Below are 144,179 nucleotides of genomic sequence, written 5' to 3' on the forward strand. Positions count from 1 at the left end.
TCCTGTATCGATAAGTCCAAACTGTGAAGAACAACAGTTCCGTAGCCTTGACTGGGGATCGTGTGGTCATCCGCCTGGTGAATCGCACCTCCTTGTGGTGTAAAAGACACGAACAGTCTCTTGTCATTGCACATGTGGTGGGTAGCTGCTGAATCAACGACGAAGAAAGATCTAGACGTCTTCTGGACCTTTGCAACCTTTGGAGTGAAGCGTGAGACCATTGCCTTGTGCTGCGTTGTCCTGGACACCGGACCTTTGCCTTTGCTTTGGCCTTTTCCACGCGATGAGCTTCCGCTGCGCTGCTCTGTCTTGGCCCTGGGATATTTGCATTCCCTCTTCATATGGCCTAGACGTCCACACGAGTAGCATTTCACTGCCTCCAAAGCTTTGGCGCCCTCTGGTGGTTCCACTGCACTCTGGGATGATGTCTGTGAAGACTCCCCCTTACCCATGCAGCTAGCACCCCGGCGATCTGCTTCATTCTGGATCACGGCAGTAACATAGGCTACTGTGAGCTGAGCAGTTGGTTGAACAGCAATCTGAGTGGCAACGGACTCCCAACTTGGTCCCAAAGAATGTAGTATCATGAAGGAATACACAGCCTCTGGAAAGTTGAGTCCTCTCTGTTGCAACTCATGTCTCAGATTCTGCATCTCCATCAGATGTGTACGCACATCTCCACCTTCAGCAAGAGCCATATCATGCAGCTTGGCATAGTAGTACAATGAGGAACCAGCTTCTGTCCTCAAGTGAGCTTCTCTTAAAGAGTCCCAAATTTCTCTGGCTGTGGTCTTTCCACGCAACAGACAGAGCTCTTCTGGGGATACTATCAACGTACGTGTTCCCCGTGCTTTGGAATCCTTAGCAGCCCATTGAGCTGTAATTGGAGCTGGGGGGTTGTCTGTAATAACATTGAACAGACCTTCTTTCCGCAGAATTGCCTCTGCATACTGCACCCACTCCGTGTAATTTTTCTTATTGAGCTTAGGAATCCCAAAAGCATCAGCCAGCTTTGCTTCAGCCATCATTGCTGCTTTAATCGAGCTGCGTCACAGTACAGCTTCCAAAAGCACTTGTAAAAAGTACTTTCGTTTTCCCCAGCCATCCAAGCCTGTGAGCTTGTGCCTTTATCTGTATCGCGGCAAAACGGCTTTAAAAGTACAAAGTCCAGCCATAAAGCCATAAACTAGAAACTGGCAGGCTGCTCCGGAGCATGAGCACATACCTTCATCAATCAAACTTGACGCGCAGAGCAGATAACGCGATCCGTTCCTCTGTACCTCTGCCGGCATTCCGACTCAGCTTGATTTACGTCTTTCTGGGCCCGATAACCAAAATGTTGTTATTGCAGAGTCCTGTGCACAACGGAATGATGAACAGTACGTGCCACATGCTTAATGTTGCTTTATTTTCAGTTCAAAGTGGAGAAATTACAAACATGCATCTTGCCTCTGCTGGAGCAGAGAAGCAACCGTCTTTCTCCTCGGAATAAAGAACACCGAGAGAGACAGTGAAAAACAGGAAACCAGTGTACGTCACATCCAGCTTCCCATTCCCGTGGGAAAACCCAACAGTACTCTGACTGTGGAATGTAAACATTGTCTTGTGACAAGCACTCTGCTGCACAGTGAAGAGAGCAGAAACCAACAAAGACACCCTCGCCTCCCAACACCCCCTGATGTGTACACATATAGAAATGAATCTGACACTAATGAAACTGTGCGGATGTGAGCAGCTAGCAGGGAAAGAGCTGTTGAATGTAAAGCTCTCTATGGTGGTAATGTGAACAGACCCTTTACTGAGCATTCATCCTGATTTGTTTAGAGTGGGTTTATATGTCTTTCCATTAATCATGCCACACTTTTCAATTCATTTCCCCATCACTGCCCTAAGTGCAAAAACTCTGTTGTTGTTTTTTCAGTGGATTTCTTGCACTAGGGTGGCAGAGCACTGTAATCCACTTTAACTGCGGAAACTTACCTTTCCAGACCCTCCAAGTGCCTCTATTTTCCATGGACAGTCCTGGATTTACAGAAGCCACCCTGGTTTCTGATTTGACCCTGGGAATTTCCCGCTTTTCCTTAGGACATCCCTATTTTCACCAGAGAAATGTTGGAGGGTATGGAGTTATGTGACTCCCGAGCCAAGGAAATAAGTAACTCTACCTTTAGAAGACATCTGAAGGCAGCCCTGTATAGGGAAGCTTTTTAATGTTTCGTGCTTTATTATGTTTTTTTATATGTTGGAAGTTGGGGAAACCCAGCCAGATTTGCGGGGTATAAATAATAAATTATTGTGATGATGGTGATGATGCTTCTCTTGGATTGGTTGGTGGTACATGGCCCTGTAGGCTGGCTTGGGATCATTCAATTGGAGCAGTCTCTGAGAAGGTCTTCACCTGCCTACCTCTTATGCCATAATTTTTTGAGTGGCTTTCATTCATAAAATTTGGTCTCCCACCCACCATGGCAGGTAGCCACACTGCTAATACAGTGGTACCTCGAGTTAAGTACTTAATTCGTTCCAGAGGTCCGTTCTTAACCTGAAACTGTTCTTAACCTGAAGCACCACTTTAGCTAATGGGGCCTCCTGCTGCTGCCGTGCCGCCAGAGCCCAATTTCTGTTTTTATCCTGAAGCAAAGTTCTTAACCTGAAACACTATTTCTGGGTTAGCGGAGTGTGTAACCTGAAGCGTATGTAACCTGAAGCGTGAGTAACCTGAGGTACCACTGTATATGCTGTGGTGCCTGCCTGGCATTCCCAAGGGATATTAAAACATCATTAGTATAACATTTGTGCTATAACAAAAATTTGTTTTGTTTTGTTTTGTACTGTTTTGTTTTATACGTTTGGATACCACCCTATACCCATAGATCTCAGGGAGGTAAAGGTGTATAATGAAGGCATCAGGTGAACTTTCCTGGGGAGAGCATTCCTCAGACGGGGAGCCACTGCAGAGAAGGCCCTGTTCTTGTGTTGCCACCCTCCTCCAGACCTCACATGGAGGAGGCACATGAAGAAGGGCCTCAGAAGATGATCTCAGGGTCCGGGTAGGTTCATATGGAGAGAACTGTATCCATAAGGCTAAAGCTAGCTGGGTATATGAGGTCTTTGCTATAGCTGGTCTGGCCCCAACAGATCTCTGTTTCTATTTCTGCGGAAATATATGTCTGAAAAATGAACTGCTGGTTCACCAAGCAATATCCTGAGCAACATTTTTATTCGTTTGCCATTAATTAGCAAGATGGCCCATTGGAACCAGGAGGGGTTCGTGTGGAATATGCAAACAGAATGAAAGTCTCAAAACCAAAGGGCTGACATATCAGTTGTTCATCCTCAGACTTTAATGATCCTAGAATATGCAGACTGAATATGTGGATCATCTTTCAGAATTTTGAGTACAACTCTGATAAGTCGCTAGCAATCACCATGCAATGTGCCGACAAATCAATTCATTTATTCGTTTTACGTGACAATCTTATACCTGGAAGTAAGCCCCATGGAAGAGAATTGCGCTATTAGAAAGTTACTGCTTACATTCCCACCCGTCTTACAATTGAGTTGACAAACTCATTGCATAGTAGGGCCAAATTCTCTTCCCAGTCAGAAGCTGCAATGAACATTGCTTGGTGAACTGCGGTGAACATTGCAATATAATCTCTCCGTATATAACTGCTTTCTATATTACCTAAATGGATGTTTGAACACGGTTGCACGCATTGTTCAATATTTCCATTTGATCAGAAGTATTCCCCCATTTGATCAAATTTACTTTTGCCTCCGACGTCTCACCATCTCCGTCATTTCAAAGGCGTTAAAAATTCATTAGTTGCCGCATTATTCATCATGCAAGATTAATGCCATTCTGACAGGTTTTGTAAAGATCTGGGTGCTCCCCGCCCCCACCCCAAGCCCTCATCCACAATACCTTCCTACCGTGTGTATATAACTGTATCTGGATAAGATTTGTCTAGGATGTTGCATATTAATTAATCCCATCTTCTTCCTTATTTCTGATGCTAAAGAGAGGATGTGATGGTTGTGATTGTCAGGGTTAGTATCACTCTGACCTACACATGTACTATTAATAATGTATGAGTTGATTCAAAATAGATCTCTGCGGAATGAGCTCACACTGAGCAGCGCCAACTGAGGATGACAAAGAATGGGAAGGGGCTAACTCACGTGGAAGAGCCTCGTCTGCCTTTTCAGCCTGAAACACAAAAAGGAAAAGGAAACTCAGCGCTCCTTACAGGGCAGTTGCAGAGTTGTTCTCCGAATGCACAGGCAATCACACCGCACCCTGTTAAAAAGTTTTATGGGGGACGCAGAAATGCTTGACTTGTCAGCTTTCGAGTGAACTTCCCTGGGCATTCTGTTTGTTTGACCAATAAGTGTGACTGCAGAACGAATGAGCTCCTGTGAAATTAGGGTTGCCATATTACAAAAAGTGAAAATCCGAACACAAAAGTTGTTGAATTTTGTTTTTTTTTTTTTTGTCCAAGTTGCTGAGCTGTTTTGGCAAAATCACTTTTTTGGAGCTATTTTTAAGGTAAATCAAAAAACAACAACACTGCCGACATTTTCCTGGACATTTTTGACAATTTTCATCGGGACACTGTTTCCGACTGCGGTATTCCAGCTATGTTCTGGACATTCTGGACGTATGGCAACCCTATATCATGTTAGTTGTTTAACCCTTATAGGATCTGATTAAAATTATGCAAGGATTCAACTTAACCAAACAATCATTTTATAAATGCCTCTCTTGGTTCTGGAAGACAAGCGGAGAAGGGAGCTTGTTGCAGCAGGAGGGGGAGACGCCTGTGACTCTTCACCAGCCTGGTTCATCTCTGCCTCTTGGCCTCCCTTCTCCCACTCTCCTGCTTCCACTTCTGCCTCTGTTTCTGAACTTCTCTCTGTATAGACTCTCCCGGCTCACTAGGCCCCTGCTACCCTTCCCCTTGTAGAACCAGGCCACCTGCCTGACCTTGGCTGTGTACCTGTTTCTGGCACCTCTGATCTTGACATCTCTCTGACCACATAGTCACCCAGTCTGGCCTTTCCCACTGAATATTTGCAGGGCTCTGTAGGGCTAGATCCAGGTTTGTAAGGGGCCTTTGGCCAAGGGCTCTCTATAGAACCCCCCCTCTGTTGGTGGACCCCCCAAAACACAGGCTTAGCTAGCAGAAGTGGTGTGCAGCTGAAGGCTACCATCATTTTAAATACCCCACAATGCCCCAAAGTGCATCATAGAACCTCCCCATATATTTCTTTATTTTAAATAATCCTACCTGGTCCCAGAGTGGGTTGAAATTAATTAAGAAGAAGAAGAAACATACATAGCAGACATGCCTAAAACCAGGTGTTAAGATCAACTATGAAAAGTCTTCTGTACCTAACACAATTCCAAACAACCACAGGAATTACTAGCGCTAGCTGCCCAAGAAGCCTCAGGCAAACAGGTGGGGAAACTAATAGTAAGCTCAATTTTCATAATGTCATTCCATGTGTAACCAAAATAGTACCATCCACACATGAGAGGAAGGTATCTGCAGGCTTGGGAAAACCCCAAGGTTTGCAGAAGTAAATGGGGAGAACTTGAGAAAAACCAACCTGAAGAGGGGAACTCAAATATCAAAGGGGCTAGAAATCAAAGGGGTTAGTGGTTTGTGGTGCTATTGGTAGGGAACCTAGACAGCATCTTAAAAAGCAGAGACATCACCTTGCCAACAAAGGTCCATGTAGTTAAAGCTATGGTTTTCCCAGTAGTGATGTATGGAAGTGAGAGCTGGACCATAAAGAAGGCTGATCGCCAAAGAATTGATGCTTTTGAATTATGGTGCTGGAGGAGACTCTTGAGAGTCCCATGGACTGCAAGAAGATCAAACCTATCCATTCTTAAGGAAATCAGCCCTGAGAGCTCACTGGAAGGACAGATCATGAAGCTGAGTCTCCAATACTTTGGCCACCTCATGAGAAGAGAAGACTCCCTGGAAAAGACCCTGATGTTGGGAAAGATTGAGGGCACAAGGAGAAGGGGACAACAGAGGATGAGATGGATGGACAGTGTTCTCGAAGCTACCAGCATGAGTTTGACCAAACTGCGGGAGGCAGTGGAAGACAGGAGTGCCTGGCGTGCTCTGGTCCAGGGGATCACGAAGAGTCAGACATGACTAAACGGCTAAACAACAACAACAACATTTAGTGACTTGTTATGAGTTGTTGTGGTGTTATTTTTAAGGATTGGGTTATGTTATGGATTCTTTCCCTCTTCTTTGATTTTGATGTAAACCTCCCTGTGGCTTGTGCAGGGGACAAAAATCCAGGTAGGGGGGAAAATCTAAACGAATGAATGAATAAGGGAAGAACAGGAAATGGCACATGGCACAATTCTCAGTGAGCTTTGTCAAACGCTCCTAATTTATTTGTAACGATTCCATTCATTCATTCATTCATTCATTCATTCATTCATTGCATTTATATCCCATATTTTTGTCCAAGGAGCTCAAGGCAGCAAGCGTGGTGCCCCTCTTCTTCATTTCATCCCCACAGCAACCCTGTGAGGTAGGCAGTGGCGTAGCGTGGGGGATGCAGGGGGGCCGGCCGCACCGGGCGCAACATCTGGGGGGCGCGCTCGCCGCCTCCGGAGTCGCCGAAGAGCCTCGGGCGCAGGCTGTAGCAGAGCCCCATGTCTCGCGGAACCGATGAGCTGGCAGCGGCTCTCAGCGCTCACCGCGGCCCCCGTGCGTCAGGACTGTGGAGGGCGCGCCAGGCAGCCCCTCCTCACAGCCCCGCCGCCACCGCTGCTGCTGCAGCTGCTGGGCCATGTTGCATTTTCCTCGCCTCTCTGCCCTCCTCCTCCGGGCAAGCGGTGTCGTTTGGGCAGCAGCGCCAGCGGCAACTCGCCTCAGATCACCTAACACGGACCTGCCGCCGCCGCCGTGGCTACCTTACCGTAAATACCCCAGCCCAGGCAGCAGCAAGAAGCTGGCAGCGGCGGCGGGTTAGGGGGCGCAAATTACTTGCCTTGCCCCGGGTTAGGGGGCGCAAATTACTTGCCTTGCCCCGGGTGCTGACAACCCACGCTACGCCGCTGGAGGTAGGTTAGGCTGAGAGGCAAGGATTGGGCCAAGGTCACTCAGTGAGCTTTGTGGCCAAGCAGGGATTTTAACCCTGCTCTCCCAGGTCCTGGACCAAAAATCTATCCATTACACCACACTGGCTCTCAAGCCAAGGGTGGTCCCTGAGGCTTCATCAAATATTAAGCTACATTGAGTGCTGGATTTACATATAAGCTAAACATGCTACAGCTTAGGGCCCCACTCTCTTGGGGGCCTCCCAAAAATTAAAGGGTGGGGGACTGGATGTACATTTCCAAAATATAAGATAAAAAAACAAATAAAATAAAACCTACATATAGCAACAGTGTTTTGTGTTGTGTAGGCTCCTGTGATGTAAGTAATGGGCCCTGCCTGCTAGCCTGCTCCCTAAAATATCACTGGTTTAATATACTTCTTCTTAATTGTATTTCAGTTCAACAATTACTTTGATAAAATATATATTTTGTTATGTGCAAATGGCTTTAAATACCTATTAGGTCCATAAATTACCATATAGCATATATTCAACACAAAAAACCCACAATTTGTTGTTGACAAAGGACAGCTGGACATATAGAGGGCCCCATTACCTTCAGTAGCTGAGGGCCTCATCAAACCTAAATCCGGCCCTGGCTACATCCTTTATATGGAAGATACACCATCTTGAAGAGATGGCTTTCATCAGCTGCTGAAGGAAACCTGTTCACATGGAGGTTTGAAGCAAGGGGTCTCATTTTCTGGGTAAACAGGGCTGGATTAACCATTAAGCAAAATGAGTGTGTGCTCAGGGCATTAAGGGAAATTTTCCAGTCCTGAATTTACCATGGACTATATGGTGCATGTTTATAAAGAGTCTCCCACAATAAATGAAAAAGTGTGTGTGTGTGTGTGTACAAAAAAAATAGTAATAATAATAATAATAATAATAATAATAATAATATTGTAACAGTAGAGATTAATTATATACATTAATCTTAGGAATACAACCAAATTAGAATCTGGTGAACTGGTAAACTGCCAATTGGTCTACCAAGATTCACGTGTTTATGTTTGGAATTAGAAATATATGGGCGCACCCAAATCTTTTAAGTGCTTAGGGCCTCCAAAGGTCTTAATCCAACACTGTGTGTAAATCACAGAATCACAGAGTTGGGTCATCTAGTCCAACCCCCTACAATGCCGGAATCTTTTGCCCAGCATGAGTCTTGAACCCACGACCTTGAGATTAAGAGTCTCCTGCTCTTTGCCATTGATGTTGTATGGATGTACGGTACAGCCTCTCTTTTTTTAAACAGCCTATGGAGTGATCCCGCCATCGAAATGACTCAGCCCAGAAGGTACACCTACAGCTATTCCTGCCAACCAATAGCCAACACATAGAACCCGACTCACTTGTTAAGGCCTTGTAACAAGTCTGAAATGAAGATGTTCGACCAAGAAAATGACACTGAGCCACACTAGCCGCAGCAGGAAAGAACAGCCTGTCAGGCTCATGTGAGCGCCGTCGTGACATATAGACAATAAAATGGGACAGCACTGGCCCTACTCCATGGGAGGATTTTCGTCTGCCGTCTCCTGGGAGCCCCCGTGCGCCTCCTTTCGTAGGAAACCTTTCTGCTCAAAGTGGCAGGAAACCCCTTGGAGGTCTTATTAAAATTCTCCCTTCATGCTGTAATATATGTTGTACAAAGCAGCTGACAGCACCCCAACAGTTAATTCTTTATAGCGTCGAAACGGAAGCAACAGAGGCGAAGCAACTCTGCAGCTGACATCTCCTGGTAAAACTGCACCGCTGGCATCTCGGAACAAGAAATGAATCAGGAGGGAGAATCAGCACATAATCCCGCGGCCGGCAGTCCTGAGACGCAGTGGTATGTATTATTTACACTACACAGCTGTGGACTAGATTTACAGGCGATGGCTGCAGTCCTGCACCTGGATAAGGGAGCTCGCGACCCAGTGACTTCAGTGGGACATAACTGTGCTCACTTCAGTAAATATCTGTAGGCCTAAAGAAAGACCCGCGGGGAGTTTTATTGATCCCAACCAAATTTAGTCTTGACACCGACTTCGAGTTAGGAATCTTCCCTGCAAAGTTCTCCATTTATAATCAAAACTTGCAAGATGTTACGGCACCCAGAAAGTTTTGGGAGTATTTTTAAATTTGTTTCTTAAGATTTTTGGAGCACTTACATTGGAGAAACAATAGAAAAGAATGGTTTGGACGGAGCAAAGAGAAGCCCAAGGCCAGGTATAGGCAGACTCTGGCCCTCCAGGTGTTTGGGACTACAATTCCCATCAGCCCTAGCTAACAGGACCAGTGGTCAGGGATGATGAGAATTGTAGTCCCAAACATCTGGAGGACCGGAGTTTGCCTCTGCCTGCCCAAGGCCATTCTTAGAGAAGCCAAGACTGAAAGCTGGCAGAACAAATCAGGTGACAACAATCAGGTGCCCCATACCCCTTTGGGTCATCCCTGCCATTTCTCTGGAAACAAGCATGGAAGAAGGATTGGACTTTGGTAGGCAGCCTTAAAGACACTGTTGCCTATCTCATTAAAGGACTGGAGATACCAGCCCTGGGAAGGGGGAGCTGTTATCAGTATTCAAGTCAGGTAGGCGGATATTCAGATCTCTGTTTCTCCCAAGGAAGCTCCAAGGAAGCTTGCAAAGGCAAATCCAGAGGTTACAAAGTTCAGTGGTGACCTTCACCAAATTATTTCTACAGCCCATGAGCTTCTGGACCTGGTGTTTGCCTCAACACTGCTGTTTCAGTGAACTGATTGACATGCTCTCCTCCTGAAGACGAATTGCATACATTGGGTTGCTTTAGAATCCAGGAGGAGGAAGAGGCAGACTTCCTTGCCTCAGAAATCCATAAAGGGACATGATGGAATGCCCTTTATCAAGGAGATAAAGAATTACACAACTTTTAGAAGACATCTGAAGGCAGCCCTGTATTGGAACTTCTTAATGTTTGATGTTTTATTATGTTTTTCTCTGTGTTGGAAGCCATCCAGAGTGGCTGCGGCAACCCAGTCAGATGGACGGGGAATAATAATAATAATAATAATAATAATAATAATAATAATAATAATCTGACACAGAACATATTTAATAGATAGCCATTTTAAGATTTGTTTTAAGTCCCAGGATGACGCCACCAGGGGGTGGCAGGGGGATAATGGCTCCCGATTTAATCAATCTCTTTACAACAGGTTGTGCTCAATGTACCCATGTTCTTTCAGACAAGTCCGGAAACTACAAGTTACTGATATTAGAATTACCGAAGCATTAGGTCAAGCTTTTCTAAAAGGGAATAATTTTGGCGCAATGCATAACTGAGTGAATGGGGCAGCAAAATAGCAAATGGAATTCAATGTATGCACCTGTAAAGCAATATGTTGTTGTTGTTGTTGTTTAGTCGTTTAGTTGTGTCTGACTCTTCGTGACCCCATGGACCAGAGCATGCCAGGCTCTCCTGTCTTCCACTGCCTCCCGCAGTTTGGTCAAACTCATGCTGGTAGCTTCGAGAACACTGTCGAACCATCTCGTCATCTGTCGTCCCCTTCTCCTTGTGCCCTCCATCTTTCCCAGCATCAGGGTCTTTTCTAGGGAGTCTTCTCTTCTCATGAGGTGGCTAAAGTATTGGAGACTCAGCTTCACGATCTGTCCTTCCAGTGAGCACTCAGGGCTGATTTCCTTCAGAATGGATCGGTTTGATCTTCTTGCAGTCCATGGGACTCTCAAGAGTCTCCTCCAGCACCATAATTCAAAAGCATCAATTCTTTGGCGATCAGCCTTCCTTATGGTCCAGCTCTCACTTCCATACATCACTACTGGGAAAACCATAGCTTTAACTATACGGACCTTTGTTGGCAAGGTGATGTCTCTGCTTTTTTAAATGCTGTCTATGTAAAACTATATACATTTAGGCAAAAAGAAAAAGAAGTAGGAAATTTCATGAGTATGCTCATGGGGTTTGGAATGGCAGAGAATAACCAGGGACGAGACTTTAAAGTCACAGTGGATAGCTTGATGAAGATGTTGAGCTGGTGTGTGGCAGCTGTGAAAAAGGCACATTCCATGTGAAGGATCATTAGGAAAGGGATTGAAAATAAAACTGCCAATATAAAAACGGCATTATATAAATCTATGGTGCAACCGCACTTGGAATACTATGTACAGTTCCGGTTGCCTCACCTCAAAAAGGATATTGTAGAGCTGGAGAAGGTTCAGAAAAAAGGCAACCAAAACAATCAAGGGCTTGAAGCATCTCACCTATGAGGAAAGGACACATTTGAGGAAAAAGTTTAGAAAAAAAGTTTAGTTTAGAAAAAAAGGCAAGCAAGCAAGGGCACTGGGACATGATTCAGGTGTATAAGACGGTGTAGAGAATACTAGAATCTGGGTCGATCCATGAAGTTGGAAGATTCGGAACAAACAAAATAACTTTCTCCACACAGCCCATATACTGTGACATTTGTTCTCAGAAGAGGTAGTAATGTCTGCCAATTTGGATGGCTTAAAAGATTAGGCAAGTTCATGCTTACAGGGAGACAGACAAGTCCTTGGCATCGTTGAGTCATTCTCAACAGGGCAGTCCTTCCCACTTAGCCAGTTTTTGAAGATGTACTGATCTGAGCAGGATGAGGGTAAGAGGAACCACTTCCCACAGCACTCTGGGAAGAAAACCACAGTCGTTCACCTAAGGCAGGGCTGGGGAACTTGTAGCGCTTCAGATATTCCTTATTTATTCAGCGAGACTGATATACCACTTCATCAAAACATATATCTCTAAGTGGTTATCAAAAGAATAACAACAAAAGCAACCTTTAAGAACAGCAGATCATAAAATTACCAAAAAAGTACCGTATATTTCGCTCTATAAGACGCACCAGACCACAAGACGCACCTAGTTTTTGGAGGAGGAAAACAAGAAAAAAAATATTCTGAATCTCAGAAGCCAGAACAGCAAGAGGGATCACCGCGCAGTGAAAGCAGCAATCCCTCTTGCTGTTCTGGCTTCTGGGATAGCTGCGCAGCCTGTATTCACTCCATAAGACGCACACACATTTCCCCTTACTTTTTAGGAAGGAAAAAGTGAGTCTTATAGAGCAAAAAATACGGTAAATTAATGTAAATAAAATCACATTTCTTGGTAGGCTTGCCTAAGCAAAATGGTTTTTTAGCATATGCACACTTACTTTGGAGTAAACCCCATTGAACATGGTGGGAGTTACTTCTGTCTAAATGGGCACAGGGTACTAAGGACAGCACCCCTACCTCTTGACGTTAGACCAGGCTGCTTCGGAGCTCAAGAACATAGAAGCTTGCACGTTGTCCATCTCTAACCTAATTAAAGTGGCGTTTCCTGCTGCTGCTGCTTCCAAAAATGCAAAAATTGTAGCCATTCAGATATTTATTTGCAGACATCAAAAATGTCAGTACTTTGTTGTATGGAGGTTATCCAAAGCAATTTAGTCTAGAAAGGCAGCAACAATAAGACATGCATCTCCCCAAATAGGATAAGTTATTCTGATGAGCCCTATGAATATTTCTCTCTCTCTCTCTTTTACGCACAAACATATTCTTCAAGAAGTCATGGTTAACTATTTTGTGGCAGCTTCCTCACAGTGGCCACAATCCTGAACTCTCTTTGTGAGAATAAGACTCAACAAGTCTTAAACTCAACAAGACATACTTCTGAGGAAAAACGTAGGCCTGCACTCTGGTCACACCTACCCAATACATTTAAAGCACCCTTATACCACCTTTAACAGCCATGCCTTCCACGAAAGAATTTGGGAACTGTAGTTTATGCAGCATGCTGGGAACTGCAGTTCTGTGAGGTGCCTCCTTACAACTCTCAGCACCCTTAACAAACTACATCTCCCAGAATTCTTGGGGGGGGAGAAAGCTATGACTGTTAAAGTAGTATAAAAGGGCTTTAAATGTATGATGTGGAGGTGACCTTATTCTGTCAACTTTTCTTTGGGTGCTTTCACATGGCTCAGCGCTGCTGTGCAAATTTGGTGCAGCTGTCCTCAACAAAATGATTTCATCATTTAATGATGATTTCCCCACATGATTTCACCATTTAATCGAGATTTAGTGTTTCTGTGGGAAATCCATTAAGGAAAAACCCATGCGGAAGCAGTAAATCCAGATTCAATGCGGGGAATGAAAGACTTTGTTTCTTTCCCCTTTGAAAGGCAACCTAAATTTGCATCCATATATACAGCATATACAAATTCTATGCAAATTCATATCATGGGCCTGTGTCCCAGGTTTTTTTAAAAAATATTTACCAGCGCTCCCACTTCCTGTTGATGCTGGTCACAGGAGAGGGATTCACTTCTGCCTGGAAACATAGCCTTGTAGCCTTTTAGCAGGCCAGTAAAAATTGCTGCAGGCTAGTAATTTTTTTGGGATGCGGGTGGCACTGTGGTCTAAACCATGAGGCCTCTTGGGCTTGCCAATCATAAGGTTGGCGGTTTGAATCCCCGCAATGGGGTGAGCTCCCGTTGCTCGGTCCCAGCTCCTGCCCACCTAGCAGTTCCAAAGCACGCCAAAAGTGCAAATATATAAATAGGTACCACTGCGGTGGGAAGGTAAACGGTGTTTCTGTGCACTGCTCTGGTTTTGGTGTTCTGTTGCTTCAAAAGTGGCTTAGTCATGCTGGCCACATGACCTGAAAAATCTGTCTGCAGACAAACGCTGGCTCCCTCGGCCTGTAAAGCGAGATGAGCGCCGTAACCCCAGAGTAATCTACGACTGGACTTAACATTTTTAGGCTTTGAAGGTCCGCTGCAAGCAGCTGCTGTGAAGTCTCCATCTCTTTCAATTTCTGTAAAGGATCTGATTATTTGCTTTTGTCAACAGCTCTTTACACGAACAATATCCCATGTCTGATGGCAATCTGACTCTGCACATTTCCCTGAGAGGCAAGAATACATTGGATCACGGTGCCTAGTTTAGTTCCCAAGCAAGGAAGACTTTGGGGGCTTGCAGTTTTATTAACCAGCATACAAGCAGGTATAGCGCAAACAAGAATAGCTCATACACAAACCACTTATCCAGCATCATATTTTTGAGGTGACGCAGCAGCACCTCATCTTGTCTGCTTCCAGTCCAGCAGAGCTCTCAAATCTAGCAGAGCTCTGTCGCAGGGATTCAAACCACGACCTTCTGATCGGCCGGCCTGGCAGCAGCAGCTGCTAAAAGAGCATAGAAAGTTGTAGGTGGCAGTAGATGGCAGGCCTGATTTTGGTTATGGCCCCAGGAGGCAGAGCAACTGCTTTGCACCCAAAAGGTCTCCAGTCCCCAGATAGGGCTGGGAGCGCCCCCTGCCTGAAAACCTGGAGAACTGCTGCCCGTTAATAGTGACAGTACTAACCAAGGCTACATTTGCACCATATATTTAAAGCACTGATACCACTTTAAATGGTCATGGCTTCCCCCAAGCAATCCTGGGAACTGCATCTTGTTAAGTGTGTTGAAAGCTGCTGCCCTGCTATTCCCCTTGCAGGTGATAACGATTTCCAGAGGGGTTTAACAGTCAATCCCTCTTCACAGGGAACTCTTGAGAATTGCAGCTCTGTTGAGGGGAATAGGGGTGTCCTCTCTTCACAACCCTTGAAACCTTTAGCCAAACTACAGCTCCCAGAATCCTTTGGAGAGAAGCCAGGATTGTTTAAAGTGGTATCACAGTGCTTTAAGTGCACGGTGTGAATCAGGCCCAAGATGGTCAGTAATAATAATAATAATAATAATAATAATAATAATAATAATAATAATAATAATTTATTATTTATACCCTGCCCATCTGGCTGAGTTTCCCTAGCCACTCTGGTATATATACAGTGGTGCCTCGCAAGACGAAAAGAATCCGTTCTGTGATTCTCTCTGTCTAGCAGTTTTTTCGCTTTGCAAAGCAAGCCCATTGACGGATTAGCGGATTAGCGCTATTAGTGGCTTTTAGCAGCTTATCGGATCAGCTGATAAGCGGCTTAGCGGCTTAGAAAAAGGGGGGGAAAGGGGGAAAAACCCCGCAGGAACTCGCAAGACATTTTCGTCTTGCGAAGCAAGCCCATAGGAGATTTGTTTTGCGAAGCACCTCCAAAACGGAAAACTCTTTCGTCTAGTGAGTTTTCCGTCTTGCGAGGCATTCGTCTTGTGGGGCACCACTGTAATAATTTGTTTTTGTTTTTATTATAATGTAATAATTTTAATAATTGTCTTACTTGTACACCACCCATCTGACTGGCTTGCCCCAGCCACTCTATAAGTGACTTCCAGCATACACAAAAACATAATAAAACACTAAACATAAAACATAAAAACACTAAAAACTTCCCTATTACCTATCTGCTTGACATCTGGTGGGAGGGCGTTCCATCAGGCAGCTTTCAATGTACCTTGCTATGTGCTAAATATGTACCTATTCTTCAGCCACCAACCCAATTGCTTGTCTTTGCTCCTTTCAAGACTAAGGTTTCTGTGAGAGGCCATGGTTTCTATGACAAATGTGACCCTCAAAACTCCTAATTTAAAAGGAGGGAACACCCTCACAAGGCTGGGCAACAGGATCAGGGCCCAAGGCAGCCTTGTCTCCTGCCCCTTTGTTTGGGGGGGGGACAGTTCCCCTCACTTTATGATTGCAATTAATGTTTTCATTCAACTGCAAAAGCTGGTGCTCAATATAAATATTAGCAGAGCGAGCAAAACTGCCATCCTCTCCTCTGCCGGCAGGGTAATCTCCCTTCCCCCCACTGCTCTATTTTTCCCATTATCCCTTTAATGCAGAGCAGGGCTGCTGATTACAAAAGAGGCAGTTTGACTCCAGCAATAGGTCTTCTTCACTAATCCTCACTGTCATGGAAATTCCAGCTGTTACACGAATAAGAGGCTCAATCCATATTTGCCAGCTCTAATATGAAATCTGTCAGAGCCCAAATTAATGAGTTCCAAATTCCTTACATCACGATAACAGGTTAAGACTGGTCAATTAATTACATAAATCCTTCCCGATTCATTGTGCATTTTCAGGCGAGATTGTGTCTTACATTACTCCATGACACAAGGCCTTTTGGCTCTTGTTGTTCCGCAGAAAGGCCCCCATTTAAGCACAGCCCGACTGCCACAGCCAAGTGTTAAATGTCATGCATTGGATTTGCACTTCTCTGTAATTGCTTTTGTTTTTTAAAAAAATTAAATTAAAAGCTGTACTGCTGCAGTGCGTTCGGGGAGGGAGAGGTTAGGGGAGTGGGACCCTAGAAATATGTTCCTCCCCTTACCAACCTGAAAGAAAGGCTAACTCTCTCATTGCATATTGTGGGAGGGGAGACGACCCCCCAAGGCACTATGGTAGGTTCTCTATGGCATTTATTTCTGTGTGCTTTGGGAAAAAAACAGGAATAAAATGAAGTACCGTTGTTAAATTTCCAGACACTGTGAACATCTAGAACCTCCTAGACTATTCAGTCAATAGGGAGGAAACTTAATTCTCACATCCGTTTTGGGGAGGTCACTGTGGGATTCTGCCGAACTCCGACCCCTGCTTTTGTCCTTTTCGCAAAAAGAAACTTTTATCTGAATATACACCCCCCTTGTGGCGAGATAAAAATTTACCACAATGTTAACATTTTGTTTTAAACATGGTTAAGAAATATCTCAGCTCAGCAGCTAGAAGGAATTCAAAAGAAAGCGTCACCATTTAAAAATGGAAATAAAAAAGACCCATATCCTCTTATGGATTTTTTTTTAACCATCTCAAAAATTAATATGAAAATTCGGCACTGGCATATTAGGTAGAAGTGTACTGTCACCCCTGGAAGAGATTTAAGGATGCAGTCCAGAAAGGTGACATGTGTGGTGCTAGAAATAATGAGCACATTCTAGAATACCCCAGAGTCATCTGTTTATTTTCATCTACTGTCATGTCAGAAAGATAAAAAGGCATCTGAAATAATTTAGGGGCTGGGCAGGAGGAACTACTGAAAACAAAACTGATGAGAAACCTTCATAACTCTGGACCATGGCCTCAATGTGTGTGTTATGTGTGTATATTCATCCACTTGCAAACATACACAGCTTGACAAAATAACAGTAAGTGCTTTCTGGGTGATATTATACTTGTTAAAACAAAACATAAATTTAAGTCTAGAATAATTCTGCCCCAAATATTGTGGTATGAGGAAAAGAGATTGCCCCAAGTTATTTTAGGCTTGGCTTACACAAAAGGTAAAGGTAAAGGACCCCTGGACGGTTAAGTCCAGTCAAAGGCGACTATGGGGTGCAGCGTTCAACTTGTTTTTCAGGCCGAGGGAGCCGGCGTTTCTCCACAGACAGCTTTCTGGGTCACGTGGCCAGCATGACTAAACCACTTCTGGCGCAACGGGACACTGTGACGGAAACCAGAGCACACAGAAACGCCGTTTACCTTCCCGCCACAGTGGTACCTATTTATCTACTTGCACTGGTGTGCTTTCAAACTGCTAAGTTGGCAGGATCTGGGACAGAGCAATGGGAGCTCACTCCATCGCACGGATTTGAACCGCTGACCTTCCAATCAGCAAGCCCAAGAGGCTCAGTGGTTTAGACCACAGCGCCACCCACTCCCTTTTTACACAGTTCAGTGCGTCTCCACACAATCCATCTGCAGCTGTATGACAGATGTGGCATCATGGATGACATAACATGGGATCCAGCAGCAGTTGCGCAGAATTTGGGGATCCATGAGATCACACATTGCATCCTTCCAGCAACCCAAGGCTGGTTGGTGGCATTGCCATGCCGGTGCCTCAGACCCATGTGAAATATGTACCGATTGTCCCTTTGAGTTAAAGTCATATGCTTGCTATGAGTTATTACGCCTTTGCTCAGAAGCTGACACCTGTGACTGAAAAGTGCTTTACACAATCACATTAGAGAGTAAGGAGATGGCGACCCTGGCAGACACGCAGGGAATAAGCACTGCGCCTTGTTGAAATCTGCCATTCTACCTTTTCCGTTGGTGCTTAATTTAAGCTAATGCTCAGCAGTACACAGTGCCCCCTCCTCAAACTGCTTTCATGGAATATGGAATAGCCCTGGGGGACGTGCAAAGGTTTTTTAAAAAACAACAACAAAACAAACAAACCTCTGAGCATGTGCAGGCTGCCTCCCACTACCAAGCAACCACAATCTGCCCTCTCCTAACTAGTATTGTGGGATGAAGGTTTGTGATTTCTAGTCAGGCTAATATGTTGCTTTGGGACACGGGTGGCGCTGTGGGTTAAACCACAGAGCCTAGGACTTGCCGAACAGAAGGTTGGCGGTTCAAATCCCCGCGACGGGGTGAGCTCCTGTTGTTTGGTCCCTGCTCCTGCCAACCTAGCAGTTCAAAAGCACGTCAAAGTGCAAGTAGATAAATAGGTACCGCTCCGGCAGGAAGGTAAATGGTGTTTCTGTGCACTGCTCTGGTTTGTCAGAAACAGCTTAGTCATGCTGGCCACATGACCCGGAAGCTGTACGCCGGCTCCCTTCATCAATAAAGCGAGATGAGCGCCACAACCCCAGAGTCGGTCACGACTGGACCTAATGGACCCTTTACCTTTACTTTACCTAATATGTTGCTTTAGATGGGCTTTACATGGGCAAGGGCTGCAGCTCAGAGGCAGAACATTTACCTTGCATGCAAAAAGTCCTCAACACCTGGCATCTGCAGGTACGGCTGAGAGAGACACCTGTCTGAATACCTGGAGAACTGCTGCCAATCTATCTAGAACATGCCATCAACCGTCAGACTTGGAATATGCATCTTCCTTCCTACTCTGCTATCTGCTTTTAAAAACTGACTTGACACAGAGGCCGTATCTCTGAGCGGATAATTTTTTGAAAATACTGTATTTCAAATAAGGATCCATGTTCCACCAGGTTTTTTTCAGACACTCTCCTTTCAATATGGGGTGAAAGTTATGCTTCTGCTGCCAGCAAATTCTGAGCTGTCTAAATAGTGGGGGTTGCAAACAGGAGTACACAGATCGCAGGCTTTGGAAATGGCAGTTTCTGATTTGCAGCGTGGGTTGATAAAGGAAAGGTGACTTTTCCAACTGAAGCAATGACAGTGCTGCGCAGTAACAAAACAACTGTCATCTAATACACTGATCCTCACTTCAAAAAAATTGTGGGAGGGGGCAGATAACGCCATTCCCCAACTGTTCGTTCTTCTGAGGTTTCTCTACTCTTGACCTACATGCAGGGCTGCAGACTTTTTTTCCTGCCAGAGCTCCTGTGCCTTTCACTGAATGATGGACTGAACCTTTTCTCATAACTTTGTCTCAAACAAATGCTTTATCTGCCTCACATGGAAGCCATACTGGCAGAGAGAGAGAGAGAGAGAGAGAGAGAGAGAGAGAGAGAGAGAATATGAAATACTTTGGAACTGCCCTTCATTTTGAGAGGATATCGGAATTTGACATGAGCCCATCTGCTCTTCAAAGCCATCTTCTCTCCTTAGTTCAAAGCTTAACATGAGTCAATAGTGTGATGCAGCAGCAAAAAAAGCTAATGCTATTCTGGGCTGCATCAACAGAAGTATAGTGTCCAGATCAAGGGAAGTAATAGCACCACAATATTCTGCCTTAGTCAGACCACACTTGGAATCCTGTGTCCAATTCTGGGCACCACAATTTGAGAAGGATGTTGACAAGCTGGAACGTGTGCAGAGGAGGGCAGCTAGGATGATCAAGAGTCTGGAAACTAAGCCTTACAAGGAGCGCTTGAAGGAGCTGAGTATGTTTAGCCTGGAAAAGAGGAGACTGAGAAGAGATACGATAGCCATCTTCAAATATCTTAAGGACATGGAGGAAAGGAGCATGCTTGTTTCCTCCTGCTCTGGAGCAGGCATCTCCAAACTCGGCCCGCCAGATGATTTGGGACTACAACTCCCATCATCCCTAGCTAACAGGACCAGTGGTCAGGGATGATGGGAATTGTAGTCCCAAAACATCTAGAGGGCCGAGTTTGGGGGTACCTGCTCTGGAGTGTAGGACTCAAACCAATGGCTTCAAGTTACAAGAAAGGAGATTCTGACTAAACATTCAGAAAAACGTGACCTGGAAGCTGTCTGCGGACAAACGGCGGCTCCCTCAGCCAGTAAAGAGTTATCCATGACTGGACTTAACGGTCAAGGCACCCCTGACCATTAGGTCCAGTTGCAGATGACTGGGGTTGCGGTGCTCATCTCACTTTATTAGCCGAGGGGAGCCAATGTACAGCTTCCAGGTCATGTAGCCAGCAAGGCCACTTCTGGCGAACCAGAGCAGCACACGGAAACCCCATTTACCTTCCCGCCAGAGTGGTACCTATTTATCTACTTGCACTTTGATGTGCTTTTGAACTGCTAGGTTGGCAGGAGCAGGGACTGAGCAACAGGAGCTCACCCCATCGCAGGGATTCGAACCACCGACCTTCTGATCAGCAAGTCCTAGGCTCTGTGGTTTAACCCACAGCGCCACCTGCGTCCTTTACCTAAAGGGTGTAACTTACCCTGGGACATTCAAGGCCTAGTGAACAAACAACAGCCAGCCTACTTCAGAATAATTTAGCTGTGAATAATTCAATTATATAGTGGGTGACCCTATGAAGGCTTTAGGCCTTTGCTGCTTTGCTCCAACCAAATGTGGAATGTGTGGCCTACGGTTTTCTCCCGTTTTAAACTTTTGACCAGGCAGCTTTAAAACGGCCTCTTCCTCCTTTTCAAGGGGGCATCTTCTTCTTCTTCCTGCCTCTATCCCAGCTCCCCATCCCTGCGATTCCTTTTCTTCTCCAGCTCCCTCTCGCTGCACAGAGCCTGGCAGACAACAAAGCCCCCTCCCAGCTCCGATGACCTTTCTTGCCCAGAGTCACCGGCCAGTCTCGCTCTGGACGCGCAGCCGCGACAGCCGGCAGCCGGGGAGGACGCTTGCATAACAAAGGCGGCCCTCCCCGCCGCGCCGGGGCCTGGCGTCCTCCTCGCCCCCCGCCCTGCAGCGGCGGCGGCGGCAGCCCATTTGCCTAACGTTTCCCAGCCCCTTCTATGTTTATCTTCTCATGCAAATGGAGCGCGGGAGGGAGAGAAGGGAGAGAAAGAAATCGGGAGGCCAGACAAGCACGGAGAGAAAGCCTTAGAATCGCATGGCTGCTGCTTGCAAAAACATGCCCCGCACTCATATCTATATATGTGTACATATGCGTGTTCTTGCAGTGGTAATGTTTTAAGGTCTTGTTTGTCGACTTGTTCATACGCCCAATTTCTTTCTCTCTTTCCGCATCCACATGTACACGTGTACATGTGTGTGTGTGCGCGCGCGCGCGCGCATACATACAGCATGCACACAATATATGTATGTGTTTATGTGTCTAGACATACATATATAGAGAACACACACTATACATATGTAGGTACAGTATATTCCTGTGCATGTATGTCTGTATGTGTCTCTGTATACACATACTTATGTATATTTCTTTATGTGTCTGCGTGCACGCTATTATGTATCTATGTATATGCATGCATGTGTCTGTATATACATATTACAGTGCTTTTTTCTGGGGGGGACGCACACCCCTAAACATTTTGTGCATTTACGTTTGGCCTCATTGAGGGGTAGTATATCAATACCAATAGGAAAATGAGAGTAATTCTTTTAGGGGGGAAAGCACTGTACATATAACACGCAAACATCTCATAGATTTTGTGTGCTCGCGGGCGCTATATTTATTTTCATTTGTGCGCGCGCGCCTGTAAACGCTATAATCTGCAAGCTATGGCTCACCGGAGCCGGAAGATCGAAACAATAAGCAAAATAATCGGTTGGTGTTTTGATCTGCCGGCTCGGTGGATGCGCTAGACGAGGCTTGACTCTCTCGCGTCTTCTCCCCCCCCTCCCTCCGCCTCCTACTCTTTTATTTGGCCCGTTGCTATGGGTTACGGGATCAAGGCCGGCCGGCTCCTCTCCCCCCCCCCTCCGTCTCCCTCCCCGACAACCAGCCTGCAGCAGCGCTTGGGCACATGGAGGGCGCGCGGAACGGAGCAGCAGCAGCGTCCCCGGGAGGGGAGCGAGGGCGCGCGCGCTGCTGTTGCTGCTGCTGAGCAAGCGCCTTGCACACGCCCGCACTTCAGCGCGCAACATTTGCTGCTGCTGCTGCAGGGGGGGGGGTTAGGGGGAAAAGGTCCAGCCGTGTGGGTTGGAAGGGGGAGGCGGGGGATGGAAGAGTGGATCGAGGCCCTTGGAGGTAAGGAACCAGCAATCTTGTTACTCCAGGTGGTACCCAGAGGAGCAAAGACTATTTTGGGGCGGGGGGGAGGGATGGAGAGGCTTGTTGAGAACTAAGGTAGTCCTTGTTTGGGTCCTCGGGCAAACGGTTAGTCGAGAGATTTTTCCGTGCGGGTTTTGTGTGCCTTAACGGCAACAAAAAGTTAGGCAGTGGAAATCAACTCAGGGGTGTTGCTAAAGTCAACTGTCCCATCTTTATTTTTCTTTTTTTAAAAAAAATCCACCTGGAGGAGGAGGAGGAGCAGCAACTAATCCGTGAGAAGGAAAGAAGTTATTGGAAAAGCGCTGCGATGGAGTGAATACTTGGGAAAGTTGGGTTTGTGGATGCGCGCCTGGTTTCGAAGTCACAGGAGTCCAGCAGGGAAAGGGTTACTTTGCTTTTGGGAAGTTCGAGACCCTCTCAGAAGGATACTCTCCCTCTCTGTGTTCACCCTCTCTAACCCCCCCCTGCCCTATTTGTAGTTGTGTATCTGGTATTTGCTGTTCGATGTAGAACCGGAGCGATGCCATTTTTAAGGGAAGAGTAACATTTCAGGCAAAAGGAACTATTCTGTCCGATTGTTTTGGGTTTGTATCAAATTAATATGAAAGAGAGAGAGAGAGAGCACAAAATATACATAAGCAGTAGCACTTCTGATTGTTTTCAAATAAATGATGTATAGAATTGTTTTTATAGATGCAGTGTACTCAAAAGGAGAGAAAAACAATATGGTATTTTATAAATGCTGATTTTCTCTCTCATAAGTCTGGATTTTTAGCCTTTGCTAAAAAGAAACTAAACTATTGGGACACTATACAATTTAAGCAAAGTTGGATGCATTGCTAAAGCAAGTGTTCCTTTTATGCGTGAAAACACTTAGTTTCCTATGAAGGAGAACACTTTTTTTTTGGTTAATGTTTTTATAATTACCAGGAAGCAAAGGAGCTGAGTACTTTTTTAAAATTTACATTGGGATGTGTGTGTGGACTGTTTATTTAAAATGAGAAATTGTGTATTGTTTCTTGTTTCCTGCAAAAGCTGAGTTGTTCCAAATACCAGGTTGTTGCAATATGTTTTCTGTAAGGTGTTGTGTATTATGCCAAAAAGTGTAAAATAAAAATAAAATAGTGCTCCTGCTACCAGTAGATACTGACAAAGAACAAATATATTTTTTAGCTGTTAGCCTGCATGAAATAATGGATAAATATAAACTTTGGAAATATAACATTTTTTTCTCCTTTATATTTTGAATGTATACAAAAAGGGAAAGCATTAAAAAATTAAAAGCTGGGAATTAATTGACATTAAAAGGGGGGAATGTTAATGATATATGATTAGAAAACAAAATATTATAGTAAATCTCATCATTAATACACTACAAATGTTAGCCAGAAGCAAGTCAGCACCCTGCATTTAAATAAAGAATAAAATAATAAAATACTTACAGGATATTTTATTTTGAAATGTGACAAAATACAAACATTTTCTACACATATTAAAAAGGTAGAACACAGAAGAGTCAGCATGTAAATATTTCACTAATATTTGGTGTAGAAAAAAAGAACATCACAGTTACAGTGTGAAAGGCAGCTGTCCAAGGTATAGGAAGCAACTAATACACAGTAACAATACAAAATGTGAATTTGTGCAATGTGTGATAAAGCAAACAACACTCTGACCATAACAAATCCCAAACTCGAGACTGAATAAACTCTGAAATGATGCTCAGGCTGAAATAACTAAATATCAAATGAGGAAATATCAAGTAAGTGCAATCACATCAATGTTGAGAGGTTTTTAGGCTTGGTATCTTTGCAGACTACTAAATCTAAAGTGCACAAATTGCTTCAAATTAACAGTAATGAGCACAGCTATGTCATTTTAAAAAGTAAACAATGTCTCCTTCCAGTTCATTTTAGTCACTGCTGCAGTTTTCCTATTTAATGTCTGTTGCTAATTTTTCAGCAACAATTCCTATCACTGTATATTTAATGGCTCAAATTATTATTATTTTTCCAACAGCAGCCTAAATATGTATCTTGCTGCTAGCTCTCTTTCAGTGATTGGGCCCCTGGATATTTTTGTACAGTTCAACAAAAATATTATCTGCAAGACACTTAATGAAGTTTACCTTGTGCAAATGCTGACATCACATGCACACAAAAATCATTGGCTTGTGGTAGTTATCTGGTCTCCCCATTCCTATCCCCCAAACTCACCCTGGTCCTTAAAACACAACTGGAGTGTAATCCTATTCCTGACTACTCAGAAGTAAGGATCACAGAGTTCAGGGAGGTTTCCTCCCAGGTACTTAGACACAGGATTTCAGCCTTACTAGATTTGAACACAACTTATTTCCTAATAAATGAAATTTAGAATGGAGTGCCAGTGAAGTTATAGTGAGGCTGTCAAAACATACACAAATTAATTTATGGCACTGCCAATCGAGATACTTTAAACATCTGCAGTGATACAGTAAGCTTTCATCCAGAAGTTTATTTCTGTTACTTGCTGGTTAACGTGTTCCCTTCCTTCATCCTCCAGCAAGAACATTCACTTTAAACAGTGTAAATATATATAGCTAGATATCCATGTAACAGCACAGGTTTTTTAATGATAGGCCTCTTCACAAGACACGTGTTTCTTAGTCACGCACAAAAAAGTAAGACCTGTTGCCACGGTTAGGCAGGATTATACCACCATCCTATATATGTCTCAACTGGGGTTTATTGCCAGGTAGACTGCAGGACTGCAGCCTTGGAGTAAGCCTAACTGAACTCAATCTGGCTTACTTTTGAGTAGACATATACAGAACTGCACGGTCAAGCCTATTTAATTCAAACGGCCTTTAACTGGCCATATAGCATTGTACCCAAGCGGTCCCTTTCAAGGTGAAAGCTTAATAACGAAACATACTTTTCAGAATACGACTGAATGGCGTTTTGGTTTTCTGCGTTGCAGCTGAGTTACGTAGTCAACACCACAGTAGAAAGACCACCACAGTATCGCCATTTAAAATGCCAGATAAAAATATATTTTGTGGGTTCCCAGAATGTTGTTATTCCAGGGTTTCCCCACCCCCACCCCTTTCCTTTCCCTTACAGTGAACCCCACAGTATCACATTAAGAAATCTCATTGATTTAGGTGTTGTGGTGCAGACAGTATTTGTATCGTTCAATATAACAAAGGCTACAAAATGCATACATAGCAAATGAACAGGCTGTTTTGAAAACTGAGAAAAGGCATGCCTTGGAAGTTGGGTGCATGGTCAGTCTATGTCATCTGTAACTTTCGACCAAGATAGAAGCCGTGTATCTGTCATTGGAGTGATGGCAACACATAAATGATATTTCAGGGTTCTTCAGGAACTGTGTCTGTGCTTCCTTTACATCCATGGGAAATGTTATCATCACTGCTGTGTCCAAGCCCTGAGGATGAACTGCAGAGGGGGGGAAAAGTGGGGGGGAGGGAGAGAAAGAAGAGAGAGGAAATTGGTTTTCACAACACACTCAAAGCCTGAGTAACAGAGGAGAACTTTAATTATCCCCAGTCACAAAAGAGAGACAGGAAATTTGGACTTTTAATTAGCCATTTGGAGTGCAGTTGGATATTTTTTTTAGCGAGATAATTTAAACGCGAATAATTCAAGTCTGACTAAATGAAATTCACATAATCAGAATGCAGATAATTGAATTTCTACTGCATTCATTAATTCAGTGTGGAGGTGTATGTGAAGACTTCTATGATGAGCTGTCACAGCTCAATAAAATCTCAGTCAATTAATTTTTTCATTATCTTAGCACTGCATCAACAACAACAAAAGTGAACTGTGTTTATTATCATATGTGCATGTTTAGCAAAATGTAAGGAAGTAACCTTTCGGAATCGGAGTCTGCATAATTCTCCTTTTTCCTCCCTTCGTCTTCTACAGGAAACCGTCGTTTCAAACAGGCAAACTCGTGGATTGCGTCCTCAACGGAATATTTCGTGTGTCCAGATACGCATGCCTCAATGTCCTCTGGGTTCAGCTGGGTTTGTACAAAGAGGTGAAGTCTACTGTCTGAAAGCAGAAGAGGATTCTGCAGAATCCTTTAAAGAAAATAAAGAGAAAAAATGAACCACCTTCCAATATCATTTTTTCAACATTGTCTTCCTTTTAAAAATATTTTAAACTTAACTTCCAATACAGTTTTGAATCCAGTATATATGTTGACATGGTTGGATGTGTGCTTTTCTTTAATAAATTATTTGGAATTTTAGGTGAATAAAAGCATGGCACTAATAGTTTTGAACATCTGTTATAAGAATAATTCCAAGGGCATTTTTTTCCATTTAACCATCTGCTACTACCATGTGGATCAATTACTTTTTTGGCTGGGGCGAAAGGGCTGAAATAACATACTACTATGGAAACTGGTTCAGAATCAGTTACTTTGTATACACATCAAAAACATTACTAAGTATAAGGCGCTGTAAGATTTGGACCTTCAAATGCCTCTGTAAAACAGAAATCATTTAATGCACAAATGCAAAAAAATATGTATTTTAAAGATATGTACAAATTGAATGCCATGTGCAATTATTATCTACTGTTACACAGGTTGGGAAAGTAATTTGTGGAAGCTGGAGCAAGGGAACCTTTGCTTTCAGTGACTTTTAAAAATATAATTGCAATACACACATTTAAAATAAAAAACACTCAGTTCTGCATAAAATGTTTAATTCAACTAAATGTGCAGTTAGCACAAACTGTATTAAACAGTAACAGCATTCTCCCCCTCCCTGGCATAACTAATCTGGTTTTTGCAAAACATTTTTGAAAATGCAAGTGGATTGCTCACAGTAAATGGAGAATTAGGTCCTTAAAATACTACACAGATAAGCTTAGCTGTTTTAATAAATAGTTCATAGCATCCAGCCACCAACTTTCATTTCTGAAACCAATCAAAGTAAACAATTTTCTCTAAGGGACCATTCGTTCAGTATGGCCAACTAAAGCCATCCCTTGCCTGCCCCATGGAAGGTTAGCATAAAAGCACATTCTGATTGTCTCAAGTGTCATTTGGCCATTAAAACTAGACAATGTTATTAAAATCTTTTCTCAGAAGGGTCCAGTACTTCATACTGTATAATACGTCTTGAGCAAAAGCCTATTGAGTCAATAAATAGGCTAGGCCTGGAAATCTACAGTATTGATTTTTATGAGGATTAAAGAAGGAAGTAGGATGGTTCCAGTGGCAGGTGAATAAAAGGAAGTGAGATGGTCAAGCCAAAATCAGTTATGTCTACCTGAAACAAAACGGGGGTGCCTATATATTTATCTGGAAAAAAGGGGATGGTCACCCACTAAACTTTGAGTGCCGTATACTGAACAAAGATTTCAAATACTGCATTCAGACAGGTTAAGAATGCCTGTATATATATCAGCTGTCCATAAACACCAATGGATTAGGGTTCAATGCCCTGTGGTGAAATCCTGCGCACAGCACAATCTTAACTACGTCTACTTGGAAGGCCTACTGAATTCAATGGGCCTTACCCACAGGTAAGTGGAGTTAGGAATGCAATCGAAGAGGATACTTATAGTCAACAGTAGATCCAATAAAATGACCAAACTTAAAAGTCACGGCTGATTTTAAGTCCGTTGTTTTCAATGGGTCTGCTCAGAGTGCAACTAAACCTTTGGCCATCAATATGCCACACGTTATTTGAGCACTTTCAACTGCAATGAGGCAGGGGAGATATGAAGAATTAAGCAAATATTCTCCGGCTTTCTATTACCCTCCTAATGGTGAGTGAAGCAGCCTTTTTCTACCCGCAACTATCCAAACAACAGCAAATCTCCAAATACCCCACTTGCTATGAGGTGCAGTGGTTAGCGTTGGACTAGGCCTGAGAAGACAGGGGTTCAAATCCTCACTCGGCCGTGAAGCTCACTGGGTGACCAAACTTGAGCTTCTTGGATAAAATATGAGGTATAAATGAAATAAATAAATAGTATATAGGGTATGAATGACTTTTCTTAAGCCATGTGATATATTGAATTCTGTTAATAAACAACGGATCAAATTGTAGCCAAAGTTAAGCATTTTACATTGAAGAAAGGGTTGCTCGATTCTTCCATCAAACTCACTAGGTCTTAATCTTAACTCAGAAACCTTTCTTGATGCCTTCAGTAGCTTCTATGGCTTCAAACCATAATTGACACAAAAAAGCAGTAGCATTGGTTTGTTTGTTTTTTAAAAAAAGGAAACTATCAGTGTTTGCTCTCTAAATTTGTTGCAAGATCAGGAAGAATGAAGAATTTTTTTAAAAACAACATACTGACATCCCTATTTTTAAATTCAGAGTTTTGTAACAAAAAAGACTTTTGAATACAGCACGCATGCATGCAATTCAGTTCTCAGCAGTTTTTTTTGTAATAATAATAATAATAAATGGTGCTATCAGTAGTTTGATTTTGCAACCCAACTAAAGCCTAAGTCACTGTTCATGAGAGTATACTCTGTTACTGCTTTGTTGCTGTTTGAAATGTATTTTATTTTCTTTATAAAATAATCGGTAATCTTTAAAATTGATTTTTGATGGTTTGAGGCATTGCGCCACAAAAGTAATGAGCACTAATGTCAATGATATTGGACAGAAATTCATTTTAGCTTTATTTTGTGTCCAGTGCAATTCTGCTAAGCCTTGAACCGACGAAGCCCTGTTATTAACTTGCTGGTAACCTAACACTTGGGAACAGCAAACAGAAGTGATAAAAGCACAGGTTGGTCAGCACCTCAAGGCTACCTTCTTCCCCCCCCCCCCCTCCTCGTTCCCTGCCCCTACCCAATAGCTATAATTCAATTTCCAATTTTATTTTGCATTAGGCTCGTTATTTTACAGTTATTCTCTTTTCTGCTTAACAGTGCCATCTGGAGGTTACGAAAGAAGTGAAGGGACCAGAAATAATAAATCAGAAAGACGCCCCTTAAACAACAGGTACAGGAACTTGGCAGCGCAAACATGTCGATGCTGAGTCAACCTGTGAACTGAAATATGGGTTTTGTTCACCCACATGCCCTAAAATCATCTTTCCCCCAAGCTTTTTATTGTGAAATAAACCGTGGGGCTCCGATATTTTTTGCATTAAGAGGGTCTACTAGTATATAGTAAGCCCTGGGGGTTATGTTCTGGGAATCATGCCTAATGTCAAAATCACCTTAACAGACCTTGGGTGCAATGGTGGGAAGGATTGCCAAAGTCTTTTTTCCTGGATGCCTGTGCCCTATTTTTATTATTATTGCCAGGCGCATAAATCTGAATGTGCACAAGTTAAATGCTGGGATAGCTCAGTCAGTAAAGCATCAGACTCTTAATCTTAGGGTCACAGGTTCTAGGGCTGGGTGATATCTGGTTTTCAACATTGTGATATATCACCAGCTAAACATCAGGATATACCGATATATCACAATGTCTGAATGAAGGATGGAGTTATGTAGAGGCATTGGCTGGCTTCAGAGTTTTCCCCCACACTGTGATTTTTGCTTAGCAGGTACACCCACACCCACCCCATGTTTTGCAATATATTGCCAGGTCAAAAATTATGAAACCAGTATCACAGTATAGACTTCAAACCAGTTTGGGTAATATATGATGCCCAGGACTAGGGGGTTCGAGCCCCACATTGGGCAAAAGATTCCTGCATTGCAGGGGGTTGGACTAGATGACCCCTGGGTCCCTTACAACTCTAGGATCCTAAGTTGCAGGCTTCATGCAGAACTAACCACAAGTAGCTGTAAATGTCTTGCTTGCCTGCCTCATATCTTGAGAGGAACACAGCACATGCGAGAAGGGGTCTGCATGCATGCTACTGTAGGCATATATGAGGGGAGATCCAGGCCCAATCAGGATCTCCTCTTTGCCTCCAAATGTATAAACCCCTTTGGCATGCATAGAAGGTGGGAGAAATTAGCACCCTTTATATCAGCAGTGAGGGTTTGGCAGGGATAGCCAACACAGTCATTCTCCTTCTGCATTCTTTCAGCACAAAGTGGGGTTGTCTAAACTGTGGTCTAAACCACTGAGCCTCTTGGGCTTGCCAGTCAGAAGGCTGGCGGTTTGAATCACCGTGACGGGTTGAGCTCCCATTGCTCTGTCTCAGCTCCGCCCAACCTAGCAGTTCAAAAGCACGCCAGTGCAAGTAGATAACTAGGTACCGCTGCGGTGGGAAGCTAAACAGAGTTTCCGTGCGCTCTGGTTTCCGTCATGGTGTCCCGTTGCGCCAGAAGCAGTTTAGTCATACTAGCCACATGACCTGGAAAGCTGTCTGTGGACAAACGCCGGCTCCCTTGGTCTGAAAGCAAGATGAGCACCGCACCCAATAGTTGCCTTTGACTGGACTCAACTGTCCAAGGGCACTTTACCTTTCTTTAACCTAGCTGATGGGAGCAGGGTATCTTTCAAGGAAAACACCCCAGGGCAAGAGACATGGAGAAAGAGGACTAAATTTTCACACTGCAGTTTGACGTTACCAGCCAAATCCAAAATGGCAACACCTGCAGAGCACCTGAATTTACAGAAGAACAAATAGATATATATAAGGCTTCAATGCTCTTATTAAAGTGGGATACAATCAAAGGGTTTTACAGATTTTACATTTTCGTACACGCCTGTATGGACCCATGAAGGGCCTGAGGCCTGTTTAGTGGCCGCACTCTTCCCTACCTAGTGGTGGAAGGGAATACCAGTCTGCGCATGCTCAGAGGCGCTCTCTGTTGCTTCTTATATTCGTGGGTCAACATCCCGGCTCACATAAAGCTTGGGGCATTTGCATGCAAAGAGGCTTTTAAGATCCTAATCTCTGCTGGAACGGGAGCCTAAACCCACCTTTTGGCTCCTCCAAAGAACAGTTTGTGCATAAAGTAATCTCTGCGATGTTTGCTTTTAGACCATCCGCAGAGGGCTCAGGATGCGCGAATCAGAATGAATTCCTCCTCCCCGAGCTAAAAACAAGTATGTTTTAATAAAGGCAAAACATGTGGTTGGTCTTGTTTGGACAGAGGCCAAAATCTGGTTCTTTTCAACATGATTTTATTAGGTATATTACACACTGTTCTGTTGGAGGAGAGCATATGGCTGAGCAGCGCAACTTAATCCTAACTAAAGATTTCCTGTATCTTCTGTAACCCAATATAGTGACAGATGCAGGCCTGCATGTGTGCAGAAGGTTAACACTCTGATTTTGTTTTCAACAAATTTACTCAGCCCATTTACATCATATTATGATGGGAAGGCAGCGGAAGGGAGGGAGCAGAGGAGGAGGAGGCGAAGCAAGACCGCAGAAACAAGCAAACACAGCCTGTGTTCTGGTGCCCTCTATTGAGTGCACACATAGAGATGTTTCAGCAGGAATCTTCGCGAAACGGAGGCTACAATAAAGTTTACCCAAAAAAATATTTAAAAATGCAAATAATAATAATAAAAGAATACTTTTAACAAAATTGAAAACTGAAATGAGTTTTCCATGTGTAAAAAAAAAGATAGCATACAAATTACATGTATGTTTTCAGGGTCTATTGTACTGACACCACCTAGAAAGAGAGAGAAAAATTCTTCTAGAGAATTGAGGCAATCCTAGAACTGTAGAGTTGGAAGGCCCCACAAGTGTCATCTATTCCAACCCCCTGCGACACAAGAAACTTTGGCCCTGCATGGTTCTCGAACCCACAACCCTGAGATCAAGGGTCTCATGCTCTACTGAGAATAAGGGGTTCCTGGCTGCCATTGGTTGAAAAAGCATGAAACGAGTTCCAGTTCTGGAAGTTTCGTTCCATATTTATTGGAGAATTGATTTGTTTTCTATTTGGAGTGTACTGTTTGGATCATCCCAGTGTCTTGTACACAGTGTACCTTGTTTGTTATTATATAGTGGCCATGGTAGGTTTTGTTTCTGTTTGCTTGTTCCACTTAATATCTTAATTGTTTCCTGTGACTTTGTCATTTTGTTGCTGACATTGGAAAACCCCTCTTTGGTTTTGTTGCATTTAAAAATGCATTCTCTCGTACTTATCTCATGGGGGGGGGGGAATAATAGCCATCCTCATAGTTTAGGGGAGAATTTGGATCACTGCCATTTTTGTTTTAAAATCCAAATTTTTTCCCCTGAGGTGGTTAATAGCAAGAAATCCAAGAAAGGGGATTTGCAGAGGGGTTCTGACTGCAGGACCCCAATGTATGAAACAGTATCCCCATGCAGTGCCAAATTTACGTATAAGCTAAACAAGCTGTAGCTTAGGGCCCCACTCTCTTGGGGGGGCACAAAAAAAGTTTAAAGGGGGGAAAACTGGGTGTATATTTCCAAAATATAAGATAAAAAATAAAATAAAACCTACATACAGCAACAGTGTTTTGCGTTGCGTATGGACCTATTAGGTCCATAAATTACCATACAGCATATATTCAACACAAAAACCAGCGACAATTTGTTGTTGACAAAGGACAGCTGGACATATAAAGGGCCCCATTACCTTCAGTAGCTTAGGGCAGGCTTCCTCAACTTCAGCCCTTCAGATGTTTTTGGCCTACAACTCCCATGATCCCTGGCTAGCAGGACCAGTGGTCAGGGATGATGGGAATTGTAGTCTCAAAACATCTGGAGGGCCGAGGTTGAGGAAGACTGGCTTAGGGGCTCATCAAACCTAAATCCGGCCCTGTCCCCATGATGTTGTGGGCATTGAATTCCAGCACACATTCCACAACCCCCAATGTTATGCGGACTCACTCACCCTTTCTGCAGAAAATCTGGTACATTAAAAAAAAAAACCTGTTGCTACTCTCAGCAGTGGGCAGCGCCGTAATTGGGGGGGGGGGGTTGTCCGTGTGAAACCTCCAGAGGAGCACCCTTGAGCCTGTGTGTGTGTGTGTGTACAGAAATGGTTTTTTGGGGGGGTGGGGTGCGAAACTGGGTCTTTGACCCAGGAGAAGTAAAGCCTAGTTTTGCCTCTGGCAACAGGTATTCTTGGCTCGCTCCTCTGCCCTCTCTCCCATGGCAGCAGACAGAAGGAAGTATAATCATGCCAGAGAGAGCAGCGATGGGCCTACCTAAGCTTCCACAACATTGGTGGGGTCCTCTTTCATCCCCTTCCCTTAGGAAGGGCGGTTTCCTTTCATTTGCTCCAATAAACGGAAACAACCCCCGTAAGAGACCAGAGTTCACACTGCCGACTAGTTCATAGACTGTGCATCTGTTCAAGGAGGGTAGATGTACCACTCTAGTCAGACACTATCAACAGAAATTTGTGTGGGGCCTGGACTTATGGTTTGGCATACATTCTAGTCAGGAACCTCTCCCTTTCCTCCCTCTCCGAGATGCAGTAGGGGGGGGAGCCCCACAGAAAGTTGGAACTCGAACCCTAGGCTGCTTTTTCGCTGCCCTCCTCCGTGTTTCCAGAGATTCAGGCCATAAGCATCTTCTGGCACCGAAACAGCCACGGCTATTTATAAAAGCTGCAGACCGTTTTATGTCGGTGCTGCGCTGGCTCTGCAGAGAGAGACAAAAAGCCTGTGTGTAAAAATTAATTAATTGGGAGCGCCTGCTCGTTCACTTTAATAAAAACCCAGCCTCTGGTTTAGATTTTCAAAGTAGGAGAACAGAGCATGTCCAATGTTGAGGGACAGGCTCTGGCCCTTCCCTCAAAATTCTGAATAGGGCAAGCACAGATTCCGCTCGCCAGGAATGCCGCAGGCCTCTGAACACCTTTAGCTCCTCTGAAATATAAGGAGCTGCCTTTCTACCCATTTAGTTCTTCTGTCTCCTCAGGGATCCAGGCAGAGGGCAGGGATTGAAACCAGGGACCATTGGCAAGCAGGGAACCTCTGTCCACAAGCCCGCAAACCTCAACCATGGGAACATTTGATCCAACCCCGCACAATAATTTAAAGCTATATTCACTGTAGAAAAACCAGTCTGCATAGTTGTCCCATGATTACAGGTATCCCTAATGCTATTCAGTCTTGTACGTATTTCTAGGGGTGAGCAACTAATGGCCCCTAGGGTAAATCCAGGGGTGTTTTGTGGCCCTCAGTTGACCACGGAACTGGGGGGGAAAGGGTTTTGTGGGCGGAGAAATGGCTTGTGAGCAGGAAATTTAGATGGGGCGGAAGTCCTGATCTAAAAAGTGGCACAATTTGGGTGCCCAAGAAGGTCACATAATTGCTTTACGCAATTCAGAGGCTATTCTTATGTGAGTGAGGCTTCTTAATTCTAATTTAGGAACGTGCTTTCAATTTTCCTGTTGGCTGTAATAGTTCTCTTACATCTCTGGGCTAAAATCGGTAGTTTATTTTGAGCATTTCTTCCCTTTCCAGGGAATTTGCACCTTGGAAAGGCTGGGAATCCCTTATTTATGAATTATGCTCCATTACACAATGCAACTCTCTCCTCTTCCATCTTCCTGCTCAACCCACGAGCCAAGGAACATAAATACAGGATCCCACACCCCTCACTACACATTGCACAGATGGGGGATTCCCCAGCCCTTCCAGTTTGCGACACCCCAAGGCAGATCCTCCATCAGACGATCAGCGCACTGATGTTTATGTGGCTACAGGATGGAAGGGAATGCTTGTATAAACACTGTAACAGGAGCTATAATCCTAGCTGTTTCTCCCAGACGTTATAAATCCTGCTTATGAATAAGAGTCCTCTGCGCCAGTAAAAAATGGCAGCTGTAGGCAATGAAAGTACATCAGTGCTCTCCCTCGCTGGATCTTTCCTAGGTAATCTCACTGCGGTGAAGAAAAATTATGGGAAGCTTTATGGGACAGGATAGAAGCTAAAGGTGTGGAGGGGACAGGGGATCAAATATGAAATTTGGTTTATTTTGGCAAAAATAAACTGTTCTGAGCATGCCAATAGCAAAAAAAAAAAAAAAAAATGAATGTAGTTATATAGCATTATGACAAGAGTGCTATTCACAGCATCTGATACCAATAACACAATACAGTCGTACCTTCGTTCTCAAATGCCTTGGTATTCGTACGTTTTGGCTCCCGAAGGCTGAAAAGCCAGACGTGTTCTGGTTTTCAAACATTTTCAAAAGCCGAACGTCTGAAGCGGCTTCCGCTTGAGTGCAGGAAGCTTCTGCAGCCAATCAGAAGCTGCGCCTTGGTTTTCGAATGGTTTCAGGAGTCGTACAGACTCCTGGAATGGATTGAGTTCGAGAACCAAGGTTCCACTGTGTTAGAATAGGATTGTTTTTACAGCTGAAAAAAGTGTTGGCCCATAGACCTGAGCAAGATTCTTTTTAACAGCTGAATGGCCATCAAAGATGGATTGGCCATGTGAACAAGGGTTGGTGAATGGATTTACAATCGTCGTAATTTTATATAAGAACATATGGGGAGCTCTGGTGAGTGAGGCCATAGGCTCATCTTAGTCTAGCATCCAGTGTCGGATTTACGTATAAAATAAAGAAGCTATAGCTTGGGGGCCCCAAAAATGTAAAGGGGAAAAAAACCTGGATGTACATTTCCAAAATATAAGTTCAACAATTACTTTGATAAAATACTACTTTGTTATGTGCAAATGGCTTGAGATACCTATTAGGTCCATAAATTACCATGTAGCATATATTCAACACAAAAAACAGCCACAATTTGTTGTTGACAAAGGACAGCTGGACATATAAAGGGCCCCATTACCTTCAGTAGCTTAGGGCCTCATCAAACCTAAATCCGGCCCTGCCAGCATCCCATTCTCTCAGCGGCCAAACAGATGCCTAGAGGAAGCCTGGTCACAGGATGTGACCATTAGGACCACTGTGGACTTAATGGTCTTACAGAGTTAAGCAGCTCTGTTGCAGAGCCCTAGACGTCTGCCCCAAGTCTGACCATAGTGGCACCACTGATTTTCAAGAGGGTTACTAATCGATTTCACCATTCCAAAGGAGAAGGTTCAACAGCAGCCGCATGGTTGCTGGACACAACCAAAATGATCACAGAGATGGAGCAATCCCCCTATGAAAAAAGCTTGCACCATTGGGGATTTCTCAGTTTAGAGCTCAGGAAACTCAGGTCTCCAGCTGTTTTTGAGACTACAACTCCCATCACCCCTAGCTAGCAAGACCAGTGGTCAGGGATGATGGGAACTGTAGTCCAGAAACAGCTGGAGGCCCCAGTTTGGGAAACACTGGTTTAGAGAAAAGTTAACACAATAGTCCTTTATAAAATTATGTCTGGCATACAGAAGGAGGGCAGAGAAGAGGTTCTTCTCCCTCTCTCCCAACCCTGGAACTCAAGGACAGCCAAAGAAGCTGCAGGCTGGAAGATTCAGAACTGAGAGTACAGCTTCACACAGTGTATAGTTGAGCAGTGGAACTCATTGCCACAGGAGGCAATGTTGGACAAAATCATACAGATTAAAGCTTTCAATGGCTACAAGCCATGATGGCTCAGCTCTGCCTCCACAATCAGAGCCAGAAACGCTTCTGAATACCACTTGCTGGAAGCCACAGAAAAGAAGAGTGTGGGTCTTGTGTTCAGGTCCTGCTTGGCGGTTTCCCACAGGCATCCGGTTGGCTACTGTGAGAACAGGATGCTAGACTGGATGGGCTACTGGCCTGATTCAGCACGTTCGCCTTATGTTCTTATGAAATCTGAGGACTATGCTTCTAATTTGCAGGTACATTAAAAAAGCAATTATAATAGAAGGTTGAGAAGGTGATTAAAGAAGAAGAATGAAGCAATAATATCAGGACATATGTTTGTAACGGGAGTGGGAAACCTACGGTATTTTGGGGGGGGTGTATTAAATTTAAATAATTTGTATGGATTTGTTAAAATGTGGAAAACTAATAAAAATTAATATTTAAAAAAGAGCAATTATTGCTGTGAAACTCCCATTGATGCTGCAATCCTCATCACAAGACAATACATACCGAACACAATACAGTACCGAACACAATACATATGCTGCCTCTTTATTTAAGTAAGGCTTTAATATTCTTTGTGCTGCAAAAAAGGACAATTTAAGCCTCTTGCCTGTTTTACATCTGTTGAGCTTGCAGCAGGGAGTGGCAATTAAGTTCCTTCACCGTATCACATTTCAAGAAAAACATACATACATGCAGTGCTCCTTCAAAGGGTAAAAGGGGGAGGGGATCCCAGAGTAAACAAAACGTTACAGGAATGGAAGCAGAGTGTGCTCAGCATCTCAGCCACTTTATGCAGCCCCTTACCTGGGAGCTTGTGCAAATGCACAACTGTGGCCACAAGGTGGCTGTCGTGTACAAGGGATGAGGGCCCCGGAAATTAATGAACTCATTAAAACAAGAAAACCACCAAACGGGAAGAAGAAGCAAGCGCACTCACTTTTGGAGGAACTGCTGCAAGCCTTGTCGGCGCTGGTCCACGTGTTGGGGGTTATTGGTGTTGAAAAAGGGCGTTCGGGCTGGAAGTTCTGGAAGTTGTCTTTAAAACACACACACACACACAAACCAGAAAGCGTGAGTAGCCCAAAATGAAAAACATGGATAAAAATGCTTTTGTGGGTTTGTTTGTTAAAAGCGGGGGGGGGGGGGGATTCAGCCGGAACTCAAGTTTCAGCACCTCTTAGGTGGGCACCATTGCCATTATAAGAGAACAAGGGAGGCGTTCCTGGTGAACACATCTTTTTCTAGATAAATAGCACTGGTTAAAAGGATTGCTGAACTCAGATGAAACAATACTGACTTGGGATTTCTATGGGCAACTACTTAACACCTGGCAAAGCTAATAGCCACACACTTTGACAGCAAACTTCAGAGTTGCAGCCATGTTCGTTTGTTGCAGAAAAAGCTATGAACCGTTTGAGGGGAAGCTAAATATTAGCTGATAACACTGCAGCAACAGCTTCCATGGGCTACTACACTCTCCTTCATTTGATACATGAAGTGTTAGATGGCGGTATCTCTCCTATCCTTTTCTCCTCCCTCCCTCAGCAATTATATATATTTTTACATCGCTATCTCAGCTTTCTTCCGTCTTGGAAAACAAGGTGACATATATTTGGTTCCCAGGCATGGCCTATGCAGGCACTGACCCAGACCTCTTGGCTTCCATGACGTGGTGGCCATATGTGCTTTCAAGACCATAGTTTCACCGGCAGAGGAGTGTTCTGAATGTGCTATCTGTGTGATGACCAAAGCCAGCTTCCTAGGAACAGTAGCTCGATTCAGACAACACACAAAGCCATAGTTAAGAGAGCTCAGCTATGGCTTGGTGCGATGTCTGAATTGACAAACTATGCCCAGCAAATGAGAATGAAAAATCACAGCTTGTTCATGATTAAAAGGTAAAGGTAAAGGACCCCTGACAGTTAAGTCCAGTCACAGACGACTCTGGGGTTGCAACGTTCATCTCGCTTTACTGGCCGAGGGAGCCGGCATTTGTCCGCAGACAGTTTTTCCGGGTCATATGACCAGCATGACTAAGCCGCTTAGGCAAAACCAGAGCAGCGCACGGAAACACCGTTTACCTTCCCGCCAGAGTGGTACCTATTTATCTACTTGCACTGGCGTGCTTTCGAACTGGTAGCTTGGCAGGAGCTGGGACAGAACAACCCCCCTGTCGCGGGGATTCAAACTGCTGACCTTCTGATCGGCAAGCCCAAGGCTCAGTGGTTTACACCACAGTACCCACACTAAACTGGGATTGCATGTGCATTGCTGAACGGGTGGGTATCCTTCTCATGTATAACTGAGGTTGTAGCTTCCTCTGTACCTCGTCCACAAAATGTTCTCCTTCCTTTCTGCCATGTAAAAAAAATATGTTAAGTTGTTCTGGCAGAGGCCTGTCTGTTTTAATTATTTGCCAGGCACTTAGCAAAACGTTCAGCATCCTTTACCTTGCACAGCACTTAGCGAAACGTCAAGGACTTCATAAATAATACAGGATATTATTAATAGCACAAGAAACTTGGGAAAGGCAGAGGCACCACAGGGATGGTTTGAATGGAAGACTTTGCTTCCCTCTTCTCCATGTTCCCTACCCTGCAAACATATAACGCTGATTAATGGTGCAGGGTCGGTCCAAGATATTTTGCTGCCCAAGGCAAAGGACAAGAAAAAGCCCTGCACATCCTGCATGCAATAGCCAACTGAACTGGCATCTGAATCTTATTTCAACACTGGAAACAGAGCACGCCCTTTATTGCTCTGAGGGAAGCAGGCTGGGGGACAAGGCATGTGGCACACACAGCACAGCCTCTAGCATTTTATTGCCATTCCCCCACCCCAACATCTCCTGTGCTGAGGACGCTGCTTCACTCTGTCTATTGGTAGGGCCGGCCCTGACAAGGAGGCAAGAAAGATCAAGCGCTTCTCCCCCCCCCCCGCCCCCAACACTAGATCAAGGCTATACAGTGGTACCGCAGGTTAAGTACTTAATTCGTTCTGCAGGTCCGTTCTTAACCTGAAACTGTTCTTAACCTGAAGCACCACTTTAGCTAATGGGGCCTCCCACTGCCACGTGATTTCGGTACTCATCCTGAAGCAAAGTTCTTAACCCGAGGTATTATTTCTGGGTTAGCGGAGTCTGTAACCTGAAGCGTATGTAACCCGAAGCGTATGTATTTCCTATTCCTCTTTCAGAAAAAGAATGAGGTTTTTAACCTACCCTCTGGGAGAGGGAAAAGGCTAGGTGCACACTTTAATAAAGAGAGTTCCAGAAACATTTTGACATTGACTCACATTAGCGCTGCGTTACTCTGAAGTCTCTGGCGAAGCCACACGAATTCTCGAAAGCGCCGCCGGACGCAAGACGTTTTCCTCGTAAAGCACATGCTGTTTGTCTGTAAAGAAGCAGGACTTGTTCATTGTGACTCGAAGATGCACCGCCTTCCCAATACCCAAGAACTTTGTTGTTTGCATCCATCCAATGGAGCATGCCTCTGGGGGTGAAGTCAAACTGCTACACTAGCGGCAGTAAAGTGACCTTCCTGGGAAGCAAACCTGGGCAGCGTGTATAGAGGTCCCAGGCAGTCCACGTGACAAGACCTCAGCCTCGCTGATGTGGTCCAAAGGAAAGCAGTGCAATATGTCCGGCACCAGCTTAGCTTCAGAAGTTGACGGAAGGAGGAGTGCAAGGCATGGCGAGGTAGCAAATGCTCAGCAGGCCCCTTTCTTAACCGCAGGCCTCTGTGCCACCTAACAAGTGCCTTCTAAAACTGCCAGAATAGTGCAAATTGCTGGAGCTGCAACTCAAGTGGAAAACGTGGAGGTTTCAGCCAATGTACTTGCCAAGGCCTAGAAATCCCCTTGATCCCAAAGAGGATTTTAGTTCCCAGACCAGAATCTGCAAACCCCGTCCCAAACAATCCACAGTTAAACAGAGAATCCAGGAGAACCTTGAATCAGATCACGGGAACACCTTTGCATGTGACTGCCAGGTTAAAATAATTATCATCTAAAGCACAAGGCCATGTTTCCACCACAGTTCTTTTGATACACTGAATTTGATACATTGATTGAGGTTGAATCCTAACAAGACAGAAGTACTGTTTTGGGGGGACAGGAGGCAGGCAGGTGTGGAGGATTCCCTTGTCCTGAATGGGGTAACTGTGCCCCTGAAGGACCAGGTGCGCAGCCTGGGAGTCATTTTGGACTCACAGCTGTCCATGGAGGCACAGGTCAAATCTGTGTCCAGGGCAGCTGTTTACCAGCTCCATCTGGTACGCAGGCTGAGACCCTATCTGCCTGAGGACTGTCTCGCCAGAGTGGTGCATGCTCTGGTTATCTCCCGCTTGGACTACTGCAATGCGCTCTACGTGAGGCTACCTTTGAAGGTGACCCGGACACTACAACTAATCCAGAACACGGCAGCTAGACTGGTGACTGGGAGCAGCCGCCAAGACCACATAATACTGGTCTTGAAAGACCTACGTTGGCTCCCAGTACGTTTCTGAGCACAATTCAAAGTGTTGGTGCTGACCTTTAAAGCCCTAAACGGCCTCGGTCCAGTATATCTGAAGGAGCGTCTCCACCCCCATCGTTCAGCCCAGACACTGAGGTCCAGCACCAAGGGCCTTCCGGCGGTTTCCTCACTGCAAGAAGCCAAGTTACAGGGAACCAGGCAGAGGGCCTTCTCGGTAGTGGCACCCGCCCTGTGGAATGCCCCACCACCAGATGTCAAAGAGAACAACAACTGCCAGACTTTTAGAAGACATATGAAAGCAGTCCTGTTTAGGAAAGCTTCTAATGTTTGATGTATTACAGTATTTTAATATTTTTTTGGAAGCCGCCCAGAGTGGCTGGGGAAGCCCAGCCAGATGGGCGGGGTATAAATAAATAAATTATTATTATTATTATTATTATTATTATTATTATTATTATTACTACATGTAATGTTTGAGGAAGACTGTGGATGCTGTTGTGAGTAGCGACAGAACCAAACTATTAAAGTCTACATTTTTTTTAAAGCCCGTCCAACATCCTGATTCTTACTCCTAGAAGTCTAAGTGCTTCCCTATATCTCCACCAATGTCCTTATCCTGTTCCATTAAATACAATGCAATTATCACAGGTGCCAGTGATAGCTGCTTCACGAGACCAAGTCAGTCACCCAATTGCTGCCTGAAAGATAAAATGCATCACCTGCTCATGAAACTATGCCCCGTGTTATCACTCATGTGATTGCTTTTCCTAGTCTCACTAGCGTACTGGATTAAATCAAGAAGATTATTTCTCCTTACATATCAAAGCTCCAGACCACAGGGAGAAAGGAAGGGTTAGGATTATTCTCCAAACTGCAGCTCGAACAATCAGAAATGACACTTCTGTGCATAATGCTACACTTCCTTTCCACCCAATTTATGCCAAGAAATCAGATCTGGGCAAGTTGTAATTTGCACAAACCAGGAGCGGATGAAAAGAACTGACGTGTGGGAAAAGAGCAGGTATGTGGATTCAGACAATAGGGTGTAATTCAAAAGGGTGGCTGCAGCCTTCAGACTTGGGCATTACATCTGAAGCAGGTAAAACTAGGGTACAGGATTCAATAACTACCCAATAATAAACTGCCTTAACAAAAATATCAAGTTATTCGAAACAGCACTCTCCCCAGTGTGGGCCTGGAGTAAGACAGAGTCCCTATGTACTTAAATAAAACTGTCTGTGTTTTAGTAGAAAAAACAACAACACTCCCAAAGACTCTAATTGTATTCTTTTTAACTTCAGATACCTTTCTGCATCTGAAGAAAGGTGGTGGCTTCTCCTCCACTGGAGGTTTTTAAACAGAGGTTGAGGGGTCATCTGTCAGGCAGAGGGCCTTCTCGGTAGTGGCGCCCGCCCTGTGGAACGCCCTCCCATCAGATGCCAAGGAAATAAACAACCATCTGACTTTTAGAAGACATCTGAAGGCAGCCCCGTTTAGGGAAGTTTTAATGTTTGATGCTTTAATGTTTTAATGTCAGATGTATTCTAAAAGTCAGATAGTTGTTTATTTCCTTGACATCTGACGGGAGGGTGTTCCACAGGGCGGGCACCACCACCGAGAAGGCCCTCTGCCTGGTTCCCTGTAACTTCACTTCTCGCAGTGAGGAAACCGCCAGAAGGCCCTCGGTGCTGGACCTCAGTGTCCGGGCTGAACGATGGGAGCGGAGACACTCCTTCAGTTATACTGGGCGGCAGCATAATTGGCACCTTCGTAGAAAACATCACAAGGCAGCACGCAGACTAAAAACACAACATTGCAATAAAAGAATGTCAGACACCATTGGGTTAAGAACTGGCTGGCAGAGGCCCTTTCTGGATTGTATGGCCAAACTTCTACTGGCAAGGAGTTCCACAGGTCAGAGCCTGCCACATTAAAGGCTTGAGACCACAGCTAAACCTCAAGGGCATGTGGAGCCACCAAAAGCATCACATCAGAGCTGATAACCAGGGAAAGGATTGTGTGCGTCAAGACAGCGACCGCCACAGTGCTGTGTCTCCTTTTTTTTCCCCTTCCTTTTCCTGCTGCCACCAAAAGTGGTGGAATTGGGAAGGAAGGTGGCAGAAAAACGGGCTTGAGGGGCTGATCGGGCCCCTGAACTGGGGGTTAGCACCCCCCCCACACACACACACATCAGTTTAAAGACACCGCTTGTCTCATGCGCTGTAAGGCACAGTTTGCATATATACATAGCTATCAAAGGACATGGGCAAAAGTGCTGCAAAAGCATTTCCCCTGTAGCTGGTGTACTTACATGAATGAAGATCTCATAGTCTATATGTGAATGCCAGGAGTCTTCCTTTTTTATCCGAGGGTCTCGCACCAAGACCGTGACAAATTCCTGCAAGCGCATAATAATAATGAAAAAGTGGTGAATATGCAAGTTAAGAATCCTTCTTCTAAGAGAGTTTTGAAGGAGGCCGTTCCCAAGCCACTTCTGTTATCGTTAGCCAATGTCACAGACTTTAAATAAGGGCTCCGGAGGGGGGAGAAATAAGGAAGCAAAATGAAAAGCCATGACTCATCCTGCCTGTGGCACATGTCCGGAAAAACTACTTGTCAGCTCGCCAAAGGGGAATTTCTAAATTGAATAATGCAGTGTATTTCCAGCGAACCAATGTGTGATTATTAAGCTACAGTTTCAGGAATTTTCTGTCCGGTTTATGCAGGCAACAGCTGCTGCCGAACAGGTGGGGAGTCTCCTTAGAAAAGCCCACCTGTGTCGCTGTTGCTGAGCAAACAATTTAAGAAGAATGAAACTCAAAGGAGCAGAGAGTGCCCTCGGTTGACACTGCAAAGCAGCGGCTTAAAAGCATTTGTTCAAACAGAAGCATTTGTTCAAAGGAACAAGAACCAAATTCTTCTAACGTGAGGATTAGCTCGCCCCTGGCCATAGCTCAGTGGTTTGTGGGGGAAGGCTGCAGCTCAGTGATAGATCACACACAGAAGGTCCCAGCTTCACTCCCTGCCATTGTCTGGGAGGACCGGGAAATATCCCTGTCTGAAACCCCATAGAGCTGATGACAGTGTAGGGAACACTGAGCTAGATCACTCAGTGCTCTGACTCCGTATAAGGTAGCTTCCAATGTCTTCCTATGTGTCAGGTTGCAAGCCTGAGTTATTCCCATCCTGTGCATAGGACCAGTGCCCACATGACAACGAACAGATCTAATTAAGTGGAGCCTTCTTTCATGGGAACTGACACATGTGGTAAAAGGTAAAGGATGCCTGGATGGTTAAGTCTAGTCAAAGGCGACTACGGTGTTGCGGTGCTCATCTCGCTTTCGGGTCGAGGGAGCCGGCGTTTGTCCACAGACAGCTTTCCGGGTCATGTGGCCAGTATGACTAAACCACTTCTGGCGCAACAGAACACCCTGACAGAAACCAGAGAACACAAAAACACTGTTTACCTTCCCACCACAGCAGTACCTATTTATCTACTTGCACTGGTGTGCTTTCAAACTGCTAGGTTGGCAGGAACTGGGACAGAGCAACAGGAGCTCAGCCAATCGTAGGGATTTGAACTGCCGACCTTCTGATTGGCAAGCCCAAGAGGCTCAGTGGTTTAGACCACAGTGCCACCCGCGCTGTATGCCCTGATTCACAAAGCTTAATGCTCATTAAGTCAATCAGGCCATTCACACATACCATTAAAACAGTAATAACAAAGCAGGTGCATGCAAAATACTTTGAACCATACTGAAATTATTCTATTACTACTGATCAACATGTATTATTATTATTTGATTGTTTATTTGATTGTTGTTAGCCGCCCTGAGCCCGGCTCAGCTGGGGAGGGCGGGATATAAATAAAACTTATTATTATTATTATTAACATTCATTATCATCTCAAATGGCAAGTGTCTTCTGCCTCCCTACAGCCAATGGAACAAATTTCACAGTCCTAAATGTCACATAATAATCTTCTCTGGCCAATACACATTGATGATGATGGTGGTGGTGGTGGTGGTGATTTATAGATCACCCGTCATCCAAAGATCTCAATGCAGTTCAGAAGATAAAAATACAGAAAGAATGCTGAAAGGAGAGCTGTTATTAGTAATCCAACACTAAGGGGCTCAAGGTAGCAGATCCTCAGATCTCAATAGAAAGGACACCCCAATAAAAAGCGTACCAGATCCTCTATTTTTGGTGATCCAGAATGGCAATGCTGAGCCGGCCCATACTGAACCCCATAACATTTGTTAAACTCCATCAACTGTACAGAATTTAGTCCCTTTGGTGAAAAGCCATCTCAGCTCCTGGTGAGCAAGTAAGAGGCTGGTACAGAGGCAGTTCCCCAGGAAAGGGCAATATAAATTCCCTTGAAATTTATGGAGGTTTTGGAGGGGTAAGGCACCATCTGCTTCTAGATCAGGCACAGGCAAACTCAGCCCTCCAGATGTTTTGAGACTACAATTCTCATCATCCCTGACCACTGGTCCTGTTAGCTAGGGATGATGGGAGTTGTAGTCCCAAAGCATCTGGAGGGCAGAGTTTGCCTATGCCTGTTCTAGATGCTACCATTCCCCTCTGGGTTTCCATCCCCACACACCTTTCCGGACCACAGTTTGAGAAAAACCCAGTGAAAAACAGATTCCTTTCAGCGCATGAGAACGTTATCCATATTCTCATATCAGGGCGAAGTCCGTTCTTTGAGCTTTGAGTTTAGTGCTCAAACCTACCAGTTTGTGGATATAATTGCTCACCCACAAATTGCCTCATTGAAGAAAAGAAAAGATAATTGGGATGTGTGTGGGTGAGGGGGCAGGAGATCAAAAGAAACCTTTGCCTGGAGGCCACAGACTTTTAGTTAATCTTGGCAGGCCCAACCTTCTTATTTAAATGATCTGGCTTCACGTTATCTAAAGGGAAAGTCCAGATGAAGCAAGAGGGACAATTCAACTTTTATTTACATGACAAACCAGAACACTGTCAAAGGCTTCTATGCCCTTTCCCCAGCACAATGAAATGAATGAATGAAAGAAAGAAAGAGTAAGGTATTTTGCTTTTCAAATATAAAACCAATCTGAATGTTAGCCTAATGCTCTAGGTTAACCAAGAAAGCTTCTGCCAAATCATGGTACAGTAGAACCTTGCTTTTCGAATGTAATCCGTTCTGGAAGACCGTTCGACTTCCGAAACGTTTGAAAACCAAGGATCCATGGGTGGTCGGCAAAATCCATTGAAAAAAATGGAAAAACATGCAGTGGAAGCCATTCAACTTCCAAGGCACATTCAAAAACAGAAGCGATTACTTCTGGGTTTTCGGCGTTCGTGTTCCAAATTGTTCCGCTTCCCAGACACTCAAAAACCGAAGTTCCACTCTAATGGACAATGTTTCGGCTTATGACTTACATACAACTTATAACGGCTCTATTTTCGCACAACACTCTTCCCCCTTACCTCACCTCCCATCATGGGAGTTGCTATGCCTTACCCAAGAGACAGGGAAGGTTAGCATGGTGTAAACCCACCAGTGCTCCTGATGGTGAGATTGCACAACACGGACCCTGCTGCCACCTCGCTCCTCCACCTCCCAGTAAGATACAGCGATGCCAGTGATGGGACGATCAGGTGAGCACTGGCACCCGCCCACCCCACACCGACCACAACTGCATCCTAGAGAACAAACCATAGAGCAGCAGAAGTGCAGCCAACCTTTGCCTTCCTAGACATGCAGTGCCTTCACCCTCCAGAGGAAGACCCCAACACCACTTGCCAACCTTCGCTATTGCTGTATGAAGTTTTAGCTTGAGTTGAAAAATGCAGGAAACCACACCAGGTAACACATTATGGAAAAACACACAGAGGGATTTTCTCCTTGGAATTTCCCCATTTCATTTCAAAGGGCCCTAGCTAGGTATTTTCTCTTTCATACATGTTGTTTTTATTGCTGGTAGGCTGGGCAGCTTTTTGTTTCTGTATTTACTCTCTCTCTCTCTCTCTCTCTCTCTCTCTCTCTCTGCTTTCTCTCTTACCTTGATCCTTTGTCCTTCTCACTCTCCCATATCCAGTGCTTAAACAAGCAACAGATCTACTTCTTTTTTTAAAGGCTACCTTCTTAAGAAATACAATTTTACAGCAAAATCCTACACACGTTTACACAGAAGGAAGTCCTAGTGTGTTTAAAAGGGCTTATATCCTAGTAAATGTGCTTAGAGTCAGGAAATGTGCTTCTCAGGAAGTCTGGGAGCAGGACCTGGGTGCAAAAACATTTCCCTCACTTGTAATTTCCAGCAACTGGTACTCAGTTGTTCTAAGAATTCTAAGGTCTCAAATATAAAACAAGTGATCCTAAGTGCACAAGGTAAACACACTTACATATGTATATAAACCACATGTCTGAAATAGCACAGGAGAGCAATCCTCACATCATCTTGACTCTTAACCACCCCAAATATTTCCTCTGACAAAGGACTGGGAAAACCTCTCCTGGTGGTTCTTTTCCCTTACAAATCCTGTCTCTTGAGGGTTTATTTTGTGTATGAATAGGGCAGGTCTGTGATCTGGATTCAAGAACTAAAGTATTTACCATCTCAAAAGAATGGCCGCCTTGGCCAGGTAATGCAATCAGTGACCATTATCCTGACTGATCTTGTCAGACATGAGACAAGCTACAATCTCAAATTTCAGGAAAGTTTTTAATGCTTGATTTTGTATTGTGTTTTACTGTTTTTTGTGGGAAGCCGCCCAGAGTGGCTGGGACAATCCAGTCAGATGGGCGGCATATAAATAATACTATTATTAAACTGTTGTAGCTTGCCTCTTTCTGTAACGTGTGTAATGCTTTGGGTGGTCTTTGGTGAAGGGGCTGGGCAATTTCTAAAGTCTTTAAAAGCCATTAATAATAATAATAAATTTTATTGCACACCTTTGTTTGGTGTCTTCACCTCCTTGCAAGGGGGCGGGGGAATTCTATTGCAAAATAAAGATAATGGACGTAGGGAACATTTAAATCCTTTGATGGAGAGTTGGGCTGTAAAAGCCAACCCCAAATTTTAGCACTGAACATCTTATCTTCCATGAGATAAAACTCTTTCAAAGCTGTCCAAGCTGGTGGCCGTCACTGTTTACTGTGGGAGCGAATTCTAGAAGTGTGCACAGTAAAAGCAACAAAGGATTGTTGTGGCTTCTCAAGAGATTAACCAAAGCAACAACCTCCTTTCACCAGATACATGAAAGGGATTTCCAGAAGAGCGGCCAAGTGAGTCTGGGCAGCAAAAAACCAAGAAATAGCTTTTGAGGCACCTAGTCCCATGGACTGCAAGAAGATCAAACCTATCCATTCTGAAGGAAATCAGCCCTGAGTGCTCACTGGAAGGACAGATCCTGAAGCTGAGGCTCCAATACTTTGGCCACCTCATGAGAAGAGAAGACTCCCTGGAAAAGACCCTGATGTTGGGAAAGATGGAGGGCACAAGGAGAAGGGGACGACAGAGGACAAGATGGTTGGACAGTGTTCTTGAAGCTACCAGCATGAGTTTGACCAAACTGCGGGAGGCAGTGGAAGACAGGAGTGCCTGGCGTGCTCTGGTCCAGGGGGTCACGAAGAGTCGGACACGACTAAACGGCTAAACAACAACAACAACAACAAAGTCTAACCAACTGATTGTGCATGTGTTCCACTTCATCAGATGGATGGAATGTTATCCTGAGTTATAGGTACATCCTGAGTTATAGGTACAGACATGATTTGGGGAGGTGAAAATATTGTGCAAAAAAAGTGAGGTCAGAGGGAAATGAAATGCAGACAATGCAGATAGTTATGTACTTAACAGTGGAGATTCACCAAAACCTTCTTGGTGACACAGACATCCTGGCACTGGTAAACCAAATAAGACGCTGCCTGTTTGCTAAAAATATTTGGCAATGGTTTAAGAGGGGTATTAAACAGCTAGGCAATATCTTTACTGGGACTACCAAACTGGTCATTTTAGAGTTTTTTCTTGCGGAATCTTGTTGGCTCCAGTTGCTTTCCAGAGCCCAGTTTAAGCACGAGGGAAATGATTTCTAAGATGTTTCTAGAATCATAGACTTGTAAAGTTGGAAGGGACCTCAAGGGTCATCTAGTCCAACCCTGTGCGCAATGGAGGAATCCTACCCACAGCCGTCCCTGGATGGACTTGACCCACCAACCTTCTCGTTAACAGCCAGACACACTATGATATTATTATTATTATTATTATTATTATTATTATTATTATTAATACCCCACCCATCTGGCTGGGTATCCCCAACCACTCTAGGCGGCTCCCAACAGAATATTAATAATATAAAAGTGACAACATCAAACGTTAAAAACTTCTCTAAACAGGGCTGCCTTCGGATGTCTTCTGGCTTGACATCTGATGGGAGGGCATTCCACAGGGCAGGCGCCACTGCCCCTGGTTCCCTGTAACCTCACCTCACAGTGAGGGAACCGCCAGAAGGCTCTCAGAGCTGGACCTCAGTATCCAGGCTGAACGATGGGAGTGGAGACGCTCCTTCAGGTATACTGGGCCAAGGCTGTTTAGGGCTTTAAAGAACAGCACCAACACTTTGAATTGTGCTGGGAAACGTACTAGGAGCCAACATAGGTCTTTCAGGACAGGTGCCACGGGGAGTGCTAGTATTACATTTATAACAATAATAGTAATAATTTATTATTTATACCCCGCCCATCTGGCTGGGTTTCTCCAGCCACTTTGGGTGGCTTCCAACAGAATATTAAAATACAATAACCTATTAAACATTAAAAGCTTCCCTAAACCTTTCCTCCAGTGAGCTCAAGATGGTGTCCATGGCTCTTCACCCTCCCCACTTTAGCCTCACAATAACCCTGAGAGGTAGGTTCAGCTGAGAGATAGTAGCTGGCTCACTTCATGGCTGAGAAGGGATTTGAACCCTGCACTCCCCGGTCCTAGTCCAGCACTAACAGCTACATCAAACTGGTTCTCTAAACCTTAAGTACACTTGGCATAGAAAAGCCAGCTAGAATGTTTTCATAAAACGAAGAGAGAATATATTTGCATTACCTTGGTTGATTATTTTATTTGCCATAAATTACAGTACCTAATATAAAAACGAGGTTTTGCAAATGAACTGAATGGTGGCAATCAGCAATACCCAAATCGGGAGAGGGGGCAGAAGTGAGGTGGTATTTTAAATTCTTTGTTACTCAAGAGGAATTCCCCTCCTGCCTTGCTTCCCCAGTCTTCTAAGGAAATAGAGGTTAGCACGTTATTCCCACTATTGCTACAATGATTTTAGCAAGGCTGTGAAATCCATGAAGGGATAGAGAGAAAGATGGTTGCCATTCTGCGCTTCGAGAAAACCCATGTTCTAGAACAAGCACTCAGAACAACACACACTTTCGCTGAGGAGCTCTCTAGTTGATTATGCATCTATGGCAGAGGTGCAGAAACAATGGCTCTCCTTTTCCTAACAGTCCTAGTCAGGGATGATGGGAGTTGTAGTCCGACAATATCTGAAGGGCCACACAGGTTCCTCAGTGATGATCTATGACTATAAGCAGCAATAACAGCTAAGTGACAATCTAGAACAGTGTTTTGGAAACCTGAGTCTTCAGCTGTTTTTGGACTACATCCCTAGCTGGCTGGACTAGCGGTCAGGGATGGTGGGCATTTAGTCCAAAAACAGTTGGAGACCAAAGTTTGGGAAACACTGGACTAGAATGTGAAAATTAGTATTCTATGGCTATACACACACACACACACACACACACACACACACACACACTGGAAAAATAATATCAGGAAGAATATTAAATTTGCAGTGAGTAAGCATTATAAGAAATGGAAGAAAGAAGGAAACAACAGATGATACATAGACTTGTGTTTTGCAGATTCATGGAGCTACAAACTACTGAGTAATCTGAGAAACAATTAGCAATGGGGAAAAACAGAACTAGCTGCCCCCTTATCTTCCCCTAGCAGCTCAAGAGTTATAATAATTGGCAGAGTTATGCACATGAATTGAGCAGACCCAAGTTCAAAACGACTCAGATATGAAACTTTTGGGTAGCCAGAAGTTATTCTCTGCCAACTGAGGCCACACCAAGAAGCCTAGCTTTTGGTACCCTGAAAAATATAATTTCCCCAGGCCATGGCACCTGAGCCCTGGGAAAATTACATTTCCCCCACCACCTGCTGCAGTACTGCCATAGTAGGGAGACACATCAGGGACAGAAGAGAGTGGTGGCCAGGTCAGCGGAAGGGACAGCACAAGGCAGGCTCCAGAAACCGGAAAACTCTTAGTCAGATTTTGGGTGATTGGCAGCCAGTTAGAAAATGTGCAGACTCCAGGAGAGGATGCACCTCCACAGGCACATACTTCCACATGTGGTGGGAATGTCCTGAAATCCAACTCTCTGGACATCAGTCATACAAGAAATATGCAAGATAACTAAGCAAGTATTAGAAGTCACCCCAGAATGGGCCCTACTAAACACCTTCCAAGATAATAATGCCCACTCACATTATAAAGAGCTCATAATCCACCTACTCTCAGCAGCCAGAAGCATCATAGTCAGACACTGGAGAGACCCGTCAGGAGTTAAGCATGGACCAATGGTATCACATAGTATGGGAAACAGCCTTATTGGAAAAATTAACCAATACAGCCATACAGTGGTACCTCGGTTTAAGTACTTAATTCGTTCCAGAGGTCCATTCTTAACCTGAAACTGTTCTTAACCTGAAGCACCACTTTACCTAATGGGGCCTCCCGCTGCCCCCGCAGCATGATTTCTGTTCTCATCCTGAAGCAAAGTTCTTAACCCGAGGTACTATTTCTGGGTTAGTGGAGTCTGTAACCTGAAGCATTTGTAACCTGAAGCGTATGTAACCCAAGGTACCACTGTACCTTGGTTCTTGAACGGAATCCATTCTGGAAGTCTGTTTGACTTCCGAAAACATTCGAAAACCAAAGCACAGCTTCCGATTGGCTGCAGGAGCTTCACTTCCGGGTTTGTGACGTTTGGGAGCCAAAACGTTCAAGTCACAAGGTGTTTGAGAACCAAGGTACGACTGTAAACTGAAACTGACACGGGGACAAATAGAAGAAGACGCCTTCACTCCAGTATGGTTCCCCTTTATCACATACGTAGCCCAACAAGACAACAAAGAATCCGTTGACAGCATGAGAATCAATCTGGCTAACATGGTCCAAAAATACACACACACCCCACTCACACACAAAAACAAATCTCACTACAGCCAACCAAAGACAACCAACCACACCCTTGGCCACCCCCAACCTCTCTCACCACCAAGGAAATATAACAAGTGAATACAGTAGTAAGAGAACGCATACAAGTGATGCTTACACAAAACCCCACACATACACTAAGCAGAAGAATAGAAGCGTAACCACCCGATCCCACTCCCACTCCCCCACTCCCCCTCTTTTCTTCCTAACCTAATACTGCATGCAACACTAATGTCTCACTACAAACAAAACTGATCTGTAGAAAACACAACTTGAAAAAAAGAGACAATGCATGTACCGTATTTTTTGCACCATAACACTCACTTTTTTCCTCCTAAAAAGTAAGGGGAAATGTCTGTGCGTGTTATGGAGGGAATGCCTACGAGTGGCAAGCCTACGGATTTTCCTCCTCTAAAAACTACGTGCGTGTTATGGTCGGGTGCGTGTTATAGAGTGAAAAATACGGTATTTTTTGTAAGCTAAGAAATCTTTAATAAAAAATATATTTTTATTAAATAGAAAATGTGCAGACTTCAGCGCACTCCTAAGATCACTGGAGGCACAATCTGGAGCAATCCAAACTATTTACTTTTTCTCATCTTCCTGTTTACCAAGCCCAATTCCCAATCAAGCTAGTGGGTGTTTCTCTACCAAAAAAGTGGGCAAGAAGGGGGTGGTGGAACGCCTAGCATGTCACCAATTGGAGGTCAATATATTGGGAGTTGGGGTGTGAGAACAGTAGAGCAGAGGGGAAGTGGACTGGCCAGCTACTACCATAAGCAGCAAGCCACTGAAACGGGATGGAGAAGTGGCAGCCCGTCTCTCAGCCGTGTGAAACATTTCAATGTGCAATTTTCAAATTTGCTAACTTCCCCAAACTACACCTGCTGTACAAAGAGCAACTCCGTTTGTGGATTCCATGTCAATTATTTCCCCACAAGCTTGCCACTAATGAGCAGGACCTTAAATGAAAAGCGAAAGTTAAAAATTCCTGCTTCCCTCAAAATACAGTAATCCTTTGCAACCTGGGAACTGTGCTGCCTTGAGGACATTCTGGAGGCCAGAGCCAGAGGCAAGGGTGAGTGCAGAAAATGTAAATTTCATCTTGGTAGGTTTGTTTTTACGACTCTCTTATGAGGCCCTATGACTCTCTCTTATCTTCCTGCCAGACAAGCAAGAAGCATGAGTTCAAGGAGACATTTCAATCAAGCAAAAACACTCAGAGGGCGGAAAGGCTGGGAGGGAGGGGTGTGGCAATAATAATAATTTATTATTTATACCCCGCCCATCTGGCTGCGTTTCCTCAGCCGCTCTGGGCGGCTTCCAACAAAAAATTTAAAATACAATAAAATATCAAACATTTAAAATTTCCCTAAACAGGGCTGCCTTCATATGTCTTCTAAAAGACAGATAGTTGTTTATTTCCTTGACATCTGGTGGGAGGGAGCTCCACAGGGCAGGCGCCACCACTGAGAAGGCCCTCTGCCTGGTTCCCTGTAACCTCACTTCTCACAGTGAGGGAACCGCCAGAAGGCTCTTGGAGCTGGACTTCAGCGTCCCGGCTGAACGATGGGGGTGTAGACACTCCTACAGGTATACTGGCTAGAAAGGAGGTGTGGTTTGGAGAGGACCTGAGGCCCAAGATCCCCACCCACTTTAAAAGACAGACAGCTGTTTTTCATGCTAACTTTCATTCACTGAACCAACAGCTCACAATAAATTGGCATTGTTATGTCCCTAACATTAGCCCTAAAGATGCTCAGAAACATCAAGGTGTCGCTCCGTATACAATTATAACCACATTATTTGCCATTAGCAGCATGTGATTTTGGTTCTGCCTCATTGAACCTAAGTGTCCATTTGGTTTGGGCTCATTAAAAAAAATAAAACACCAGGCCCATATATATGTATTATTTCTACATTTGCTGCTTGCATGAATGAACTACAAAATCTTCTTAATGCCACTGTGCCTCTATTCCAATGCCTTTTTAATGGGAAGATTCATCAGCAATAATGTAACAGGGGTTTTGCATTTTAAAGGCTGTTGGCTGTTGCCTGGCCCCAAACATTTAACAAGGGCAACTTGGGACTCCCTCCTTGTAGGCTTATTTGCACACAAAAAGTTGTTTTGACGAGGGAAACGAAGCTCCCAATTTCCTCTTCGTTAAAGCCCATGTGAGAGCAATGTTGGCGACAATTAGCAGGGCCGCCAATCAATGGGAGAGCACACATTCAGCCCCCTAAGTCTCCAGTTAGTAGGATGTCAAGAAGTCAAGCTGAAAATGACCTCATTCTAGGAGCTACAGACCCTGTCAATCAAAGGAAACAGCACTGATCTACATGAATGATTGGCCTGACTCAGGATAAGCCAGAGGGTGCACATGTCGCGATTGTGCAGAAGCATGAGACGCATTCATTGACAATATTTCCCCTAAGGAGTTTGATGTGAGATACATGGCCTCCTCTTTTATCTTCACAATCCTTTGAGATGTGTTAGGCTGTGAGACAGTAGTTGTGTTCACGCCAAACCATGGTTTAGTGTGAGAACAACTACTGTCTCACACTAAACCATGGTTCAGTGTGAATGAGCTAGGTCCTGGGGGAGGAGTTCGCAGCCCTCCCTGGTAGTCACGGACTGGTTGGATGCAGAGGAACCAGTTGGCAAAGGCTCAGAGCTCAGAGAGTGGTGGTGGGACAGTAATGAGTGGTCAGAGGGAGAAGAGGGAGCAGACTGGGAGGTGGTAGTGTTTGGAAGCTGAAGAGGCAGCAGGGTTTACTGAGGGGGGGGGGGGAGAAGGTCTGAGGCAGAGAGAAGTCCAGAATGAGAAGCAGGAAAGGAGGGAAGACAAGAGGCAGAGATGAGGCCGTCTGGTGAAGAGGCACGGGCGTCTCTCCCTCCTGCTGCAACAAGCCCCCCGGTCTCACAGAACCAGGAGAGGCATGAAAAGAGCAGAGATGCTAGCTTCATGCAGGCGCAATCTCAGATTGCTTGGGTGAGAAAAACCCTGAAGAGGAGGGGAGTTGGCAGCTGTGGGAAGTCGGGGACCTTCAGTCTCCACAACTGCTTCGGGGAGCAAGTCCTGCCAGAGATGAGTTGCTGTGCTCAATAGGCCTGACCCTCCTGTGCAGGTCCTGTTTTTGCTAATGGTCAACTCCAGCTTCCTTGGTGTAATTTACTGCTGGCTCGCTCCCGTCACTGGTCCTTTTAGCTCAACACAGCATGGCAGTTGAGCCAAAGGTTGGCTTAGCAAGGGATCCAAGAATCTGGGATAGTGGTTAAGGTCTCCCCTCCTTAACCACAATCCTTAGGTTGGACGACACTCTGAGTCTAACTTTGGCTTAGCTGCCATGTCACACTGAGCTAAAAGGACCAAGGAGGAGATAGCAGGAGTCAATTCCTGTCTGGGAGCCAGCCTGTACACATGGCTCTTATAAGCCAGAGGTGGGGAACCTTTGGCTGTCCGGAACTACAACTCCCATCAACCTCAGCAACCAGGGCCAATGCCCAGGGATGATGAGAGCTGTAGTTCAGCAGCATCTGGAGGGTCAAAGGTCTTCCAAACTTGCTTCCAAGCACTGAGCAACAGCCTATGTCAGCAAAATTGTCCTTCGTTGTGACCCCTGCTTGCAAAAGAGCCAGATACCTGGGACTTCCCCCATGCGCCGCATTACAACATACAAGCCAGGGGGACTATTTCTGCCATCTCTTCATTGCAGCAATTGCACAACCTACTTTGTCTCCTAAGATGCTACCCCAGATATAAGCTGCCCTGTTTACTCAGTGCTGGTTGGTGATATAGTCACACCCAAGGTGAAAGCTGTTCGCTGAATAGTGGCTGATCAATGCAGAAGCATTTTTGCAGAACATTTCTGCTTTTAGTAGTATAAAACAAAGTTCCGTATTTCTAGGAAAACACCCCCTTCCAAACTAAGAAAGCAACACACGCACGAATTGAAGCACTTACCTGTTTTTCATGCTTTGGCGTCATCTTGCAAACTGCATGTGAAGTCTATCTAAAAAATAAAAGTGGCAAGCCTAAGTAATTAACATTGAAAACAGATTAACAAGAACAAAAACTACTACAGTGGTGTCCCGCAAGACGAATGCCTCGCAAGACGAAAAGCTCGCTAGACGAAAGAGTTTTCCGTTTTGGAGGTGCTTCGCAAAACGAATCTCCTATGGGCTTGCTTCGCAAGACGAAAATGTCTTGCAAGTTCCTGCAGGTTTTTTTTCCTCCCCCCCCCCCTTTTTCTAAGCCACTTATCCGCTAAGCCGATAAGCCGCTAAAAGCCACTAAAAGCCGCTAATAGCGCTAATCCGTCAATGGGCTTGCTTTGCAAGACGAAAAAACCGCTAGACGAAGAGACTCACAGAACGGATTCTTTTCGTCTTGCGAGGCACCACTGTACTACTACCACTGAGCTGTATTGAATGTGATCTTTTTGTCCAAATTGAAGGAAGGCAACAACAACAACAACAAGCACGGCAACGGAAAGCAATTCTTATGAGCAACAATGGAAAGAACTGAGTATCTTTAGCCTGGAGAAGGAAAGGTTGAAGGAGGGACATGACGGCATTCTTCAAATAGCTGCATGGTTGACACACAGAAAAGGGCACAGACTTGTTCCCTTGTGCCCCAGAGGACAGGGTCAGGTCTAATAGAAGGGTGGATTTGGGTCAAGCCCTGGAAGAGCTTCCTGATGGTCCTATTAATGCTGCCTAAAATTGCATTAGCCTTGCAAGGGTAATCAAGAGGTGTGCTTAATTAAGCCTTCCCTGTACCTTTCTACATCCTCTTCTGTTGTGTTCTGCTTGTGGAAGTTAACTATGGTTCTCTGACATAAGGTAAGGTGCATTGCTGAGAAAAAAACTTGTTCCTTGAACTGGGACCTTATGGGAGGTCACAGGCACTATGAGGTTCAGGGGAGAGAGAGAGAGCAACTCTGCCACTTTATAGGATTTCTAGAGCCAAACTACTTCTCAAATTTTATTCCATGCTCCTGCTAAAGCCGTGCTGTTAAAAAGCATCTTTTAGATGGCTGTTTCTTCCTTGACCACCTATTAGAACATTTCCAAGAAGCCACTTCCCTCATTCATAATAATGAACTGAATTTACTCAGTTTAAGGAAGGTCATTTAAAAAACAAGTTTACATGGTGCAAAACCCCACACTGCTTACATACAACTGATCGGCACAACCTTGGGCAGCCTAGAGTTAGCATGTTCCCCCCAAAAATTCCTCCAGGATCAGGAAGGAATTTCCAAGGGTGTGCTGACAGTGACACTTTCTGCTGCAAAAAATGAAAATGAAACGGGACTTGGCACGCCGAGATGTGGCAACCAATTGACTCTTGTTTTCTTTTATTATTTAATGGTGGAAGAAACTTATGTAACATTTTGGCAATTCCAAAATAACTCACAATCTTTATGAAAATACAGGGCAAGGCATTTCCTTCCTCTGTATTCTTATCTCATTGCCCAAAGTTGAGAATCAGGAAGTTCAGCGTGCGCCCAGACAAAAGCAATCATCAAAAGAAGAAATTTTTCACAATTTTGCAACTTTCTTAGGGAAGACCACATAATGGGGCTTCCTTTCAACATCAGATGAGCCTGGGAATAGGCCACATTAAATACTGTTTTTCAAGCTACATGGCAATTTGGGCAGGGCAGAAAGCTTTTCTGCATGAGTCTTCTGTTGTGCTCTTTGCAAATGCGGGCTTAATGCATGTGTACTTAGTAACAAGCTCTGAAGGGATCAAGCACACTCTTGCCCGTTTGCAGCTGGGTGCAGGAGTTAATGAAGTCGAAAGAACAGCATAGGAAAACGGAGGCTTAAAATAAAGTCACGGGTGTTGCGCCTAGAAATGGCTAAGAGCAACAAATGAGAAGGCTGTTGATTCTGTCCTTTGGCGCCTCTTCAGGGGTCCAGGACAAGTAGAGGAGATGAAGGCAGCAGACAGTTATATTCCTGTAAGACAGATCTTTCCAAACTTTTCATGTTGATGACGCACTTTTTAGACATGCATCATTTCGTGACAAAGTAATTCAGTTTTACTAGCAAACCAGAGGTTAAGCTAGGCATAGGCAAACTCGGCCCTCCAGATGTTTTTTGGGACTACAATTCCCATCATCCCTGAGCACTGGTCCTGTTAGCTAGGGATCATGGGAGTTGTAGTCCCAAAACATCTTGGGAGGGCTGAGTTTGCCTATGCCTGGGTTAAACTAACCCCTTTCCAGCCCTGGGAGGTGCGTGGGGAGTGTTTGTGCGACACACCTGCGCAATGCAGCCAACATTCAGTTTGGAAAGCTCTGCTGTAAGAGTCTGGTGTGTAGGCATTAAGTCAGGGTTTTCCAGGAGCAAAGCCAAGGCACAGAGCTGCCCTGCAGGTCAGCTTTCAAAAAGCATGCAGATCTAGAAAATGGGCATTGGACATTCTTAGCATGCAGTAAAAGGGATCTGCTAGGCAGAAATATCCTGCCTATAGGCTTCTCAGAGGCATCTGTTTGGCTATGCTGAAAAACAAGATGCGAGAGACAGTGTGTGGTCTGATGGTTAGAGTGTTAGAAACTGAGATTTAAAAGCTGAGAGCCAAATGGCAAATTAAACCTCAGCTTCAGTCACCACAACGGAATGCCTAGGTGCCCCACAGACCTGCTGATCTGTGCAGCTGTCTTTGGGTGCAAAGCTCCTGCGCAAATCAATTGGCTTGTGCAGAACCAAAATGTGTTTTTGTTTGGTGCCGTGCTGCCCCACAAGCCAGCTGCCTGGCAGCTGCAACAGCTAGCCAGATGGAGATGTTAGTGGCCAAACTGTTGATTCTGTCATTTGGCACCTCTTCAGGGGTCCAGCACAAGCAGAGGAGATGAAGGCAGCAGACAAGTTATATTCCTGTAAGACAGAGCTTTCCAAACTTTTCATGGTGGCGACCAGACATCTCCAACTCCTTGCAAAAGGCTGCTTGGGCCTGTCGTGAAACGTGACTGGCACCCGGTTAGTTTCCATCTCTGGATGGTTGGATTAAGGCCCGAGAGACCAGGGTTTGAATCCCCACTCAGCCATGCAGCTTGCTGTGTGATCTTGGGAAAGTCCCTGTTAACATTTCTATTCCACCTTAAGGAGCAGACGTGTGGAACTGTTGCGCGTCACATGTCTGTTTACATTCCAGCACAGCTTGCTGGGAACTTCCATTGTGTCTATAGCTTTTGCTTTCCCCGTTCTCTCTCAGAAGACGAGAGAGAGACATGTTTCATTGTCCTGATTTATGATTAATAAATCTGTAGCTGTAGTATGCTTTCGAAAGCCTCACGCCTATTCTGTGTGCGCAGTTCGCTCTGCTGATAGTGTGCCTGGCTTTGAAGTCTGGGTCGCTGGTTTACATCAGAACAGATGCCGATGGTCTTCGAAGCGGGAAGACTGGAGGGAGACGGCCCAGTTGGGACTAGCCACCTGGCCTCCCGGCCCTCTGCATGCCGACAGTCCCTGCCTCTCAGCCTAACCTACCCCATAAGATCGTTGTGAGGATTTTTTTTAAAAAAGGGGGAGGGAGAGAAGAAAACCATGTACAGGTTCTTGGAAGAAAAGGTGGAATGTAAATGTACTAAATAAATAAACAGCCTTGATAGCAGGACTTTTCTTCAATGGCCTTCTGAGAGTTTTGAGACAGTTCTTATGGGGCACTGAGAATGCTAGCATGACTTCTCCTCAAAACACGCTCACTTCACGGGTTCAGAAGAAGTTATAGTGACTGGAAACAAGAACAAGGATAATCTGCTGTACACAGTTTTACAATGGCACAAAGAGATGCCAGAGGAACAATATCGTCATCGGTATAATTTACTGAATTCATTACCAGCCCTTTTAACATCAGGACCCAGGGCAGGTAACAACAATGTAAAATTCAGTACTGTAAACAGTTTAAAGCAGAAAGCGTCAGTCAATGGGTACGTTTGGTTCTTGGGGGTAAGAGTGATGACAGACAAGCACAGGGCTCTTGGTATTGCTGGTTAAAGACTTGCAGTAAGTTGCCCTGATTACATAAGGATGTAGGGAGATTGAGAGATCGTTCCATAGCTCATTGAATTTAGCTCAATGAACCATAGCACAATGAACTTAGGGGTTAGGCCGCTCTCTTTTGCATTTCAATGGAGGGTGGAGGCTAGCACACGATTCCTATCCTTCCAAGTTTAGCAACCGCAGCGGTAACTATTTATCTACTTGCACTTTGACGTGCTTTCGAACTGCTAGGTTGGCAGAAGCAGGGACCGAGCAATGGGAGCTCACCCCGTCGCAGGGATTCAAACCGCCGACCTTCTGATCGGCAAGTCCTAGGCTCTGTGGTTTAACCTACAGCGCCACCTGTGTCCCAGTATTACTATATTATTATTATTATTATTACAATTTTAATAATAATAGATTATATAATGTTGGAAATGTGATGATCCTTACAGCTCTGAGTGTGAAGCAAAATACAGTCGTACCTCGGAAGTCGAACGGAATCCATTCCAGAATGTTCAGAAACCAAGGTGCGGCTTCCAATTGGCTTCTGATTGCACAAGCATGCTGGAAAAAACAGCGGAAGCCACACCAGATGTTCGGCTTCTAAAAAAAACATTCGAAAACCGAACACTCACTTCCGGTTTTCGATTGTTTGGGAGCCAGAATGTTAAATTCCCAAGGCATTTGGGAGCTGAGGTACGACTGTAGGTTACTGTTGTTTCTCCAAAAGAACATTTTCTTTTGCAATAAATGCCCACCTTCTCCAATTTTTCAGTACCCCCTCAAGGGAATTTGAACCTGGGTCTCTCTGCAGTCCTTGCCCATCATTCTCTAACCACTAACCTTCTGATCGGTAAGTCCTAGGCTCTGTGATTTAACCCACAGCACCACCCTGAAGAGACCCAGGTTCAAATTCCCACACAGTCACAAACCACACTATGAAAGTCACTATCTCTCAGTCAAACCTACCCATCGGGACCGCTGCCAAGAAGATCTAGTGGAAGGACAATGCCTGTCTTCTTGAAGGAAAGAAGTAGAAATGCAATACAGTGGTACCTCTGGTTACATACTTAATTCGTTCCGGAGGTCCGTTCTTAACCTGAAACTGTTCTTAACCTGAAGCACCACTTTAGCTAATGGGGCCTCCCACAGCCGCCACGCCGCCGGAGCACGATTTCTGTTCTCATCCTAAAGCAAATTTCTTAACCCGAGGTACTATTTCTGGGTTAGCGGAGTCTGTAACTTGAAGCGTATGTAACCTGAAGCATATGTAACCCGAGGTACCACTGTAAATTGTTTAATGAATAATTAGAAGGAGTTAACTGTCATTATAATAACTTATTTATTTACATTGGTGGGGTGTGTTCCACTTGTTTCTAAACATGCCAGCGCAATTCTCTTTATGCATTTCCTGAGCACATGTACAGCTTGAACCTCCCGCTTGCTAAGAGTTGGAACAGAAAATACATCCCACGTCACACCGGTCCGGCAAGGGCTAAAAGGTTTTGTGAAAATCCTTCGAAGACAAACAACTCTTACAACATTCCAGGATGTTGTTTTTGGAACCCCTGGCAAAATATTTTTTTTGGATGAGGGCCACTTCCATTTCTCAACACAATATCTCCGCCCAAAGATACTAAAAAGATGATCTGATTCATTATCATGCATCCACCTGACACACGGGCAATTAGCACTCACACATTCCTTTAGTAGTTACCCAGGAGTTAATTGTTGTTGTTGTGCATATGCAAAATGACTGACTACTGAGTTTAACCCGGAGGCAAAAGAAGCTGGAAAAGAGAACCAGGATACTCACTGGAATAGTGTCACAATGTTTTTCTTTTCCGGAAACTTAGTCAGACTTTTAGTAAATAGGATTCTTTCTTACATAATGAAATGCATTGGAGCCAACTAAGTTTTACTCAAGAGTAGTCCCACGGGAATTAATAAACCTAAGTTACTCATATCCTCTCATTTCAACAAGTCTTCTCTGTGTATGCCTAACATGAGATTCAATCCCTGTGTCTTGTTTTTCTTCTTTGTAAATGGAGTATGAGAATAGGGGAGAAATTAATTTTCTTCCACAAAAATCAACTGGTAGAGACAGAAAATATTTTAATACGCAGCGGTCACTGCCGCTGACTCACACATTAGCTGTTTAGCCTCACCTTAATCTCTGTTGAACATCTAGCGAGCTGGGATAAAGCAAATCATTAAGAGATAACATATTTTGGCATTTGGGCTGAAATTAAGTTTATATCGATGTCTGATACCTGCCTGACTGGAGCAGGATCTAGGCTTTTGAGCAGGTGGAGTAATGGTTAGAGTGTTTGACTAGAGCCTAGGAGGCCAGGGTTCAAATCTCCACTCAGCCAGGAAGCCCACTGAGTGCACTTGGGCCACCCATTGCCTCAGCATAGCCTACCCCTTAGGGCTGTTGTGGGAATTAAATGAGGAGGGTAGAACCATGTATATACCACCCTGAACTTCTTGGATAAGACCCACCTCACAGAGTTATTGTGAGGACAAAATTGAGAGTGGGGGGACGGGGGGACGGACACATCACCTTGAGCTCCTTGAAGAAGAGGTCTACTCAGGTGAACAGCTTAACATAAGAGCAGGGAGGTTGTACAAAACAGTAGATAGATAGAATCCTAGAACTGTAGAGCGGGAAGGGACTCAACGGGTCATCTCCCCCCAATACAGGGGGGAGAATCCCTAACATTCAAACTGTATTTAAAAATATCCAATGGAGGACAGCCTGCCACCTTCCAAGGCAAGTCTGAACAGCTCTTAACCATCGGAAAGCTCTTCCTAATGTCTTTCTGTGGAAAGAGGAGACGTGGAAAGAGGATAGTGGCTCCCAGGGGTGGCCCGTCCCATTTTGCCACCCGAGGCAAAACAGGAATTGCCCACCACCCCATCCCACCAAACACACACATACTCTTCCGCCAGGGCACTCCAGATGAGCAGCAATGCCATGTGCCAGAACACCTCCCTCTCAGTGGCGGAAGCAGTGGGGTGGCTGGAGCACTGCCTCTTTCACTTCCAGTGCTTGAGGCAGGTCGTCCATCACGCCTCATGGGTGGGCCGGCTCTGGTGGTTCCACATCTATGAAATGAACTATCTTGGGAGAGGGGTTTATCTCCACGTCGACTCCACACATTCCAGCCCTCCTATGAGCAGACTATTTCAAGGATCAAGGTGGTTTTTTAGCACACAAAGTGGCTCTTCAGAACCAATTCACAATCCACCACATAAAAGCAAAGGAACTCCACAACCGCAGCTACTGGTTCTCATGACTTGCCACAGCACTTTCCGTGTGGGAAGTGTCACACAGACTGGCCTGTGTTTCCCCTTACAACAAGCTGGACTACAACTCCCATAATTCCCAGCCTGATCCCTGGCAATCAAAAGCGCTGCTGCCTGGAGCTGAATTAAGATGGCGTCCAAAAGAATCTGGGGGCGGGGGAGTGGCGCAGGTATAAACGTCCAACGTCTGGAAGGCCATCCCTGCTTTACAAACAACCCTGTGACACTTGGACATCTTCATCTCTGAATGCATAGATGTGAAGCCTGAGGCCAAAAACAGTTCTTCCTTCAAGGCCTCACCCTTTGCCAACAGCAGAGGTGGAAGCTAAAAATAGCTCTCATTAATCCGCGCCCCATTGAAGCACAAGTCATTGATAATAATCAACACATTCCATTTGCCTAAACCCAGCCTTCAGCAACCTCGTGCCTGCCAGATGTTGATGGACTACCAATCCCATCAACCTTGACTACTGGCCATGTTGGCTGGGGCTGATGGGAGTTGGAATACAAAATTTCTAGAGGTTGGGGAAGGCTAGCTTTAGCTCATGCATTAATAAAGGGGGGGGGAATAGTAGTTATTTTATAAAATAATAAATTAATAGAAATAAATTTTATAAAATAAAATAAAAAATACTCAGTTTAAGGGGTTTCCTGCATGTCCTGTAGAGGGAAGTGAGGGGTAGACGAGGACCATCAGGGGAAGCTAGCCCAGCTAGAGCAGGGACGTCCAACAGGTCAATCGCGATCTACTGGTCGATCGCAGGGTGTCCGTCATCCCTGGTCGATTGCGTGATCCTGATCGATTGCCCCCCCCCCCCGATAAAACTCAACAACTTTGGGTCTTCCTCCCCGCAAAATGCTGAACAACTCTGACCAATACTCCCCCAAAAAGCTCGACAACCTTGGTCAATCCAATGGGTAGATCACCGCCAGGTTTTTTTTAGTGGGAGTAGATCGCAGTCTCTTGGAAGTTGGACATCCCTGATCTAGAAGGGGGGAAAATCTGACCTTAAACCTCCACTGCCTTGTGGGATATCGTCAGGAGAAGGAAAGGCTAAGGAGTAAACCCTTCTCAAATCTGGAGGGGAGTCCCTAAGATGGCTGGATGATGTCTTGTACACCTCCTTCCAAAACCTCATGAAGCCAAGCTGGTGTCAAACGTATCGCTCAGTGAGGCCAAGACTAGGGGTCTTGTCAGGGCAGCCCCGGACCTCCAGACACACAGCCCCGCCTTGTGCCCCAGTGCTTCTGTGCTACTAATGCAACAGTGTGACTTCACTCCCGGAAGCGCACTCTACAGCATGGGTAGGCAAACTAAGGCCTGGGGGCCGGATCCAGCCCAATTGCCTTCTAAATCTGGTCCGTGGACGGTCCAGGAATCAGCATGTTTTTACATGAATAGAAAGTGTCCTTTTCTTTAAAATGCATCTCTGGGTTATTTGTGGGGCATAGGAATTCGTTCATATATTTTTTTTTTCAAAATATAGCCTGGCCCCCCACAAGGTCTGAGGGACAGTGTACCGGACCCCTGCTGAAAAAGTTTGCTAACCCCTGGTGTCTCTTGAGACAGACCGATGCCAACAACCTTTTATAATGGCTTCCTGACAGCGGCTATATAAGGTTATAAGCCAAGGCCATGATTTGCCCACCAACCTCTATGTAAGGGTTGCTCCCAGTCAGCTCACCTGGTCCGCCCCCCAATGTCTCTCTCGGGCAGGCTACGAGTCTAGCCAAAGAAGGCAACCTGGTCTCCAGGCTTCCCCTGACTTGTTTACTGAGGCTGCTTATCAGATGTTTAACCCACATGTTTAGTGTTTGGACAGGAAAGGATCAGAGGGAATCTGGCCCTTTTGCAATGGTCCGTCTGAGCTACTGTTTTCAAAAGGGTGCAGGGGAGAGGTACGATTTGGTGAAAATTGGGAGAAGTCAGGGGTAGGACTGGTCCATTCATTAAAGGTAAAGGGACCCCTAACCATTAGGTCCAGTCATGGCCGACTCTGGGGCTACGGCACTCATCTCGCTTTATTGGCCAAGGGAGCCGGCGTACAGCTTCTGGGTCATGTGGCCAGCATGACTAAGCCACTTCAGGCGAACCAGAGCAGCGCATGGAAATACCGTTTACCTTCCCGCTGGAGCGGTACCTATTTATCTACTTGCACTTTGACGTGCTTTCAAACTGCTAGGTTGGCAGGAGCAGGGACCAAGCAATGGGAGCTCACCCCATCGCAGGGATTTGAGCCACCGACCTTCTGATCGGCAAGCCCTAGGCTCTGTGGTTTAACCCACAGCGCCACCCGCGTCCCTGGTGCGTTCATTAAGGCCTCCTAAATTAGCATCATAACTGAGACCCTAACATGAGTCTTCCTTGGTCACTCCTGCCTTCTAGCAACTGCGCTCACTGCACACTGTAGAAGACAAATGCAAGGCTTCCAACTGCAGAGCCACTTGCAAAGAAATTCCTGCGAATCGACTCCCAAGGGAAAGAGGAAGCAACAGCCACTTAGGGCACTGTAAAGCCAGGAGAAATACCTCTTCGCCTGAGACTGCGTTATCTCTCTGTCCATAATTACTCCACTGTGCTCAGGGCTACTTCAGATTTTCCATGCTTCTGACTAATGCCAAACAATTATTTAGGTAAGTGTGGGCCTGCCAGAGGCGGCATGCAAAGAAGAAGCCATGAGAATTGGTGAAATCCATCACGAAAGGTAAAAAAGGAGAAGCAACGGCTTGCTGAAGGAGCAATATAGTAGGGGGAAATGGAAGAATACTACAAGACAATGGCTGGGTGGCCACAGGTTCCCCATCTCTCTTTCTCATGCACAAGCAGAATGGTGCAACATTCCTGCCTGGACCATGGGCAAAGGTATCAATCCTATGCATGCTTAGAATAAAGGAAAACACAGAGAAAGCTCATTGGAAAACCATGGTTTGCTGTTGCAGCAAAATGTGGCAAACTCTGGTATACCCAAACCATAATTTGCTCTTCAATCAGCCTCTCAAACCAGTGTCAAACTGTTGTCTGGCATCCTGGTTTAAAAGTAAACAATGACTACAGCAAACCAGAAATTGCCACCTTTGAACGCAACAACAAACTCTGGCTTGCCAACAAACAAGAAGTCAGTTTAGAAACTGCAGCTTGTGAAGGGAGGAGGACGAGGAAACATGTGCGCCTGAGGCTCCCGGGGACTCTGCTTGTGCATTGTAACACGGGAATGGAGAACCTTAGAAACTGCCAGATGTTTTTGAACTACAACTCCCATCATCCCCCGCAGGCATGGTGAATGGTCAGGGATGATGGGAGTTGTATTTCCGCAAAACCTGCAGGACCAAAGGTTCCCTACCCTTGATGTAACCACAAACCACAAGCCAAACCACAGTTTGGTGTTACATCTGAGTATGCACATTGATAGGTTGACCCAGATGGGTGTTCATTCTTTATTACTTCCAATTAGGCCAACCTAAATAAATTAAATTTTATTCCATGGATTATTAACTCTTGACTGCAAAAGTATTTCTCTTAGGCTGCCTATATAGCCACCGTCCATAGCTTTTACTTTTGTTACAGACAGATGCCAACAAAAAAAAGTATTGCTTACTATTATCTAAGTGCCACTCCTGTTCATTTATTTGACTTGGACAAGCAAATGTCCCAGAATCAAAAAAGGCACAGCCGTAAGCATTATCTAGTTAGAACAAATCCTCTTACCTAGTGTCAATGGGTACAAAATTGAGCAAGAGGCAAGCAGACACATTCCTTTGACTTATTTGCTTGCTAATGAGGACAGACCAGTTGCCTCCATAGAATAGCAGACCATGAGAGTAGAATCACAGATCTGGGGTGCTTGGCACCTGACTTTTCTCCTACAACACCCATCAACTAATTTCCTGAAATGTTGGCTGGGAACAGCTTAGGAATTTTTGAAGAAAACCTAAAACAAACAGCCTCCTTAGTCTGCTTCCTGCTGATAGCATCACCACCTACTCCAGGGGTGGGAAACCTGTGACCTTCCAGATGTTTTCCTTTCCAGATGTTTTCATAGAATCATAGAGTTTAAGGGACCCTGAGAATCACCTGCAATACAGGAATATGCAGCTGTCCCTTATGGGGATCAAACCTGCAACCTTGGCACTATCAGCACCAACCAAGCAATCCAGCCCTTGCTGGACTACAACTCCCATCGGCCTCTTCCAGCATGGCCATTGGCCATGGAGAACGGGAACTGTAGCAACCTCTGAATGGCCACCAGTTCCCCATCCATGGCCTATTCTTTGATCTAGGGCTCCTGACACAATCAGTTCCCTTTCTGTAAATGCCCACAACTTTCATTACTTGCTGTGGCAGCAATGCATATTACAGTACACCATATGTATCAACACAGTAATCTCAAAAAGGAATATGAATCTCAAGGCATCATTGAGTACTTACCCAGGGTTAATGGGAGCTTGTTTTGTACACACAAACTTGTTGATAGGATTTAGCAGGCAACGACCCAAAGCGGATCAGTCAAAACTTCAAATGTTTGTTGAAAACTACAAGAGATGCAATATAAGCGCATTAGTAGCTGGTATGCGAGGCCATCTAAATTGCAGCTATTTCAAATGCACTATAGTTTCCACTGATGGAAAATACTCGCCAGGTAAGCTCCAGTTCGCTGCCTGTGCTAGGAGCGCTCATTGTTGCTAAATTCTCAGTCGTATTATACAATGCCCAATTGCACAAGATGCCAAAGTTGTTTTGCTTAACCTTTAACCTTTGAACAATCCCACAGGTCCACACAGGGAGCTTCGGTTCAGTTTATTGCTAGCTGCCCGGCTGTGTTTGACCAGTATGCGGAAGTCACCTAAGCCCAGTGCAAACTGTCAATGCTACAGCAAATAGATGCAGGGCAGCAGTTCTCAAAATTATGGTCCACAAACCACTGCTACATCCAGGTGGTCTACAATGTGCTTGTGGATGTGTGGTTGAAGATCAGACATGGCACACCCATTGCAATAAACAGCTGTACCGATTTATTTGTTTTAATTAAAACACATTTATTCAAAAGTTACAATGCAGCTTTGTCCACTGCCATAGTATCACAGAATGATCACTCCAATCCTCAGTCCCTCATCACTGTCATGTTGGCTCATCAAAGAGAATTATAGAGTCACAGAATTGTAGAGTTGGAAGGGACTCCAAGGGTCATCTAGCCCAACCCTCTGTACTGCAGGAATCTTGACTAGATCATCCATGACAGATGGCCATCCAACCTCTGCTTAAAAACCTCCAAGGAAGGAAAGTCCACAACCTCTCTCAAGGGAGACCCTGAAAAGGATCCCAACTACTGATCTAATTTACTAGATCAGTCTGATTTTTGCTTCTATTATTCCTTATATTGTGCTTCGTTCTATTACACTTTGGATTCTACAGCATACAATAAATACAATCTATGAGAAATAAAAGAAGCAACAAAAATACCGTGGTACCTCGGATTAAGTACTTAATTCGTTCCGGAGGTCCGTTCTTAACCTGAAACTGTTCTTAACCTGAAGCACCACTTTAGCTAATGGGTCCTCCTGCTGCTGCCACGCCACCAGAGCATGATTTATGTTCTCATCCTGAAGCAAAGTTCTTAACCCAAGGTACTATTTCTGGGTTAGCGGAGTCTGTAACCTGAAGCATATGTAACCTGAAGCATATGTAACCACTGTACAGCATCTAACACAGTACATTGCAATTGCTGTCAAAAGCAGAAAACTTATTGTGTGGGCTACAACGGAATGTCTAGGCAACTTTTTTTGCAGTGAAATGTATTATTCTTATTCTTATTATTGTTGTTGTTGTTGTTGTTGTTGTTATTTCCATTTTCATAACACTTTATATTTTTAAAAGAAAATATTTCAAAGCAGTTTGCAACACATTAAAACATCAGATAAAGCAATCCAGAATAAAACAAATGCAAGCTTCAAGGAAAATATTTCAGATCCTTCTCTGACAATTTGCTTTCCCCATATTTATTTACCCACTTGATTTCTAGAGCTGCCCCAGGGCAGAAGTTCTCTAGGAAGCCAATATAATGTTGACGCCGAAATTTAAAAGCAAGATCTAAGAAGCATAGAATCCTAATCCTTCATCTGATTTCCACTCATCACCTACCTAAACTTTCAGGAAGAGGCTGTTCCATCTCCCTTTCAGTCTACAGTGGTGCCTCGCAAGACGAAATTAATCCGTTCCGCGAGTCTCTTCCTCTTGCGGTTTTTTCGTCTTGCGAAGCATGGCTATTAGCGGTTTAGCGGCTATTAGCGGCTTAGCGGCTTTAAGAAAAAGGAAACAAACTCGCAAGACGTTTCGTCTTGCGAAGCAAGCCCATAGGGAAATTCGTCTTGCGGAACGACTCAAAAAATGGAAAACTCTTTCGTCTTGCGCATTTTTCGTCTTGCGAGGTACCACTGTATATGCATATTAAATATTTGAATACTGTTTGGCGTCCCACTTTTCCTTATTCCAGACAGCCCATTTTTATTCTATTTTGAAACAGCATTTATTTGTGTTTTTTAAGCATAATATTGATTAGAAATGTGATTGCTTTCTATAGGTATCTCATTTGTTTTTATTCTTCTTTATTTTTACGTTTATATACCACCCTACATCCAAAGTTCTAAGGGCGGTTCACAACATAAAAATGCAAAATGAAAACACAAATATTAATGTCTGGATGTGGTTTGGTTCCCAATTTACTCAAGACTGGTTGTATTTTGTAATGTCGATCATTTTTAAAATTTTGGTATCCATTAGAAATTGTGACTGCATCTTCCAGAAAAAACTGGGAAAGACCCCTCTATGAAACTCTGGAGAGTCCCTGCTGGCCAAAAGAGATAGCACAGAGCAAGGTGGATCAATGGCATGATTTAGTTAGAAGGCAGCTTCTTAAGTTCCTAAAGTAGCGATGGAGAACCTGTAGCCCCCATATAAGTTGCTGGACTCCCAAGGTCCATCAACCCCCAGCCAGTAGGGCCAATGGGCAGTAAGGATATTGTCTTCCAGCAACCTTTGAGAGCCATCAAATCCCAATCCCCACCCCTTACCTAAGGAGACTAGTGTGCCTGTGGAAATGACCTGGAACACATCCAAACCTAAAAGCAGACACAATCTTCCTATCACTTCCAGCGCAAGGCTTTTCGTCACCCCGTCAGCTGTGACAAATGCCGGGCCGGGCACGCCTATGAGGTGACCCACAAACTGACCTCGTGCATTTTCCTCTTTGCTAAAGAGCTTTAATCTCCAGAGGTGAATCACAGCGACGTCCCAGCAGGACGAGCAAAGGCAGCGTTGTTGTTGTTGTTCCTAGAATCATAAGAGTTGGAAAGGGTTGCCAGGATCATCTAGTCCAACCCCCTCACCCAACATGGGGCTGAAACCCATGACCCTGAGATTAAGATTCTCGTGCTCCACCGACAGAGCTACTACTACTATTTACTACTACTACTACTACTACTATTATTATTATTTACTACTAGTAGTAGTATTCTGTATTAACTTTTTCACCCTGGGCACCAGCAACGCGCTTAAAACAAAGGCACCCTTGCCGGAAAGCCACCAGATCTCTTTAAAAAAAGATCCCCCGGGGCTCTTCTTAAAGCCTCCTGCCCTAAGTGCACTCAGGACCGGGGGGTGTGGGTTTGAGCCCTACGATGGGCAAACGATTCCTGCGAGGGGTTGGACTAGATGACTTTCAGAGGTCCCTTCCAATTGTATGATTCCTGCCACTGCCTTCCAAGGAGGCATCGCTAGCGGTCTGAAGCGGGTCGGGGAGAGATCGATGCCTCAACCCCCTGGGGGGGGGGTGACGGCGGGGAAGAGACCACCTCCAGGACCAGCAATCGGGGAAAGACCCGGTTCCGACGTTCACCCCGCGCAGCATCAGCGCCCAAAGCCACCCTGCCGGGTTTCCTCGTTCCCGTAGAAACCGAAACCGCGAGGCAAACCGAGGCGCTTTTGCCCTGCCTGGTGGGGCTGCTTCTCGAGGGACTTACCTGGGCGCCGTTTCCCGCAACGAGACCGGCGGCGGCGGCAGCAGTAGCCCGAAATTGTGCGCTGCCGTCGCTAAGACGCGCCGACGAATGAATAAGAAGCAGCAGCCGAGGCGGCTTCGGGGCAGGAGCGAAGAGCTCGCAGACACGTGATAGCCAGCGAGAGGAGGAGGAGGAGGAGCCGCGGAGGGCGGCGTCACGTGATGCGATTGCGACGAGGAGCCGGGGGGGGGGAGGCGGGAGGGATAACAATGGAAGGAGGCCGGGAGGGCGCCTGGCTTGATCGGAAAGACCACGAGGAAGGCGGGGGTGGCGGGGAAATGAAGGGAAGCAGGATTGCAGCCTGTCTGGGTCCTGCAAGTTTGATAAGGAGGCGCCGAGGGCTTGGGAAGATCAGTTCAGTGGGGAAATGCTTTATTTCGCAGAAGCCACTTTTTTAGTGCTGCACATTTAGCAGATATTTAGCAGAAGTCACATTCATATATATATATATATGTATATATGTATATATGTATATGTATATAGGTAAAGTTACCCCTGACCATTAGGTCCATATATATATATATATATATATACACACATATATAGGTAAAGGGACCCTTGACCATTAGGTCCAGTCATGACCGACTCTGAGGTTGCGGCGCTCATCTCGCTTTATTGGCCGAGGGAGCCGGCGTACAGCTTTCGGGTCATGTGGCCAGCATGACTAAGCCGCTTTTGGCGAACCAGAGCAGTGCACGGAAACACCGTTTACCTTCCCCCTGGAGCAGTACCTATTTATCTACTTGAATTTTGACATGCTTTCGAACTGCTAGGTTGGCAGGAGCAGGGACCGAGCAATGGGAGCTCACCCCGTCGCGGGGATTCGAACTGCCGACCTTCTGATTGGCAAGTCCTAGGCTCTGGTTTAACCCACAGCGCTACCCGCGTCCCATATATATATATATATATATTAAGCAACAATTGTGCAATTAAAGAAAATGAAAATCAAAAGTCGGACAACAAACAGCCCCTTTCTTGCAGTGACCCAAATACAGAGAGAAAGATGATTGCGGCGCTTGAGGACATCAGAAGCAGATATTTAGCAGACGTCACATTCTTTTAAATATATACAATACACAATTGTGCAGTTAAAGAAAATCAAAAGTCAAACAACAAACAGACACTTTCTTGTGGTCCCCCAAATAGAGAGAGAGAGAGAAAGATGATTGCGGCACTGGAGAACATCGGAAGCCTCAGGGGTCCAGACCAAAGGCCTATAGCAGGGATAAGGAACCTCACGCCCGCAACCCAAATGCAGCCCTCCAGGCTCATTCTCCTTCCCAGGCCACGCCCTTGCCTTCCCTTGCTCCATCCCCAGTGGCTTGCGGTCACGATCATGGGAACTAGGCTAGTACCCCAAATGTTCCCCTGGTGCCTCCTGCCCAAGGCCTGGAAAGCTTCTGAACAGCTTAGGGGGAAGGTGCAATGCTCACCCTTGCAATCAGCCTCCCTTGCAAGCCTCCGGCCCAAGGAGTTTAAGGTGGTGTACATGTTTCTCCTCCTTTTATTACCCCCTGACCCAGTTAAGCTGAGAGGCCCAAGGTCCCTGTTCTAAGAATTTTAAGGTCTCAAATATAGAATAAATATTCATAAATGCACACATATCTCAATATATGAACCATGTGTCTGAAATAATGTGGGAGAGCAATCCTGAAGCCCTTTTGACTCTCCCAGTGACCTCAAATATTCTTCTGCAGTCAGGGAGGCAAATGGGGAAAGCCTTCCCATTGTCATTTTTTGCTTGCAAATCCTGTCTTAAGGGCGCATTTGTGTATAAATAGGGTGAGCCTGTGACCTGGATTCAGGAACTAAAGTATTAACCATCACAAAAGAATGGCCAGACTGCCTGGGTAATGCAATCAGTGACCATTATCAGGTATCCTGGAAGGCAGGATTTCTGCTGTAGACCGCCTCCTTCTGTGATGGATGTATGATGTTTTAGGGGGGTGGTCTTGGGCTACAGGGTGGATTTTGTTGGGAGCCGCCCAGAGTGACCAGGGAAACCCAGCCAGATGGGCGGGCTACAAATAATAAATTATCATCATCATCATTTATTTATTTATTTATTTATTTAAAAGTCTAGATAAGGGCTTGCGCACCATTGCTCAGGGTTCTCCTCCCTCCTGTCTGTGGTGAGTGGGGACCCTGTTGCAACAGTTCTTTGAATAAAGATAAGGCTAAGTAGCTGCTTTGCTTCTCAATTTTCTTCTTTGGCAATCACTCTTAGCGGAGTAAGATTGTCTTCCATAAACACGGTTTTAACAATGACTCCGTAAGTGACTATGGAGGCCAATTCCACAGTGGGGACATTGGTTTCCGGGCGGGAGTTGATCACAGTGTGGATTTGCCAAGCATGCCTTCCTTTTAGCACATTTCTCCCTTGCGTCCTGAGTTCGAGTATCTTCAAAGCCCATGACACCTTTGGTAAAGGCTGTTCTCCAACTGGCGCGCTCGCAGGCCAGTGTTTCCCAGTTGTCAATGTTTATACTACATTTTTTTAGATTTGCCTTGAGACAATATACTCTGGTTGGCCTCTGTTATTTCTTCTACCAATAGGGAACCCACTTAAAGACTCTATATGGGCTCTGGAATACCGAATAATAAGGGAAAGGGAGCAGTTTTTCTTAAAACAGTCACCCAGGAATTTTACCTGCCGGGAATAATGTGTCCTTGCATTAGGATAATGGCTGTAACTTGCTTGGATGGAGAGAGGTATGTGTGGGAAAATCCTGAATTTTGCCTGGCTTGAAAGTAGCCTACTTTATAAAGGCAAGGATCATATCAGTTGCTCCTCAAACTTTTGTGCCTCTGACCATGTCCACCACCTTTATGTTTTTCCTCTGCCCCCAGGTTGTCCATGTGTGAGAATGTGCCCCAGGGCTTTAAAAATGTTCCCAAGTCCTGTCCCATCTGCTCCAGCATCCTTTTCCCACAGTGGCCAACCAGATGTTAATGGGGAGCATGAGCACAACATCATTCTCATTTGTGATTCCTAGCCAACCGTTACTCAGAGGCATACTGCCTCCGACAATGCAAGGATAATATAGTCATCGTGGCTAATAGCCATTGATAGACTTATCCACTATGTAATCAAAGACTGACAGGTTTCTAGAGAACAGGAAAGACCTGCTAGATCAGGTCACAACCTTCATTTAGTCCTGCCTCCTGCAATGACCAAAGAGAGAACTATAGTGGAGGCGGCCTTAGACCTAATCACACAATTGGGTCCACTTAGTTCAGTAATGTTCACACTCACAGCAGGCCGGGTCATCATCTCCACCAGTGGCAAAATTGACAGGTGGGCGTGGCCACCCATCTGTCAGTCACAACAACACCTGGTGACATCTTTTGGCCTATGCAAATTGAAATCAAGCCATGCAGAGACATACGCTAGAGCAGGCATCCCCAAACTTGGCCCATCTCCAGATGTTTTGGGACTACAATTCCCATCAGCCCTGACCACTGGTCCTGTTAGCTAGGGATGATGGGAGTTGTAGTCACAACACATCTGGAGATGGGCCAAGTTTGGGGATGCCTGCACTAGAACTCTTCAAAGCACTCTGCAAGAAAGACCTGGCTGATCGGCAGACGTCGTGGAGTTCTTGCAGAATGCTCTGCCAGGGACTTCTCAAGAACCCAAAGTCCAAACTGTTCTGCAAGACCTGACAATCAGCTGATAGCTGGGTCTTGCAGAGAGTGTTGCAAAGGGTTTTGGAGGTGCCCTCGGTCAGCTCTTCAGTAGTGTCTTCAAAACACTTTCAGGGCATTTGAAAGTTAAGCAGTTTTTGAGGCCTTGCTTGTGTGCTTACCTTTAGGATCAGTTAGGATGGTGGGCAGGAGCGATGGGTCTTCTCAGGGACAACCCCTTCCCTACAGAACTAATTTTCTAGGGCTATGCAATTGGTCCCATTTTTTTAAAGCCACAGCGATTAATTTATTCCCATTGTTCTTAGGTCACTGCCATTTTAGAATATTATTTGTTTACAAATTTATTTACAAGTGTATAAATATTCATTTAAATCTGCTAGTTTTAAAATATTATGCTAGTTTTAGATTGCTCAGTTATTTTGTGCTAGGCTGTCTCTTGCTTTACATTGGTTTATAAAATGTTTTAACAAAATAAAGGAATCCTTGTCACAAGTAAGTAAGATGCAAGATGAATCGTAATGTCATACATATATTGCAACCTCTGAAACCATAATAATAATAATAATAATAATAATAATAATAATAATAATAATAATAATAATAATACCCCACCCATCTGGCTGGGCTTCCCCAGCCACTCTGGGCGGCTTCCAAAAAAATATTAAAATACTGTAATACATCAAACATTAAAAGCTTCCCTAAACAGGGCTGCCTTCAGATGTCTTCTAAAACCCTTGTGTTTTGCTAGTTATTTTCTGCTAAAGTTCACAAAGGGCATTGAAAAGCATGCAGAATAACCCTGCATCAAACTCTGGGTTATGCAGAAGTTCATGTCAAACAAAACCTTTCTGCCATATCACCACTAATCTGCCCACAAATCTTGTTTGCTGGCCTGAGGAAAGCATCTAAAATGGAGAAACAAATTATGACAGCATACCATGTCATGATCTTCCTGGCCTGCCAATTTTCATACCAATTGTTTGGGGAGGGATGATAACTTCAGGTGGGGGATGCACCTTGCTCCTTCTGGGCGCCCCACCTTCAACTCAACTCTCACCTGTGGCTCCTAGAAGCTGTCAGCATGCAACAGTGGCCACATCCTGGGAATGGTTTGAACTGAGCTGTTAAACCAGGTGAAGGCAGCCAAAGGGTATCAAACTCTTGGTTAGTTAGGGACTTCCCCTGCAGGCACTGGCAGACTGAACAGACAACAGCAGTAGTGGGTCCAATGGTCAAGAAAACAGTTTCTGCATGCATTGTAGAGGGAAATGTGGGGCAGATGGGGCTTGTCACCCTGGGAAGGTAGCTCATCTAGGAGCGGGGAAATTCTGATCCTAAACCTCTACTGCTTTGTGGGGTATCTTTAGGAGAAGAAAAGGCTAAGGGAGTGAACCCTACACAAATCCAGAGTGGAGTCCCTAAGATGGATGGATGGTGTTGTAATAAAAAAATTAAGGTCATATATATATATATATATATATATAAAATAAATGTTCATAAATGTACCAACCAAGCACAAACAGAGATATGTGGACCACATATCTGGAGCAGCATAGGAAGACAGTTCTGAAATCATTTTGACTCCCAAACTGACCAAATGTTTTCTCTGCAAGGAGGGAGGGGGTGAGGGAACCTTCCCATTGTCTCAGGAATTGGGTAATCACCATCTCAAAGGAATGGGCAGACTACCAGGAAAGGCAATCAGATAAGGCATTATCAGATAACCTGGCAGACAGGAAAAACAAGAACATTCAAATTTCTGTTGTAGACCGCCTTTTCTGTGATGTAGGTATGTTTGTGGGGGGTGGTCTTGGGCTACACCCCTTCTGTGATGTATGTATGATGTATGGAGGGGTGGTCATGAGCTCCAGGGCAGGGAATTTAAAATGTCTATATACGGGCAGGCACACCTTGGTTCTGGGTCCTCCTCTGTCCTCCTGCTTGCACCCTATTGCAACAGCTTTAATAAAGATCAGGCTACTAGCTGCTTTGCTTCTCAGTATTCTCTGGCTGGCCTCTGTTATTTTCTCCTACTGATAGAGAACCCACTTAAGGACTCTATATGGGCTCTTGGATACCCCATAAGGGAAGAAGGGCAGATTTTTTTTTTTACAACAGTGTCTTGTACAAAAGCTGGTGCTAAACCTATTGCTCTGCTTTCCTTTGGACCACACCAGTGAGGCCAAGAGAGTGCGGGAGTCTTGTCAACTGGGCATCCCAGGACCTCCATACACACTGCCCAGGGTTGTGCCTCAGGGAGGTCACTTCAGTGCTATTCACCCCTAGAGGCGCACTCCATTATCTCTCAGCTAGAAAGAGTCAAATTGGCATAGCAAATGAAAGAAAACCCCCACCTAAGCTCTCGTGCGCTTGATTTAAAGAGAACTATCTGCTCACTTGCCTTGGTATATTTTTTGGGGAAGGGGGGTTGATTAGACAAGGATGCTAATGTCATCTGAAGCTTATATATATGTGTGTGTGAGCATAAGAGAACAATTGTGGCATGAGGAAGAGCTCATACTGTGTGGTCCTGAAACAATGGCTGCTGGAAGCAATCCTTTGAACCACACATAATTCTTCACGCTACGTTATTTGTCTTGTAATTATCACCCACCTGCTCTATTATGTATAATTCACAAGCTTCCTGCTGTTCACCAGTCTTGCTTGTCACACTGAACTGGAAATTTGCAGCAGCACTTTCCGCAAAAGCACAGGCTTCTGCTCTTTTCCAGAACGGAGTCACAATGTATCATGAAGAAGCAACCATTAGCTCTGCTCACCGTCAGAACTAGAAATATCAATGCTCAGTTGAGTAGAGCATGAGACTCTTAATCTCAGGGTCATGGGTTTGAGCCCCATCTTGGGCAAAAGATTCCTGTATTGCAGTGGGTTGAACTTGATGACCCTCGTGGTCCCTTCCAACTCTGATTCTTTGCTCCTATAAGACTGTTCTGTTCCTTGCCGCCCATATTCTATTAAAAACTTGGGTGTGATTAATTCTATCCACACTTGAAGTTGCAGGGTTCACACAGTGGAAAGCTCTGCAAGAATTTCCCCCATGCATGCACACACACGCATGGACCATCCCATAAACAATGGAATGGATATATTTAGCGGCCAAGTAATTATCAGGGGGAAGAGAGGAGGAGGAGGAGGAGGAGGAGGAGGAGGAGATGATTCGTTATAATTAGCAAACAGTGTATCTTTTGAGACTATGATAGTAGATCCTAGAGCAGTGTTCCCCAAAGCTGGGTCTCCAACTGTTTTTGGACTACAACTCCCATCACCCTTGGAGATTTTAAAGCAGAGGTTAGATGGCCATCTGTCATGGATGCTTTAGCTGAGATTCCTGCAATGCAGGTGGTTCGACTAGATGGCCCACGGGGTCCCAAAAGCACTATCCAATAGGCACCTGTCTCATTCCAGAAAGCACCCCCAAATCACAGGGATCACTGCTTGCTGTGATGGTGGTCGAATACACATGATAAACAACAATGTATTGCTGTTCAACTATAACATTTCTGATATCAGGAACGTGCTGTGCTGTAATACGATTGCCTGTAAAGGCCGCAAGAACTTTTAAACATGATTGTAAAATAAACACATAATTTCAATATGTCTACTAAGTCTCCAACTCATTCATTAAGCATAATTATCATCTGGCATTTCTTCATAATTCCGTGTGGCCTACATATGAATGTGGCTTGTGACATTTTCATAAAATTAAATGTGTTAGGGTTAAACTTTGAAATAATAGTTCAGAGTGAGGGTTTTTAACTCAAATTCACGTTTGGTTTGATTAATCCAACCTTTAACAAAAAAAATCCATGGATTGTATGTTTAGTATTCTTGATCCAGAACATCTAGATTGTTTTGACTCCCTGGTTATTTCCAATACAACCCTCAGATTTATGTAAATGACGAGGAAGTGTCATGCTGATGGGCCCAATGAATGAGTTTCGCAGAGAAAAGATAAAGTATGTTTGTAGCCCCTAACATTTGTATACTTTCAGAAGCAAAGTGGGCCAGCGTGGTGTAGTGGTTAAGAGCAGTGACTCATAATCTGGTGAACCGGGTTCGCTTCCCCGCTCCTCCACATGCAGCTGCTGGGTGACCTTGGGTCAGTCACACTTCTTTGAAGTCTCTCAGCCTCACTCACCTCACAGAGTGTTTGTTGTTGGGGAGGAAGGGAAAGGAGAATGTTAGCAGCTTTGAGACTCCTTAGGGTAGTGATAAAGCGGGATATCAAATCCAAACTCTCCTTCTCCTTCTCCTTCTCCTTCTCCTTCTCCTTCTTGCAGTTCCAACTTACAATGCCATCGAAGAGATCAAAGGAGCTGCAAACATTTTTGGCCTGTTCACCAGGTAGTTGATGCAGGTAGTTATTTGTCTTGAAGGGGATTAAACTCAGTGTCCCATGCAGTCTAACTTTGCTGAGGAATGCATCTAATGACTAGGTACAGTACTGGAACAATCAGGTCCACAGTTCCTCTGTTGCAATAGTAAGAAACTGTCTAACCTTTTCTTACATGCTGGTTGGACAAAGGGCACCTAAAAGAGAGTTGAGGGCTCTGGGCTCTTCAGACCTGAAGTCCTCTAGATAGTGTTGGACTACAGTTCACATCATCCCTGACTTTTGGCCATGATGGCTGGAGCTGATGGGTGTTGAAGTCCAACAATATCTGCAGAGCTACAGCACATAGCATAGCATAGTGGCAGTGTTAGAAACTGAGATATGAGAGTTAGGAGCTAAATGGGGCCTTAAACCTAGACTATGGGCGCAACAATGGAATGTCTAGGCACACTTTTTTTATAACAGCAATACAAAGCTGAAAACGAATGAACTGCAGCAATACAAAGCTGAAAACGAATGAACTGCAGATAAAATATTATGTTCCTTTTCCCCATGGTCTAGTCCTTCCCCTGCCCACCCCCCTAATATTCTTAAGACAGTCTCTTCTTCAGCCTTCAGAGAGTAGCTGGAAGTGGGGCAGCAGAAAAAGGTCCTCCTTTCCTTCCACTCTGCAGTTTTAATCTGAATTCTTAGGCGCAGTACTGCGCCCGGAGCTCAGAAACTGCTCAGGCTAATGAAATTCCCTGTTGCAAAATGCGCTTAGAGCAATAGGAGTTTCAAACACTGTGTAGTGGTCAGGAAATTAAGGCATCCAACATCTCTTACCAACTTAGATAGTGGCTATTGTTGAAAGGTATTTTTTTCTGGGAATTTATCCATCAACAGATCAGGATTCTTGTCCATGTTCTGACACATGATCCAATGGAAATATCTCTCCATCTATTCTAGTGAATTAAGAGCATGAGAGATATTTTGGTACTGAGTACAAAAGCAAGCAAGCAATTTCAGCTGGATTTTGGCGCCCATCCCTATATTCTTAAATAGTAATATAAAAGGTGTATAACTTCCTACCACTTGAAAAGTTCATTTATTAAATATTCACACAAGAGCATATTTGCAAGTTCCTATTTCTAAGTAATACAAGCCACATGCAGAACTAGCAAGTGTTAGGTACAAAATCAAGACACACTAAGAACTGTAAAGGAAAGGTGAGTTCAGCTGAAAAAATTCAGATGCCATAGTTGACTTGTGCCAATCTGAAATTAGAAAAACAATTAATGAAAACATCTGAACATAACTACTAATTATTTCTCTCATAACGGTGTCATGACAATCTCAGAGAGAAATGCCTGGTTTTAAATTTTTCCCCTGAGATACAATAGACATTTCGGATTATAGCAGCAGTAAAAGACTAGACTGGGTTACACAGAGGAGAAAAAATGTGACCATTCTCTCTGGCTACACTTTTAGTATAACATTTAACAGTTAAATCACATTGTAGTTACTTAACTTGGCTTGAACTTGCACTGAATCTAAATCCATGTATTGGCTGAAAAGCAAGGTAAATTTTATGCACTGGGAAACAATAAAAATCTGGGATTTACTTCTGAGTGGACACATCTATTATGTATTTTGTGTTTTTATTTTGTGATTTTATGTTGTGCACAGCCCTGAGACCTGAAGGTATAGGACGATATACACATTTAATAATAATGTGTAACTGGGGATAGGCAGACTTCATACTGTAGAACCCAGCCATCTACCAACTGCAGACAAACACAAAATGGTGGCTGAAGAACCAGATACAGCTACCTAATTTAGCTGCATTGTAGACAAATGGAAGTATGATGAGAAATAATTAAAGAATTACTTTTGGAAGCGTGATGAGTCTTCTGTTTCTCTGATTGTACAGAGAAAACTATTAATGGTGTATTCCCAAAACAACACTTTATTGACTATTTACAACCAAACCCTGGGTTCTCCAATATGTAGGTCAGAGTGACAGACTATGGTGGAACCCAGGTTCAAATTCCCATGTAGCCATCATGAACCTCACTGGGTGATTGTGGACAACTCATTGTATCTCAGCCGCACCTACTTCACAGGTGTGCTGTGAACATAAAATTATGAGGAAGTGGGGACGGTGCTCATTGCTGGAAAGTTGGGGTGTAAATGCAACATATAAACAAAGGAGGAAGACTTCAAATGTTTATGCCCCAAAGGTCTAGAACAAAAACAAAGAATTTTAGAACAGCTCTGTCCAGAAGTATATCAACCCCAGGACAGGTAGCAGAACTTCTCTCCTGAAATCCCCAGCAAGTCTTCCACTTCATCAGCACAAAGTATAACTAAGCCTCTGTTGAAGAACAACTGGGGTGCCAATGGAAGGCAGGACCTGACTCTAATGAAGAGTGCCACCTGCTGGCACTGCCTACCATGAATGAATCTTCCATCATGCAGCTGAAATAGCTCATTGCAAAGGATAACAAGTAACGCGTTCCAGCCAGCTTTCCAACGCTGACAGCAAACAAGACACATCTGGATGAAAACGCAGACCTCGTCCTCAAAGTATCTGGTTTTTCTGTTGAGCAAGCCTGCTTTATTGTGGGTGGCGCTGTGGTCTAAACCACTGAGCCTCTTGGGCTTGCTGATCGGAAGGTCGGCGTTTCGAATCCCCACGCTTGAGTGAGCTCCCATTACTCTGTCCCAGCTCCAGCCAACCTAGCAGTTCAAAAGCACACCAGTGTAAGTAGATAAATAGGTACCGCTGCAGCGGGAAGGTAAATGGTATTTCTGTGCGCTCTGGCTCCCATCATGGTGTTCCATTGTGTCAGAAGCGGTTTAGTTATGCTGGTCACATGACCCAGAAAGCTGTCTGTGGACAAACGCCAGCTCCCTCGGCCTGAAAGCGAGGTGAGCACCACAACCCCAGTCACCTTTGATTGGACTTAACTGTCCAGGGGTCCTTTACCTTTTTTACCTATTGCTGCAGTAGTAAAGCAGTAGCAAAGCTCTGAGGCTTTTGCCTAGAATCATAGAATCATAGAATCATAGAGTTGGAATAGACCACAAGGGCCATCGAGTCCAACCCCCTGCCAAGCAGGAAACACCATCAGAGCACTCCTGACATATGGTTGTCAAGCCTCTGCTTAAAGACCTCCAAAGGAGGAGACTCCACCACACTCCTTGGCAGCAAATTCCACTGTCGAACAGTTCTTACTGTCAGGAAGTTCTTCCTAATGTTTAGGTGGAATCTTCTTTCTTGTAGTTTGGATCCATTGCTCCGTGTCCGCTTCTCTGGAGCAGCAGAAAACAACCTTTCTCCCTCCTCTATATGACATCCTTTTATATATTTGAACATGGCTATCATATCACCCCTTAACCTCCTCTTCTCCAGGCTAAGCATGCCCAGCTCCCTTAGCTGTTCCTCATAAGGCATCGTTTCCAGGCCTTTGACCATTTTGGTTGCCCTCCTCTGGACACGTTCCAGTTTGTCAGTGTCCTTCTTGAACTGTGGTGCCCAGAACTGGACAAAGTACTCCAGGTGAGGTCTGACCAGAGCAGAATACAGTGGCACTATTACTTCCCTTGATCTAGATGCTATACTCCTATTGATGCAGCCCAGAATTGCATTGGCTTTTTTAGCTGCCGCGTCACACTGTTGGCTCATGTCAAGTTTGTGGTCAACCAAGACTCCTAGATCCTTTTCACATGTACTGCTCTCAAGCCTATAATCGAGTGGTATAGTAATTTTATGAAATAAATTAATATCCTCCACCTCTCTGGGCTCCAGTTGCTGAGTCACAATAGTCCAGCATAGATTTCTGAATTAAAATTGTAAATGGAGTTTTAGAGGATTTTGTATGAAGCATTTTGGGTCTGAACTAATGCGGTGACCATGTTGGTACTGGAAATAATAATAAAAAATGTCCAGTACCACCTTCGAGACCAACTAAATTTGTTCTAAATTTGTTCAGATACACTGAAACAGAAGTCACCAGACCGTTACAGGTATATATAGTGGGATGATGGAATGGGGTTTTTCTCAGAAGGGTAGTAGGAGATGGGTGATTGACTCAATGGGTATGGTGAACCTGTTGACAACTGGTTGGTACTGTGTAAGACCCCAGATCTCACTTTCATCTTATTGGGATCTGTAGCAATAAATTTCAAAGAGGATTTTTATTGTCTGTCATCCAGTGGGATACCCTGGCTGCCAACTGAGGAAAGGTGAGAAGGAGAAACACAAAACCTTCCCTCATAGGAAAGTTCACCATGTTTTCTGGGAATCCACACTATTCATCACTGTCCTTCAGAAGAGGACCATTCCCCATCAGCGAAACACTAAGCCAAGGCAGCTGCCCTCATAAGTGCCTGCCCTTTTAAATCCACATAAAAGTAAAACAGATATGCTCTTTGCCTGTAAGTTGCAATTAACACTGCTGAGTCAACTGTCTTTAAAACTGTCCAAAAATGAAAACAAACAAATTAGAGCAAAAAAATGCTTGCATTAGCAACTAGTGTAGTGTAGACTTCTTAGCCAGCCTTTCCCTTGCTGCACTGTAAATAATTCTCTGTAAACTCCAAGCTTACAGACTCTGAAAGCACAAACGTTGATTCAACAAATGGGTCACCAACCTTTTTTAGGACCAGTGGGCATACTTTCAATTTCAAGAAAGTACTATGGGTGACAGTCAGAAAATGGCTGCTGGGGGTGTGGGTGTGCGGCATGACACAAAGAGCAGGCAGAGGGACATAGCATGATACTCTATCAGGGAGAGGGCTCTCATTGCTGTCCCCCCAGTACGAGGAAAAATATACAAAACTACGCCAATATACAAGGTGGCAACAGCACAGACACTCTCTGTCACACACATAGCACACTCTCACTGGACACAAACCAATGCTTCAAGTTAAAAGAAAGGAGTTTCCCACTAAAGCTGACCCAGAAACTCTAGCGGGTGCAGAATGCCACAGCGAGGCTCCTTACGGGGTCCTTGCCGCGGGATTACATTCATCCAGTGATTTGCCAGCTGCACTGGCTCCAGGTGGAGTACAGGGTCAAGTTTAAGGTGCTGGTTTTGACCTTTAAAGCCCTATGCAGCCTAGGACCCTCATACCTATGGGACCACCTCTCCTGGTATGCCCCGCGGTCCACAAATAACACTTTGGAGGTCCCAAGCCGCAAGGTGGTTAGATTGGTCTCAACTAGGGCCAGGGCCTTTTCGGTACTGGCCCCGACTAGGTGGAACGCTCTCTGTCACAAGAGACTAGGGCCCTGCGGGACTTGACATCTTTCCGCAGGGCCTGCAAGACAGAGCTGTTCCTCCTGGCCTTTGGTTTGGACTCAGTCTGACCCTTATGTTTCCCTCTCCTTAAGGTTTTGATTTTTGGGCTACTATTAAAATGAGGCTGCATTTTAAATTGTCTTTTAACCCGTATGAATAGTTTTTTTGTTTGTTTTTTGTTTGTTTCCCCCCTATTATGTTTTATTGTAATTTTATTGGTGTTAGCCGCCCTGAACCCAGCTCAGGCTGGGGAGGGCGGGGTATAAATAAAAAAAATATTATTATTATTAAACATAAGGAAGAATTTTCTGATAGTAAGAGCTGTTCCAAACGGACTTCTTTGGGACGTTGTGGACTCTCCTTCATTTGAGGTTTTTAACCAGAGTTGGGATGAGACACATATTCATAGCGGAGCGCATGCAACTCTTCTGCATCCTTGTTTTTGACATGGAGCGACTTATGTTTTTTACAAGCTTAACCAACTGAGGAATAGGCAAAAGTCACACAGCCCATCTTAACCCTTTCCGGACCGGGTGGGCGGGGCTTCTCAATTCGTTAGTACCGTATTTTCTTGCTGATGTTTCTGCAGCATGAGCAAAAATAGATAAAAAGTCATTATTTCGAGTCAATGGTTTGCCAAGATTAAACTGCCGTCCCCTGAGTCCCGTTCTGCCTTTGCTTGGTGCAACATTAAAAATAAAATAAAAATCCAGAAAGCTAGGGCTTCTTCTTGCTCCCCTGTGTATGTTTACTTGGGAGTAGGCGCCACAGACGTCGGTGTCTTTCGCCGCTGAGCAAACGTGCATGGGACCGGGTTGCACGTGAATTCAGGCTCCGGCAGTAGATCTAAGAAAAGAATCGGGAGCTGGAAGGGACCTACTTCCTGTCATTGCAGGCGATCTCTTATTGGTCGGGCTTGCGATAGAGCAGCCGCAGAGGAAGGAGCGGTAAGAGTAGATCGCGCATGCGGAAATGCCGGTGCTGCAAAGAGCAATAGGAGCGGGGAGGGGGGGAGGGGAGAGGTGCTGGAAATATGATCGTTGGTCCTTGAACTTGTCAGATCAACAGATCTTCTCTCCATAATAAGATAACAATGCATCTTTTACAGCACGCAGTCTTTCCAGGACTGCGGGGGGGGGGGTGCGGTCAGAAATGAAGATTACGCTGGTTTGCCTTCTGTCTATCTTATAGTCATTATAAAATCAGCCCTTGACGTCCAGATGTCAGGATGGGAGATTATTAGTAACGTCACACAAATACCGCTCCCTGCTCCCAAATCTGTAGTGTGCAACATTTTAAAGGATTTGGGCATCTGTCATGAAGTCGCAATAACACAAAAGGGCTATTAACAGCTTCCATTTCTTTTGCATGATGAATACGTATAACGCAGTACCATGGGCAGACCCTTGCTTTACAAAGAACAAAGCTGAACAAAAATGAACCATCTTAACAAGGAGGGGGGATTCAGATGCCATGAAATATTTTGGTTTAAACCAGGGTTTCCCAAACTTGGGTCTCCAGCTGTTTTTGGACTACAACTCCCATCACTCCTAGCTATCAGGACCAGTGGTCAGGGATGATGGGAACTGTAGTCCAATAACTGGAGACCCAAGTTTGGGAAACCCTGGTTTAAACCACACACACACACACACATATATAAAATAAAATATTGGTAATGTAATTTAACAAATAAGGCTATGTTCTTGGATCTTATTCTGCAAACCACATTCTTGTTGGTTGCCTGTTCGTATCCTACAAGGTACTATTTGATAAATCACCATAAAGTTCCCCAAACCTGCATGACCAAATGCACTTAGCAGAGTAACATGCACAAACGAGAGCTTGTCTGCATGTGCAGAAAGCAGCAACTGTGTAGCAATTACCATTTAATTCAAAGGCTGGAGGGGAAGAACTGTAAATTATCTGGTGTTGCAGAATTAAGTCTTTACCAATATGGCCCAAGCCTATCTCTGCAATAACCACTCACCTGCGTAACTTTCAGCAAAAAATGAATTATCATCCAGAGATTGAAAACTATACGGATGCCGTGGCCAAGGTAGCTTTTCCTTTCTATGTTCACAAAAAGAATGTGATTTTTATTCATGCACCCTGTCATCTAGAAATGTGAAGCCTTCCCTGTCCGTCCACCTCCCCCCCCCCCCCCACTAGCCAGGTTTGAAACTGCAGCTGCTGAAGTGGAGCAGGATTTTTGCATGACACTAAAATATGGGAGATGGGTGTTTTAGGAAGCTATCCTGTCCCAAGATGGGTGGAATTAATCTTTGTGCACACAGCAAGCAGGTTACTCGCACACAACTTTCACCTACTCACTTGTAAAACCAATTCATTCATACACTCTTAAGGTTTGGGTCCCAAAGCATATATATCTGCAACACGAACACTGTTGGGCAGCACCAAAAGACAGGGAAAAATAAGGATGGGAGCAACAACAGGAGCAAGGAAATGTTTTATTGAAATGTAGGGAGTCAATTCCACATATGAAAACCTTATTTTTTCCAATACCATATTTAGAAGACTCAATTGTCTCATAAATGAAATGTTCCATTCTAGCCATTTTATCACTTCGGAGATACTTGATGCATTGTAGCTCACTTTGACCAGTTTTGAGAATTCTTGTTAAAACCAACTCATGTACTGACCCGACAAGGGAAAGCACAATAATACTTAAGTCAGTAAAAAAAAGCTCACATTTACCACCTTGTATTCCAAGGGGCTTCAGACTGTTAAGTTTACTACATCTCCAGTTACAGTAATCTTCCCATCAAGCAGTAACACATTGAATCAATAGAAAGTTTTTCTAAAGATAAGGAACTGGGTGCATCCTTTCCTTTTCTGACTGTAGCAATGCAGATGAAAATGTCTACTAGGAAGCTGGAATTTAATGGCAGTCTAGGTATCTCAAAAACTTTTCACTGCCCTGTGCACAGCTCGTTTTAAATTTAGTTGCTATTGTAAAGTTGGCATCTTGAAATTTAAACACTCTCATTTCAGCACTAGTGGGGTTTGGTTTTGTTTTTTTTACATGAATTTATTTGTTGCTTATTCTATTCTTACCAAGAAAATTCTGTGCATACTAGCAGGTAAATCCCTGACACCCTAGTATGCATTTTGGTCCTAATATGCTACAGTATTATTAAAAAAGAAAATAAAGTTGTTTTCTCAAATGATCATGTTGATTGAGTATTATCAAGATTGAAACTGGAACAAGTTTTATTTCAAAAACTGCCATTTACCTACCAATCCTAAAAATAGGTGAAACCCCATTTCTATGGCTAATGGTTTTGCTGCATTTTATGGAATGCCATTTTTAAAATAGGACCAGTACAACTCCTGTAACACCAGTGCATTCGGGAACCTGCTTAGTAAAGACAGCTTATGATGAATAATCACCTGCAGAAGAGGAATACATAACAGCTTTATGATGGCGATTATCCCCATTTAAAGAAATATTTTATTACCTAAAAAATAATAATTTAGTTCTATCAGTTGCATTCATCCCATAATACAATTATAATCATGTAAATAAAAGGACTGCAATGGTGCTGCCTCAGCACATCTCTGCCATATTCCACAGTGGTGGGGTCTGAAGAGAGGTCAGTATGATTAAGAAGCATAAGAACACAGGGTTCAAAATTATACCAGAAATCCACATGTATACAACAGGTTCCCCTCTTCAGACCTTTCCCTCTGCTGTGGCCTGTCAAAGTTTCAATATAGTTCTACCTGCACGAGTGCAATCCAGCTCTCTTCTTCACACCATTATAATCACAATATTGGAAGAATACCCTTATATGGACAAGACAGACTGGCAGGGGATATGATTCAGCCATTGTGTGCAGCCCCTTTGTTGTGATTACAATTCAATGAATTAGAAAGCATAAAGCTACTGTATCAGTGGCTTGAATGGCCAAATTATATATTTATACACATGTGTGTATACACATTGCTAGTATTTCCATGTGCGTGTAAAGGAGGGAAAGATTCAAAATTGCTATTAACATATACAGACGTACCTTGGAAATCGAATGGAATCGGTTTCGGAAGTCTGTTCTACTTCCAAAATATTCAGGAACCAAAGCGCGGCTTCTGATTGGCCGCAAGAAGCTCCTGCAGCCAATCGCCGCGGAAGCCCCACTGGACGTTCAGCTTCCAAAAGAACATTTGAACACCGGAACAATCATTTCCGGTTTTCAATCATCCGGGAGCCAAAACGCTCAGCAACAAAGCTGTTCGAATTCCAAAGTGTGACTGTACTGTGTAAAGGCCATATGTGAACTTAGGTATACACTTCTTCTGTAATGCAAGGCAAAAGCGCATCCAGAAATTTGCTCCACCTGCAGTTAAATCAGCAGCGAGAGACAGTGAGTTTAGCTCACTTTAGAAAAAAGTTATTTTCACAGCACTATTATACATACTGGGTTGTTTCTCATGAAGTCACTGCACAAAATCAACAATTGGTATGTTTTTAGGAACTAGCCCATATTGCATAGAATCATAGAGTTGGAAGGGACCCTGAGGGTCATCTAGTCCAACCCCCTGCAATGCAGGTACGGGGATCAAACCTGCAACCTTGGTGTTATCAGCACCATGCTCTAACTAGCTGAGCTATGCTGTTGTGTTGCACGCATCATGCCAGAGCAGTCTGTAGTATGGCCCTAGGTAAAAACATGGCTTTGTATCCTTCTCACACACTTCTGCCAAACTCATCTCAATCCGGAGTATACACCTTAGAAACCAAATTGCTTTGACTGGAGAAATGGCAACCAAATCTGGACATTGACCTTCTAGAAACTGAGAAATGTAATATTGCTCATGATCCAGTTAGGTCAAACTTAAAAGCATGCTACTGGAGATTTGTATGGCCACCTGAAACAAAAGTTAGTTTATTCTAAGACACAAGCCAAGGAAAGTTGTGGGCAAAACAGTAGGGGTCATGCAAAATCTCATTGCAGTAATTCTGCTTGGTGAACGTTGTACCAGTGCTTTTATTGGAGGATGCTATTTTTCTGAAGATTCTTAAGCTTATCACTGTTTGGAAAACAAGGAACAATAATATAAAACTATTTTATTGATAAGTGTTCACCAGTATTTACAATAAAGTAAATAATATACAGCCTGCACCTTCCACTTACTAAAAAGTTTTTACCTGGTCCCTTAAGAACCAAGTAGCCACAAATACTAAAGACTTGAAAGGACTAAACTGGGGGAAAGATGCATGCACAACAGTTGTAGAGAACTACAAAAACACTTGTGAATTTGATCAATCTGCCATTAGGGTTCACTATTAACTATCAAGTTTTATAAAACACTTTGCCTAAAATGAAGAAAGCAGTACCAAATGCTCTCCTGTAATAAAACAAAGCAAACAGCACAAACTCTTTTTTTTCTTTCTGTTTATGCAAAACACAATACTTCAAAAATAATCAAACTTGTCTCATTAAAACGTAGCTTTCAACATTTCTGGTAAGTTATAATCATACATATATAAAAAAAGGGGGGAGGGGGATAACTCAAACAATTATTGCGCTTCATCCTCTGGGCATGAGTGCCAGGTTAGTCGTTCTTCATAAAAAGCAATTACAATCTGAGGGCATTTAACATTTGCTTCTTTGGCGAGCACCAGGTCTGCTTCATCAGAATCTTTCCTGTTTTAAGAAAAGAACATGCATTCAGGATTTCGTGAGCCTGCAGTCTGAAGTACCGCTACTCGACCTTTTCAGTAGTAGTTATGCACACAACCCAATCCTAGACACATTTATGCAAAAGTTTGTCTGATTTAATGCAGCAGACCTTTATTCCCAGGCAAGCATGTACATGATTATCATAGACCAGGGGTCTATGCGGCCCAATCGCCTTCTCAATCCGGCTGACGGACGGTCCGGGAATCAGCATGTTTTGACATGAGTAGAATGTGTCCTTTTAAGTGGTTTAAGTCCTTTTATTTAAAATGCATCTCTGGGTTATTTGTGGGGCATAGGCATTCATTCATCCCCCCCAATATATATATATATATATATATATATATATATATATATATATATATATATATATATATGCAGGTTTTGGTGTCTTCGGGTGTCTTCCCGTGTAAGAGTCGGGGTGTCTGGGCGACGTTTCGACGAGGTCTCACTCGTCATCTTCAGGCTGGTGCTTCCAGTAACAAGAAGCCGAAAGCACCAGCCTGAAGATGACGAGTGAGACCTCGTCGAAACGTCGCCCAGACACCCCGACTCTTACACGGGAAGACACCCGAAGACACCAAAACCTGCATTCCTGTACCCGTGAAAATCTACGAAAGCATATATATATAGATGACGAGTGAGACCTCGTCGAAACGTCGCCCAGACACCCCGACTCTTACACGGGAAGACACCCGAAGACACCAAAACCTGCATATATATATATATATATATATATATATATATATATATATATATATATTCCGGCCCACCACATGGTCTTAGGGACAGTGGACTGGCCCATGGCTGAAAAAGGCTGCTGACCCCTGTTATAGACTTATCATTAAAAGGGTCAAAGGAATTCAGAATTCCTGCTCTAATTATTCAAAGTTTGCTTAACTGAGAATCTTGGGCAGTAGCAGCTCTTCAAAGGGTATCATACTAGGTATCACTTCCCATTTGTAACAAAACCTAAGTTGCTGTTCACTGGGTATCTTATGCCATCAGTAAAGCAGTCATTTGGAACTGAGAGGTAGTCAATAGTAACTGTTGGGGGAGATTTCTGAATGTAGCTGCTAATGCTGCAGGAGTAAGTAGGCCTTTGTTTCAAGAACACATGAATAAAACTGAGCTGCAAGTGTGTACCTATGGTCCTTGGAGTAGAAATTCAGTCTTAAACTGTAACAATTTAAATAATCATACATAAAAGTACAGTAAAAACTGAATACCAGCAATAGTGGTTTAAGTTTGATAGAGGTGGTAACAAATAGGCTAGGGCTCTCTTCAGTTTAAAGCCTAGTACTAGTTATTTTGGTACTAAACAGCAACAAGAGTGCTCTTAAGTTTTCTAAACTCCTTAAGTAGTAAGAGCCAGTGTGGTGTAGTGGTTAAGAGCGGTAGTCACGTAATCTGGGTAACCGGGTTCGCGTCTCCGCTCCTCCACATGCAGCTGCTGGGTGACCTTGGGCCAGTCACACTTCTGTGAAGTCTCTCAGCCCCACTCACCTCACAGAGTGTTTGTTGTGGGGGAGGAAGGGAAAGGAGATTGTTAGCCGCTTTGAGACTCCTGAAGGGGAGTGAAAGGCGGGATATCAAATCCAAACTCTTCTTCTTCTTCTTCTTCTAAAGGACCAAAATTACCAATGCTCAGAGGGAGGACCAACCCAACCACCAACAGTCTTTACATCCTATCAGTCAGTTTATAACAGGAAAATTATATTCTTTATCAAGGTCAGTCCAAGACACACTTTGCACTGCTGCTGAAATTTCCATTCTACCACTTACCATTTCATAAGAAACATAAGTTCCCCACTACTGTCTGTGGCTCCAATTATTCGCTCAGGATCAAGACCTCTTGCAAATCCCCTGGGTTTATCAACCTGTTTGATTAAATATGGAGTAACATTTAAATACGTTCCAACTACTGTAGAAAAGCTGCCATAGAACACACAAATCCCCTCAAAGGTCTTACAGAATTTCAGCAAAAAATAATAATAAAAAATTACACCAAGCTTTCAGTTCTTTTACCCATCAATTGTTTCATTTCACTTTCCATGGACATACTGATAACTTCACAGTACTAAAATATTAACTTTCTGCAGATCAGAAGACATTTTTAGAAACGTTTCAGACTGAATGTTAAAGAGGATACCAAGATGTAACCTAGTACAAGCAGCTTGCAAAACTGGGCTATAACAGCTCTTAGGAGATATTTAAGTTTGTATTCATCACACGTTAAAAGCTGCTTGGCTAACCACTACATTATGATTTTATACCAACCTTTGTTCAAGGAACCGAGGATACGTTACATCAGGAATAGGGAGCCTATAGCCTTCCAGATTTTGTCGGGCTCAAAACTCCTGAGTACTGCAATCATGACCATTGGACAGGATGATGGAAGTTGTATCCCATCCACCAGGTCACCACCATGCCTAGCACACCTGCTTCTCCCACACCTGCAGGGATATCTTCCCAACTCCGTGAAATAGGTTGGGATGAGTAGCATGGCTGAACAGGCATTTGAACCTGGGTGTTACTGACCCTAGTCCAACACACTAACCACTACACCTCATCAATGTATTTTAGGAGAAATCCAAACACCAAACCAACTTACAGACTCTCTTTTTTTCTTTGATTTGCTGTCATCAGACTCACTATCGGAAAGAGATTTTCTTTTGGCGCCCTCTGTCTTTTCTTTACCAGCTTTCTGGGAACTCAGAAAAGCTTCTATTAACTCTGGACAATCCAAGTTTTCTTCTGGTTCCCATGTGTTATCGGCACTGAAACAGAATTCATGAAAAAAAGAATGGAAGTAATTAGAAATCTGGATCAGATGGCCAAACTCTATAAAGTCAAACCACCCACCCTAACAAAATGCTAAATTGTGCCCAGTTATTAAAGACACTGAAGTCATATTTCTCTGCAATTTAATTTTATGTGGGCCAACTTGGGTCACAACAGATTCTGTAAGAATATTTCCAACCTACTTGTGTACAATCATTTAGACTTAAGATTATGGGAAAATGGCCATGGGTTACCCACGTGTAGACAGTAAGGTTTGTTAAATGAGCTGAATTATTATTTCAGAGTCCACAAATAGTAACATAAGCAACGCTATATATGTCAATTGAGCCCTATAATAATGTTCAGTTTGCAAACATGCAGAATTGCACACAAGGACAAAGAAATTTTTTGGATGTTTCTAGACTTAGGGCGAGTTTCTAGTCTTTCACAAGCGCCAGGAGAAATGAATCAATATTCTTCTGTTCCTGGTAAACTAGATTTTTGTTTTTAAAAACCTTGGAATGCTTACTTTGGTCAATGCTGCTATATTGCTATTTATAGTAGAGAAGTAGCATGTTTAGCTCAATAACAAAGCAAGGTTCTAGAAAAACATATGCTTGTTAATTATGCATAACTGGGACAGACTATGTTACACTTTATAAAAGCTTGCAAATTAGATGGGGTGAGAGAAGAGGTCTTGCACTCAACAAGGACCAGTACACTAAGAAACATTTTCAGCAAGATGTATAGAATTGACTGAGAAGAAAAAAGCAGATCATTTTTGTAGTTAAGACTTGTAACCTTTTCTAAAGTGACTAATGTGTGTTAACAAAGATGGCAGCATGGTTCTTGACCATATTAATTCAGTTTTAATTTCTAGTTCAATCAGCAGCTTAAGTTAAGAACTTAATTCGTTCTGGAGGTTCACTCTTAACCTGAAACTGTTTTTAACCTGAGGTACCACTTTAACTAATAGGGCCTCCCACTGCTACCGTGCAATTTCTGTTCTTATCCTGAAGCAAAGTTCTTAACCTGAAGTACTATTTCTGGGTTAGTGGAGTCTGTAACCCGAGGTACCAATGTAGTTATAGTCGGGTGTCAAATGACACATACTGCCAATAGTGAAGGGAGGTATTGCCATCGGTAGCATGGGCTGAAGAGGCGTCCACACAGCCAGAGCTGTTTTTATTTTTTACTACAGCCCACCATACAGCTATTATTAATTTAAATCATTTCTAAACAGGCCAGTCAGAGTTTTACAGGGAAAAGTGATTCTTTTTGGCTATGTGGTTCTTTCAAAATGTTTTCAGCTCTACACATGGAATTGTGGCCTACACCCCCAACCAACCAAGCACTGAAAATAGTAGTTCTGGATGAAGCTCCTTACTCAGTAAATCCTTTCCATTTCAAGAAGTACTCAACCTTGCCATTAACTACACGCCTGTCCAGGACTTTCTCCACAACGAATTCTTCAGGTTCTGTTTCTTCAACTTTTTTGCCTTTGCCATTCTGCTTTTTCCCCATTTTATGCTACAAAACAAAATCATTCGAAAAGATGTATTTTAACAGTTATACTGTTATTTGATTCTAGGTCTACAGGACTTAGATTCTCATGGAAAATTTTGTATTTTGCTCAGTGAGAGAACAAATTATTGTAAAAAGAACCCTTCTGGGTCAATGAAGTTAATTCCAAATCTCTTTTGCAATGAATTCTAAATCCTTTTGTTTGAAATTTTTTTTTGCTATTTTGTTCCATATAGCTTATTGCCATTCACTTTGTACAGATGGGTATTAAAAAATACTGTATAAAAAGTAAGCTTTAAAAATGAATTTGGGGAAGGCACATAGAAGATAGAAGGATGAGCTTCTTTAGTTTTTTAAATTACTTGCATACATCTTAGACCAATAGTCTTCAACTTTTCAGACCTACCTTCAATTGAAACATGCATTTGGGAACCCATTTCTTAAATTTTACTACAAATAGCAAAATGTTCACTTTATATTGTGGTAGTGCTGCTGCTGCAAGCCACCTTTGATCAGTTAGCAACCCAGTAGTGGGTTCTGAGCCATTAGTTGAAGACCAGTGAGTTATATATGCCTTGTTAATAGCAATTCAACAACAGTTAATAGCAGCTTGAGCATTTTTCAGATGCTAAATCTGAAACATTTATTTAACAATTACATCCATGCATGATTTTGACTTTCATTATGGACAGCAGAACATACATGTGCAAAAACATACTTGTGCAAAAGTTTCAGAGTTGTTCTTGATAAAGCTAGGTTAAAACTTTGTGTTTACTGTTCACTAATACAAATGCCTATTGCATTGCTGGAACTTTATAAATCAAGCACAGCACACTTTAAATAAGACTGAAAATCACTTTAAGCTCCACTTAACAGCCAAACATTCAGATAACAAAGTACTACATCCACATCATCCTCAAAGCATTCCAACTTCAGTAATGCACAATTTAGTGTAACAGGATTATTATTTTTCCAAATTTTCCCTATGCATTGGCTTGAAACCAGTATATTAGTGTCATGCTAAAAGTGCTGCAGTTCAAGAGTCAAGTGCAGAATGGCAGACAGAGCTTTGGAAGCACTCCTTAGGCAGTGTTCGAAACTCGCCTTGTTCAGGCGCATTTTGTGACAGGTAATTTCATTAGTTCAAGCAGTTTCTGAGCTCTGGGCACAATAATGCACCTAAGACTTCACATTAAAACTACAGAGTAGAAGGAAAGAAAGACCTTTTTCTGCCTTTCCACTTCCAATTACTCTCTGAAGATTGGAGAAGAGACCCTCTGAAGAATATTAGGTGGTGGGCAGGGGAAGGACTAGATCAGGGGTGTCCAACTGGTCGACCGTGATCGACCCCTGGATGATCGTTGTTGATCGATCGCGGGATCCCTATTGGTCGTGTTGTTTAGAATTATGTTTTCGCCCCCTCCCCAATGGTCTTTTTCCCTGCATCGCGTTTAGTGTGTGTTCCTTTGTTGTCTGCTGTAGCTCTGCATTCGTCTCTTAGCAGCTGTTATTGGTGAGCAATTTATTTTAATTTTGCACATTTAGAAGTCTGACCTACTCCTCTAAAAAAAGCTCTCAACAACTTTGACCTGCCCCCCTAAAATGGGTAGATCACTGCTAGCCCCCCCCCAAGTAGATCACAGTCTCTTGGGAGTTGGACGTCCCTGGTCTAGACCATGTGAAAAATGAACGTAATATTTTAGCTGCAGTTCATTCATTTTCAGCTTTGTATTTTTGTTATAAAACGCGCACTGACATATTCGGTTGTTGTGCCAATAACTTAGGTTTAAGGTGCCCTTTAGCTCCTAGTTCTCATATCTCAGTTTCTAACACCATCTTTAGGCATTCAAAATATCAAACATGAGGAAATCATGTTGTATATTGATCACCAAACATTCCTTTGGAGAAAACTAGATTGAAGGAAGAAATGGCCATGATTCAGAAATCCCATGTTCTGTCAGCTCCATAATAATATACTTGCTTTTCTTGAGTGCCAGATGGCAAATGTCTTTTGATACCCAGTTAAGTGTCAAAAACAGCTTGACAGAGGTATGATATAGGAAATCACCTATTCAAAATGGGTATGGCAGAAATGAAAAAAAAAATACATATGTACAAGAACATTGCACATAATATGCCCAAGCAGGCAATGTTAACGTCTTTTGCCCTCCAAGTGCTACCAAGATTACAAAGGGAATGCGAATATGTGGAGACAGTTTCCATCATTTAAGACTGCCAGTGTGTGGAGGTTGTTTCCTCTCTAACTATGGGAATTTCAGAGATAATACAAAACTAGCAACCTACTTGTGCAGTTATACTGTCATATCCCTGAAAACATTTCGAATAAAGCACAAAAGAAATCAAAAGTTTACGAATATATGCATGCCATATTACTAATTAAGTCTGCATTGACACTCTACATGACACGCCAGCACTGACATGCATTGATCATTCATGTCCAATCTTGCATGTGAGGAGGGGGCATACACCAGTCTGTCAAACAGACCTATAGTATTTTAAGCTCTTGGCGGAGTGGAGGGATTTGCAATTCATGTTATCCCTTCCTTAGAAACCATGCACTGATACAATGAGTTCTCAATTTTCAAACTGCACCCTCAGTTAAAAGCTCAACTGTTGATCTAGATTTATTTTTTTAAAATATTCCCAGCGTATTTTTAAGCAACTGGTACATAATTAAAATTTATGCATACTAATAATAGCATACCATTGTACAATGCAATAATATATTACGTAAGACCTATACTGTAGATAGATATGTGAAAGCAAATGGAAAAAAGCTGAGAATTATTGAATGGGGACATTATCTCTCTCCTCCTTCTCCCCTCCCAAAGGAAAATTTTGGGGGAACACTGAAAAAACTCTATCATCTACTCTTTGCAATTAGTTAAATGCACCAATACTTTTAGAGATGCAATCCTATGTGTGAACAGGAAGCACCATGATGAGCCAGAAAAAGCATACAAGACCCAGTGCTTACTGGGCAATAGTATGCATTGTTAGGAGTTAAGCACTCATTTAGGAGTTGTAAACACTTGCAAATTCCCAGGTACCCCAAAAGCATTGTTCTGTGAAAATCCCATAATTTTCTTTCTGTATGGAATACTGCTATCGGGAATGATGGGAGTATCATGCAGAGACACAGAAAGAATTTTCTCTTAATTTACAACCTTCACAGCCTGTTTGAAACTGTTGGTTTTTTTAAAAGCTTAAGTTCACAATTCAATGTTTTTGGAGATCCACTTTTTTTACAGCTCCTGAAGGAGTTTTAAACTCTGAAATGTGAAGAGCAAGAACAAAATAAATAGCGCCAAAACTTGTCTCTTCCATTTCCTGTCTCCTCACCTGGGAGTAAAACCAAATGGGTGTGTTTTCTGCGTAAACATCCCTTGGATTGATATGTAATTTAATAAATACAGTAAATAGGACAACTGCTAGATCAATGATGAATTTTATGATCTTAAAACAGTAAAATAAGCTTAGGTTTGACCGCAAAGCCAGTATTGCGTCCATATTTAACCCGTCCCCACTGAATTCCATTTTCCCAAACAAAAAATGAGTATTTTTCCTCCATAACTTCAAATTTCTAGAAACGCTACATCTCTAAATTTACTTACTGAATCTTACTAATTTTTACTATTGAATTCCCATTACCACCTGTCTTAAGAGATCACTTTCCTCTCTCAGGAACTATTTGATAATACTCCTAGTTCAGCACCTTCTAAATTGCATGCCAAGGGCCAATACTGCTCCAGGAGAGGGGCTGAAGTGTACCTTGAAAAATGAAGCTACTATGTTGGCTGCATCCTTGTTCCATACTTGGTAGATTGAGGAGGGGCAAAGGCAGCACTGATTCTCTCCTCTCTTTAGTAATATATGTGCAGCAAAACATTATCCCAGGGAAAAAAGAATGACGCATCGGACTACATGATCACAAGTCCCTAAGTGTTGGCTGGCCTGGCCTCAGTTATCTAGCAGTGCCTCATCTAAATCCGTGGGACTTACCACAGAGTAGATCTGCACAGAACTGAGCTGTTGGTACCTCACCTTGCTCTGTATTTCTGCTTGAGGCCAGAAATTATCCCTAGTGCTGCTTCCCCAGCTCCAAAAAAGCAATGGGGACAAGATACCCGAAAGTGCTTCAGACACACAGTGCTACTTGGGGACACTGACTTCCCTTCCCTTCTGGCTGCAAACGTGGAAGGGAGGAAAGTAACAACTACCTGACATTCAGAAGGCATCTTAAGGCAGCCCTGTTCAGGGAAGTTTTTAATGTATGATATTTTAGTGTTTTTTTGGTTTCTATGGAAGCCGCCCAGAGTGGCTGAGGAAACCCAGCCAGATGGGCGGGGTACAAATAAATTATTATTATTATTATTATTATTATTATTATTATTAGGGTGCTAGGAAGCCAAGGAACTCAATGTACATTTGTTACCATGCAAATCATTCTAGCTTCTTTCTCCAGCTCCAGAGGTAAAAGGGACTAATTTGTGCAGTTGGTGACACATGCTACATCTTGTAGGACCATAGCCATTCTAACGATCACCTTCAACTAGGAGCTAGAGAAGCACATGGATCTTCCCTCAAGTTGTGTTAAGCTTGCAAGAGTGAGGAAGGATGTCCATTACGTCAGTGCTTCTCAAACTATCTGATGTGGTGGATGGGCAACATTTCCCAATTCCATGTGCCAGGGACCGATATCTTACTTGGTCCCTGAAGCATCCCAACCTGGACTATGGTAGAGTTGCCTTGGACCAGCAGCTGATCAAGGACCACCACTTTGAATAGTACTGCATTATGCTACAAAGTTAACTAAAGCATGGGAATTCCCAAAAATATTCCTACTGCTTAGAAACGCAGCTTCATCCTTGACTGAGTGAACACAGGCAATAAGCGGGCAGGCCACCATCCTGTACAGTCGTACCTCTTGTTATGTTTGCTTCAAGATACGTTTTTCCAAGTTGTGTCCTGCGGCGACCCAGAAAGGGTTACTTCTGGGTTTTGCCACTCACATGTGCGCAGACGCACAAAATGACGTCATGCGCAGAAGCGGCGAATCATGACCCGTGCGTACGCAGGCGCAGGTTGCGAATGGGGCTCCGGAATGGATCCCGTTCGCAACCAGAGGTCCCGCTGTAGTTGCAAAAAACATGTGCCAAATTTTCAAGGTGCAGATCCAGGAAGCACATATATATTTATCATTTTAAGTGTAAGAATGAAGGGTGACAGTTAATTCAGAAGGAAAAATATAACTATGCCTTATTCATGCATCAGAACTCTGGAAATTAGGGGCCCCAGGGTCCTGCCTCTTCTGCCCTGTCCCCACTGCCCCCCCCCCACATTGGAGGACAAAGGTCTGCAGTACTTGTGCTCCTCATGTGCAGGGTTCTAAATCACATTACACCTTACACAAGGTGTGGAGGCTGTGCACCAGTGCAGGTAGCAGGGCCAGCAAGTGTCTCACTCTCCCCTTTGCATGATTCCAACCATCAAAAGGCTTTAATGCCTGAACAGGTCTCTTGTGTCCCAGGTATCCAAGTGTTTAGAAAACAACCTCAATTAAACCAAGACCTCCAACTCTGACCTTATGTCAAGTGTTTTAGTATGTGCTGGAATCATGATCAGTTGTATGTTGCTACCACAATATAATTGTTAATATAAACTGGAACTGGCACTAGATGCCACTACACGCCCTCTTAAATAGATTGCAATCTACCACCCACGCAATACCATTTCCTCAAGCGAAACGTAATTACCTCTATAAAACAGAGGTGAGGAATTGAATCATGTATCAGGCTTCAATAACAAAACACATCGCTATAAAAATTTACCTCAGAGTGGTTTCCAGCAACCTTACTTGTTGATATCCAATGCAGCCATACTCAGAAGATGCACTGAAATCAACGGATTTATGTTACTTGAGCCAAATGAGTCCAAGTCATTTGGATATCACCCACTTTCAGTGTCTGGTGTTTTTTGGAAAATAATGCTGGGGAGGGGAGATGTGGATGTATCTTTTTACACAGAGATGCCAACTTAATAAATCTGAAGAAATATGGTGGTAAAATCCTTACATATTTTAGGTGGTCATGAACTTACCAATGTAGATTTATTGGTGGCCATTTTTATTGCAGACTTGCTGAGCTTTTACTAGAAAAATGCATGACAAAAGGAATGTTGCATTACTCAGAGAAAGGCATCTCAGTACAAGTATGGTCCTTCTTCTATCCAGGTGATGGGGAAAAAACTATTTCAAGTACAGTACATTAATAGAGTATGAAATTAAGCCTCCATTATGCTAGTTATTATTTGGAATAACAGTTACCTACAATACATTATATGCCTTTTCACTAGTCAAATCACACACATCCTGAGTTAGCACTTAAAAAAGTTTGAAGGAACTTGTTATTTTGAAAATCTCTAAGACAACAAGTTATAATGAAATAAAATTTTCAACTGTAAGGTATATTACAGAATCCTGAATCCATTTGTATGATTCAGGATTAGTCTATTAATCAGCAGTACATCTACTATATAGGTGACCACTGCACCTTTTGACACATAACTTTACACATAAACTGTACAATAAAACATTTTGCCAATTCCAAAACATTAGATAAGTAAATACAAAATACTTTCTCAAATTCTGCAGTTCTGATTCATGGCGTTTCCTCTGCAGAGCTATAAAAGTAGCATCGCAGCCATGAGATTCAGCAAAGCAAGGGAGAGACCAACCCCCTCCCTCCTCCCACGCAGCTCTCTTGCACTCAGCAATCCTGAGCGCCTCCCACCACCACCTTGCAGGAGATAAGATATCATAGGACAATTTCAAGCCAGGCCAATCGTGCTTCCATTCAGGAGAAAGGAAAGAAAAGAAACCCGGAACGCGAGAGCAACAAAGGCCTGTTGCAAAGAAATGAAAGCTAAAATAGGTCTTAATAGCACGAGGTGAGCGCGCAAGGGGGGGAGGAAAGCAGAACCCAAACGGGCCTCTCCCATCACCAAGAACATGAGAAGGCAAAGATGCAGGATCGGCTGCGGTGGAAAGCGCCATATCACCGCGTCGTTCAGGACGACTTCCTGCCGCCGCCGTCGCCGCCCCCTCTCTTCGACGAGCTTGAAAAGACACCGCCACGCTTTGACCCCCAACGCCACCCCCACCCAAGGCCCTGAACCTTCATCTATATCTATAGAAGTCCACGCTTCTGATCTCTGCTTTGTTCGCGGCCTGTGCCTCCTCCTCCTCCTCCCATCACCATTTGCTGATTCTTTTTCTGAGGGGGAAAAAGAGCGGGAGCGGAGTGAGAAACAGCCCCCGGCTACAATCCCCATTAGGACACCAACTAGGGAGCAAGCGATTTTTAAACTTCAGAAGTGAAGGCCCGAGGCGGGGTGGGGATGCGTGGTCATCGTCCTCTTCCCCCACCCCCACACAAATAGCCCCCAAAGCGGGTTCGGGGGTGGGAAAGGCCTAGCTGGTAGGAGCACTTGTGGGGTTTTTTTTTTAAGGCCCCACAAGGCGCGGAAAGAAACGGCGGCGGCCCAAAGCTGAGGCGGGAGGGAGCGGGGTGGGGAAGGGAAAGCGGCCACGCCTGAGCCTCCCTCACAGAGTTACATAAAACATAATCCTAATAATGAGGGAAAGAAGAGAGGCGCCCTGGTTTCCCTCGCCATCCTGTTATTCCGAACGGCCGTTAGAAGAGGAGGGGGGGAGGAAATAGGAAAGTGAGGCGGGGGGGGGTGAAGAAAGCGAAAGATACGGACTTCCAATGGTGTGCACAGCGGCGCTCGGCTCCCGCGAAGTCTCCTGGCTCCCGGGGCGCACTGAGGCGGCGGCAACAGCAGCAGCTACATCTGAGGGGGCGGGGAGTGCGCGCGCGAGGCGGAAGGGCAGGGAGGGAAAGAGGAGGGGGGCGGGGAGGGAGCCGCAGCCAAGGGCGGGAGCGCGGAGGGGGGCTGGGCAGGTTTTTTTTTCCCCTCGGCGCCGCTGCGCAAGGAAGCAGAGGCTCCGCCCTCTTTCGTTCCCGCCCTTCGCTGCTGCGCCGCCGTCGACTTCGTCACCGCCGCCGCCGCCCGCGCAGTCGTTAGCCGCTTCACACACTTCCATTGCTGCTGCCGCCGCCGCCGCCGTCACCGCGCCTGCTTGCCTGCCTGCCTGCTGAGGGGGGGGGGGGCTCGCCTCAGAAAAAAGACCGCAGCGATTTTTAATTTTTTTAAAAAGACCCTTTCGTCTCCTCCCTTGCTTTTCTTTGCTTCCTCAACCGGCCGAAAATGCCTCGCGGAGACCGGGAGAGCGACTGGGTGAGTGAGGTAACGGACGGCGTGGCTCAGTAATGGCCGACCTTTTTACACTCATTGTGTCCTTATGGGGTTGGGGGGGGGGCGGGCGAGCCTCCTGGAAAGCCAAGGCGCTAGAGAGAGAGCGGGGGTGGGGTGTAAATGGCGGGTGCTGGGAAAAGGGGCTAGATTTGGTCCCATGGGTTGTTTTTTGAAGGGGCTCAGGAGGCGCCTAATGGCGGGTGCCGTCAGCCGCTCGCTCACGGAAGATATTTTTGCCAGGACCTATATAATACAGCACTGAATTTGAATACCATTAATGACAGGGCTTTTATTTTCCACAAGCTACAAAGGAAGCGCTTGAGGGGGCGGAAGGAGAAAGCGCACTCTTACATACCGTTTGCGCCGCTAGGTTAGTGCTAGTTAAGCTGATATAGAAAGCGGGGTGGATGGGGCCTTGGTTAATTATACTCCCCATTTTTTTTGGCGCGATTATTAGTCTTCGTGCATCTTCGGCAATTTCCGGACTACAGCAATGGGTGGGCTTTTGTTGCTTTCGGCTCTTTCCGGAAATTATCGAAGGTGCTTTTTCGAGGTTCGAGTACTCTTCGGCGCTCTTCGGCCAAAGCCGGACGTCGCCGGAAACAGTCGATGGCCTCGCTGGAGATGACGATGCGCATTTTGGATGTCCCTTTCAAAAACATCTCTCGCCATGTTAAACGGTTTTGCGTTACCTCAGGTTAACGATGGTTTAAGCAAAAAGCAGTACACTGTGGAAGAGTGCTCGATTCGTTATTACTTTCTGCCCCGTTACGTCGCGCCAATTTTGTGGTTTCGCGTATTTAAAAGAAAAAACCCTGGGGCGGCAAGGATGCTTGAATTTTTAACTACGTAAGAATGAGGTCCGCCATTACCAGAAAGACGGGATCGCATTCTCCAACCGCGTTACGCAAAGCACGTAGCTCCGTTACGTTAGCGGGGGAAACCTAAAGCTCGGGTGTTAGTCAGTTTGCGTGGAAGGGATTGCGGTGTAGTGGTGCTGACTAGCGCGGGGACTAACTGCGGCACAATACGCCAGTAGCGTAGATACTTGAGATGACGCAGAGTCCGTTAACTGGAAAACACTTGGTGGCGCAGTTGGCGGCGCTTGTCGCCTGCTACTGAAGACGTTAGTGTGGAAGGTTCTGGAAGGGACGGCAGCCCTTGAGGAGGCGGGGGGAGGCTGTGGCGGCTAAGTAGTTTCGACAAGTTAGGGATCTCCCCACATAGGACTAGGGAGAATTATGGAGGTCAGTAGTTTTTTTTCATTTCCAGTCTACTGGAAAAGGACTGAGCCGTATGTATAATACGGAAAGGGAGCGAAAGCGTACGAAGTGAAGGAGCGAGTAAAGACAAAAGGCGGGTTCCCTCGCCCTCCTCCCTAATCTGATGGGGAGGGGGGAGCGCGCGTGCGCAGTAGAGCGGAATGCTGTAGCCTTTCTTGGCCTTCTGGGAACGAGCCCCCTCCCGGTGGTGCTCGGCGCCATTTTCTCTCAGCCCGCTGTGCACCTCGGGTTCTCGGAGCCGTCACATGGCGGAGCCATCCTCGCTGGAGAGGCGGAGGAGCAGCCAACCCTATGGCATTCTTAAGTTCTTGAAGGGTGAGCCAGGCTTATAAACTCGCATCTGCCTTCCTCATCAGGTGTTTCAGATCGTTATGTTAAAGTCGATAAATCAAAAGACTTTGCCTCAGCAGACACGTTGCCGCTTACTTCCTTGAACCTTTGGGGCTTGAAGGCTTAAACGCAGCGAAGCGCGGGGCCTTATCGCACTTAACGAATAGCGTTAGTTTGCCTCGGGAACTTTTTAAATAGTATTTTCGGGAGTGTAGTAGAATCTTAAAAGGTAGGGGTTGGTCAGTAGTGCACACTCCCTGCTAATATCCAGTGGCATTAGTTGCAGTTATTAGGTACAGGGCTACATTTCTTAATTAAAGTAATTCCAGACTGCTGTTGGTTTGAGTCAGTAGTAATGTTAAATCCCCATGGCGACCTTTCTAGGTCTGACCCACAAACTGCTTGGACAACCCTTGTTTCTCAACCCTGTTAGACTTGAGAGCAAGTCGATAAACATGCTTTTTGGGGAGTAAATGTGGGGAATACATAGAAGATGCAACCTAACTCCTTTATTTTCCGATCAGTCTAGAATATTTTGTCAACTTCTATTATGTTGTAAAACCAAAGTGTGGTAAAGCTTTAAAAGTATGAAAAACACAGTTATCTTAAAAGTAATAAAAGTTTTCTTGCTTATGGGGTCTTTGAAACACACTGAGAACTGAAAATGGTCCACATTTTGTGAAAAAGATATGGGGCTGACCTTAATGCTGTTTTTCTGCTCAGTTGGTTATTTGGCCTACAAATTTGTTGAAATTATCATCCCTTATTTTATGCCAACTTTTCCACTATAGTTATGATTTATTTTAGTATGAATTAAACATGGTTGCTGTTTTAAAATGGCTTATGCTCAACAGGGCTCTCAGGAAGAAACATACATATAAAATAGAACTATTTTCCTCACAATCTGAAAATTTTCATTTCAAATTTTGTTTTCTGCTGAGGAATACTGTGTGGAGAATACAGTACTGTGCTCTGGAAAACTGATATACAGGCAATCTTCTGCTTGTATCCTAATTCTTGGCTATGGTGTTCTTATGCACATTTCTGTGCCCTAAATTTGGGTAGTGGTGGCAAAAAACAACAACAGTATATTTATCAAGCTGTGGACATGGATTATTGATGGGCCTCAGCCTCCTTTCAAGGAGCTGGTCAGTGCCTTCTCATACATCCACTTTTTCTCAACAGCAGGTCCCCATGTGCACAGTGGCAGCAGGTAGAAGGGAGGAAAGAGTAAATAGATATCAATGTGGCTGGCCAAGTGTGAGGGGAGGAGAAAAATTGGAAGGCAGGAGGCAAAATGGGCAGTTGTATTGGGATTGAGAGAGGAAAAAAAGCACCTCTGGGATGTTCCTGTGCATTCTTGGTTCCTCTAAGCATGCCCCCCCCCCAAGTTATGAGTTAGGAAGCCTCTCCAGAAGCTTTTGGTTAGAACAGTGTTTCCTGGTGTGCCGCGGGAAAAATTAAAAAATTCGAAAGATTTTTTTTAAAAAGTCAAATTTTCGATTGGGGCGCCGTCACTAGATGACCCCTGGGGTTCCCTTCCTCCCTCCCGCTCTGCGCCTCCCTCCTCCTCCTCCGGGGAGGCCCTTCCTGGCTCTCGGCCAAGGCTTGGCGGCTGCCACTCACTCACTCGTTCGCCCACCCGTCCCTCCATCCCTGCACCCGGCCTCTCCCCCTCCGTCCCTGGCGTGGGGGCTGCCGGGATCCGTAGTCCCCTCGCCCTTGGGCTCCGCGCCTGCGCGGGGTGCGTGAACTACGTTTCCCAGCGTGGCCTGGCGGGCCGGGCGTTTTGTTTGAAGCGCTCTTCTCCCGGCCATGGAATGAGCGCAGCGGCGGCCGGGCGGGCAGGGGCTCTTCCGCGCAGACCCCGTGCAGCCTGCCTGCGCCCCCGCGGAGATCGGGCGGCAGGATGGAGCCTGGGGATCCCCGCGGAGGCAGAGCGGCGGAGGCTGCCCCCCAGGTAGGGCTGCGTCGGGGGGGGTTATTTTTGCAATGCTGCATCCGCGCCGGAGGGGACGCATCGGACCACGGGGAGACCCCTTGGCGGGCGTGCAAGGCAATGCATGTGTGCAGGCATTGCATGGAGTGCAGTGCAATGCAATGGCAACGCGGCGCCCTGCATGCATGCATGCAACCTCCACCGGCGCTCCGGACTTGGCAGGTGAGGGGGGTCCCCAGTGGGCGGCAGAGAGAGCTGGGAGGGCGAAGGGGAGCCGGGGGGGAGCAGCGCTGCTCCCCGAGCCGAGCCCGGGGGGAAACTTCGGCGTCGTTGCGCCGGGTGTTGGAAGCGGAGGCTGGCGGGGGCCCCTCAACTGCAAAACATGGTCACCTCTCATATATTTTGTGCATTGCATTCATCGCCCGCTTTCTCCTCCAAGGAGCTCCCGGGGGCGCGCGTGGTTCTCCCCGTGTTATCCTTGCAACAACAGCCCTGCGAGGTGAGTCAGGCGAGTGGCCCAATGGAGCACCCAGGGATTGTCCTGGCCAGGTGGGGTGATTTGAACCCTGCTCTTTGCCCGGTCTTCGTCCTCATTTAGCCCCCACATGTGCATGACTGTGCATGACTGAGGTTTTCCCCCCTCGTCTTGGCTATGGTGTGAGTCTGTGCTGTTAATTAATGGGGTTCTGCCTTCGGAGAAGATGAGCCAGTCCTCAAGGAGGTGATTATGTAATTTGCTAGCAATTCATGTCCCTCCCGGCGTGACGCTGCGCGCTGACGTCACGGGGCTGTAATGGTGGTGTGCCTCGAGATTTTTTTCATGAAACAAGTGTGCCTTTGCCCAAAAAAGGTTGGGAAGCACTGGGTTAGAAGAACGCTTCACTCTATCTCAGAATAACATACAGTGGTACCTCGGGATGCATCCTGAATAGAAGGTAAGATGCACCAGGTGTGTTTCGCCGCATGCGTGTGACGTCATTTTGACAGTGTGCATGCACGAGCGGCAAAACCCGGAAGGAACATGCTCTGTTACTTCCAGGTCGCTGCAGAGCACAACCCGAAAATACTTAGCCTGAAGCATATTTATCCTGAGGTATGACTGTACTGGCTTTAGGAACTGGACAGCTGCCCTGTGTGCATGTACCCATGTAGGTGGAGGAAGTTTATTTTAAATTTGTATATGGCCCTTCATCTGACAATCATAGGCAGTTCACAGCATAACAATACAAAACCAGAGCACAATGTACATAATCAAACAAGAATAAAAACAAATAAATAACCTTCATACAAAACACATTTAAAAGGCCATGGAATGTTCAATCAGCCAAATGCCTGGTTACATAGAATTGTTTTGGCCTGGTGCCTAAAGATATGTAATGAAGGCACCAGGCGAGCCTCATTGGGGAGAGAATACCACAAATGGGGAACCATGGTCTATTCTTGTGTTGCCACCCTTCAAAAGATGGGAAGTTTTCAAAGAATGGTTCGGTGGTCCTCTGTCAGAGATTGTTTAGCTGCAATTTCCTGCATTGCAGGAGATTGGATGAGATTACCCCTGGGATCCCTTCCAACTCTATAGTTGCATGATTCTATGACCTCATGGAGGAGGCACACAAAGAAGGGCCTGAGATGTTATTGTAGGGCTTAGGTTGGTTCTTAGGCAAGAGTCAGTCCTTGACGCTGCGCCAGCAGCATATTGCTGGCAATGTACTACAAAGCTCTGGATGACCCCACTCAGCAGTTTCATGTTCTGTAGATGTTTATAAAACAGTATAGGGGATAAAATTGAACCCCAAGGAACCCCACATTGAAGGCTCAATGGGGCTGAAGAGCTCTCTCCCCAAGCATAACCTTTTAGAAATTACCATCCAAGTACGACCAGAACCACTGCAAATCGGTGCGAGTTACCCCCATCCTGGACTTTCGCTCAAGGATACCATGGTTGATGGTACTGAAAGCCACTTGAGAGGTGAAGGCGAATTAACAGGGATGCATATCTCCTATCTTAACAGAGATCATACAGGGCAAAAAAAGGAATTTCTTTGCTGAAAGTGGGCCTAAATGCTGATTGAGATGAATCTGGAAAATCAATTTCCTCCAAGAGTGCCAGGATCTGGTCTGCAACCACTAACTCAAGAACCTTGCCCAAGAAGGGGCTATTTGTAGCTGGCCAGTAATTACTTAGATTTTCTGAATCCAGGGAGGGCATATTAAGGAGCGGTCTTACCACTGCTTCCTTGAAGCAGGTAGGGACCACCCGCTTTCACAAGAAGACATTAATCACCTCCCTGAATTGAGTAAAGATGGCCTGGAAATGAAAGAAGAGTGGGGTAATATTTATTAATTTGGGAATAGACAGCATGGTGATTAGAGAAGGAAGCTAGTGTTGGAGGAAGTAAAGGTTTATAGAGCAAGAAGTAATGAAATAACAATACTATTCTCTACAAACTGATGGATAGATGAATACTTTGAGAGGCATCTTTTTTGGGGCCAGGAGAAACAAACTAATGTGGCTCTGTTTTAGAGATTCTAGATTAGCAAATTCTGCCTAAAATGGGAATGCTAGGGCATGTCACCTCCAGAGTCAGTGCTTTTGACTTGAGGGAAGCTGAACTATGGAACTCTATGCCACAAGGAAATTACTGTGTCAAAAAGTATGGCAATTATCAAGAGGGATCATATGTAAGTAAATAGTGATGTCAGTAATTGCCAGTTGATTATGGCAGCCTCTTAGAATCACTGAATTGTAGAGTTGGAAGGAACCACAAGGGTCATCTAGTCCAACCCCCTGCAACTAAATCATACAGGACAGATAGCAATCAACATCTGCTTAAAAACATCTAGGGAAGAAGAGTCCACCACCTCTTGTGTGAGTCGGTTATCAACTACTCTTGTTCTCAGTTCTTCCTGATGTTTAGTCAGAATCTCCTTTTTTGTAACTTGAATCCATTTCTTTGGGTTCTGGTCTTAGCCTCCAGAGCTGGAAAAAACAAGCTTGGTCCATCTTGTGACTGCTTGTTCTTCACCACACAGTGGTGTCCCGCAAGACGAATGCCTCAGAAGACGAAAAACTCACAAGACGAAAGGGTTTTGCCGTTTTTGAGGTGCTTCGTAAGACGAAATTCCCTATGGGCTTGCTTCGCAAGACGAAACATCTTGCGAGTTTGTTTCCTTTTGAAGTGGGAACTGGGCTGGCAGCGAGGGAGCGACCTACCTTTTCCAGAGGGATCCTCTTCTGGAGAGGGCACAGAGGAGGCAGGTGGGCTGGGATCCAGCGGATCTGGCTGGGTCTCTGCGCCGCCTCTGCCCCTCTCTCTCTCTCTCCCCCCTCCCCACGTGGCTGCTCCATTTTGCCCTAACTGCGCGAAGGCAGGAGGAGGCGGGACAAAGGAGGAGGAGGAGGCATCCACTGCGCTTGGGCCGCCGCGAAGGCGTCTTTGGTGGGGGTGGGAAGAAGCCGGGAGCAGCTGCCAAGACTGTGGGGAGCCCGACGGCGTGGCGCAAGGTAACGGGGGGAGCAAGGGAGAGTCCGCGCCGGGCGCTTCGTGCGTCCGCCCTCGGTTCCTGGGCTCGAACTTCCTTTGGCACCTCGTGGAGAGAGAGGGAGAGGAGCGGGCTGGGGCTTTGATGTGGGACGCGGTTTGGCGGAGCGAAGACGCGGCAAGGCTTGGCGACAGAGGAAGGGGGGCTGTTTTCGTGGGGAGGTGGGAGGGGGTGTCTTTGCCTCTTCCCGGCAACAGATCCTCCAGGCTGGGGAAACTCCTCCTGCTGGGGAGCGACCCGCTTTGTGCTTTGCCCGCTATCCCATTATAATACAGTACCAGGGTGCATCCGTGCTTCGCAAGACTAAAAAATCTGCAAGACGAAGAAACTCGCAGAACGGATTATTTTCGTCTTGCGAGGCACCACTGTATTGCCCTCTCAAGTGGGATAGAAAGAGCCCCTGAACTAACAGTTTGTCGTATACTAAATATCCATATAATTATTGTTGGACTAGCATACATAGAAACACAATACCATTTGTAGAAGTTTGTAATGTGCAACTATGTTGCAGACTTTGAAAAAGAGTAGAGAAGAAACTGGCAAGTTCGCAAACCGGAACTTACTTACTTCCCAGTTTGCAGTGTTTGGGTTCCAAGTTGTTTGAGTACCAAGGCATTTGATAACCAAGGTACCACTGTACATTGTTAGAGTTCACCTGGTTGGTTTTGAGGAGGTTTTTATTTGCCACAAATGACATAGAGTGTGTGTTCCAGAGTACAATTTCTGAGTCTTAGAGTACATACTGATCAGTGCTTGAAGCCATATTATCAGGATGTTAAATTGTGAGGTCTATAGGTTCACATATCTGGAAAATCTTGCACGATTCTCAGCTCAACATCCTCTCCCTGCTGTAAAGAATCAAAAAGATTAGCTACGACTATTTTCCAGTTTGTATTAAATCCTGTGTTTCTTTGGTAGGCATCAAGTTCAAAAAGGCTTTTCTCAGTTGTTTCCTGGCAAACATAAAACCTAGATTATGTATTTTTTATATTTTTCCAACTGAAGTGCTTGACCCAAATAGAAAAGATAGTGTCTCAGTTATTGTTGGATATATAAAATCTAGTATGTGTTTAGGAAGAAATTGTATGCTATATTACTATTTTTTCTTTCCTTTCAATTAGAGGGAAAAAGAGCAGTTCCGCAAACTATTCATTGGTGGCTTAAGCTTCGAAACCACAGAAGAAAGTTTGAGAAACTACTATGAGCAATGGGGAAAGTTAACGGATTGTGTGGTAAGTTGTGTGCATTAATCTTTTTGATTTTAAGTAGCTTTGGGTATGGGGGGAAATTAATCTGGAAAAAATAGGCAATATATTCTGGTTGCTAGTCTGGTCCTCTTTGAACCCAGATGCACTGGAAGACAGGATGCAGGATGAAACCATGTTTGGTTCATTAGCAGCCATAACTGTCTTCAGATTTGTTTAGAAGAGCAGACTTCTGTTTCCTTTGTGCTGAAATGTGAGATACACTCTTCAATGGTTAATAGACATCGATCACCCATGAGAACAATTGCATCTTTTCTGAGATTAAGATTTCAGATACTTGTATACTATTTTTATTTCAGGTGCTTGTATACTATTTTTAGCTTTCAGTCTAGAATCTCTCTTAATAACACAAATAGAAAATGGTATTTTCGGGTAGTGACAGGTTAATGTCAGTAAGCTTTCCTGATTTAGCCATTGATTAACATAGATTGTGATTTTTAAAATCAGAAAATTGAAACATTCAATCATCACTTTATGAAGCCTATAATTCCTTTTTCATGAAATATATTGTGTATAACTTAGAATATATGTTGGTCAAGGGATGAGGAACCTGTGGCCTTCCAGATATTGTTAAACTACAATTTGCATTATCCCTGACCATTGACCATGCTAGCTGGAGTTGAAGAGAGTTTAAGTCCAGTAACATGGAGAGCTACAGATTAGCAATCCCTGTTAGCAGCAGTACTATTCGCTGACAGCCTTTGATAGTTTCCAAATTCTTTTCCTCAGTTATTTGTTCAGACTTCAATTCTTAAACTACATTCTTTAGGGTACAGTTGTATTTCTTCTTAGCAACTGCTTAGAAAAGTAATTGCTAAACAGAATTATTGCTGATAGCAAAATGCGTGTGGCAATAATTGTAATTTAGAACTTAATAGTTGAAATGCACAACCTTCATCTTGTAGGTTATGAGAGACCCTGCAAGCAAACGCTCACGAGGATTTGGTTTTGTAACATTCTCTTCCATGGCTGAAGTTGATGCAGCAATGGCTGCCAGACCTCATTCCATTGATGGAAGAGTAGTTGAGCCGAAAAGAGCTGTAGCCAGGGAGGTAAGTTTTGTTCTGTTTTAAATTTGAGATATTTTTATCTCTTATCTGTGTCTCTTAAAGCAGACAAGTTTATATTGTTCAGAAAATGTTTTTGCTGCTGCATGTAAAATACTGCAACTTGGAGGACGTACATGCTCAGTGGGCTAGACCCATTTAGCAATACTTCCTTAACCTGTGCTGAGGTATGGATTTCATGCAGTGACTTTTCTGTGGCAGGTCTCAAGCAGTTCATTGAATGTTGGCAGCATGCAGCTGAGGAAAAAACTCAGTTGATTACAGCATGGTGTTCATAATGCCAAGGTTTGCATGTTTGACCTCTGGATGGGGCAGCTGCATATTCCTGCGCTGCAGTGACCTGGACTAGATTATCCTCAGAGTTCCTTTCAATTCTGTGATCGTATAACAAAAGCCAGGGATCTAAAGTTAATATATTTGATGGTAGAAACTGAGTGTTGGCATGGCATATTGCCTCAAACTGTTATAAGTGGGGAAACTCCTAGTTCAAGTCTTGCCTCTGCTGTGAACTCAAGCCACTCAAACCCCAATATATGGGGATAATAAACAATTTTACAGGATTGTTCTCAGCATTGCAACATGCTAATGTACATGAAGTGATCTGAGCATTCTTATAGTGTTTATGAATGTTACACTTGCCAAAATTATAGGTCATAGCGATAACAGAAAAAGACAACTGCTGAAACGTTCCCGAAATAAAGCAATAAAAATAACCCAACTCATACTGACTAAGGTGTCGGTTTCCTACACTATTATTAAAATTTTCTGATGTTTATTTAATGCAGCAGAAATGGAAATTGACAGTTTTCACATTTTTAGTTATTCATTAACACCAGCAACTAGAAATTCAGGGTTTTGTTTTGTTTTCTGTTTGACCAACAATTAACTAGGCAGTTTTGCTAAACTTATTTTTCAAGGAATCTGGAAAACCTGGAGCTCATGTAACTGTGAAAAAATTGTTTGTTGGTGGAATTAAAGAAGATACTGAGGAACATCACCTTAGAGACTACTTCTCGGAATATGGAAAAATCGACACAATTGAAATAATTACAGACAGACAATCTGGTAAAAAGAGGGGCTTTGGATTTGTAACTTTTGATGACCATGATCCAGTGGATAAAATTGTATGTAAGTAAATACTATTAACAATCTTTGTCACTGTTACATATTTTATGTACCCATGTTTGGGCCTGGTTCTATATCACTGTATCAGCAAGCAAGTCATTTCAGGATGTAGTGTAACCACTGCAGGCTGCCATTTCTTCTTACATGCATATATGTAAATTGCATACCAAGTTTATACTGTGCAAGAAAATGGTTGCCACTGTTTTAAGGTGGCCTTGGTAGCCAAGTAATCAGTGTTGCTTGCCAGATTGTGATATGGCAGAGGTATTTGGATCTCTTCTGCTGAGCAGTGGCAAGAACATCTTCCACTTTCCTGCAGGAAGGTGTCATGGGGACCACGCACACCTTTCTTGTTGAAGGTATTCACTGCGTGCTGAACAACAAACTAGAACTGGGCTCTCCTGCCTCTAGCAGGAAAAGGATGCATATTGAGCAAGTAATCTCATCATTTCCCTTTTATTCTGGGCCAAACAACCTCTAACTTTGAAGCCCAGAGATTGGGAGTGGCAAGGATCTCCACACAACTGCTAGGATGATTACTGTCCACATCTGCAGCTGCAACTTCTCCAGAAGGCAGTGGCTATTTCAACCTTGGGAAGCACACTGAACAAAAATGTAGAAGCCTGGCTGCAATCTTTTTTTTTCTGGGAGTAAGCATCAATGAAGAGTGGGATTTCTGAGTAGACATACATAGAATTATTTCTGGAGCAGGTTTACATTTTGTACTAGTGTAGAAAGTGTATAAAATTGAATTTCGCCAGTGTTGCAGTCTTCATTAATGTTTTCTCTAATTTTGAACTGAAACTGCTGTGAGGGATTAGATTGAAGGTTGTATCATTTGTTTATTTTCCCCCACCATCTTTTGTGAACAGTGCAGAAATACCATACTATCAATGGTCATAATGCAGAAGTAAGAAAAGCTTTATCTAGACAAGAAATGCAAGAGGTTCAGAGCTCAAGGAGTGGACGAGGAGGTATGTTTGCAAATTGCATCGTATTTACATTAGATATTTTGGAAATAGTACTGTAGTTAACTTAAGCTGATGAACACTTTTAGGTAACTTTGGCTTCGGAGACTCGCGTGGAGGTGGTGGAAACTTTGGACCTGGACCTGGAAGTAACTTCAGAGGTGGATCTGGTAAGTCAGTTCATCAGTGATCTTTGCAAAGCACTAAATAAGCCCATGTAGACTAATCTGTTAAAGTTTTTATGTCCCGGAGTTCCATAAAAATAAGAACACTGTTACGGTAGTCTTCCTTTTCCTTATGTGAATATGATATGACCAGCAACCATTAATGTTTTCATTTTTTGCACTAGGTAAACTAATAGGAAAAACTTTATTTTTAACAGATGGCTATGGAGGCGGTCGTGGATTTGGTGATGGATATAATGGATATGGCGGGGGACCAGGAGGTTAGTCTCTTTAATTTGCTTAGGAAGACATGTCTGTGTGCTCTAGTGGAAATGGTATAAGCAATCAAATTTTCTTTATGGTCCAGTCGGGTTTAAAAATACTCAAAATCAATGTAATTGCTATCATATGCTCATAATCCATTGTCAACCATATATATATATGCTGTAATTCAAATAGTTTTCTTTTGGAACCAAATCATTCCTCCAAATCAGTGATGGAGGACCTTTGGCCTCCAGACCTAATAAGGCCCACGAGGCTTCCACATAAGTGTGTGTATTGCACCTTGGCAGCATTGTTGATTATCAGCACTTGCAAAGCCATGTGCATTTGTAAGCACCAGATGTGGCTTTATGGTTTGATTTCAAGACATGCGCATGATTTTATTATTGCAAAGTGCAATTACATGAGTAAAATTGTATCAAGTCACTTGCAGGATAGCAGCATATATTGATGTTTCTGTTGATTAGCTTTTTGTCAAGCAGCAGCCCCAACACTATGTGACACATTGCTTTATGGAGGAGAATCGTGTGGTATAAAAATCTGTTTCCAAGAAAAATTCAAAATCTGCTACATATTCTTTATTTAAAAGGATATGGTTGTGGCCATAATACTCTATATGAAATATAAGTTCAACTCTGATATAAGCCGCATGTTTTTCTGTATGTTTACTGTGACTTGTTTTACAATAGGTGGCAATTTTGGAGGCAGTCCTGGTTATGGCGGAGGAAGAGGAGGATATGGTGGTGGAGGACCTGGATATGGCAACCAGGGTGGGGGCTATGGAGGTGGCTATGACAACTACGGAGGAGGTAATGTTGGAAGGAATTAGAACACTGGGCCTTAGCTTTAGTCCTCTCTTGTGGTGGGAATTCAAAAGTATTTGTGGTGACGGAGTATGTCTTTATTAAAACATTTCGGGTGCTGTGGGGGATAATACTTGCCTGAAAGGCAAGATAAAAATACATTGCTCTTGAAACTGGAACACAAAAGGGTGTTCTGAGGTGTTTGATAACTACAAGGTCTAAAAATGTGTTTATCACAGCTGATCTAAAGGCTGATAGTAGAGTATTTTTTTAAAAATGCAGTCCATGTGATGGCCAGTAACATTATATATAAGTCGAAGGCATGTTTTTTGTGACATTCTATATTCAAAGCTAGCATTTTGATTATTCAGCATAAACTTTTTATTGATTCAGGCAATTATGGAGGAGGAAATTACAATGATTTTGGAAACTACAACCAACAGCCCTCAAACTATGGTCCAATGAAGAGTGGAAATTTTGGTGGAAGCAGGAACATGGGAGGACCATATGGTGGAGGTAATACGAAAAGTGAAATAGAAAAGTATCTACCCCCCCTTCCCACAAATCCTGGATTTGCCTTTAGGAGAGGAAGAGGGTCATTGCTATCTTTTCCTAGTAGCACACCGGTGAGTGATGGCTGGGCTTACATAATGTTGAGATGGTGGGAGGGTTTGCACCCTGCAACCCACTCTTATTATAGTGCTTTATTTTTCCCAGTAGGCGTGAAAGCTGTTCATACATAGTAGAAAGTCAAGAGGTAACTTGCAATTGAAGTGGACTGCCCCTGGTGACCCAGCAATTAAGAATCAAACCTATTTCTACCTGCACAACCCTTTCTGGAGGCCTAGTTGTGGTCATTCCAAATTGTAGCAGAATTCTGAGGAATCTCTTTTGCCATTTGCCAACTACCAGCTTCCCCCATCTTTAAACTACAACTTCCCCCATCCCCTATAATTAGCCATACTGGCCTGGGCTACTGGGACTTGTATTCCAAAACAAGTGGGAGTGGATCAGCTTGTGAAAGCCTGGCATACATGTTGTACAGATTGATCTCTGTCTCCTTTTAAAAAGGGCAGCTACCACTTCCCCCTGTTGACGCAGTTCTAAGACAGGAATGTACTTTAAAAGTTGCATTTGTTAGATTTAATTAGATCTGGTGATCTACTTTGATGTCAGTTTTGATTGCAAGATGCTGAGAGCACTAATCGACTGTTGTAGAATTGAGTATTTTGGGTGATTGCAGTTTAAAAGTAAGATTTTGATGAAGCTTGAGAATGGCTGTTCAATTGTGTTAATTTTATGCTTTCCATTTTAACAATACAGGAAACTATGGTCCTGGAGGAAGTGGAGGAAGTGGGGGATATGGAGGGCGGAGCCGTTACTGATCTTCTGTAAGCTTTTCATGGGTGAGTGTACATTTTTAAAATGCTAAAATTGCAGTGTTTCTTGACTTTAGCTGCAGGGGTAAAAGCTTTTTAGGATATTATCTTTCCTTTAAAAAAGAAATTGGGTAGATGGATAACTTCATAACCTATTTTTTTACTCTTTACTTCTGTTGAAACAGGCTTCACTGTATAAATAGGAGAGGATGAGCCCAGAGGTAAAAGAACAGCTTCAGGTTTTCGAATAACATTGTTAAGGAAACTTATCTCAGTCATGCATAAATATGCAGTGATATGGCAGAAGACACCAGAGCAGATGCAGAGAGCCATTTTGTGAATGGATTGGATTATTTAATAACATACCTTACTGTGGAGGAAGGATTGTAAAAATGCCTTTGAGACAGTTTCTTAGCTTTTTAATTGTTGTTTCTTTCTAGTGGTCTTTGTAAGAGTGTAGAAGCATTCCTTTGATAATGTTAAATTTGTAAGTTTCAGGTGACATGTGAAACCTTTTTTAAAGAATTTTCTCAAAGTTTTGAAAAGCTATTAGCCAGGATCATGGTGTAATAAGACATAACGTTTTCCTTTTAAAAATTTAAGTGCGTGTGTAGAGTTAAGAAGCTGTTGTACATTTATGATTTAATAAAATAATTCTAAAGGAAATGTTGTGTAATCTTAGATTTATTTAAAATACGTTGTAAATTAAGGCAAGGAGTGGGTAGTAGAAGGTCCCACAAATACTACAAAGTCATTGTTGTACATGTAAATGTGGTCAGATAATGTTTTCTGTAAATCACCAGGTTTAAAATACCTAGATAACTTAAGGGATATCTCTGCAAGGAGAAACACCTTTTTAGATCTTTTAGATGCTGCTTCTTCAATGGCAAGGAAAGGAAATATCCCCAGCGAGGTACTCTTCCAGGGACACAGGTCTAGTGCAAGAGAACTCTTGAGAACGGCACTAAGTTCAGCCAGTCTTAAAAAGCTGTGCTGTACTTCTGCAGAGCTTTAACTACAGTAGTTTTATAAGGATGCCAACGAGAGCTGAGGGTGTAGAGCAAAATAGTTCTAAGCTTCAGTTAAACTTCTTTAGGTAAGATCTTATTTACTTTTCCTTTCTTAATATTCCAAAAACAAGAAACTAATACTATATGACAGTGTACTGTTTCAGTATAGTGGTATATTATCTAGTTTAACATAGCAATGAACCAAGTTAACAATTGTGGTTGAAAAATTTAAGATTACTGTTTTTGTTTGTTTCTTGGGATGTGGGTTTTTGTTTTTGCTATTATATTTTCATTTATTTTAACTTCAGCTGCTTAACCTATCTTTCCCCCTGCTGGAATCTAGCTTTATGCACCATGGACAAGCAATAGACCTGCTGAGCAAATGAACCAGCCAAGTGTCCATTAAAACTTTGCAAGGGTCCCATCCCTGCTATGGTTAGTTAAAATGGTATGTTGCAGCTCACTTACATGGTACAATTTCATGTTTTTATCCTTCATTTTTTTAAAAAATACTCTAAAGGAAAATGGTGAACTCTTAGGTATTCAGGGCAGCTGAAATCTTATCTATGAAAATTGTCTACTGTGTTGTCTGAAGATACTTACTGTGGAACTTAAAATGTAGGAATAATTTTACTCATTGGTTTAGAGCACCCATTCTCGCATGATAGTTGTATACAAGAAAATAATACACGAGGTGGAATTTTTATGACTTGCTAAATGAATTGGCTAGGATGCTAATTTGTTTTTGTTGCATATTTGTTGAAGATGTGTTAAATGCCAGGTTCCTTTGCCATTGTTTGCTATGTATTGTTGCTGCAATTTAAAGAGTAGCATATTGTTTAATTCTGCTGTTGTAGTCATAGGCATACCAGCCACAGCTTTTTCAGTGCAAATATTTGTCGTTTAAAGTTTGTCTCTGGTACAATATGTACACTAAAAGGTCTTGACTTGCCTCATCTGGATTATAGCCATTTGCTGAAGTTTTCCTGTAGGTGATACAAAGAAGCATACATGATAAACTTCTTCAGATACTTTCTTTTTCTTTGGCAGGAAGGTGCCAGCTGCAGGTAACTAATGAAGAAGTGGTCAACCACAGAAAATTCAAGAAATAAGATTTTTCTATGCTCATCACAAAATAGATGGTTTTGCTGGTTTTATAAAACATTTTCAGGTTAAATTAATATTAGTGCAGCCTGTTGTAATGCTTTTTAAAATATATAAAACTATAGTAGCACCTGTTCTTAGAATTCAGCCTGAATAGGAAATCAAAATTAATGTTTTAAGAGCAAATACTGTGTCATATTTTTTATAAGTGATAATAAACTTTTATACAAAAATATTTCTAGTCTGATAACATTTTAACATTTCATACAGTTAAAATATAAACCCTACTACTGCATGACACTTTAATCTAGAAGATAGGAACTCTTTGAGGGAACACACAGCATATTTTATGGTATCTTGTTGGCTAGATCCAATTTGGGTGTCCAAGTAAGAGGGAGGTATCAATATACTGTGGGTACAATATCAATATCTGCAGAAGTATTTGGTTAAGCGGGTCAACCCCTTTTCTGCACCCCATTCCCCAGTGTGACCTAAACATGCTCATGGATCTACTGAACCTTGCACAGAAACACCTTCAAACAACTAGAACGTCATTTGAATGTCGTTTTAAATAGTTCTTAAGCACTGACACAATGTTGGAAAAAATCATTAAAAAGACATTGCCTCTGTGAATCTTGTTTTTAACACTATATCTTGCAGTAAAGCCCGTGGTTTTCTTTAAAGCTACATATGATCTCTCTCTGAATATTCCTGCATATCTGAGCTAGGATTTATTCAAAAGGGCATGTCTTATTTTTGTGGTTAAGGGCAATACTCTGGCCCTCTTCAAAAACAAAATCAAAGTGTACTTAAGGTGTGTTAAATTTAAGAAACTTTGCATGAGCATGGTGTTGGAAGAGTTAACCTACTCTACTATTTGTTACACTCATTATTTTGAAGCATACATGCTTGTTGATTGTAAATAGGGAGCTGAATTTAACGCAGCACTTGTAGAGTGAAAAGTTTCTATTTCAGGACTCTGCTACCAGGTGTACTGTGTAATGCATGGCTGGTTATATTGCAGAAGCTCATTGGCATGTTCCTCCAAAATAAAGTAATTGTAACAGTATCTGAAATCATTAATAATGACAACAATAAGCAAACAAACACTTTATACTACTGTACAAAGGTAAAAATACAAAATATTGATTTAAATAAGTTATAAATTTAAAGTTTATAATTTAGACCATTCAAATGCTAACAGGGTCCATTCAAAATTCTATAAAGTGCAAGCTCTACTTGCATTTCAATGTGTTCAATTAAGTGGTCATTTTACATTTCATGTGGCAATTAATTTGCTGTTTTGCTTGTAAAATTGCAGGAAAGCAAATCCTATTGATTACTTTCCATTTCTATGCATTGATAGGGCTGCATTTGTTTTCCAGAACACTGCAAGTATAATATTTGGTACTAGACACAAATCAAGACAGCAATCCCAAATATACTTTCCTGAGCATAAACCCTTTTCAACACAGATTTCTGAGTAAAAATTAATAGGATGGTGCAGGCAGTAACACAAGAACCTAAATAAATGGTTAAGACTATGCAAAGATAGGCTTGGACTGACAAGACACCATCATGATGCATACATTCAAATAACTACCTCATCAAACCAGATTAGCAGGTTAGTACAGAGTTTCAAAAACCTGTTTGACAAGGTGTCAACAGGGAGGGGGGGAATATGTTATTCACAGGACTTACCCATGATTTAGTATTTGCACGTAGCGGGTAGAAGGATTGTATACAAGTGTGGTCCCTAGCCCCCCTGTCATGGTCAGATTACTTTCTGGTGAAGTTTGGACTTTTGGCAGCAACCTCAACATTGCAAATGTGGGGAAGCCATTTGGATGGTGCATCTGTGGAGACTAAGGGAACAAAATGGGTTCCTGACTGCTCTGGGGATTTTCCAGTGGATCGAGCCAGTGATCCTCTTGAGACCCTGGTCTCATTGTGTAATGGGGGTATTCATTCCCAGGGTCTGCACTGCTCCTCGGTTCGCTGAGGAGCTGCAGGCAATGAAAGGCTGGGACACAACTGGAGCACAGATGATGGAAAACACTTCAAAGCTGATCAAACACTTGTAAGGTCACAAAGTTTTGTCTACCAAGTGGCAGTGAAGACTGCAAAGAACTACTTCACAGCCAACATTGTGTCCTTGAGTTGTTACTGCAGGTGATCTAGAGACTAGCTACCAGAAGTGGTGGGTGGTTCTCTGAACACTAAGCAGTTTGTCCAGCACTTCAAAGGTAACACCACTGCTCCGTAGTGCCAAAGGTGTAGAAGTTTGTGTGTCCAATGCAGCACCTTCACATAATTTTATGGGACTGATTTACATTTATGTGCCTTGATGTGGGCAGCAATGGTTGTGGAACTGAATCGGCCTTGATCGCCCTGAGGGAAGATCTGTATCAAAAGTAGGTTTGTGGGAATGGATAGCTCTGCTCCATCTCTGTCTGTCAGCAGCTATTGATACCAGTTTCCACTGAAATTGCTGCCAATGTTTCCAGGCCAAGCTCACAGCTCTGACAATTTACAAGGCCCTTAACAACATAGTTGTAGGATCTCTTAAACACTATCGGATCCATTATAACCCAGCCCAATCACTGAGTTCTTGGGGAGAGTCTTTGCTGGTGGTTTGGATGCATGGCTTGTAACTACTGGAAGTTGTATTTTGTGAAGTGGGCACAAGCATGCGGAAATCGCAACAGATTAGGCTGGCATCTTCCTTGAGAAACGTCAGGCACGTTCTTCAGACCTTGTTCTAACGCATTTTTAGGAAGTGTTTTGGTCTTATGGTAATTTTATTGCTTGTGGATTTTTTTATGTACACCACTTCGGATTGTGAGTAATCAAGCGGTAGATAAGTTTAGGAATAAAAATAAATAAAAGATAACAATTCCCTTTTCAGCATTTAAACTTGCCTGGTTCTGGCTATGAAAGAATGAAGTTTTAAGTTGCAAGAACTCTGCCTCCCCCCCATGATTAGCAAAGCTGAATAAATTATGCAATATGGTTTAACTAATAATTTATTCAGATGAAGAGAAATCTTCAGTTAAGAACTGATTCTATTAGGCCTGTGTTTACAGACCTAGAGCTTGGACATTTCGTTTATAGTACACAATTTTAGTTATTTGGTTTTTTTGTATAGAAGTCTTAAAAATATTTTGATAATGTGGATAATCAAAGTAGATCCTTACCAAACTTTATTTTTCCCTGTGTAAACTAACTGTGAATGTCACAGTATTTAAGAATAATTAAGAAACATCCCTTTCCATTTCAGTAGCTAAAGAGAAATATTTTCTATCTAGCCATTTTTTTGGTTGGATTATTTTTTTTCCAGTTCCAGTTTGATGGCTTTTCCAGGTACAACCAAAACACTGCCGTTTTTACAACACTGTAGAGAGTATTGGCTTGGGTTAACAGGTCTTCCTTGGTCATCTCTTAATCTACTCAAAATGTCCCAATAAAGATCATTTAGTTTTTGTTTTATATTGCTAATTGATCTATTGCACTGGGCTTTTTCCTTCTTGAGCTTTTCCTTTTGTGCTTGAAGGTGACACACCTGATCTTCCAGGTTCATAATTGCATCTAGTTTACGCTTGCGGCAGTTTTGAGCAGCGACTTTGTTTTTCCCTCTCCGCCTTATGTCACGTATGAGTGATAGCTGGTTATCTGTCAAGTAGTATTTTGATAACATGCTATTGAAGGAATCGACAGGCAGAGTCACAATATCATTTACAGAGAATGGAATTCTCAGGGCTTCTGCGCGGTATTCATCACGGCTTTGGTTTTTTCCTGTGTTATCTCCATTTCTACTTCTGGCTTTATTGGATTTCTCTGGCCACATGAAGTAATAGTCTTCTGGCGCACAGGGTGCCAGCTGTTGTGGGATTTGGCTGTACGTGTGATCGTGCAACACATCTACAAACAATTCTGCACTGAGATCATAATTGCTTTGATAATCTCTGTGGTAACATTTGCTGTATTCTACGCAGCAGCCTTCTACAGCTAAATCATCATAGGTGGCAGATTCAGCGTCACTGTCACAGGTAAAAGCAAGGGATGAATTGCTATGATTTAAATCCAAAGACAGTCCAGAATCAGAATCCCGTTCTTCAAAGAAACAGGAAGCTTCAAATCCATGTCCATCCAGGCTCAAGAACAAATCCTGGTTTGTTAGATTCGTACAATTATCAGATGCAAAAACCCCAAGCATGTTGACACCATTCATTAACGATGTGTGAGAATCGGTTAATGACAGAGTCTCCAATATCTCCAAATTCCTTTTCTCTGCATTTACTATAGTATTGTGGTCTGATTTCATCATTGTAGCATCATGAAGACTAACATCACGGCTAATAGCCTGAGTCAGATTATCTGTATTGTGGAAGTTTGACAGGTTCATACCTCTGCTGTTGATAATGGGCATAGTATTTCCCAACCAGTGTTCCTAAAAGAGGGAGCAAAATGAAAATGTTTTCTATGTTATGTTGAAACCTTGCAACTCTCCCTGTGGTTAAATAGTTTCTAGCCAGTTCAACAGCAGCCCTTTGTATAATTTAAAATGTGTTATTTCCCCCTCCCCCACAATACTTTAAACACAGAGAATGCTTTCTGCAAATACCAGCTGTTACAGATAGAGTGTGATCACTAAAAATGGCAGCCTGAAAGAGTATTGAGGAAAACATCAAAAAGAACCCAGTAAGATGCAGTAGCTTGTTTGTCTGCTATCTACTGCAATACAAACTGGAAAACCACCACTACCCACCTCCGCTGAAACAGGAGCAGCTTGAATTGTTTCCCTAAAAATTGCAGCATAGAGGCACGAGTTTCACAGCCCACACCTTGTCTTCTCCATTTTTAAAGGCAGAATTCTTATGAGCTTATCCAACAGACATTGGGGTGGAGGTAATGTAGGGAAAGATATACTGAGGCATGCAAGAAGAGCTTGAAAAGGTTCAAAACTAACATCTTGAACATTGGGCCCATCATCCTGGCTAGAGAGTGGTGCTGAGAATGCAAAGGTTGCAGGTTCAATCCTCATAAGGGAGAGCTGCATATTCCTTCAATGAAGGGGGTTGGACTAGATGATCCCCTCAGGGTCCCTTCTACCTCTATGATTACCGGTATATTAAATGAAAGCATCTTCAGCTGTTTGCCCTAGCTAGGTAGTTCCTCACATACTTGCATCTATTTAGAAATATCTACACACCTTCCCCTACTATCCAAACTTTGGTTTAGAATAGATACAGTTTCTGCTGGGTGCTTACGTTAATAAAATACAGTGGTGCCTCGCAAGACGGAAAACTCGCTAGACGAAAGAGTTTTCCGTTTTGGAGGTGCTTCGCAAAACGAATTTCCTATGGGCTTGCTTCGCAAGACGACAATGTCTTGCAAGTTCCTGCTGGTTTTTTTCCCCTTTCCCCCCTTTTTCTAAGCCACTAAGCCGCTTATCAGCTGATCCGATCAGCAGATAAGCCGCTAATAGCGCTAATCCGTCAATGGGCTTGCTTCGCAAGATGAAAAAACCGCTAGACGAAGAGAATCACAGAACGGATTCTTTTCGTCTTGCGAGGCACCACTGTACAGACTTGGAGGGCAGCATGTTGTTGAATGTGCTGTCCAAAGGCAGGAGAGTTATCATTTTAACAATTCCACACATAAGATTAACAGCACAGGTGATTATGATGAGCCTTATAGGACACCACAGGTATTTTCTAAATCAGGGCTGAGGAGCCTCAGGGCCTGGGGCAAATTGAGGCCCTCCAGGGCTTTTCCATTTGACCCTCATGACTCTCACCAGGTCACACACCCTGTCTTACCCTGCTCTTGAGTGATCTTGCCTGACTGAAATGTAGTCAACAGCTGAAAGCAAAGTGTCACATTTGTTCCACCTACCACTGGCATGCACCCTTGGAAAGGTGTGCCACGTGGAACCCTTTAGTCAAATTGAGGAAAAATGAATGCACCCCTAAGTCACTTGCTACACTTCATTTACTACAGGTTCAGCTTACTACTTTAGCTTCCATGGTGTAATCAGAGTCTTCTGTCATAACACCTAGAATGGAGCTGTAGAAATCGGGGAAATGGTTTTAAAACAATTCTTCAGATTCTACTTCTGCAAATCACACTTTTTGGAAGTAAATAGTAAAGGGAAAAATGGTGCAGTTGAGTCGCAGCATTTCTGACAAGATCAGGATCTGAAAGAGTTGCTTTAACTGGGTTATTGTAGAAGCATGCTTCCAACTTTGAGATAGTTTACAAGCTTATGTGCAAATTGCAGCACTTCCAATGTATTTTCAGTCAGTGATGCTGGCAGTGGAAAATAACCTTCCAGTGGGAAAGCAGAACCAGTAGTGCTTCTGTAAGCCTGTTGTAAACCCCACACCCCCAAAAAAACTCACAATTAATAGACATTTATCCATTGTTAATGGAAAGTTGTAATTAGGATTGTAAGAGGGATCAGGAAAAAGACACCACTTCAAGCCACAGGAGATGTATACAGCTGCAAAATTCTAAATGTGCCCAGGGGCCTCAAAGAGGCTGGCAACCCCTTTATCCTGTTCTCAACTGCCCTAGGAACCAACTGGCTGACAGGTAGTATATAAAATGTATTAAGCAAATATGCATGTCGCTGAGTGACAGTAACATTTGTAAACAACAAAGCATGCTATCTTCATACCAAGTTAACTGGCCAGCAGTACATCTGTGAAGAAGCACTATAGGATAGCACATTCTGAGATGTTGTTCGCTGCATACAGAGAGTGGATTCAGACAACCAGGAGTTCACGTGACAGCCAATTAAAAGCTTACAACAGGACCCCAGATCTGGGCTGCTGTCTTCCATCTAGCACAGGGTTCGGCAACCTAAGACTCATGGGCCACATGCTGCCCACGGGGGTCATTTAACCGGCCCATGAGCCGCCCGCTTGGTGAGCCCCCACGCAATGTGCTAAACCAGCGCTGCGTGGGGACTCACTTCTGCGGCGCCAGAAATCCGCATCTGTGCAGACGCTGGAAATCGCAGGTGCGCACACTCACGCGCATCTGCAATCCAGTCCACAGAGGGATCTCCGCTGGAGTGAACCAGCCCAGGCGAGGTAAACCTTGCTGATCCCTGACTAGCAGTTAAGGCTCACCATTCCATTAGATTTTCATGCAGCTACAGAGGAAGTGGTACTACTTGCCCTAATAGTTTGATAATTACAAGCTGCCACCACTTCCATGGTTTTTTTGTGTGTGTTTTTTTAAATGCCACATTGTAAAACTTTTTAGTAAACAGCAGTTATCTGAACATGCTTTCATAAATTCATTGTTTATAATGGTCAGAACCGGAGTCTTTTGATACTAGAGCTGTTTTATGATTTAAAGCAAAACCACATCAACTTAAAAAAAAATATTCAGAGATGTTAAAGAGAAAAGAGCGGACCCCAACTTTGGGGTTGGGGAAAATAATAACCATGTAACTGGTGCAGCAAGAAGTTAACAATATCTTTTAAGACATGACAGGTTATTCCCACAATGATATTTGCGAATATATACATTTCAAAAATGTTCATAAAGACTTGCCATGAATAAATCAATATTTGAATCGGTTTTCAAAAACACTAATATTGATGGCTGGGGTTCTAATTTTCCTCCTGTGAATGGAACAGAAGTCTTGTTTATGGAAAGAGACTTTCCTTCCTCCCCCTTCTTTCTACAGCCCCCTGAAAATCTACCCCAGGGAGCTTGAGGACCCTTGGGATATGGTGTGGGATATGAGGCAGGGGACTTGGTGAGCATCTCCGCCATCATACATGAATGGATGAGCAACTTAGGATCCCGGGCAATTGACTGAATTCAATGTGAGTCATACTCAGTATAAAACCATTGACCTTAATAGGCAAGACTACCAAAAGACTCTTGATTTCAATGGGTCTATTCTGAGTAGAATGTAACCGTATATGGCCCAATACAACTTTTATGAGACTCACCGAAGAGCTGGAAACTGGACTCAGCTTCTCTTTCCAATCCACCTGGTCGCTTTTACCCTCTTCCTCCTCTTGAGATTCTGAGTCTTCATCTTCTATAACGTAACAGTGTTCCAAACGTTCCTGGCTCACTTTTAAGTCTACATCCTGTAAATATCAGGAGAAACAGGAAACAATAATAATTTTCAGCACTGTAATGTGTCAGCAACCAGCATACTAGGAAATGACACACGTCAGAATTGTATTTTGTTTCTCTAGTAGTATAGTTGCAGCCCATCAACCCCTAACCTTTTTCCTGGTAAGTCAATGACACACACACTGTCCAATAAGCTCTTTTGCATGTGGCCACCAAACCTCAAATGTACATTTTTTCAGGCAATGTTGTAACACCAGACCGCAACAAAAGATTGGGGGGGGGGAAATATATTCACTTAGTCTTATACATAAAGTATTTAAACTTGAAAGATCTGGTTCCATTATATTAGGCATATGTTTGTATTATTGGGGGGGGGATAGTAAATGAAATCCGATCTCACTGTTCTTTATGCACCTGTTTCCATGGTTAGACCACAAGGGTGTATGTCAGCTGCAGTATAAGAACATGTATTTGAAACCATGGCTTATCGTACAAACCACACTTAAGCCAATGAACATTCTGCATATGGTCACAGTAACTATGGTATGTTTGGTCATAGTCTGCTTTCCTCCATCCTGTCTGTCTCTCCTGCTTGACATCCCTTAAGACAGAGGTCGGCAAGGTTTACCTCGCCTGGGCTTGTTCACGTCAGCGGAGATGCCTCTGTGGACTGGATCATGCACCCACCCACGATTTCTGGCGTCTGCGCAGACACGAGTTCTGGCGCTGTGGAAGTGAGTCCCTGCATGGCACTGGTTTAGCACAGCGTGTGGGGATTCACCGAGCACGCAGCTCGGTTCGGGGGCAGCTCGTGGGTCAGTTAAACGACCCCCATGGGGCACTTGTGGCCCATGGGCCTTAGGATGTCAACCCCTGCCTTAAGACTTTGTAGCAGCCAAATGCTGGCATTGACTCATTGTGCCAACTTTTCCCTTTCCACTGACTGACAGCAAGAGCAAGGGTATGGAAATCTTGGCATTCTTCAGCAGTTGTTGTCAAACCCATTCCCATGCTGCTAAAGAAAAATCCACCCCCTTTTGCAGCTTGTAGGAGGTCTTCCACTCTGCTCTGCAATCAGTGTTTTTTTTTAAAAAAATATTTTCTTCTCTCCAGCATGTGAATTTATGCTTTGAGTTCAGTAGGCATGCCTCCTCCCTCTCCCCAAGCCCTCTGCTGTTAGCAGGGATTTGAAAGGACTGCTTTTAGAAGTGCACACTTAAGTAGCTTCATCAATTAATTGCAATGACTGTAAGGAACAGAACCGCATTTTGAACCGCCTCCTGCCCTACCTCGACACCCACTCTCCTCTTCCTGTCTTTTATTCATGTGCTTCATTGTTTAAGTGCAAAGTTGCTGCTGTGAGTCCTACCTAATTGGAGAAAGTATGTTTGCTTCAAAACAACACTTCACCACCCACATCTCCTCCTCCCCTATATACTCCACAACCCTTAATGTTTCTATTTATGTTAAAACACAAAACCTCTTGCAAGTTGGTCTGGTACATCCCCAAGCCCTTCCCAGCTGCTCAAGCCTACAGCATTGTGAACACACTCAAAACATGTTTTTTGCAAGAACTGCACATGAACATCACATAAGAGAGATGTTGCTTAAAAGAAATCAATCAGGAATGGATATGGCATCAAATATGAGCAGAGGAGAAAATGTATGTGTGTCTGGTTTGCATGTCACACTAAGGCAAACCTTGGTCTCCCATTCTTGGTTACAGCTTGTGATTAGCAGTGAGTCCCAGTTCAAATGGCACCCGAAGCCAAACCATGGCTAAGCTTTGCAAGGTGCAGCAGCAAAGTAGCAGCAAAGAGCAAAGTAGATGCAAGTTCCTCTCTGGAAGCCCACACATTCAAGCTGTTTTGCAAAGCAATGGCTTGGCTTAGTGTGCTGGGTGAACCAACACCTCTCAAGCAAGTGTGCTTCTGGGTGAGCAGTGCTGTCTGCTTCAGGAACACACACCAGTGAGAGACCTCACTTTCCACCAGCTCTCACTTTGCATGACTTTCAGCATTTTGGCACTGCGCACCTCAACAAAACACCAATATCAGAATCATTGGCAGCATGCCTTGAACCACGTGGTTCTTCTGGCCTAAATTGCACTGGTGGCCAGCAAACTTAGTTTTGTGTGAAACAGGATGGGCAAATCTACAACCACAGAGTCTAGATGAGAATGCAAACAGCTTCTAAATAGGCATTTTCTTTTCTCCAAATGTAAACTAGGGTCAAGCAAAAGCACATGTCACAGGTGAGGAGCAGTCATAAGGGTTGTGGCGAAGGAATTCTGCCCATACTTAGGTTAAAAATATGCCCTGCTCATCCATCCTACCACTGTGTCTAGCACTGGTCCAGGGCCTGCACAGCCTCTCCTGATTCAGATGTGATGGAGAAACAGAGCTGAAAGTCATCAACACATTGAGGGTGCCTTGCCCCCAAATGCCCAACCACCACTCCCAGGGACTTCATATGGATAACTTCCAGGTAGCCAAACAGCACTTTCCCAATGCTGTTTTCTGGACCTGGTCCTATAGGTAGTGCTGAAATCAATGTACCACAGTGACCCCAATTCCCATTCCCTGGAGCCAGTTGAGGACAATGCAGTAGCAAATGGTACAGAAAGTTGCAGTGAGGTCAAAAAGCAAGAGCAAACTCACACATACCCTGTCCCTCTATCTGTAATGTCATTCATCAGGGTAGCCAAGGCAGAGTTAGTCCCATGGCCATGCCTGAACCCAGGGAATCAATCAAAATAATCTGTGTTAACCACAAATGCTTGCAGGTTCCCCACCACAATTCTCTGCACCCACTTCCCCAGCAAGCAGGTTTTTGCAGCTGGTTGATAGTTATTGCTAATGCAATGAAGCATTGACCATGCTCTAGACCCAGATAATTAAACTCCCTCTGCTAGATTTAAGAAGCCCAGAAGGGTTAGGGGTCAAGAGAATGCATGGTCAGAATACAGCCTTGCCCATGTTAGCTGCCTGCATAAGCTGAAACCAATCTCACCAACTCTGGCACTGGGTACTTCATCTGGAACTGCAACGACCACTGAATCAAGGCCACTCCGAAGTCAAGCAACTTTATCCACAAAATGTGTAGCCAGCTGGTCACAGCAGGCCCTTGAATTTTCCAGAGGCGCCTCCCCGTTGCAGGGGACAGCAACCTCTCCAGCCAGCTACTAGACTAGAGGATACAATGAAAGCTGCAAAATGAGCCTTCTTCGCAGCTCACACTGCCACATGGTAGACACTGGCTAGTGCTTGGTCGGTTTCAGAATGAAATAAGGAGAGCCCTACTTATGCTCTAGTCAGAGTCTAGCTTATATAGCCTGAAGCTCCCCAGATTACCAAGGAGGCAAGCAGGCTCCGCAATGCTGGAGAAGCCATTCTGGAACTGCACATCCAATCTCACCATTCCACAGTGAGAGCTTCAACAGGATCATCAGCTTTTTCCACTGGAAAATTCCTGCATTCAGGAAGACACCAGGATCCATTAGACTCTGATGGTGGGCCATCTAAACAGGCCCACTTTCTCCCTTACACCCTGTGTATCTTTTAGACACTCCAGCTGAAGTTCTCAAAAGAAGTTCGGTGTTAACTAGAATTGAAAATTGGTCATCTCTTGCTCCACTGCTCAGATCCCTCTAGGTTAGGGTGGAGAAACTAGTTTTACAACTACCTACGGAAGTAACAGATCTCGAATCATAGCCAAGTAAAAACAAAATTCCATTACAAGTGGGGGAACGTATATCAAAACAGAAACAATAGGCATTTTAAGTCGTGTGGCAATGAACTGAAAGTCAGGATTAGAATTTTTATTGTATCTCAAAACCTACTTTTTGCAAAGGCACTGGTATTGGCACACACTTCTCTTAAGAGTTCCTAAACCGAAAAGCTAAGACAGTTATTATGCTCCTAAGAGTCTTACCCAACCAAATATTTGTCAAGGGCAAGCTGGATAAAATGGTCTAATATACTTATTTCATGGTCAATTCTGCACAAGCTGCTTTTAATGAAAGAATCCCCACCTCTTTTCCTATGGCTACAATTGTATGCTCTTCTACCTGTCAGTAAGTGTCACTGTGAACAAGCAAGCACATGTTTGAAACCGAAGTCTAAGGCTGAATAATTAAACCTGTTTGCAAATGTCTCGCTGAAGCCTATTGGATCTTGAAGCATGCAAGCACATGGCATGGGGTTGCAGCTTATATTGCAGTGCTGTTGAAACCCTTAGCAACTATAGGCTGCATTCAGCCTGAGTAAAAACAAAGCTATGCTGATCAAGTATGCCTTCTTGCAAGCTTCAGCCAGGCATTTGAAGTACTATCTGCAGCATGTTGGGGACCCTCTAGTCTAGACCATCATTAAACCTCTTTGATCAATGCCTATTCATGTATGTAACCTCCAAGTTCAGAGGGGCAGGAGGCCACTAAATCCTACTTGCTGAGGAGAAGACAGCTGTAGCCTTCAAGCCCTCCTTTTGTCTTTTGTGGAAGCACCTCTGCTGCTGGCTATTGCCACAAGCAAGGATGCTCATCTGTGGTCTAGCAGAGCTCTCCTTACACACCTCGTGTGTACTAGTTGTGCTCCAAGGATTATTCAGGACAGAACGTGGAAGAGAAATCAAGTGTGTATTCTTGTTGACAGAAGTTTTTACATTTGCAGTACAGGCTAATATAACAAAAATTCAAAGTAGTTGCAGCATGCACATTTAGGTTATGTGTCCTGGACAGTAGTGTCAATTTTACTTCCCACTAGACATAACATAAATTTGCATTACTAAAAGGTGGATAACACAACGCAACACAACGCAACGCAACGCAACACAACACAACGAAAAGTCTTAAGCACCAGAGAATTATCCATAAACCATATACTGGAACCACAATGTCAAGGAACTTGGACTACAAGCCTATACCTTCTTACCTGGGAGGAAATCTTGTTGAACTCAATGGGACTTACTTCTGAGGAGACTAGCTTAAGAATGCATTGTTAGAATCTACCACACTCTAAGTCTGAATACTTCAACAATAATTTTTGGTGGAAAGTATAAGAAGGGATATTACATACATACCATGACCTCCATCAATTATATAGTAAAGCAAGCTTAATTCCACTGATTTAAATGAACTAAAATGTGCCTCTTTCTGCAAGGGGGAAAGCTATCTTTATCTTCACACTTATTTTAGCACTGTTTGCTCTTCTATTTTTCTTAGTTTTAAATGGCCTCTAAACTTTGTATTGTGAATTACAGCCGAGAGACTAGTTGGATAAACTAAAAGATACTGTGCTTTTGCATCAACTTTAAATATACTTTGTTCTTAGCAGGATTAGGACGAATGTGTAAACCTGACACTGTTTTCCAGTAGCTACATATAATTACACAGCAGCAGAGCTGATCTGCAAGCTCTTAAGGTATTACATTCTCTTTAATCAAGCCATTATTAAAAAGCAAAAACCAGTACTCATTAGTGTTAATGGGGAAACGCCCTTTCAGTGAGAGTTGGAACAATGACTAAAGGTATATTGCCTGTCAGAAAGCAACATGCAACTTTCAGAAAAAAAAGAAAAAAGAAACTCCTGTTGATGTTTGAATAACCAAATAAAGATGGAACTGAATGTGCAAGCAGGTAAGCTGAAAAACACTTTTGGAAGAAAAATATGTGCAGAAACAACTGTCTCCTCACCCTACAAACTGTTCTGTTAAAGAAAGGCCGCTTGCATGAGTGTGAACCAGCAATCTGAAAAGGTAACCATTGTTATTTCCTAGGAGTGTGTACTGCTAGAAGCCCCAACTTTTTTTAATATGGTAGTGAGATGCCCTCACATTTAAAAGTTGATGTATATTCTACAGCATCATAGCTTTGTAGAAAGACCTCTCTTATTTCTGAATTTCAGCTCCCATCAAATTCCCAAACCCACAGTGCAGTGCACACTTTTATTTTGGACATTAGACTAAGACTGTTTTGGACATCATCACGAAGTCATCACTGGGAGCAAGAACCACTGAGAGTTTGAAGAGTTTGTAAGAGAGAAGAAGAGTTTGGATTTGATATCCTGCTTTATCACTACCCGAAGGAGTCTCAAAGCGGCCAACATTCTCCTTTCCCTTCCTCCCCCACAACAAACACTCTGTGAGGTGAGTGGGGCTGAGAGACTTCAAAGAAGCGTGACTGGCCCAAGGTCACCCAGCTGCATGTGGAGGAGCGGAGACGTGAACCCGGTTCCCCAGATTACGAGACTACCGCCCTTAACCACTACACGACGCTGGCTCTCTGACAGCTTTGGATCCACATTTTCCCCAAAGTAACAGTAGTATGGGGGATGGAAGAGGTAATACAAGGTGTAAAGAAAACCCTACAACTTTCAGCACAGAGACAATTCTGTTCAATGCCCAGGACGTCTCCAGCAGTTTTGGCAACACCCTGATATATTTCATAGCAACTGGAAAAGCAGCTGGGAGTTGCCTCACCACAGGCACTGCTGTTATCATAAACAGAATCTGAGCTTACGCCTTGGGATCTGTCTACACTGCCAGGCTGCAGCCCCAAATCCTGTGAAGCAAGAGAAAAAGAGAGCGTCGCTGAACATGTGCAGGCTAACTAAACGGTCTCACCCGTCTCCACACATGCAGGAATAGGAATAAGTTGTGACACAGGGGATAAGGCAATCCATGGCTTCTTGTTGCAATGGCTATAGCTCAGAAGATGTCATGTGACAAAGGTCTTTGAGAGCAGAAGCAGTACAGTAAAGTGCAGAAAGTGTTGGAAAATGCTGAAAAGTGCAGACTAATTCAGCTAGATGACTCATTCCTTTTACAAATATTGTATCAATTGTAGCAAGACACACGGAGTGCTCTCTAGCCTAGTCTAATCTTCTTCTGTTTTTACCAGGCACCCCCAAGCTCGGCCCTCCAGATGTTTTGGGACTACAATTCCCATCATCCCTGACCACTGGTCCTGTTAGCTAGGGATGATGGGAGTTGTAGTCCCAAAACATCTGGAGGGCCGAGTTTGGGGGTGCCTGGTTTTTACTTTGCTCTCCTCCATTATGTGTTTGTAAAGAAATACGTTTAACTCAGTAAAGCTTTATTCATTTACTGTGAAGTTTTGACTTTGCTGTGCGACAGAGGATGCAGCTTCCAGGCAGGCTGGTACTTTACATGAACTAAAGCAAGGCACGGCACAGCAGGATGTCTCTCTGCCAGGTTTTGTACAAGGTCCACCAAGTGCAGTGCAATCCCCCCTGCCAGGCCACTATGCTCTAGGGCGCTGGGCATTTCCTAGTTAGCCTTTCTCACCAGCCAGAGGAACAAGGGCAGGTGGGTTAGTTGTAGCACTTCCATCCCTTGCAAGACTACCCAGCCCAATGGACCATAAATGCACCACTTTATTCTGGGACGCGGGTGGCGCTGTGGGCTAAAGCCTCAGCGCCTAGGGCTTGCCGATCGAAAGGTCGGCGGTTCGAATCCCCGCGGCGGGGTGCGCTCCCGCTGCTCGGTCCCAGCGCCTGCCCACCTAGCAGTTCGAAAGCACCCCCGGGGGCAAGTAGATAAATAGGTACCGCTTACCAGCGGGAAGGTAAACGGCGTTCCGTGTGCGGCTCTGGCTCGCCAGAGCAGCGTTGTCACGCTGGCCACGTGACCCGGAAGTGTCCCCGGACAGCGCTGGCCCCCGGCCAATAGATGTGAGATGGGCGCACAAACCCCAGAGTCTGTCAAGACTGGCCCGTTCGGGCAGGGGTACCTTTACCTTTACCTTTACTTTATTCTGGCAATGTCAAACTGATCTCCCACATCTACCAAACTAAGAGAAAAGTCTTGTGCTTTGTCTTACTTTGTAAGCCCACACGCAATATACATTTTTCTCTCTCTTCAACTGATGAGAGATAACACATGAAAACTGGAATATATATATATATTTAATGATCCTCAAGATCCTTTTGCTCATGTCGAACCTGCATTTAAAGCCAGGTCCTTCATTATTGGCCAGCAAGGGGTAATGATTAAGATGTCAAAGTAGGACTGGAGGAAGACACCAGGGTTCAAGATACTTACTGGGTGACTTTGGGCTAGTCACTGCCTCTCTGCCTAACCCACCTCACAGGGAGGGAGGAAAAAAGAGCTTCGTTAACTACGAATTCGCAGCAAAACTTTGGCATGGGTTTGGAGGGGATTTTGGACGTTCATCGTTAAAAAAAACCAAAAACTGGGAAAAGTAAATGTAACTAATAAGTAAATAAATGCAAACCTGCAAAGGAGGAGGAGCTCTGCAATGACCCTCCGAAGTGGTGCAGATACTTCCTTTCTCAGGATGGTAAAAAGGAAAGGAAACTGAAAGCCTCCTGGCTCTTTGGGCTGCTTTACACGGGTGCCAACTTGAATAAAATATTGGTTTATCGATCACCAGCCGCGCGGGGCACGCACGCTATTTGAATGGCAATGCCCATCCACTGGGGGGTGGGGTGGGGGGCTTTCGCCCCCTAGGCGTTGGCATATTTGGATATGTGAAGAGGAGAGGGGTTTCCCCGTCGGCTCCTAGCCCTTACCTCTTCTCGACTGGGGCGCTTGTTTCGGAGTCCTCCAGAGGAGGCGGCGGCAGCAGCAGCAGCAGCCCCCGCTTCGAGTCCCTCGCCGTCGCCTCGCCGCGGCAGCCATGGCGGCCGGCCGGGGCAGGGGGAGCCGCCGCCTCGCGCTGCCTCCTGGCGGCTGCGCTTCCCGCCTCCTGCGAGGTCTGCGCGGGGCGGCGGCGGCGGCGGCGCCACTTGCTGCCGAGGCGCCTCGCGCTCGCCCTCCCGCGCTACCCAAGCGGCCACCCTGGTGGCGGGAAAGCGACGCGGCGGCGTCCCCAGCGCTCGGCCAGGAGTTGCTCGGGGGGGGGGGCGGCCTCCTCCTCGCTTGTTCTTCTGCAGCCCGGGCCTCGCCGGGCAACGCCTCCCCGGCGCTTTCAGGCCGCCTCTTCCTCCAGCGCTGCGCGAGGGACCCGGACCCCGTCGCCTCAGCCTTGGCTCCTCGCGGCAAGCGCACCCGGGAAGCGCCGCGCCGGGTCTCGGGCGGAGGAGCAGCAACCAACCGCCCGCCGCCTGAGCCAGCCCCGCTTGGAGGCCGCCAATGAAGGCTGAGGCGGGGCGGGAGAAGAGGAGGAGCTGAGCACGTGGGTTGAGGCCTGTGTGTGAATTGTCGGCGAGGGGGGGGGGCGGAGGAGGAATCGCCGAAGGGACCCCCCCCCCAGGGTCATCTAGTTTGAAAATACAGCTTAGTTGCTGCTGCAGCCCCTGAGGAAGAGAGTGTCATGAAGCAGGGCTCATCTCTAGGCTTTGGGGAACAGCCCCTGTAAAAAAAGCATTGTTCAGAATAGTGGTTTGCAGGACCCACGAAGGAAGTTAAGAACACAAGGCAATCCAAAACAGTAACAGTTAATTGCACGTTTGTTTCAAGTCCAATTAAAAACTTTTAGTATAATTAATAATAATAATAATAATTTATTACTTATACCCCACCCATCTGGCTGGGCTTCCCCAGCCACTCTGGGCGGCTTCCAAAAGAATACAAGAACTTCCACTAGACGGAAACAGTTTCTATTTGTATTGATACATAATATCATCTTATAGGCACAGTTGAAACGACCCAAAACTAATTTCAAAGTTACTTTCACTGCTGGAGACAGTAGAAACAATGTATCTTCTCTTATGCTAGCTGTCAATGAACGATCCAAACGCTGTCAATAAACATCCCACCAAACGTCAGACCTACTAGCAGCCCGTTCCCAGGGTCCGAGCGGTGGTATTTTGCCTCTCTTGGTCTCTTCTGCAGGCAAACTCAGTCCACAACTCCCCCCCTTCTCCTGCCTCCAAGGGGGGGATTATATTCTTTACTTATGGAAATTTAGTCTTTACAAAAGGCTTTCCAAGACTTCAGCTTGCAGCCTCAATTGCTTCAGTCTATTTACAAAAGGGGAAGGCAGACTTCCTGTATTGAACCTTCCCCGTTTTGATGCCAAATTAGATGTTTTTTAAAAATCCAATTTCCCCGATTAAGCTCTACTCACGGGTAGTTACTTTAGAGTCAAATTGTCCACAGGAAAAAGTCAGCGCTCTCCGACAACAGCTATGCGGCTTCGCTCCGTGGAAGAAGCAGATGATTCGAAGCACCGCGCCATTCACCCCACGTTGCTCCGGATCCCCGAAATCGGGTTTCTCCGCAAGTGGGGGAGGCACAAAAGGTGCCCGCCGAATCCCACGCTCACAGGCTACTCCCCCCTGTGATTTTTAATGGGTCTCCGCCTTCGCCGTGGCGGCCAGACCCAGATTTCCACGGGGCTGATTCCTCCCGTGATTCCTGACCTACATTGGCTCCCAGTACGTTTCCGAGCACCAACACTTTGAATTGTGCTCGGAAACGTACTGGGAGCCAGTGTAGATCTTTCAAGACCAGTGTTATATGGTCTCGGCGGCCACTCCCAGTCACCAGTCTGGCTGCTGCGTTCTGGATTAGTTGTAGTTTCCGGGTCACCTTCAAAGGTAGCCCCACGTAGAGCGCATTGCAGTAGTCCAAGCGGGAGATAACCAGAGCATGTACCACTCTGGCGAGGCAGTCCGCAGGCAGATAGGGTCTCAGCCTGCGTACCAGATGGAGCTGGTACACAGCTGCCCTGGACATGGATTTAACCTGTGCCTCCATGGACAGCTGTGAGTCCAAAATGACTCCCAGGCTGCGCACCTGGTCCTTCAGGGGCACAGTAACCCCATTCAGGACCAGGGAATCCTCCACACCTGCCCGCCTCCTGTCCCCCAGAAACAGTACTTCTGTCTTGTCAGGATTCCATCTCAATCTGTTAGCCGCCATCAATCCTCCAACCGCCTCCAGACACTCACACAGGACCGTCACCGCCTTCACTGGTTCTGATTTGAAAGAGAGGTAGAGCTGGGTATCATCCGCATACTGATGAACACCCAGCTCAAACCCCCTGATGATCTCTCCCAGCGGCTGCATGTAGATGTTGAAAAGCATGGGGGAGAGGACAGAACCCTGAGGCACCCCACAAGTGAGAGCCCAGGGGTCTGAACACTCATCCCCCCCCCACTTTCTGAACACGGCCCAGGAGGAAGGAGCGGAGCCACTGTATAACAGTGCCCCCAGCTCCCAGCCCCTCAAGACGGTCCAGAAGGATGTTATGGCCGATGGTATCAAACGCTGCTGAGAGATCCAGCAGAACTAGGAAACAGCTCTTACCTTTGTCCCTAGCCCGCCGGAGATCATCAACCAGTGCGATCAAGGCAGTTTCAGTCCTGTGATGAGGCCTGAATCCCGACTGGAAGAGATCCAAATGGACCGCTTCTTCCAGGCGTGCCTGGAGTTGTTCAGCAACCACTCACTCAATCACCTTGCCCAAGAATGGAAGATTTGAGACTGGGCGATAGTTGGCCATCGTGGCCGCATCTAAAGATGGTTTTTTAAGAAGCAGTTTAATAACCCCCTCTTTCAGCGGGTCTGGGAAGGCTCCCTCACGGAGGGAAGCATTCACTACCCCACGAAGCCCATCGCCCAGCCCTTCCCAGCTAGCTTTTATAAGCCAGGATGGGCAAGGATCAAGGAGACATGTGGTTGGTTTCACTCGTCCAAGCAGCCTGTCCACATCCTCGGAGGTAACAGGTTGGAATTGATCCCACGCAATTTGACTAGACAGGACTCTAGCACTCTCCCACCCCGGCCCTGCTCCCACGGTGGCATCTACCTCTTCCCGAATCTGAGCGACTTTATCTGCAAAAACTTTGCAAAATCATTGCAGGAGATCATGTGGCCCGTACTGGACCCCGATGTAGCAGGTGGTTCCGCTAAATTGCGGACCACCTGAAAAAGTCTCCTGCTGCTGTTTTCTGCAGATGCAATAGAGGCAGTGAAGAAAGTCTTCTTCACCATCGCTACCGCCACTTGGTAGGCTTGACATTGAGCTCTAACCTGTGTCTGGTCAGCTTCAGAATGGGTCATCCGCCACCGGCGCTCTAGCTGTCTCAACAATTGTTTCATTGCCCTCAGATCCGTGGAAAACCATGGGGCTGTCCGGGCTCCATGCAATCGGAGAGGGCACTTCGGAGCCAAACAGTCAATAGCCCTGGTCAACTCCACATTCCAGCGGGCCACCAGGGAATCAACTGAAAGGCCATCAACATGGGATAAAGCATCCCCTACCACTCTCTGGAAACCATTTGGATCCATTAAGTGGCGGGGGCGGACCATCCGAATCGGTCCCACCTCCCTGCAGAGGGGAAGGGTTGCGGAGAAGTCAAGTTGCACCAGGAAGTGGTCTGACCATGGCACTTCTTTCGTTTCGCTTTTACTTAGTGTCAGATCACCAACATCCATAGAGGTAAACACCAGGTCCAAGGCATGTCCGCGGCTATGGGTTGGGCCAAACTTATTCAGGGACAGCCCCATGGAGGCCATGCTTTCCACGAAGTCCCGAGCGGCCCCTTGTAAGGTCGTGTCGGCATGAATATTAAAATCCCCTAGGACAACCAAACTAGGTGTCTCCAGGAGAACATCCGCCACGACCTGAAGCAGCTCGGGCAGGGAATCCTTGGTGCAGCAGGGAGGCCGGTACACCAAAAGGAAACTTGTACTGCCCCTATTGCCCAACTTCCAGAACATGCACTCAGAGAACTGGGTCTTCCCAATAGGACGCCTGGTGCAAACTAATGACTTCCTAAAAATCACTGCAACCCCCCCTCCCCGCCCACAAGGCCTGGGTTGCTGTGCGTAAGAGAAACATGGTGGACAAGCAGCGGCAAGGACGGGCCCATCTGCTTCATCCAACCAAGTCTCTGTTACACATGCCAGGTCAAATCCTCCATCCATGATCAAGTCATGGATGGCAGTGGTCTTATGAATCATTGACCTGGCATTGCACAGCAGCACCTTCAGGTCATGTGGGTATCCCTTGCTGATTCTAGTATCCGTCCGGTTAGGATCAGACCCGGAGGCAGGGATAGTCCTCAGACAACGACTAAACCTGCCTCCTCTGTAATGACATGGTCTGGTCTTAGCGTAACTCCTCCTCCTACCCGTGATCACTGAGATCGGTTGTCCCAGTGCATCCCCCTCTGTGGAACATGCCCCAGCCATTTTGTTGGCTGGGACCCACTCCCCGGCAGCCCTGACCCCTCCCCTTAAGAACAAAATAAGACCTTAAAACAATAAAAAGAAAAACAAAAAAAGAAAACCCAGAAAACAAAAAACAATACAAATAAAAAACTGTAAAAATTACAAATCCATCAAAATCAAACAAATTCCCAACTAAACATCCAACAACATTGATGAACTTCATCCAGCGAGACCAGCTTGTCAAAGTTTGATAGTTATTTGCACCTCCAGAAGTCCCGTAATAATAATAATAATAATAATAATAATAATAATAATAATAATAATAATAATAATAATTTATTTATACCCGGCCCTTCTGTCTGGGTTTCCCCAGCCACTCTGGGCAGCTCCCAACAGAATATTAAAAACACGACAGAACATCAAACATTAAAAACTTCCCTAAACAGAGTTGCCTTCAGATGTCTTCTAAAAGTCAGATAGTTGTTTATTCCCTAGGTTAGCCCACTGCCCCACCCTCTTTGGGTGGCACCACCCACTTTGGGAACCACTGGCTTAGGGGGTGATCCTGGGGTGAAACTAGGCTTTATTTCACCCAAGTGAAAGATCTAGCTTGGCAAGGCACCCCCACCTTCGGCTGGGAGCCTCAACGACACCCCTCTGGAGGCCTCACACCCAGCTAGCTACCCCATAGCTTCAGGATTGCCTTCACTTCCTCCTTTTAGAGTCCTCCAGCTGAATCCATGGGACCTAAAGGTTTTCTTTACTTTCCAAACACCCTTCACGAAACTCGTACCCTCCAAATATTTTGGGCACTGGCACCCATCAGCACAGCCTTCTTTTCAGCACCACAACTCCCAGGCTTCACCCACCAGATGTTTGGGCTGGTATGGGCTAAGGACAGTTCTTATCCAAAACCAGGTTGCAGAAGGCAGCCTAAATGTAGCCTTCTCGGTAGTTGTCCGTGGTTCTACCTGTGACTACTCGCCTCCACAGGAAGAAAGGCCTAATGTTACAAATGGTAACTCTATTGTTTGGGTAGAGCTTCTCAAACTTTCATAGCCTCCCAGTTTTTAAATTATTATTATTATTATTATTATTATTATTATTATTATTAAACTTGCTTTTGTGTTACTAAAGAAACATAATGGCAGACAAATCACCTGCTAGTGGTGTCTCTGTATGGGGCAAAGCCAGTCAGATGAGGCTTGGGGAAATTGCTCAACTGATGGCAGCCTGGGAGTTCCTTACTTGGAAACGGTCCAAGGTGCTTTTGGGTGTGTGGCTCTGACCTCTTTTGTCAAGATCTTCCTTTTCTGTGCTTGTCATTGGCATACAGAACACGGTGACATTTGTTTCGAGAAGAGATTGGTACTTGCAGGAAGGGGGGGGCCATCATAATCGTTTTGATGTAGCTATTCCTACTCTTGCCTGTAAGCCTGACTCATCATGTCATTGTGTGAAACAGGTGGAGCCGAACAAAAGAGAGCTGGGCTGCCGCTAGCATTTACCTTCTCAGGTTAAAGTCTCCTGGGAAAGAGGCTTAGCTCAGTGGCAGAGCATCTCTTTCACGTGCAGAATGTTCCAGGTTCAATCCCTGGCATCTCCAGGTAGGGCCGAGAGAGATCCTAGTCTGACATCCTGTAGAGCTGCGGCCAGGCAGTGTAGACATTATTGAACAAGATCAGGAGTCAGTAAACTTTTTCAGCAGGGGGCCGGTCCACTGTCCCTCAGACGTTGTGGGGGGGCAGACTATACTTTTTAAAAAAGTTTTTAAAAATGAATGCATTCCTATGCCCCACAAACAACCTAGAGATGCATTCTAAATAAAGCACACATTCTACTCATATATACCGTATTCTAAATAAAAGCACACATTCTACTCATATAAAAACACCAGGCAGGCCCCACAAATAACCCAGAGATGGATTTTAAATAAAAGGACACATTCTACTCATTTAAAAACACGCTGATTCCCGGACCGTCCAGGGGCTGGATTTAGAAGGCGATTGGGCCGGATCCGGCCCCTGGGCCTTACTTTGTCTACCCGTGAACTAGATGGACTCAGAAAATGAGTGTTGCCAAGTGTCCTCTTTTTCCAGGACATGTCCTCTTTTTCCAGGGGTAAAATTTGAGACAAATTGCATTTATTTGCTTGAATGGCCATCTTTTTCTGCTCTTCAAAATATGGCAACCCAGCCTCCAGTGTTGCTGTGGGTTTCCCCTCATTGTGAGAGACCTAATTGTGAGAGCATTGTGTGGATGCGTGAAGGAAAAAGAGATTGCATGTCATAACTGTATCGCAGAAGACAGGTGAATGGAACTTGGGGTGGGAGAATTATTGCATTCGACAAACCACAACAACTGCTCATATTTGTTGAGTCCTAGATCAAGGATGCCTAACCTGTGGCCTTGCAGGGGTTGCCCGACTACAGCTGCCTTCACCTGGGACTATTGACCATGTTGGCTGGGCCAATGAACATTGAAGCCACCCTTGCCCTAAACAGCTGTAGTTTCAGACCACAGGATTGAAGTATAGCTACAGTCAGCCAGCTGTCCCTCTGTGGTACCCTATAAATACATTGTGTGTCAGGAATAGGGACAACGTAGGAGTTTTCCATCTTTCAGCGTTTCAGTATGGCTTGATGGCTGGAATGGGGAGGTCCAGGTTCAAATCCCCACCTGTCCTTGAAGGTCACTTGGGGTGATTCTGGGCCAGTCATTATCTCTTGGCCTGCCTACCTCCGAGAGTTGTAAGGATAAAAAGGAAAGACACGCAACACTCCATGGAGGAAGGCTGGAAGTAAAACATAGCTATTCCTAATATTAATAGTCCTAGGAAATAGTGTAATTGAGCCAACCATTGCCTGCCCTGTTCACTTTAGGCTGTATGATGTTTCGAAAGAAATCAGTGCCCACCATTGTCAGTAATGCTGTATTGTTTTTAACACTTGATTGGAAGCTGCCCAGAGTGGCTGGGGGAACTCAGCCAGATGGGCGGGGTATAAATAATAAATTATTATTAGTAGTAGTAGTAAGGCCAGCAGGGTAAACAGTTCTTTATGCTTGCAGCACCACAATTGTGGATCAATTCTACCGATCCTAACACATTGCCTAGGGCAGCTTTTCCAACGTGATGTTCTCCAGATACTTTGTATTACAA

The 144,179-nt window shown here is 44.3% G+C and overlaps 4 protein-coding genes across 11 annotated transcripts; 1 reads left to right on the forward strand and 3 right to left on the reverse strand.

Annotated features, from left to right (window-relative positions):
- Window positions 1–23,822: 23,822 nt before the first annotated feature.
- On the reverse strand, window positions 23,823–72,026 carry SNX10 (sorting nexin 10). 3 transcript variants are annotated; one of them, XM_082193562.1, is made up of 8 exons: window positions 71,869–72,026; window positions 68,282–68,385; window positions 56,513–56,557; window positions 43,591–43,677; window positions 40,097–40,197; window positions 37,740–37,838; window positions 26,262–26,474; window positions 23,823–25,824 (listed from the first exon to the last, which is right to left on the reverse strand). In XM_082193562.1, exons 3-8 carry the CDS (start codon window positions 56,534–56,536, stop codon window positions 25,737–25,739), a joined length of 612 nt encoding a protein of 203 aa, XP_082049688.1. In that variant the 5' UTR covers window positions 56,537–56,557; window positions 68,282–68,385; window positions 71,869–72,026; the 3' UTR covers window positions 23,823–25,736. The 3 variants fall into 3 exon arrangements, with proteins under 3 accessions (XP_082049688.1, XP_082049687.1, XP_082049689.1); XM_082193561.1 differs by having other exon boundaries at window positions 56,513–56,561; XM_082193563.1 differs by lacking the exons at window positions 56,513–56,557; window positions 68,282–68,385; window positions 71,869–72,026 and adding an exon at window positions 54,219–54,226.
- Window positions 72,027–90,268: 18,242 nt separating this feature from the next.
- Window positions 90,269–103,125, reverse strand: CBX3 (chromobox 3). 3 transcript variants are annotated; one of them, XM_082193574.1, is made up of 6 exons: window positions 102,990–103,125; window positions 101,325–101,375; window positions 95,068–95,210; window positions 93,511–93,676; window positions 92,682–92,776; window positions 90,269–90,863 (listed from the first exon to the last, which is right to left on the reverse strand). In XM_082193574.1, the coding sequence occupies exons 2-6, from the start codon at window positions 101,346–101,348 to the stop codon at window positions 90,737–90,739; spliced, it is 555 nt and encodes a 184-aa protein (XP_082049700.1). In that variant the 5' UTR covers window positions 101,349–101,375; window positions 102,990–103,125; the 3' UTR covers window positions 90,269–90,736. The 3 variants fall into 3 exon arrangements, with proteins under 3 accessions (XP_082049700.1, XP_082049701.1, XP_082049702.1); XM_082193575.1 differs by lacking the exon at window positions 101,325–101,375; XM_082193576.1 differs by lacking the exons at window positions 101,325–101,375; window positions 102,990–103,125 and adding an exon at window positions 101,057–101,081.
- Window positions 103,126–103,305: 180 nt separating this feature from the next.
- HNRNPA2B1 (heterogeneous nuclear ribonucleoprotein A2/B1) lies at window positions 103,306–120,041 on the forward strand. Of its 4 annotated transcripts, XR_014212497.1 has the most exons (12): window positions 103,306–103,535; window positions 111,761–111,871; window positions 112,810–112,956; window positions 113,889–114,099; window positions 114,969–115,070; window positions 115,154–115,234; window positions 115,447–115,509; window positions 116,200–116,319; window positions 116,707–116,829; window positions 117,637–117,719; window positions 119,046–119,150; window positions 119,753–120,041. XR_014212497.1 is itself a non-coding variant. In XM_082193530.1 (11 exons), the coding sequence occupies exons 1-10, from the start codon at window positions 103,497–103,499 to the stop codon at window positions 117,696–117,698; spliced, it is 1,059 nt and encodes a 352-aa protein (XP_082049656.1). In that variant the 5' UTR covers window positions 103,306–103,496; the 3' UTR covers window positions 117,699–117,719; window positions 119,046–120,041. The 4 variants fall into 4 exon arrangements, 3 of the variants coding, with proteins under 3 accessions (XP_082049656.1, XP_082049655.1, XP_082049657.1); XM_082193530.1 differs by having other exon boundaries at window positions 119,046–120,041; XM_082193529.1 differs by lacking the exons at window positions 119,046–119,150; window positions 119,753–120,041 and adding an exon at window positions 117,878–118,358.
- Window positions 119,993–142,345, reverse strand: NFE2L3 (NFE2 like bZIP transcription factor 3; the record flags this gene model as incomplete). The annotated part of the gene is made up of 5 exons (XM_082194070.1): window positions 119,993–124,256; window positions 126,093–126,176; window positions 127,783–127,926; window positions 136,468–137,036; window positions 142,309–142,345. 5 exons carry the CDS (start codon window positions 142,343–142,345, stop codon window positions 123,132–123,134), a joined length of 1,959 nt encoding a protein of 652 aa, XP_082050196.1. The 3' UTR covers window positions 119,993–123,131.
- Between the last annotated feature and the right edge of the window lie 1,834 nt (window positions 142,346–144,179).

This window comes from Podarcis vaucheri, assembly GCF_965113315.1.
Source record: "Podarcis vaucheri genome assembly, chromosome: 12".
Taxonomy (NCBI): Eukaryota; Metazoa; Chordata; class Lepidosauria; order Squamata; family Lacertidae; genus Podarcis; species Podarcis vaucheri.

What these genes read in the sequence shown, in the direction of transcription:
- SNX10 (XM_082193562.1), bottom strand. Translation starts at nt 56,536, where the DNA reads ATGACGCCAAAGCATGAAAAACAG. An exon ending in CAGAGTAACGCAGCGCTAAT is followed by an intron (nt 37,839 to 40,096) that starts GTGAGTCAATGT and finishes TGTGTTTTAAAG; the next exon opens with ACAACTTCCAGAACTTCCAG. An exon ending in TTGCAGCAGTTCCTCCAAAA is followed by an intron (nt 26,475 to 37,739) that starts GTGAGTGCGCTT and finishes TTTTCTTTAAAG; the next exon opens with GATTCTGCAGAATCCTCTTC.
- CBX3 (XM_082193574.1), bottom strand. Translation starts at nt 101,348, where the DNA reads ATGGCCACCAATAAATCTACATTG. An exon ending in AAATGGAAAGGATTTACTGA is followed by an intron (nt 93,677 to 95,067) that starts GTAAGGAGCTTC and finishes ATTCTGTTTCAG; the next exon opens with TGCCGATAACACATGGGAAC. An exon ending in CTTATGTTTCTTATGAAATG is followed by an intron (nt 90,864 to 92,681) that starts GTAAGTGGTAGA and finishes TTCTTAAAACAG; the next exon opens with GAAAGATTCTGATGAAGCAG.
- HNRNPA2B1 (XM_082193530.1), top strand. Translation starts at nt 103,497, where the DNA reads ATGCCTCGCGGAGACCGGGAGAGCGACTGGGTGAGTGAG. An exon ending in GAAAGTTAACGGATTGTGTG is followed by an intron (nt 111,872 to 112,809) that starts GTAAGTTGTGTG and finishes TTCATCTTGTAG; the next exon opens with GTTATGAGAGACCCTGCAAG. An exon ending in CTATGACAACTACGGAGGAG is followed by an intron (nt 116,320 to 116,706) that starts GTAATGTTGGAA and finishes TTATTGATTCAG; the next exon opens with GCAATTATGGAGGAGGAAAT.